Source organism: Schistocerca nitens, chromosome 4 (assembly GCF_023898315.1).
Source record: "Schistocerca nitens isolate TAMUIC-IGC-003100 chromosome 4, iqSchNite1.1, whole genome shotgun sequence".
Taxonomy (NCBI): Eukaryota; Metazoa; Arthropoda; class Insecta; order Orthoptera; family Acrididae; genus Schistocerca; species Schistocerca nitens.
Window position 1 is genome coordinate 876691311 of NC_064617.1, and position 144179 is coordinate 876835489.

General features: G+C 42.1%; 1 protein-coding gene across 1 annotated transcript; it reads left to right on the forward strand.

The window, feature by feature from the left end:
- The first annotated feature begins 14261 nt into the window (after nt 1-14261).
- LOC126253377 (purine nucleoside phosphorylase-like) lies at nt 14262-95969 on the forward strand. The gene is made up of 6 exons (XM_049954664.1): nt 14262-14445; nt 66491-66585; nt 82419-82597; nt 84627-84802; nt 87438-87628; nt 94096-95969. Exons 1-6 carry the CDS (start codon nt 14303-14305, stop codon nt 94311-94313), a joined length of 1002 nt encoding a protein of 333 aa, XP_049810621.1. The 5' UTR covers nt 14262-14302; the 3' UTR covers nt 94314-95969.
- Nucleotides 95970-144179: the final 48210 nt, after the last annotated feature.

The following is a 144179-nucleotide window of genomic DNA, read 5'->3' on the forward strand; positions in this document are numbered from 1 at the left end:
GGCTGGGTGCATCTGGTCTGTTATTGTGTATTTGAAATAATGACAGGTACTTCAGTTGCGATTAAAGATACTGAATACACCAGTGAGTGAGACGCTGATGAGGTAAACAGAGTGTGTGAAATTCACGTTGCCTGTTCAGTCACTTCCACTCTTAACAGAGCGTAGCAGCTGGCGTGGTCAAACAACGAAGCGTTACCAGCAAATCTTAGGGTAGCGTTCGTGGCTACCTCTATTCATGTGGAGTTTTCACTAGCTATATCATTTTGCACTACATCCCATCAGTGAACAATCGGCAGTACTAAAAGCTGGACTAGTTTTTAATACCATGCAGGCAAGAGACAGATCTCCTGCATGCTGTGGCAGTTTGTTCATCCCCATTCTGGTGTTCAGCCAACGTTATTACGCTACTGGCCATTAAAATTGCTACATACACCACGAAGATGACGTGCTACAGACGCGAAATTTAACCGAGAGGAAGAAGATGCTGTGATATGCAAACGATTAGCTTTTCAGAGCATTCACACAAGGTTGGCGCCGGTGGCGACACCTACAACGTGCTGACATGAAGAAAGTTTCCAAGCGAATTCTCATACACAAACAGCAGTTGACCGGCGTTGCCTGGTGAAACATTGTTGTGAAACCTGGTGTAAGGAGGAGAAATGCGAACCATCACGTTTCCGACTTTGATAAAGGTCGGATTGTAGCGTATCGCGATTGCGGTTTATCGTATCGCGACATTGCTGCTCGCGTTGGTCGAGATCAAATGACTGTCAGCAGAATACGGAATCGGTGGGTTCAGGAGGGTAATACGGAACGCTGTGGTGGATTCCAACGGCCTCGTATCACTAGCAGTCGAGATGACAGGCATCTTATCCGCATGGCTGTAACGGATCGTGCAGCCATGTCTCGATCCCTGAGTCAACAGATGGGGATGTTTGCGAGACAACAACCATCTGCACGAACAGTTCGACGACGTTTGCAGCAGCATGGACTATCGGCTCGGAGACCATGGCTGCGGTTACCCTTGACGCTGCATCACAGACAGGAGCACCTGCGATGGTGTACTCAACGACAAACCTGGGTGCACGAATGGCAAAAAGTCATTTTTTCGGATGAATCCAGGTTCTGTTTACAGCATCATGATGGTCGCATCCGTGTTCGGCGACATCGCGGAGTACGCACATTGGAAGCGTCTATTCGTCATCGCCATACTGGCGTATCACCCGGCGTGATGGTATGGGGTGCCATTGGTTACACGTCACGGTCACCTCTTGTTCTCACTGACGGCACTTTGAACAGTGGACGTTGCATTTCTGATGTGTTCCGAACCGTGGCTCTACCCTTCATTCGATCCCTGCGAAATCCTACATTTCAGCAGGATAATGCACGACCGCATGTTGCAAGTCCTGTACGGGCCTTTCTGGATACAGAAAATGTTCTACTGCTGCCCAAGCCAGCGCATTCTCCAGATCTCTCACCAATTGAAAACGTCCGGTCAATGGTGGCCGAGCAACTGGTTCGTCACAATACGCCAGTCAGTACTCTTGATGAATTGTGGTATCGTTTTGAAGCTGCATGGGCAGCTGTACCTGTACGCGCCATCCAATCTCTGTTTAACTCAATGACCAGGCGTATCAAGGCCGTTATTACAGCCTGAGGTGGTTGTTCTGGGTACTGATTTCTCAGGATCCAAGCACCCAAATTGCGTGAAAATGTAATCGCATGTCAGTTCTAGTATAATATATTTGTCCAATGAATACCCGTTACCATCTGCATTTCTTCTTGGTGTAGCAATTTTAATGGCCAGTAGTTTATTTTGAGACATGGTACTATGGGGCAAAAAAAGGTAAACGTCGGCTCTGAACTGCATGCCCTAAGTGCTATGAACCAGTTGTACGTCTTTGCCATTGTTAAACACGTCTTATTCTGAAGAAGTGCTCATAGTTCTTGAGGTATTCATTTTAGAGCCCGGGGTTACTGAGCAAATTTTTTGAGGTTTTGGTCCATACTACCACTTCTGGACGGTTATCGGTGGAATTTTGGTTCATCCTGTACAAGGAAATGTTTCACAAAACTGTTCGCTGATCAACGTTCGGTATTGTATCAAGATAACCTGCGAATTCATACGGCTATGTTTACCACACAAGTTTTTTGCCAGTCATGATACTGAACAGAGTTCGTCATTCATACCTGTACCGCTAGGGCAATGTTCTTAGGCCTGGCACTGCATCTAAATGCCTTCAGAATATAAGTGATAGTTATCGTCGCTGTGGTCTTCAGTTCGAATACTGTTCTGATGCAGCTCTCCAAGTTACTCCACTCTCTCCATCTCCGAATAACTATTACAACGTACATCTTTTTGAACCTGCGTTCTGTATTCATCTACAATTTTAACCTCACACACGTCCCTCCAGCACTAAATTGGTGATCCCTTGACGTCTGTGAATGTGTCCTGTCAACCATGCTTTCTTTTAGTCAAGTTATACCACAAACTTCTTTTTTCCCAATTCTATTCAGTACTTCTTCATTAGTTACACAATCTATCCCCCTAATCTTTAGCATTCCTCTGCAGCACCATATTGTATTTCAAAGTCTTCTATTCTCCTATTGTCTGAACTGTTTATCTTCCACATTCCACTTCCGTACACCGCTACACTTCGGAAAAATACCTTCTGAAAAGACTTCCTAGCACTTAAATCTATATTCGATGCTAACAGATTTCTCTTCAGCAACGCTTATCTTGCCGTTGCCAGTTTACATTTTACATTCTCTCCACTTTGGCCATCATCATTTATTTTATTAGTCAAAGAGCAAAATTCGTCTACTACTTTTAGTGTCTCTTTTCCTAGTCTAATTTCCTCAGCATCACCTGATTTAATTAGACCACGTAACGTTACACTTGTTTTGCTTTTGTTGATGTTCATGTTACGTCCTCTTTCTAGACGCCGTTAATTCCGTTCAACACCTCAGCCAAATCCTTTGCTGTCTCTGACAGAATTACAATCTCATCGACAAACCTCAAAGTTTGTATTTTTTTCTCCCTGAGCTTTAATTCCTTCACCAAATTTTTGTTTAATTTGGCTTCCCTTTTATGCTCCTCGACTTTGTAACTGCCAACTGGTTTCTCTGCAAGTTGTAAATGGTCTTTTGCTCCCTGTGCTTTACCCCTGCTACCTTCAGAATTTGAAAGTGATAGTTATGGGAACGTAATACAGAAGAAATATACTGAGGTGACAGAGGTTATGCGATAGCGATGTGCATATATACAGATGGCGGCAGTATCGCGTACGGAAGTTATAAAAGGGCGGTGCGGTTTGTATTCAGGTGATTCATGTGAATAGGTTTCAAACGTGATTATGGCCGCATGACGGGAATTAACAGACTCTAAACGCGGAATGGTAGTTGCAGCTAGACACATGGGACATTCCACTTCGGAGATCGTTAAGGAATTCAATATTCCGAGATGCGCTATGTCAAGAATGTGCAGAGAACACCGAATTTCAGTTTTTACTCCCGCCACGGACTATGCAGTGTCCAACGGCCTTCACTTAACCACCGACAGCAGCTGCGTTTGCTTAGAGTCGTCAGTGCTAACACACAACACTGCGTGAAATAACCACACGTCGACGAATGTATCCGTTAGGTCGGTGCGGCGAAATTTTGCTAACAACAGGACATCGCCTGTATCGGCTGCCTAGGGTTCTTGACCATATCGATTGGACCCTAGATTACTGGAAAACGGAGGTCTAATCAGATGCATCCCCATTTCAGTTGGGTGATGGAAGGGTGGCGCATACTCCCCCCCCCTCCCCCCCTGAAGTGAAGTTGTCACATAGTGGTATCGGCTGCCCAGGGCTCTGGACCATATCGATTGGACCCTAGATTACTGGAAAACGGAGGCCTGGTCAGATGCGTCCCCATTTCAGTTGGGTGATGGAAGGGTGATGCATAATCCCCCCCCCCTCCCCGAAGCGAAGTTGTCACATAGTGGTATCGGCTGCCCAGGGCTCTTGACCATATCGATTGGACCCTAGATTACTGGAAAACGGAGGCCTGGTCAGTTGCGTCCCCATTTCAGTTGGGTGATGGAAGGGTGATGCATAATCCCCCCCCCCTCCCCGAAGCGAAGTTGTCACATAGTGGTATCGGCTGCCCAGGGCTCTTGACCATATCGGTTGGACCCTAGATTACTGGAAAACGGAGGTCTAGTCAGATGCATCCCCATTTCAGTTGGGTGATGGAAGGGTGGCGCATACTCCCCCCCCCCTGAAGTGAAGTTGTTACATAGTGGTATCGGCTGCCCAGGGCTCTTGACCATACCGATTGGACCCTAGATTACTGGAAAACGGAGGCCTGGTCAGATGCGTCCCCATTTCAGTTGGGTGATGGAAGGGTGATGCATAATCCCCCCCCCTCCCCGAAGCGAAGTTGTCACATAGTGGTATCGGCTGCCCAGGGCTCTTGACCATATCGATTGGACCCTAGATTACTGGAAAACGGAGGCCTGGTCAGATGCGTCCCCATTTCAGTTGGGTGATGGAAGGGTGATGCATAATCCCCCCCCCCTCCCCAAAGCGAAGTTGTCACATAGTGGTATCGGCTGCCCAGGGCTCTTGACCATATCGGTTGGACCCTAGATTACTGGAAAACGGAGGTCTAGTCAGATGCATCCCCATTTCAGTTGGGTGATGGACGGGTGGCGCATACTCCCCCCCCCCCTAAAGTGAAGTTGTTACATAGTGGTATCGGCTGCCCAGGGCTCTTGACCATACCGATTGGACCCTAGATTACTGGAAAACGGAGGCCTGGTCAGATGCGTCCCCATTTCAGTTGGGTGATGGAAGGGTGATGCATAATCCCCCCCCCCTCCCCGAAGCGAAGTTGTCACATAGTGGTATCGGCTGCCCAGGGCTCTTGACCATATCGGTTGGACTCTAGATTACTGGAAAACGGAGGTCTAGTCAGATGCATCCCCATTTCAGTTGGGTGATGGAAGGGTGGCGCATACTCCCCCCCCCCCCCGAAGTGAAGTTGTTACATAGTGGTATCGGCTGCCCAGGGCTCTTGACCATACCGATTGGACCCTAGATTACTGGAAAACGGAGGCCTGGTCAGATGCGTCCCCATTTCAGTTGGGTGATGGAAGGGTGACGCATAATCCCCCCCCCTCCCTGAAGCGAAGTTGTCACGTAGTGGTGAGGGCTGTGTTAACATAAAATGGACTGGGTCCTCTGGTCCAACAGTGCCGATGATTGACTGGAAATGGTTATGTTCGGCCTACTTGGAGACGAATTGCAGGCAGCCATTCATGGACTTAATGTTTCCATGACAATGCGCCATGTCACAGGCCAACAGCTGTTTGAAATTGGTCTAGAAGAACATTCTGGACAATTCGTACGAATGATCGCCCGACTTGAATCCCATCGAACATTTATTCGACATAATCGAGAGGTCAGTTCGTGCACAAACTCCTTCACCGGCAACACTTTTGCAGTTATTGATGGATATAGAAACGGAATGGCTCAGTATTTCTGCAGGGGATTTCCAATGACTTGTTGAGTGCGTGTCACGTCGAGTTGTTGCACTAGGCCGGGCAACAAGAGGTCCGACAGGATATTAGGAGGGATTCCAGCACTTTTGTCACCTTGGTGTGCAATATCGTTGATGGGGTAGGGAGAAAAGCAGCGGACCGAGAACGGATCCCTGAGGGACTCGACAGCGCACATGTTTCCTTGACGGCTTCTCTGATCCACAGACAATGCATTGATATCTGTTGTTAAGGTAACTACCTAATGATGGCATTGTACTGTCTGACAAATTCTACTTGTTCCTTCCTCGTAAGCGATATATTGAAAACTTCAGTATCGAAAAAGCAGAATCAGAATTGTCATTTAATTCTGTCAATATGTTTTTTACCAGCGTCTCGGGGACTTCGGTTAATAATTTTGTATAACAATGTTGGAGAACAGCTATCTTATTGTGATAAAATTATTTAAAAGAAGTCTTGATCGCGACCGATGTTAACGTCTGACTGGTTTCCGCCTTTTAATTACGGGTTATCATCAGAGTTTGCACTGTCATATTAAAAGTAACAGTGCTATACTACATAGAGAAGCCAATTAAGTGAAAGTATACTCTAAAACAATGCATCACTATCCATCTGGATGACGGCGGCGCCTGACCGCTGTGGATGCCTAAGTCACTGTAACTGATGCTAATGGCTTACCAGCCGCGAGTTATATATAGGGTAGAGAGAGGGCGCTCTAGAGCATAAGGCATCGCCGTCAGCCAATGCGCAACGACTTACATATCGTTTTGAGTTTTTATTCTTAAATATTTATCTTTTAAATTTAACTAATCAAGAAACGAGTTTATATTCATTTATGGTTCATAACTTATATTACAGCCAGCCTCATAAAATGCATGACAATCTGGTGTAAATCGTTAACTGAGGTCTAGAGCGTCGTTTGCATGAAATAAGTAGCACTATAAGATCTTTAGTTCTATAGCTGCTGCTATTTATTCGTAATGAAACCAAATGTATGGCGTATTAATATCAAAATTATACATATTGACTTATTTGTATTAGTAGTCAGTTATTTAAAGTCTTAAAAGACACTAGAAAAAACTAAACGCATCGTTGTTTATGTGAGCCATCTCTTCGTTCCTGTAATAACGTATTATGACGCCGTTTCCATGGAGACATACAGGTTGATATGTCTGTCAGTTATCAAAGATATACTTGACGCTCGTGTAACTCTGGAGGTCTGTGGTCTATCACTCACCAAAGATAAAAGGGGCGTTGTTTACAGAAGTGGCGCCAGTTTAGCCACATAATGTTATTGTGGATAATCTGCGATACATCACTGTTCACAAGAGGAAACGATTTGTTACAAGTAATTTAGAAACACTTGGATCTAGGAATAAAAATATGTCTTAAGAAGAGCAGTAAAAATGTGGAAATTATGTACACATTTCATTTGCGAAATCGTTGACGTTGCTGGTATTATAAATTAACATTTCTGCGACTGTCCCGTGTTTTATTCAAGGAGATATTCACAACTATTAAAATAACGAGGTAAATTTGAAAGATTTGTTGTCTATTTGATGCCTTATATAGGGAAAGTACAGCCAACTTGCCAATGGCCGCCATGTTGGGGCCCTGCGCCGCTGGTGATACGTTGACTTCTGCAGCATTATTAAAGAAGTGCACTCAACCGTCTAATGCACTGCTAAAACTGATCAGTGGCTTCAAACGGAACATGTCGGCTACTTAGCAACAAAAAATCTCAACAAATTTAAGCTAAATGAGTTGAAAAGCACTTGTTGTGGTGAACATCAAACACAGTTTCTTAGGGTAGGTTAGGTTAGGTTAGGTTAGGTTAGCCCTGCTATCCTTTATCAATAGCAAAAGCAGATTTCGCAGTTCTTGTTGCGGTATCGAGTTTTAACACCTGTTGTTGTAATTAGCGTTGAACTGGATTGTTCAATTTTCAGCAGGACAAGAGGGAACCAATATTAGTTAACAAGTGCAAGGAAAAATACATCACTAATTTAAAGCTCTATATCGACTTACTTCTTGTTCCTGCTACTCGGTATTACGAAAATTAGCCCAATGGCTCTTTTGTTATTCGAAATAAAGCGTTGTAATCAAATATATATGGGCGGTACCTTAGTAAACAGAATGGATAAAAGTGCGTATATGGTTACACATGCTTTATCTTTTTGTCAGATTTATTCCATAGCCGTGGCGCTGCAGTCACGGACTGTGCGGCTGATCTCGGCGGGGGTTCGAGTCCTCCCTCGGGCATGGTTGTGTGTGTTTGTCCTTCGGATAATTTAGGTTAAGTAGTGTGTAAGCTTAGGGACTGATGACCTTAGCAGTTAAGTCCCATAAGATTTCACACGCATTTGAACATTTTTTTTCTGTTGTTGTTGTTGTGGTCTTCAGTCCTGAGACTGGTTTGATGCAGCTCTCCATGCTCTATTTTCTATTCCATACAATTTTGTCTGCAAATTGTTCTATGGCATTAGAAGAATGATTACGAAAGTACAAGAGAATACAATATTTTTGAAATGTGTTCGAATAAAACTAGGCCTACGATCAAATGTAGGCCGTAGGAAACAGTAACAACTGTACTGATATTACTATACTGTGGATAAGCGGACAGGTTGCAACAGTAATAATAGTTTGCTGGTAACATTTATGGTTACTGAATGAAACGTTGTAGATTCGGTACTTCAATAGTGCAATTTTTTTCTTTTTGTGCATTATATTGTATGGAACAAAGTACAATTTATTATTGTGAGCATCCTAAATATAAGTTTAAAGCATACTGTACAGTTAATCTGTACCGTTTTCCTGCCTTTTCGCTTCGAAACGAACAGTCAAAAGCGCAGTACTGAGACATGATTCTACTTAAAACTTCTAAAATTTACAACACTTCCTGTGCTTCACACGTAACGCTTGGCCCCACAATGGCTGCTAATGTCACATGGCGCGGTTACAGCCACTCCTGAACTATGGACGGCGGCAAACGCAGGGGAATAGATTGGCCGTACTTCTTTTTTGTACAGAGCTTTAATGCCTTAGGCTCTGGGGCGCCCTCTCTGTATCCAACATATATGTCGTGGCTGCTTAGCCATCAAAGCTGGTGCAGATCATGGGAGGCCCCATTACATGGACTCGCACCGCGAAGTACCTCGGGGTGACCCTGGACAGACGCCTCACGTGGAGGCCACACAAAAGGGATATTAGGGGTAAAGCCTACGGAAGATTGAGAGCACTGTACCCAATCTTGAACCCGGAGACAACCCTACCCACACGCTGCGGTATTACGCTGTTTCTCGCCCTTATAAGGCCGGTAATGGAATATGCGGCAGTGGTGTGGGGCAGCGCGGCAGACTGCCACATCCGAAGATTGCAAGGCCTCCACGGTAGAATACTTAGGATGGCCCGACCTGCTAAGGCACACCAATGTTTATTAACCACCATAAAATGCTCATCACACAATAGGACCAACACAAACAATAGGCCTGCCTAAAAAAACACATTAGGAAGCGCAGGAATAGTGCAAAGCACTTAACTTGCACAACCTAGAGATAGCCAGGCACTGTCCAGTTAGGCAAAGAGCGAGCCATCAGCATCAGTTAACAGTGGCTGAGGCATCCACAGGGGGTCAGGCGTCATCGCCCTCATCCAATGGGTAGTGATACATCGTTTTAGAGTGTACTTTTACATCATTAGCTTCTCTATGTAGTATAGCAGTGTTACTTTTGTTAGTAAACTCAGATGATGGCCCGTAATTGAAAGGCCGAAGCCTTTCAGAAGTTAACGTCGGCTGCTTTCTAGACTGCTTTTAAATAACTTTGGTTAATGTGGTCGGTGTGCTATGGTCTACGGTAGTACCTGAATACGATGAGCACGCCATTAAGGGCGGTAGGATGTCAAACGGGCCGATTTGGAGCAGGGAGGCACCACAGGACATTTTAATTTCCACTGTTTATACTTTTAAAAATAAATTCGTAGAACTTTGTCAGCACGACCAGGAAGGATTCAGGATTCATACTCAGAGCAATGGAAGTACAAAAACATATTAATTTTTTTTTCATGTGAAATTCCATCATTTTTTCACTTACTATTGGCTGTGTTGTTTTTGCTATAGATACACTTTTCTTCATTGTTGTTGTTGTTGTGGTCTTCAGTCCTGAGACTGGTTTGATGCAGCTCTCCATGCTACTCTATCCTGTGCAAGCTTCTTCATCTCCCAGTACCTACTGCAACTTACATCCTTCTGAATCTGCTTAGTGTATTGATCTCTTGGTCTCCCTCTACGAGTTTTACCCTCCACGCTGCCCTCCAATGCTAAATTTGTGATCCCTTGATGCCTCAAAACATGTCCTACCAACCGATCCCTTCTTCTAGTCAAGTTGTGCCACAAACTTCTCTTCTCCCCAATCCTATTCAATACCTCCTCATTAGTTACGTGATCTACCCACCTTATCTTCAGCATTCTTCTGTAGCACCACATTTCGAAAGCTTCTATTCTCTTCTTGTCCAAACTGGTTATCGTCCATGTTTCACTTCCATACATGGCTACACTCCATACAAATATTTTTAGAAACGACTTCCTGACACTTAAATCTATACTCGATGTTAACAAATTTCTCTTCTTCAGAAACGATTTCCTTGCCATTGCCACTCTACAATTTCTATCCTCTCTACTTCGACCATCATCAGGTATTTTGCTCCCCTGATAGCAAAACTCCTTTACTACTTTAAGTGTCTTATTTCCTAATCTATTTCCTTCAGCATCACCCTAATTAATTCGACTACATTCCATTATCCTCATTTTGCTTTTGTTGATGTTCATCTTATACCCTCCTTTCATGACACTGTCCATTCTATTCAACTGCTCTTCCAAGTCCTTTGCTGTCTCTGACAGAATTACAATGTCATCGGCGAACCTCAAAGTTTTTACTTCTTCTCCATGAATATTAATACCTACTCCGAATTTTTCTTTTGTTTCCTTTACTGCTTGCTCAATATACAGATTGAATAACATCGGGGAGAGGCTACAACCCTGTCTCACTCCTTTCCCAACCACTGCTTCCCTTTCATGCCCCTCGACTCTTATAACTGCCATCTGGTTTCTGTACAAATTGTAAATAGCCTTTCGCTCCCTGTATTTTACCCCTGCCACCTTCAGAATTTGAAAGAGAGTATTCCAGTTAACGTTGTCAAAAGCTTTCTCTAAGTCTACAAATGCTAGAAACGTAGGTTTGCCTTTTCTTAATCTTTCTTCTAAGATAAGTCGTAAGGTTAGTATTGCCTCACGTGTTCCAACATTTCTACGGAATCCAAACTGATCTTCCCCGAGGTCCGCTTCTACCAGTTTTTCCATTCGTCTGTAAAGAATTCGCGTTAGTATTTTGCAGCTGTGACTCATTAAACTGATAGTTCGGTAATTTTCACATCTGTCAACACCTGCTTTCTTTGGTATTGGAATTATTATATTCTTCTTGAAGTCTGTGGGTATTTCGCCTGTCTCATACATCTTGCTCACCAGATGGTAGAGTTTTGTCAGGAATGGCTCTCCCAAGGCCATCAGTAGTTCTAATGGAATGTTGTCTACTCCCGGGGCCTTGTTTCGACTCAGGTCTTTCAGTGCTCTGTCAAACTCTTCACGCAGTATCTTATCTCCCATTTCATCTTCATCTACATCCTCTTCCATTTCCATAATATTGTCCTCAAGTACATCGCCCTTGTATAAACCCTCTATATACTCCTTCCACCTTTCTGCCTTCCCTTCTTTGCTTAGAACTGGGTTGCCATCTGAGCTCTTGATATTCATACAAGTGGTTCTCTCTCTCCAAAGGTCTCTTTAATTTTCCTGTAGGCAGTATCTATCTTACCCCTAGTGAGACAAGCCTCTACATCCTTACATTTGTCCTCTAGCCATCCCTGCTTAGCCATTTTGCACTTTCTGTCCATCTCATTTTTGAGACGTTTGTATTCCCTTTTGCCTGCTTCATTTACTGCATTTTTATATTTTCTCCTTTCATCAATTAAATTCAATATTTCTTCTGTTACCCAAGGATTTCTATTAGCCCTCGTCTTTTTACCTACTTGATCCTCTGCTGCCTTCACTACTTCATCCCTCAGAGCTACCCATTCTTCTTCTACTGTATTTCTTTCCCCCATTCCTGTCAATTGTTCCCTTATGCTCTCCCTGAAACTCTCTACAACCTCTGGTTCTTTCAGTTTATCCAGGTCCCATCTCCTTAAATTCCCACCTTTTTGCAGTTTCTTCAGTTTCAATCTGCAGTTCATAACCAATAGATTGTGGTCAGAATCCACATTTGCCCCTGGAAATGTCTTACAATTTAAAACCTGGTTCCTAAATCTCTGTCTTACCATTATATAATCTATCTGATACCTATTAGTATCTCCAGGATTCTTCCAGGTATACAACCTTCTTTTATGATTCTTGAACCAAGTGTTAGCTATGATTAAGTTATGCTCTGTGCAAAATTCTACAAGGCGGCTTCCTCTTTCATTTCTTCCCCCCAATCCATATTCACCTACTATGTTTCCTTCTCTCCCTTTTCCTACTGACGAATTCCAGTCACCCATGACTATTAAATTTTCGTCTCCCTTCGCTACCTGAATAATTTCTTTTATCTCGTCATACATTTCATCAATTTCTTCATCATCTGCAGAGCTAGTTGGCATATAAACTTGTACTACTGTAGTAGGCATGGGCTTTGTGTCTATCTTGGCCACAATAATGCGTTCACTATGCTGTTTGTAGTAGCTAATCCGCACTCCTTTTTTTTTTATTCATTATTAAACCTACTCCTGCATTGCCCCTATTTGATTTTGTATTTATAACCCTGTAATCACCTGACCAAAAGTCTTGTTCCTCCTGCCACCGAACTTCACTAATTCCCACTATATCTGACTTTAACCTATCCATTTCCCTTTTTAAATTTTCTAACCTACCTGCCCGATTAAGGGATCTGACATTCCACGCTCCGATCCGTAGAATGCCAGTTTTCTTTCTCCTGATAACGACGTCCTCTTGAGTAGTCCCCGCCCGGAGATCCGAATGGGGGACTATTTTACCTCCGGAATATTTTACCCAAGAGGACGCCATCATCATTTAATCGTACAGAAAAGCTGCATGTCCTCGGGAAAAATTTCGGCTGTAGTTTCTCCTTGCTTTCAGCCGTTCGCAGTACCAGCACAGCAAGGCCGTTTTGGTTAATGTTACAAGGCCAGATCAGTCAATCATCCAGACTGTTGCCCCTGCAACTACTGAAAAGGCTGCTGCCCCTCTTCAGGAACCACATGTTTGTCTGGCCTCTCAACAGATACCCCTCCGTTGTGGTTGCACCTACGGTACGGCCATCTGTATCGCTGAGGCACGCAAGCCTCCCCACCAACGGCAAGGTCCATGGTTCATGGGGGAAGACTTTTCTTCATAACTAAGAGAGATTCTTCGATGAATTTTGGACAGCATACAAGCCATACTTACAAGTGTATGAAACTCTAGAATTTATTTAATTTATGAAAAAATGAATGAGCTGTTACATTTTAAACTTCATGTTTAGAAAAAACTCAAATTTTACAGTTAATTATTTCAATTTTCACCACAGTTTATAATAGATTTGGAAAATTCTAGAGTTTTGCATTAAGGAGTTTGTGTTTGATAAGCATACCAAGTTTAAATGTAATAGGATATTTTCTTTGGGTGTTACATGTAACTAAGTACAGAAATTTGTGTTTTGCAGAAAATGGCCGTTAAAGTTTCTGCTTGCATTTGGGATGCTCTTACAACTCTCCAGCACCATAAGTGGGTTCTTTTTCATTTTCTAAATCAGTTTTCTTCTTTTCACATTCCCATGATGCAGTCTTCTTGATTTTATCACCTCCAAAAATGATTTATCTGCTTTCTCTATACGATCTCTGTCTATCACATATAAAGCTTTGATGCGGTTCATTCTGCGCTTAATTCCAATTTTGTCTAAAACATATTTCCTGCATTGCACACCATCATTAAAACATGAAACTGCGTCATAAACGCCAATAGCAAGTGCATTTCTTCCTACAAAAATGGTTTTTGGCAATCTTTTCCATATACATTGGTTAAAACTTTCATTTGGGTTTTCGTCGATAGCAGCAGATAAAGTATCGATATCAGCAGTCCTTTGTTTCTGGCGCAAATATAAACATTCGAATTCTACAGAGCGAAACGCACTTACTTATGACAGAAGAATGTTGTGCAGAGTGGTGTGGCGCTGCATCTTGGTGCACTTAGGGCCAAACAACGTCCCTTATAATCTCTCAAATATTTATGTTTTATACATCAAACTATTCAGGAAGACGTGCGCTACAAAGTAGGCGTATTTTTGAAAAATCGAATTTTTTAAAATTTTTGACGTCCTGCCCCCCTTAATTGAGACTATAATCGATGGTTATATTCGGCCGTTTCCATGGCACGCTCGTAAAATTCGTGCCATCTGCCCGGTGACGAGAGCAGACAGCAGAGTTCAGGGACTGCACAGTCGCCCGATGGGAGGGAGGTATGGTCGTATCTCCCGTCCAGCTGAGACCGGTTACGTAACAGCCCGCACTTATCAGGCAGATAGGTAGGCAGCTGCTGGGGACTTTGCGCTTCCGTAGTTGGCAGCGCTGCGGCGCGGTCAGCCCGAGTTTATATATAAACGCCGGCTGGCCCTCCATGTGGCCAGTTGGCTCTGTGATCAGCCCGCTAGCACTTCACCAAAAGAGACAGGCATGAGCGGCGCGGTCAGCAACGGCGTGGTCGCCAACGGCTGTGACACGTGCAACGCGAGCAAAGCCCGGACCCAGCTGCAGAACGGACACGGCAAGCACGACGCCATCAACGGCGGGCCCTACAACACGGACGAGAGGGAGAGGTGAGCAGCGTACCATATCATACCATAGCGTAGCGTAGTACCCGTCCGCCCCGTAACCTCTCTGCTTCGAGGAAACACGTGCACAATTACCGAAGAAATACCGCAATTTTCTGTACGCTGACGTGTTTTAGAGAACTCGTCCGTAACACTGATTCTCGCAAAAGCCGGGAAAGTTAACATCTTTTAAATTTACTTCCTAAAGGAATAGAATACAGCGAAATGCCATAGTGCTTCGTCACGCAAGTTAGATGTTTCATAGAACAATTAAGCGATTCTTTTTTTCGACATACGTGAAACAAGTCACCTTACAGAATATGTATACGTGATAAATGTCAACATCAGGCTACTTATTTTTTAGCCCTAATCTTATAACTACCCTTAAAAATTATATTCCTTTTTTACGAGCTAAAAGTTTTTAAATAAAAATTCCTCCGTGGTATAGGAGTTGTCTGAGAGAAATGATTTTGCTTTGGAGTCAACACTTGCTTTGCTACCTGTCATTTTGTGGTACTGGGCAAAACATGATAAATTTTTGTTGCTCCCTGTTGAACTCCTTTCTGAACCACTGACAACTGTAACAATGGGTACTAAAGATCCATTTCTTTTTGCAGAAGTGGATTGTACACGGCCTCGACACTTAACTGTAACTTTGAAATTATACAAACCAGAAAGAGTAGTTGCGTGTTGCGTGACCATGTTTCTTAATAATGTGACATCACGATGAATTTATCTGTTTGTCTGGTATTTACAGCTTCATTTTTGTGCATGGGAAGGGCCAGCAAACACTATGTCGGCAGTTACACCTAAAGTTGTGACTAGAGACAGCAAATAGTGTGGCGCTGCTGTAATTTTCTGTAGAGACGGCTGGTTTTGCAAGGTTTCGCAACTTCGCAAGAAAACGCACGACCATTACTGAAGTGTTCAAATGTCAGGGGTGCTTTAGAGCCCGTATTAATATGTACTGAGACTTCCTGGCAGATTAAAAGGGTTTACGGGACTGGGACTCAAACCACGAGATTTTCCTTTTGCGACAAAGTGTTTAACGGACTGACCTGTCCAAAGTAGACTACTTCGTAACTTTACTTCCTCGAGTACGTCTCCTCCTACCTTCCATCTCCACAGAAGTACTCTTTCATAGCTTGAGGGACTAGCTCAAATGGTTCAAATGGCTCTGAGCACTATGGGACTCAACTGCTGTGGTCATAAGTCCCCTAGAACTTAGAACTACTTAAACCTAACTAACCTAAGGACAGCACACAACACCCAGCCATCACGAGGCAGAGAAAATCCCTGGCCCCGCCGGGAATCGAACCCGGGAACCCGGGCGTGGGAAGCGAGAACGCTACCGCACGACCACGAGATGCGGGCTGAGGGACTAGCACTTTTGGAAGCAATCGTCTAGGTTGTGGCTGAGTCGTTTCTGCACAATTTCGTTCCTTCTAGGAGTGCTAGTCGCGCAAGTATGTTGGAGAATTTCTGTGAAGTTTGGAAGGTAGGAGACGAGGTACTGGCGGAAGTAAGGCTGTGAGATCGGGTCGTGAGTCGTGCTCGAATACCTCAGCCCGCACACCACTCAAAGGGAATAGCTCTCAATCCTGCTCCGACACCCTATTCCAAATCGGCGCACACTCCATTGCAGTTCGCCCCGATAGCTGAGCGGTCAGCGTGACGAATCGCCGTCCTACTGGCCCGGGTTCGATTCCCGGCTCGCAGGTCGCCCAATGTGGCGTCGAATGTAATAAGACCTCCACCAAGGCGGCCTGACCTGCCCCGCAAGGGGACTCCCGCCAATGGCCCCAAACGCTCATTTCCATTTTCACTCCATTGCAGAATGAAAAATTCATTCTGCCATACTGATATCATTTGAGACTGAGTTCTACATCAGTAGAAAGACGAGAGGGAAGAGACTGGGCCAAAGAACCGTCACAACATTTTCCGAAGCGATTTAGAGGAATCACACACCACTTGTTGATAAGGATAATCAAGGGAGCGGAGTGGACTGGATGTCGCACTGCCGAAAGAGAGACCGATGCCTTAATCATTACGTCGTTTCGTCGAGTCGTCATCCTGAGATCTTCGGAACTATTCCTACGGAGGTAAATTAAAATTTACACGTTTGACTTCAGAATTGTGTGTTGTAACCTCCTTTATAATTTACAGCGTAAATGAAGCCCTTAGTTCCGAATTACGTGCCAACTTAAAAAGCTCTTACAATTAATTTCAAATCAGTTTTTGCATATATCTGTCTGGCAATTGTATACAGGCATTCCCCACCCATTTAAGGTTCTCCTGTTTATGTCCTTAACCTGTTTGCGAAGGACATCATAAGGTCTTCTCCCAGTGGGAACAAGTTACATAAGGAACAGGTATCTTGCGTAACTAGGGACAGGGGCCTGCACAGGACGGTTACTGGTTAACCAACATTAGCTCCACTTATCGACATTATCCCCGATTCTCGCACAGTTATCGTCGTGTGTCCAGTATATACGTCTACTGCTCAGCAAAATAACTAAAGATTCTGCTGTTTGTCAAACAGCCTTTGTGTTACTGGAATACTCATAAAAGTTTTAGAAATCATATATTAGAAGGCTGCAGTTCTATTTGGAATACTGAAACGGAGAAAAGTTTGAATTTAGAATGTATTTACTGATGTGTCACTTACCTGTTCGTATTTTGTTCTGCGTGTTCCCATGCCTTACTGCGATCAGATATGTATTAGGTAACACTACCTTTGCGTCTCCGCTACAACTTACTCATTTTTCCCTTTAAATAACTTCACTGCTTCACAAGCGTCCGGGTATATACGTATTATGCAATTGCTCAGCCGTGGAAGACTTGTTCGGGGGCGTATGATATCAAAGACAGAAACGATAAAAGGAAAATTTCCCACTTGGGAGAATAGACAGATCTCTATACTGCTCAGTCTTAACCATATATTTCTGCAGGTATCCCTACGGGGCAGTTTAAGATGTAGCAGATATCATAAACCTAGCTGTACCAAAGGGACATTCAACACGAAAATTTGTTGGAGAAATCCTACAACATTGCAATTCATACAGGGTCTTATCACGTTAGAGTGCATGGAAAAGATTCAGAGAAGAGCTGCAAGATTCATTAGTGTCTTGTTTAGTCGGTGTGGGAGCCTCACAGAAATGCCCAACAGTCCCTAGTGGGGTTACACCCCTCCCTACATTACATCTCGCGAAATAACCATAACGATAACAGAGATAGATTCATGCTTGAAGAAAACGTCTCGGAATATGGGCCGAATAACAGAGTCGTCTTGATATAACGTTTTGACAGATCTCCGTTTTTCTCATGACGATGACGAGTAGAAAACTTGCGGAAACGTTGCATTGAGTCATCAGTTTTATTCGGTTGATAATCCGAGAAGGTTTCATCAATGCAAGCCGAGAAAGCCTGCATTTAATTCGGGCATGTGCTAAGTGTCTGTACTGAGAGCTTATTGTCGGTCTTTCCGAGCACCAGTCGCGAACTTAACAGAAAAAAGTGTGGAGGGGTAGAGAGGGAACTATACTGATACAGCGTAACCTCGTCGAGACACAAGTGCATAGGCTTTAAGGTTAGTATATCGTCGGTTGCCATCAGCCGTAACCACTGGCTGGCGAAGACTTGCCGTATCATTTCGCGAACTACATCCGTTTCCCCGAAAAGCGGTAACTTCCATATTTGGCCTGCAGGTTTCGCATTTTTCGTGCTCTGCACTTCACACATCATGACATCGCGCAGTTGACCGTTGACGCTTTAGAAATATTCAAACATAGCAACCTTTAGGGTGTAGCCCATGTCTGCTGATATAGAAGCTAGACTAACTGACTGATTAGTTGTTCCCTCCTGAGTGACTATGACAGTATAAAGTTGAGTAATCTAAGTTTGTATGATTCTCTGCTCAAAGGAATGAAGTTGAACAGGAAAAAAAAGTTGTAAAATGAAGTAAGAAGTGGGTTTCATATTTATCTCTTACTGCTCATTTAACCAGTAATCCGACCACCCCTTCCAATTAACCTTGCCAAATCTGTTATTAACAATGTCGATCCTGCGAAACCGCGGGACAAAGCACCAGCAAAAAAGACTGCTAATTTAACCAGTGGTCCAACTTAAATCCTTTCAAAGGACCCATCCCGACGTTTGCCTGCAGCGATTTAAATAAATCGCGGCCAACGTGAATCTGGATGGTCGGACGAGGATTTGAACCGTCTTTCTCCAGAATGCGAGTCGAGTGTATTAAACAACACCTTAATCACCTCATTCGATAGTGCCATTGTGGCAAACAGTTTTAACGCCAGCTAGTTTCGTTACAACGTTTACTTCGAAGCATAATGAAAGGTACATTTCGACAGTAAAATATATTTAATTAGTAGGTTTCAAGGATGTGCACGCATGTAGAGCCTTTGTCGTTTCCTTTAATTTGTTAGTTCCTTGATCCATATTAAGCCATGTCACTTCTTATATATGTATTTAACATGTGGCCGTAGTAGCCAAAATGAAATCACATATTTTCTGTCAATGCAAACAAGACAAATGTATTAAGTTCCGTTTTGCACCCGGCTGCGACCATGGGACCGTTACAAGAGACAAATACAAGAGTGTCGTAGCCTGCCGGAGTGGCCGTGCAGTTCTAGGTGCTGCAGTCTGGAACAGGGCGACCGCTACGGTCGCAGGTTCGAATCCTGCCTCGGGCATGGATGTGTGTGATGTCCTTAGGTTAGTTAGGTTTAATTAGTTCTAAGTTATAGGCGACTGATGACCTCAGAAGTTAAGTCGCATAGTGTTCAGAGCCATTTGAACCATTTGAACCATTTGAGCCAAGAGTGTCGTAACAGCTATACTTGGATTTCGTCATGGCACACGCTAGAAACTTTTCGCCCATTTAACTTAAAAAGACAAGCTGCACTGGTTTTGCAAATGACTTAAATATATGTGTCGGGTTACTAAAAGAATTAGAAATGCTCGTAGAGCAACACATTCTTCTCGTGATCACTTTGACATGTAGGACCTGGTGCGCTGATCCACAACTACTGTTAATCCACCTGTCGGTTGGTAAGGCGCCCGTTAGGCAAGAGCAAAGCTTTCATTTACACGGAGATTCCGAATTATTGTTGGAACATAATTTTCCAAGCGTTGCTCAGTTGTTCGTGAGAACATCATAATGTGGAAGTTCTTCTCATTCTTAAGGTTATTTTAGGCTACCAAATTTTGAGACACAATCGCGTAATCAGAAATATTCTAATTTTTTTTCCCTTACAACGTAAATACGAGACTAAAATTAAAGCAGTGTTTTGCTGTTACACACTGACCATCTTGTCCGTCTGGAACAATGGCGCCTTGTTACTGAAGGCGGGACTATGCTTGGAAATTTGGTAACATTAAATGGAATGGCAATCGCATCTGTATGTTCACTGTTTTTTAAAGAAAATACGAACCATCTGAACGATCAACGTACTTTCCCGTCTCTCTGTATCCACTTATATAGGCGTACTCCGCAATCCAGTGTACAGAACATTATGGAGGGTGCATCGTACCAGTCTTACCCCTTTTCTGTGCCATTCGCTTACTGAGCGAGCGAAAAATGACTGTCTATATGCCTCTAATATCTGTTGTCTCATTCCCGTGATGCTTATGCGAGGTATACCGTGGTGGCCCCGGCATTGTCACGTAGTCTTGCTGGAATACCGGTTGTCAGAGTTCACGTAACAGGCATTCGGAAGAACTGCAACGCCTTTCTTCCCCAAGGTAGTGTTATAGGCCCTTATCTATGTTAACGATTTTGGAGACAATCTGAGCAGCCGTCTTCGGCTGTTTGCAGATAACGCTGTCGTTTATCAAAAATGGTTCAAATGGCTCTGAGCACTATGGGACTCAACTGCCGAGGTCATTAGTCCCCTAGAACTTAGAACTAGTTAAACCTAACTAACCTAAGGACATCACAAACATCCATGCCCGAGGCAGGATTCGAACCTGCGACCGTAGCGGTCTTGCGGTTCCAGACTGCAGCGCCTTTAACCGCACGGCCACTTCGGCCGGCTGTCGTTTATCGACTAATAGTTACCAGCAGACCAAAACAAACTACAAAGCGATTTAGAAAAGATATCTGAATGGTGCGAAAAGTGACAGTTGACCCTAAATAACGAAAAGTATGAATGCTAAAAGGAACTCGTTAAACTTCAAATGGTTCAAATGGCTCTGAGCACTATGGGACTCAACTTCTGAGGTCATTAGTCCCCTAGAACTTAGAACTAGTTAAACCTAACTAACCTAAGGACATCACAAACATCCATGCCCGAGGTAGGATTCGAACCTGCGACCGTAGCGGTCTTGCGGTTCCAGACTGCAGCGCCTTTAACCGCACGGCCACTTCGGCCGGCCGTTAAACTTCGGTTACACGATAAATCAGTCTAATCTAAAAGCCTTAAATTCAACTATATACCTAGGTATTACAATTACGAACAACTTAAATTCGAAGGAACACAGAAAATGTTGTGGGGAAGGCTAACCAAAGACTGCGTTTTATTGGCAGGACACTTAGAAAATGTAACAGGTGTACTAAGGAGACTGCCTACACTACGCTTGTCCGTCCTCTTTTAGAATACTGCTGCGCGATGTGGAATCCTTACCAAAAAGGACTGACGGACTTCATCGAAAAAGTTCAAAGAAAGGCAGCACGTTTTGTATTATCGCGAAATATGGTAGTGTGTGTCACAGAAATGATACAGGATTTGGGCTGGACATCATTAAAAGAAAGGCGTTTTTCGTTGCGACGGAATCTTCTCACGAAATTCCAATCACCAATTTTCTCCTCTGAATGCGAAAATAATTTGTTGACACCGACCTACATAAGGAGAAACGATCACCAAGATAAAATAAGGGAAATCAGAGCTCGTACGGAAAGATATAGGTGTTCATTCTTACCGCACGCTATACGAGATTGGAATAATAGAGAATCGTGAAGGTGGTTCGATGAACCCTCTGCCAGGCACTTAAATGTGATTTGCAGAGTATCCATGTAGATGTAGAGGTAGATTACGATTCGAGTTCGCCGATCATCTCTGTCACATTTTAATATGGACTATACCGACCTGATACTGCAGCGCGTCTCTGGTATACATTCGATGTTACTCATCAGTCACAGTCTGATAAGGCCTCCAATACTCGAGGACTAGGCATCTAGCGTCTTTCATCAGATTTCCTTTACAGCTTCACTCAAATTTTCCTGTATCACCCCTGAATATTTAAAGTGATTGACGTGCTCAAGACGTTCGCGCTGCGTCTTTTAATCGGGTATTATTTGGCTATTTCTCACTGTTACAGATATTATCTTACATTTATCGATATTTAAACAGATCTATAATTCATTGCACGAAGTACAAACTCTGTGCACATCTTTCTGAATTTTCTTACGATCGTCTTGGGACGATACTTCGCATAGGCGGTGGCAGCAGCAGTAGCATTGCCAACGAAACCACCCTAATAAATAGTTTATATGCGCGGGTACTGTAAGAATTACAGAATCTATTGCGCTTTCTTGAGGACACCTGATAAGACGTTGTTCTTGTTGAACATTCGCCGTCATGTAGAACGTACTGGGTTCTTTTAGGGATAGTTCAGAGAGCCAATATCATGCCTGAGAAGATAAACTTCTTTCTGTACTTCTAACAACCCTACCACAACAAGGGTCAAAATTTAATAATGACTGTGGTGTTGCTCTCACTGCTAAATACTGCATTTTCGGACAACAACAAAGTTATTATGTGACACGTGTCATTAGAGCACAGTTAATAAAGTCATTTCATGTAATAATGAATAGACTAGGCACTCATCTTTTTATGTTTCCCACGCTGGTCTCGTTGTAAAATCATGGCTCAATCGTCGAAAATCTAGGTGGTGGTGATTCCAAGCTCGGATGCAAAGAGGCCTAGGTTTTATTCTGCTATATTCAAAAGTTTTATAGATGTGTTTCACAAACCACTCTTGAAGATTAAACCTTTGAAAGTTAGCACAATGGTGATGTAAAAAAATAATCAGCACTCCGAATTTAAGTTCCTTTTTATTACTTTTGTTGCAATATCACGTAACACGCGAAACATCACTTCACAATACAAAACATATTTGAAAACATCTTCCTCACTGTTAAAGTTCACATTTTATAAGCTGACTACAATATGCGCCTTTCTAACATGACGTCCAAGACTTGACCGACTCTCTCAAGGTCCGACTTAAAACTTCTAATAATCGCTTACGTGCCCAAAAATCAGAGTTACAAGTACGTCAAAGATCGTTGTGACAAAAGAAAGAATACACATAAGTCTTTAACATATTGCAGCACGTCAGCAACCGTATATGTATAGAAATAAACAATTTTTACAGCCTTCAGTTGCAAGGCCAGATTTCTGGCCGACGTAGCTTCGTCTACGTTCGCCTTAATGGTTTTAATTTTGACAGACATAACCTTATGATTATGCGTCTCTATTGTTTTAATTTTTAATCTGTGACATGACCAGTGTTTGGCTCTCAAAATAATTTAATTTTTTGTTCTGAAGAAGATTCCATTACTGGAATCGAAACCTAGGTAAACGAGTAAAAATTACCTTGCAACTGAAGGCTGTAAAAATTGTTTATTTCAATACACATAAGAATAATATCATTGCAATATAAACTTATCGATGTATCAAAGTACCTCTACATTAATGAAATCAAATCTGAATTTTATCTCAGGAATATGTTAACTACTTTACAGAAACACAGTAGAATATTGCTGATATCGAGAGGTTCAGTTGAAGTGCCGTAATGGTTGCGTAATTCAAGCACCATTACACACTGTATGATCATATTTCGTTATATCGGAAGACTGAACCTACCATTTACAAGGTACCGTATGGAGGAACGTAATCGTGATCTCAATAAACCTTTTTGTGATTATGGATAAAGAGTTCGAAAGTAATTACGTTTAGACTGTGCTATTCGGTACAGACTATGTGGCAGTGTACTCGGACACATTTTTTTCCTTACAAGAAATAGCAGCCGTAAACAGTTCTGGTAGCATGACGTGGGTGTTCTGCATCCCCCTCCCCCTCCCCCCCCCCCCCCGCCTAATAAGTTGCAAGTAGAATATTCGCAGCCGTCCAGTGGTAAATGTTGTCTCTGGCCTCCTGGAGAGAAACCGCTCCTCACCCAATATCTGCTGCAAAGACGCGGTCAGCTGCCGGTTTCCACACACCGGTTGACCTTCTCTGCGGGAAACGCAGGAATGGGCTTTTTGCTACGACGTGACCTTTAGTCGCATTGATAAAGTAATCTTAGTTATGACAGTGGTGAGCACACTGGAAGAAAACTCTAGATTTTTTCTTTTATCTTCGAAAAAAAAAGCATTCATTGTGTAAGAGTGGCTAATGCCTCCGCAAAAACTGCCATTTGGGCATTGCAAACTATCGGGAAATTTCTGTTTTCATTTTGTTGTCATTCGACAACAGGTTTCGCGCAAAGGAAGAATCCGGTAGTATCTAGTTACTAGTGATGAACAACAGGGATATGCCACGTCGTGTAATACAGTGAAGAGCCAAACAAACTGTTACACCTGTCTAATATCGTGTAGTGTCCCCGCGAGACTGTCTGAAGTAGTGCTGGAGGGTATTGACATCATGAATCCTGCAGGGCTGGAGATCTCTTCTGAAGAGCACGTTGCAAGGCATCCCAGATATGCTCAATAATGGTCATGTCTGGGGAGTTTGGTCGTCAGCGGAAGTGTTTAAACTCAGAAGAATGTTCCTGGAGCCACTCTGTAGCAATTCTGGACGTGTGGAGTGTCGCATTGCCCAAGTCCGTCGGAATGCACAATGGACATGAGTAGGTGCAGGTGATCTGACAGGATACTAACGTACGTGTCACCGGTCGCAGTCCTATCTAGACGTATCAGGAGTTACAGATCACTCCAACTGCACACACCCCACACCATTACAGAGCCACCACCGGCTTGAACAGTCCCCTGCTGGCATGCAGGGTCCATGGATTCATGAGGTTTTCTCCATACCTGTACACGTCTGTCCGCTCGATACGACTCGAAACAAGACTCGTCCGACCAGGCAACATGTTTCCAGTCATAAACAGTCCAATATCGGTGTTCACGGGCTCTGGCTAGGCGTAAAGCTTTGTGTTGCGCAGTCATCAAGGGTGCAAGAGTGTTTAAAGAAGTGTTTTGCAACTGATTTTTTTTCTGTTTGTTGTTCACTTAAAGTTGAACATTCCTAAATGTCGAACGATCTTGACGAAACTTAACTGATGTGTAGAAGGGGCAAAAATTGAAATACATTTCTGTGCCCAGTTTCACTTTTAAGGATGAAACACACCCCGAAAGGTAATTTGGCATATTAGGTTCGGAGAGAATATCTTCGAAACGATGAGATATAAAAAACTGTTTCTCGTATGAAGGTTGACATGTAAATAACGTTCTTGGCCACTATGTAATCGAATTTTCTAATAATTTGAAATTTTGCAAAACATTCCACAACCATTAATTACTTTCGAAAAATTAAACTTTTGTTACTTTCAAGCTACATACATCCATGTGTAATAAAGCTGGTTTCTGAAATACCATTTTTGGAAAATAAGCTGTACACAGTCTGCTGTCCGAGTATTTTCAACATACCTAATTGAAATATATCAACATTCATTATTAGTCTAATTATTTATTCTATTTATTTGTTTTAGGCTTTAAATTATTTTGTATTTTACATTAGTCTGTTTTTCTTTTTTTTTTAATTTAAAATTTATACGTGTATTTCGTTAACAGAAAGAAGTAACTAATTATTTTGATATAAATAATTGAAATAATGATTATATGTAAACAAATGCATAACGTTTTATTACGACATGGACATAAAACAAACAGAATTTCTTCACACGGTATGTACGAGAAAGAACACAAAACAAAATTCAGCAGGATTTCAAATTGTCGCGGGTGACCCTCGAAATATTCTGATTTGTGTCAGGCATATTTCAGTACATTGGTAAGCCTTGGCGAAGAGAATTGATTATGTACTAGTGACTGCAGTTTCATTATATTGTTTCTCAAGTGCTGATTGACATCCGTAATCATTCAACAGAACTAGATCTGAATATCTTCCCACGAAGATTTTCGAACATCGAAAGCTGTGTACACGTCTCACTACTGTACCTGCCCCCATCCAGCCTTTTGGGACTCTGTCTCCGCTCAGTGTCCTGAACGTAATATCTCGAAACAGCTTTTCCACGGAATTCATCATGTTCACCTTCAACGATTATTTAATTACCTTGTGGCAATAGTGTTTCCGCATCAGAAACTGTATGCACTGTGTCTGCTGCAGTTATGAACTAATCCTTTTTCTGTTGTCCACATGCTAACGTTTCCGCTATCCCAATTCAACTCCATTTCACATATTTAACAACTACATTTATCATCTGCAAATGTCTTTTTCTTAAATCACTATGGGTAGTATATATAGGGTTCGTTTGTAACCTCCCCCCCCCCCCCTCTCCAAACACACACACTTTATAGCACTCCATTCAGATTCAGGTTGTGTTCCTTGTTAAATCGCTAATGGAGGAAAACTTTCTGTTGTCTGTTTTTCTGGTTACGAAATGAACCGTCGTCCAGCTTTTCTAGTAAGACTGTAATATTCCAACTTACATAAAAATAATAATAGCAGTATTTACGCTGCAAGTTACGTTGAGGCGCTCTCTGAATACCTTTAACGTCACTCCTGGCCAGTCCAATGGATGCAGTTCAACTACAGATCACTAATTTAAACTTTATCGATCACTTGTGTTTTGGAGCGTGGAATGTAGTCGCTAGCAGTGGCGTAGCTACACTAAGCGCTGCACATGTCAGTACCAGTGAAATGCCTCCAGCCGTGTGTTGCGTTTGGATGTTTCCGTTTCTCTGATAACACGTAGATTACTATGTATTGTAGCACTATACAGGCCGCCAGTATCTGAACATTTCGTGTAGGACCTATCTGGGCCGCAGTTACCAAGGTTCACAGGAAACGTCAATTTGAAGCACTTCCGGCGGCAAAGGTAGTGGTTAGATTCATGCAACAGGTGACGTCACACGGACCGCCTTGAGTTCTGCGTCCGTCGCGAAGATACTGCTGCTGCGTGTCAACAGATGGCATTTACGTGTAGTGCCAAGGAAATAGCGCCTCTGTACATGGGTTCTTTGGTAGGAGAGTGGCGAGCTGTGCCGAAGTCCTCAGCACTTTGACAACAAATGACTCCTCGGTGGTGGTTTGTAAGCAAAGCCCACGTCAACATTGCTTTTGATGCACGGTTGTTTAGAGCTCAGTGTGCCCTCCGCCTTTGCTTCCACATACCGTCCTTCGTTGTTGTGCAATGTTTAAGACAGTCTCCTCTATTCAGGCAGTTGTTGTGTAAGTGTATGTAAACACACATCTGTACCTTGCTCGGATTTAGTTTGAGGCGGTTAGTATCATAAGATGTAGATAGTTTTCAACCGATTGATAGCTTCTTGCATTAGAGATAGCTGTGGTTAAAGTTCCTATCCGGTCTCGTCCAGTTTTAGTTCTTCCACGGTTTTCCTAAATATCTGCCAGCCGCGGTGGCCGAGCGGTTCTAGGCGCTTCAGTCCGGAACCGCGCGACTGCTACGGTCTCAGGTTCGAATCCTGCCTCGGGCATGGATGTGTGTGATGTTCTTAGGTTAGTTAGGTTTAAGTAGTTCTAAGTTATAGGCGAATGATGACCTCAGATGTTAAGTCGCATAGTGCTCAGAGCCATTTGAACGTAAATCTCTTAAGACGAATCCTGGGAGGGTTTCTTTGGAAGGACAAGGCCGATTTCCTTCCCCATTTCGAGCTTGTGACCCGTCTCTAATGATGTCATAGTTGTCGGGACGTTAAATTGTTATTTTACTTCCTTCTTTTTGTCTCGGGTACCTTCCCCTCAGTCACAATTTTTTTCCGTCAGGGAGGGGGATGCAATATTCTAAAATTGACATTTTCGATAAAGAGTTGCCCCAAGTTCGACAATTACAATCACCCAGTACTAGACACGCGACTTTATAAAACAATCATAACTTTTATAATACCAACAGCATGTTAAGAAAAAATATATTTAATACTAAAATTTCATGTGTATGTTGTATGATCTAGTATAGCAGTCCTGTCTTTTCTTTAAGCTCTTGACCTGTGCACCTCCAATGAATTATGTACATTCAATATTTATGGATAGATTCTGTAAGGCGGTGATGTGACACGTCATTTTCGAAGTGAATTCTATCTTTAGTTCTGATCGTTCAAATGCATAATGCATCTTGTGACGTTCGTTCCCCAATAAGCTAAAAACATGTGCGTGAGGATGTAACTTAGACTTTTACTTTACGCAGATTTTTACGAGTATTTGGTATACCATAGGATTGCGGCTGTTAAATAACGCTTAGACTATATGATTAGCTTACCCTGTAAGTAAGATGAATTTACTGATATGACAATACGTGACACTAATTGGCATTTTTATTATATTATCAATTTTGTATTTGCAGACTTGACGACTTACTACTCTCGTTGCTTCCACAATATGATTATCTTTAGCAGTCAGTGCTACTCATGATGGGTGTTGCCCCGATTTGGCTCGACAAGAAAGTAAGTGGTTGTGTACAGCAGCCATGGTAGACATTTTATTTAAATTGACGTTCTACCAATCGTGGAGGCTGCGAAGCACTGCTTGTATAAGGAGTAATTGACTTGACGCTGGAAGGATCAATACAGGAGAAATATTATTGATAGAGACGAAGACTAAATTATGTAGAACAGATGTTCCAGATCTGTGTCCCGGTGTGGTACTTTGTTTTAATCTGCCAGGAAGTTCCACATCAGCGCACACTCAACTGAAGAGTGAAAATTCATTTTGGAATACAAAAAACAGTTATACGAGTATATAATTTTGGGTGTTGCCCTTTATACAGATAAACAGATTAGCACACAACAGCTATAGATACACGGTAGCATCGAAGCAACAAGGAAAACTGTTGATATTAAGAAAGGGTATTTACAAAAAGTATGAAGACTCGATCGTATTGCGCTAAAAAGCACGTCATTTGCAGTAATTTTCCTGTCAAAACAAACAGCGCTCACTGAAGCCCGTCCACTGCCCCTCTGCCCACACACAGGAACAGCTGCTGCCCGCATGAACACCGGAAAAATTCCCGCCATCCCATTAATGTGCTAAGTGATGCAAATAACCTCAGCTGTCGGCTGTTGTTGAATGCAAGGCGCTCTTAAATTTTCTTCGCAACAACTCGCGCTGGCGTACCTGCTGGGTTCAGACTAATTTTTATTCATCGGTATCTTAATCGGTGCCCGCCCTGTTGGTCGTGCTGTCTAACGCACGGCTTTCCGGGCGGGAAGTAGCGCCTGGTCCCCGGCACGAATCCGCCCGGTGGATTTGTGTCGAGGTCCGGTGAGCCGGCCAGTCTGTGGATGGGTTTTAGGCGGTTTTCCATCTGCCACGGCGAATACGGGCTGTTTCCCCTTATTCCGCCTCAACTACACTATGTCGGCGATTGCTGCGCAAACAAGTTCTCCACGTACGCGTACACCATCATTACTCTATCACGCATACATAAGGGTCACACTCGTCTGTTGTGAGACGTTCCCTGGGGGGGTCCACCGGGGGCCGAACCGCACAACAACCCTGGGTTCGGTGTGGGGCGGCGGAGAGGTGAAGTGGACTGCGGTAGTCGTCGTGGGGTTGTGGACCACTGCGGCTGCAGCGGGGACGGAGCCTCTCCGTCGTTTCTAGGCCCCCAGTTAACATACAATACATGCAATACAACACTATCATAATCAGTCATTTTTCATACACTGCTCAGTAAAAACCTGCCTTCTTATGCAAACGTCTTAACCTGGCTTCTGTGCCCGCCACACTTCTGGAACGAATATTTCACTTCTCTGTGCAACAGTGTGTGCGCTGATTTGAAATTGCTGGCAGATCAGAATTGTGTGTCGGATTGCGACTCGAACCTGGCACCTTTGCCTTCAGCTGGCAATTCTCTTACCGACAGAGCTGTATTTTGCTAACTAAAATTCATCTATCGTGGTGAAATACAATGAACTAAAACGTTGTAGAAATGCTTATGCAAAGCGTACCCACTACCAACACATCCTTTTAAATTATTTGCATTAAGCAACGAATTAATTAAAAAAGAATACAGAAACAGAACAGAAGACACTATCAGAGTACGTCTACGGTTTACATCCACAAGAATATAGTTTCGTTCTCACGGCTTCACTTCCGGCAGTATCTCTCGTATTTCCTGTACTTAACTGAAGTTCTCCTGCATGATATGATGGACTAGCACTCCTAGAAGATCCCCTCGGCTGTGACTATGCCATGTCACACAATATCCTTCCTTGGTGGAGAGCTTGTCCAGAAAGGTGTGCAAAACAGCTTTGGTTAAGTGTAGGAAATAGGAAGGAAGTTGTAAGGTTACGGCTGAACCATCAACACACTCCTGTGGCTGTCACAGCGGTATATGGCAGGAGAACTTCAGTTACGTACAGGAAATACGAGAGATACTGCTGGATGTAAAAAGTAGGCTTTCACTGATATTGTCTTCTGTTCTGTTTCCGTATTTTTTTTAAAATTAATCCCTTGCTTAATGTAAATAATTTAAGGGATGTGTTGATAGTGGATACGCTTTGCATAAGCATTTCTACAACTTCACCTGTAAACTGAACACTTCCTGTACGATCACACGAATTTCACTACAGGTGTGACGCAAATCGTAACTTAATAAACCAAGTTAATTAAACAGCGTTGGTCCTAACATGGGTGCTGTAACTCATAAAGATGACAAAGACACGGAATTCAACAAACTACTGAATAAAACAATATAGAGCTCTATTTATTAAAAGTCCCCGTAGACTTCAGATTAAACACAAATACACAGACAGGGGGCCGTTACATTCATACACAGGTAGCAATGGAATTAAAATATCGACACCTTGGCAAAGATGGGATAATGAGACCGAGGTGAACACTCTGAGTCAAGACAGCATTAGGGGAACAGCTAAGTTTCCGGAAGCTGCACGGTATTGCCGAATGTTAATCAAGGAGGAAACGAGGAGGAAGAAATACGTATGCAACTACTGTCTTGGTTGAGTACATATTGAGGTCGCGATTGCTAATAAACGCGCTTGAATTAAAAATATGAAAGTCCTAACATCAGTCAGAAATCCTCGTGTACATCCCATATCTCGGTCTGTGAACGCCGCGGTTGCTCACCATACTTGAAGCTATCAGTGACAGCAAGCGGCTGTGACCCAGAGCCTGGAATCGAAGTCCCTCTCTCTCGCATCGTGGCACTCAAATTGTTGTGTTCAGAGCGCTCCCACAAGACAGAGACAGACGCTAAGACTGAGACCGAAGTTTTGTTCTGCTTCTGCAAGAGAGTGATGTGTGCACGCTTTTGACCACCAACGACAGTAATTCTTCACAGTGCCGCTCAATCAAATCCGGTATAACAAAGCACCAATCTCCCTTCCATACTCAATTGTAATATAATATCAGACAGACTTACATTTTCCTTGAGACACTTGAGGATAGAAGCTGTGGTAATGGATTAAAATTTGTGCAAAGGTCAGGACTTGTTCCTATATTCCGACATAACTGTCGTAAAGAGTGTGACCAAAATATAACTTAAATGAAACTTCCTGGCAGATTAAAACTGTGTGGCCGCTCGAGACTCGAACTCGGGACCTTTGCCTTTCGCGGGCAAGTGCTCTACCATCTGAGCTACCGAAGCACGACTCACGCCCGGTACTCACAGCTTTACTTCTGCCAGTATCTCGTCTCCTACCTTCCAAACTTTACAGAAGCTCTTCTGCGAACCTTGCAGAAATAGCACTCCTGAAAGAAAGGATATAGCGGAGACATGGCTTAGCCACAGCCTGGGGGATGTTTCCAGAATGAGATTTTCACTCTGCAGCGGAGTGTGCGCTGATATGAAACTTCCTGGCAGATTAAAACTGTGTGTCCGACCGAGACTCGAACTCGGGACCTTTGCCTTTCGCGGGCAAGTGCTCTACCATCTGAGCTACCGAAGCACGACTCAGGCCCGGTACTCACAGCTATACTTCTGCCAGTATAAGGCAAAGGCCACGAGTTCGAGTCTCGGTCGGGCACACAGTTTTAATCTGCCAGGAAGTTTCATATCAGCGCACACTCCGCCGCAGAGTGAAAATATCATTCTGTATAACTTAAATGATTATTTGGCACTACAGTAGTGAAACCAGTCACAGTAAATAAATTTTTTTTTCTTTAAAGTGATAGAATGGGTTACCAGGCAAATGGAGCAATGTTATGTTAGCAAGTTAGCAGTGTATCAGTCCTACATGAAAGTACGGTGTGTTTCGAGATTCTTTTTTCGAAACACAGTAAAATTATGTGCTGCGTTCCATATGGAAGCTTGCTGTGCTTGATACACTTACGACTTGTGAATTTGTATCAGCCATACGACCGTTATGTCACAGCAGGACACTTTGCAAGAATTCTTGGCAATTTTTACCCTGGTGTAGTTATTATCTATTTTACATTAGGACACGGAATGAACATTTGGGCAAGCGTGGGCATACCTTGTAGTGACTTTGATGTGCCACCATTGCCTGGTCTCATTATTTGTCGTAATTTTTATAAGATGTATGGTCATATTCCCATTATATATGCTCCAACTCATGCTTTACATTTGAAAATGACGACGTAGTTCGTCGAAACAGGTAATGTAACCCACCTTTCTTTTTTTTTTTAAGAAAAATAATTATGTACTGTGACTATGTCTTCACTATTGTAGTGTCAAATAAACATTTAAGCCAGGAATTGTGGTGGTTAGCACATGTGCCTCACAAGCAGACGACCTAGGTTCAAGTCCTGGCCTGACACAATTTTTAATTCCTTGCTTCAGCTTCTATCCTTATCGAAGACGGTTGAGACTCAAACGTCTCCAATAAAAATGTAATTCTCTCAGATCAGTAGGTCACCTATGCCTGATGTACAGGCAGGATTTGCGCCTTACATACGTAGGTGGGGTGCTATTTTAGTGTAAGAGAGCCTCGGCAGTACTGAAGATTTAAGTCTGGGAAAACCGGCTGAAGGCGAAAATTGAAGTTTTTGTTAGGGAGGAAATTGGATTAGATCGTCCGTGCAGCTGTCGTAACCAAAACGCCGCAGTGGTGAAGTGGTTAGCACATCTGCCCAGTAACTAGCAGACCTGGGTTCAATTCCCAGACGTGGCACACATTTTAATTCATTACTTCAGCGTCTGTCTTTACTATAATTAACCAGCCGTGGGGATTTTTAGTGCTGGAGCTCAGAAACAGGCAATCACTGACTCCCACTGTGTATCAAATTTCGCGTTTCAGCTAATAAGGCATTCTCCGTGTAAACACCAGCGAGTTCTGCGTTCCCACTTCAGAATTTTTTTATATCAGCCAACGATAGCTGCCCTTATTGTTTCTTGGCAGAGCCAACGACCTGATGGCTGAGAGTTCCATGCTGCGAAGCCCGAGAGCCGAATGGCCTCTTCACACTGTCCCGTGCCAAGCGGTTGTCAGAATAGGGACTTCCTCAGCGGAGTGGTGCATTACCATAAGTCACGCACTGTTGTCGTTGTCAGCCCGTGCGGTACATGTCTAATGCTGGTACGCACGCCGCTTTCAAAACTGCCTTCCATTACCCATTTGATTTCCGTCATTTACACTACTGGCCATTAAAGTTGATACACCACGTAGATGACGTGCTACAGACGCGAAATTTAACCGACAGGAAGAAGATGCTGTGATATGCAAATGATTAGCTTTTCTGAGCATTCACACAAGGTTGGCGCCGGTGGCGACACCTACAACGTGCTGACATGAGGAAAGTTTCCAAGCGATTTCTCATACACAAACTGCAGTTGACCGGCGTTGCCTGGTGAAACGTTGTTGTGATGCCTCGTGTAAGGAGGAGAAATGCGTGCCATCACGTTTCCGACTTTGATAAAGGTCGGATTGTAGCCTATCGCGATTGCGGTTTATCGTATCGCGACATAGCTACTCGCGTTAGTCGAGATCCAATGACTGTTAGCAGAATACGGAATCGGTTGGTTCAGGAGGGTAATACGGAACGCCGTGCTGGATCCCAACGGCCTCGTATCACTAGCAGTCGCCGGACGCAGTGGCCGAGCGGTTCTAGGCGCTTGAGTCTGGAACCGTGCGACCGCTACGGTCGCAGGTTCGAATCCTGCCTCGAGCATGGATGTGTGTGATGTCCTTAGGTTAGTTAGGTTCTAAGTTCTAGGGGACTGATGACCTCAGATGTTAAGTCCCATAGTGCTCAGAGCCATTTGAACCATCACTAGCAGTCGAGATGACAGACCTCTTATCCGCATCGCTGTAAGGGATCGCGCAGCCACGTCTCGATCCCCGAGTCAACAGATGGGGACGTTTGCAAGACAACAACCATCTGCACGAACAGTTCGACGACGTTTGCAGGAGCATGGACTATCAGTTAGTAGACCATGACTGCGGTTACCCTTGACGCTGCATCACAGACAGGAGCGCCTGCGATGGTGTACTCAGCGACGAACCTTGGTGCACGAATGGCAAAACGTCATTGTTTCGGATGGATCCAGGCTCTGTTAACAGCATCATGATGGACGCATCCGTGTTTGGCGTCATCGCGGTGAACGCACATTGGAAGCGTGTATTCGTCATCGCCATACTGGCGTATCACCTGGCGTGATGGTATGGGATGGCATTGGTTACAGGTCTCGGTCACCTCTTGTTCGCATTGACGGCACTTTGAACAGTGGACATTACATTTCAGATGTGTTACAACCCGTGGCTCCACCCTTCATTCGATCCCTGCGAAACCCTACATTTCAGCAGGATAATGCACGACCGCATGTTGCAGGTCCTGTACGGGCCTTTCTGGATACGACTGCTGCCCTGGCCAGCACATTCTCCAGATCTCTCACCAATTGAAAACGTCTGGTCGATGGTGGCCGAGCAACTGGCTCGTCACTATATGCCAGTCACTACTCTTGATGAACTGTAGTATCGTGTTGAGTCTGCATGGGCAGCTGTACCTGTACACACCGTCCACGCTCTGTTTGACTCAATCCCCAAGCGTATGAAGGCCGTTATTACGGCCAGAGGTGGTTGTTCTGGGTACTGATTTCTCAGTATCTGTGCACCCAAACTGCGTGAAAATGTAATCACATGTCAGTTCTAGTATAATATATTTGTCCAATGAATACCCGTTTATCATTTGCATTTCTTCTTGGTGTAGCAATTTTAATGGCCAGTAGTGTACGGCGTAAACATAGACGGCGCCTGTCCGGCAGATTGTGACCCAGACAAAGGACCTCGGGCCCTGTGGCGTCTGTGTGGCTACTACTTGGCTTCACCTCCAGCTCCTCACAGTAGGGGCACGCGTATTTTGAAAAGTACAGAAGCGTCATAATGGCCCGACACTGACTCTCTGCCTGCATGATCTGCTTACCTCCACTCAACATGCATTCAATAGGATTCCCAACTACTCATTTAATCATTCCACCAGAATAAGAAATTAATGTGAACTTTTAGTAATTAGATATGACAATTACTGACGTGAACTTCAACCATACTTGTACTCTTACTTGTAGCTGGGAACTGAAAAGATTAGGTGGGTTTATCAATTTAATAGCGTTCAATTATGATACGTGGCTGTTTTGACAAGGCACAGAAGTAAAGCTGCGAGAGCGAGGCGTGATTCGTCCAGGACCCCGCCTCCCCCGTCGGAGGTTCGAGACCTGCCTCGCGCATGGGTGTGTGTGTGTTTAAAACTGGCTCTAAGCACTGTGGGACTTAACATCTGAGGTCATCAGTCCCCTAGACCTAGAACTACTTAAACCTAACTAACCTAAGGACATCACACACATCCATGCCCGTTGGCAGGATTCGAACCTGCGACCGTAGCAGCAGCGCGGTTCCGGACTAAAGCGCCTAGAACCGCTCTGTCACAGCGGCTGGCGTGGGTGTGTGTGTTGTCCGTAGCGTGAGTTACTTTAAATTAGGTTAAGTAGTGTGTAGGCTTTAGGGACCGATGACCTCAGCAGTTTGGTCCCATAAGACCTTACCACAAATTTCCAAAGCTCCCAGGTCTGAGTCGTAGTCCTGGTCCGACTCATAGTTTTAGTCTGCCAGGAGGTTTCAGAATTCTAGCGCAGACTGAATAAATTCCATCGAACCAAACGACATTCCGCATGACAAACGGCGTGAATTCTGATAAGCTGTCATGTGGAACCTAAATTACACTGTTCATGCGAAGGTCCTATGCACCATCGATCGCGGTAAGCACGTCAAGTCGGTGTGTCTGGAATGTGGCAAAGCTTTTGGAGGAGTGAAATTACAATTAAATCGATACAATGAAATGAATACCCTTAGCTGCATACAGGCGTTCATAGAAGTCAACGGGGACAGTTGAAAATGTGAGCCCCGACCGGGACTCGAACACGGGATCTCCTATTTACATGGCAGACGCTCTGTCTATCTGAGCCACTGAGGACACAGAGGATAGTGCGACTGGCACGCCTCCCGGGAGTCCCACATTCCCAACTAATTGTCCTGCACTATATTCGTATTGCCCCTGCCCATTACACTCATTACTCGCGGCTTTACCGATTTCGCCGGCCGTGGTGGCCAAGCGGTTAAAGGCGCTACAGTCTGGAACCGCGCGACCGCTCCGGTCGCAGGTTCGAATCCTGCCTCGGGCATGGATGTGTGTGATGTCCTTAGGTTAGTTAGGTTTAAGTAGTTCTAAGTTCTAGGGGACTGATGACCTTAGAAGTTAAGTCCCATAGGGCTCAGAGCCATTTGAGCCATTTTTTTACCGATTTCGTAAGAGATCGGGCAATGTATGTGCATCGGCACAGAAGATGGTCAAATGGCCGGTGAGCCTTATGAAAATGGTATTTGTTCTTTCGGAAATGTCCGAAAGAACAGATACCATCTTCATATACCGGGTGATCAAAAAGTCAGTATAAATTTGAAAACTTAATAAACCACGGAATAATGTAGATAGAGAGGTAAAAATTGACACACATGCTTGGAATGACATGGGGTTTTATTAGAACAAAAAAAAAACAAAGTTCACAAAATGTCCGACAGATGGCGCTTGACAGCAAAACTGCTACAGTGACGGGGTGAGAGGTACGCCGATATGTTACAGAATCGCATCATCTCCAGCCTGGCTGATAAACACCTGCTGGAACGTACGATGTTTATGCAGGATGGCGCTCCACCCCATATTGCTAGACGCGTGAAAGATCTCTTGTGCGCGTCATTTGGTGATGCTCGTGTGCTCAGCCGCCACTTTCGTCATGCTTGGCCTCCCAGGTCCACGGACCTCAGTCCGTGCGATTATTGGCTTTGGGGTTACCTGAAGTCGCAAGTGTATCGTGATCGACCGACATGTCTAGAGATGCTGAAAGACAACATCCGACGCCAATGCCTCATCATAACTCCGGACATGCTTTACAGTGCTGTTGACAACATTATTCCTCGACTACAGCTATTGTTGAGAAATGATGGTGGACATATTGAGCATTTCCTGTAAAGATCATCATCATTGCTTTGTCTTACTTTGTTATGCTAATTATTGCTATTCTGATCAGATGAAGCGCCATCTGTCGGACATTTTTTGAACTTTTGTATTTTTTTGGTTCTAATAAAACCCCATGTGATTCGAAGCATGCGTGTCAATTTGTACCTCTCTATCTACATTATTCCGTGATTTATTCAGGTTTCAAATTTATACTGACTTTTTGATCACCCGGTACATTTTGGAGGAGTGCCACAGCACCGTCTAGTATAAGCCAAACAGTCCGCGTGCGATATCTGACCAGGTTTGCCACTAAGCTGCGACTGTACTGGTAGGCTGGAGACAGCACATAATCCTCGATGTGAAATAATGTTGGCGTATTCCACGGGAGTGCAGCATCGATATTGTTGTTTTATGTTCTAGATTGACAGGTGATAATATTAGTTCCAAACTCAAATTGTGCGCGTGTAATGCAGTTTTATATGAGGATATTCTACTCTGTAAAAGCTGCAGTTACATCTATTTCCAGTTAGTAATCCACAAAGCAACGAGATGGAGCGAAGACTGTCAAAAAGTGATGCAGAGAAGTACAAAGTTACGCAGTTCACGAAACCTAATAATGTGGTACCTATTAAAGTACATGGTTCATGAATCTCAAGGACATAGTTATGACTAAAGGTTTGGCAGTAGCAATATGTAGAGCTGTGAGGTCGATCTGAGACACAGTATCAGCGGTAGGTAAGCAAAGGTCAGCCTAAGATTCATTGGTGGGACGGTGGTTATGCGCAGTTTATCCACAAAAGTGACTGTATACAAAACACTTAGGCGGCCAATTCTGAAATAAGACTCATGCCTGGGATCTAGGCTAAACCAGATTAAAAGAAAACGTCCGGAGTATACCTAGAATGGCGGCATGAGTAATCATATACTTGTTGGATGACAGATTCTTAGACAGATCATAACTGGCAGACAACCGAAAAATGAGAACCTCCTTGGAAAATTTTACGAACCGTAGTTCAAGGCGCAAATGGAACATTCATACACATCATTACGATGAAATTGATCTGATATTAACTCACATAGGTGCGCACAAGCATTCACACCCCCACCCCCCTCCCCCCTTGCTCCATGAAGAGAACAGCGATAAGTTTTAATTGTAGCTCAGGTAGCTCACTTGAGACTATCGCAGAATAAAGATGTAAATGGGGGAGGATGGAAGGGGGGAGTGAGACAGTATTCGGTAATAATTAAGATATTTCAGGGAAATCACGGAAACCTAAATCCGGATGGGCACTGGAGGATTTTAACCCATGTTCTTACGGATTCGAGTCCATATCAACCACAGCACCACTTTATTTCCTAAAATAAGTGTGAAATTTAGGATTCAAAATAAAATCGATTGTTGTTCAACCACCGGCCGAAGTGGCCGTGCGGTTAAAGGCGCTGCAGTCTGGAACCGCAAGACCGCTACGGTCGCAGGTTCGAATCCTGCCTCGGGCATGGATGTTTGTGATGTCTGTAGGTTAGTTAGGTTTAACTAGTTCTAAGTTCTAGGGGACTAATGACCTCAGAACTTGAGTCCCATAGTGATCAGAGCCATTTGAACCATTTGTTGTTGTTGTTAAACCTTTGCAGAAAATCCGACAGTCATTCGTGCGTCTGCCTCGACGACACGTCTTCGTCCATTTGACATGCGACATTCAGTGCGACTTATTGCGCTCATGCGTTATGGTAAACAGTTCAATCTGCGAGCCAGCGCGGCGGTATGAATGTGACACCAATCTATTCCCATCGACCCCGTCTGGCGGTTTCAAATTCTATTTGTCAGTCGCAAGAGCAACGGTGCATTGACGTCAGCGCGGGTCACATGTCTTCGCTTCATTGCTTGCAAACTCACTCGCAGCTGCGAGAAATATTGCGCATTTGCACAACCCGACAACTCACTTATAATTTAGAGGAAAAGAGTTATCGTATAACTTTATACGAAGCCTGTTAAGCAAAGAAGCAATCTTTACGAGATGTTCAGCTACGCTCTCTTCGTACCGGTCTCCAGGGCTCATCTACATACATACACGGCAAGCCCCTGTACAGGAAACAAATTCGTGACAACGATTTTGCCAATTTAATAGCAGACAGATGTCGCCTGCAGATGAATACGTTATGAAACTACCTCGTTGACTGAAATTTCTGACCCGGAAAGTCGGCCTTTACCGGCTGTGATCATACCAGCTTCATTTTTTGACAAACTTCTTTATTAATTCTAGTCTTAAAAAAAGGCAGTTACAGTTTTTATAAACTGTTCTTATGAGTAATTGTTTGGCTTCAAATGGCTCTGAGCACTATGGGACTTAACATCTATGGTCATCAGTCCCCTAGAACTTAGAACTACTTAAACCTAACTAACCTAAGGACAGCACACAACACCCAGCCATCACGAGGCAGAGAAAATCCCTGACCCCGCCGGGAATCGAACCCGGGAACCCGGGCGTGGGAGTAATTGTTTGAATAATATTACATTAATATTTTTACAGAATACAATAACAGAAAGTACATGTTGGTTACAGTGGGAAGGCACGTACAAGGAATTTGATAATTACAGTCGGTAGCTGCAGCAGTGACAGAATGACTTCTTTACAATTTTCAAAAACATGGAATGAAATTTATATGCACTACTTCTGCTGTAACTGGCAGAGATCTTTGAGTAGTAGCATTTCCGTATTCCGCATCGTAGTGACCTCCTTCGTGAGTACCCAGGAGCTAATGAAACAGTGTGCATTTGTTGGTGCTTTCCTCTGTGATCTGTCTGCAGTAATTTGACTTCAGAAAGCCTCTAATGGCAATTTTCAGTCTTCTCTTTCTTACCCGCTTCAGCCTGTAGTCGCCTTCCCAATACACATAGGAATCGGATTTCCCTCCCTGTTTTCAGTGGTATGTTTTATTTATTTTTATTTTTTCGGATTATCAACACTTTCGTACTTCTGACACTGAAAGAATATGAGCTGAAATAAATTGTGAGCAGCGACTGAAGTCAACTGTTTCACGCATCGTCAACTTCAGCTGGAGTTGCTGTCTGAAGATGGCCAAGTATAGTCCGAAACCGGCCACTTTAATAAAGTACCAATCGCGATCTAGGCTGTTTTTTCACTGATTTTAACGCTGATTCGCGAAGATAATAGTACATATTTAAGAGCGGAATGATAAAGAATGCAGAACGCCGTGGAATCTAAAACTTCTTTTCGCTCACGTTTTACAAATTTTTTTGCTTGCTTTCCGGCAAGAAATTAACAAAAGCCAATTGTTAATTAAGAACTGAATAATGAAATAAGTGTTCGTAATCAAGTACACACCTTCTGGAATAGCCTCCATTAAAAAAAAAAGGTCTGCCTAATTTCGATGAGCAAAAATATTTCATCCAAACGAAATTCGAGCTTGGGAAGAAACAGCTGGGCGATTCCAAGACCGGGATTCAAGAGTCGCAACATTGGCTAGAGTAATCTATTAAACGAGAATTCTTCACCTTCAACTTTTTATTTATGTATGGCCACTTTTTTCGGGATTCTGACCCAATGTGCGCTGAACTTGTTGTGACGCCGCCCAAGGAGTACCTAAAACAAATTTTTAAACTTCCACGAAATGTAATATTGATTAACAACTCGTTTACTCATTCACAGAAGACGAGGGTAAAGACAAACTTAGCACCGCTGACTTCTTAGGGAAAAATCCCGAATGTAATTCCGCAAAAATTCTGTACTCTCACACTGAAAAAATGCTAGGACATACGAGTATTCAAAACCTATGTCCCACTTGGAACAAAAATACCTTCTCCACGGAAATTAGTATTGGTCTCAAAAACACCAGTTGCGCGAAACTGAACTCCCGCTGTTCACAAATAATTTCCTCAGTGGATGGACATAACCAGTGGGTGGACGTATCCAGGTTGATTCGGCTTTGCTGGACTTTCAAAAAGCTTCTGATCCAATAACACATCAACGATTTCTAAAAGAAACACGTTCCTACTCAATGTTTACTCAGGTCTGCGAGTGGATCAAAACTACTCTTACAGGCAGGACGAACATGATATCCTGTGTAGTGTCATCTACAGTGAGATCTAGTGACAATTGGTGTGCGGACCCAGGCTTCTGTAATAGGACCGTCCTGTTCACATTATACAGACATGACTTAGCTAGTGACATTAGTTGCGCAATCTCTGGCCTTTCACAGATACTGCACTTATTTACAAGGAAATCTACAGGTGAGAATTGCTGTAATACCCGGTGAGACCTTGTCAAAACGTCTGCTTTTCGCAAAGACTGACAACTTCCGAATGCAGAGAAAGGCTCACTTGTATAGTACGCAAAGCTTAACACCACGGTATCCGCGGGCTACCGAACTTGACTAAAAATTGGTCAGGTCACAACACTTCGTGGAATTGGCCGTGTATCGAGGAACGATGTGGAGCCAGCACAAAGACTCTGTCGTCGTTTTCGTCGTCTTTGCCGCCGCTTTTAGTACAAAGACCGATTTGATGGAGATTGTCACGCTGCCCTATCCTGAGTACGCCTCATCATCTCTGCATAACTGCAACCTCCACCGATTTGAATCTGCGTACTGTATTCAAGCCTTGTCTCAGTGGCGGTTGAGAGTAGCAGAAAGGTTGAGAAACCTTCCCTGTTGGCCACATACCGCGAGTAGCTTGTTAGAAAACATTAAGCGCTGTTTTTCGGGGTGGAAGCTATGAATATTTTCGGGAAACACACTACGTAATTACTCCAAAGAGATCGTGCAGATAAAATCAGGTAAATAACAGCGCAGAGGCGTAACTGGCGTCTCGCCAGCAATGCGTTATGTCCGACTCCATAAAGTCGCAGTGGAGACATAAGGTGCCAGGTGTCCTCCAGAACTCGGTATTTGCGTCATATATTTCTTTATATGTCAATGACGCGTCATTAGTTTTGTCCTATTGTAAATACACGTGTCCTGAGCACCGACAGTTGTATCTAAGAGCAAAACTGATAAACATGGAGAAAGTTAACGAGAATCTCAGTAACGACCTACGTGCCAGCCGTTGTGGCCGAGCGGTTCTAGGCGCGTCAGTCCGGAACCGCGCGACTGCAACGGTCGCAGGTTCGAATCCTGCCTAGGGCATGGATGTGTGTGATGTCCTTAGGTTAGTTAGGTTTAAGTAGTTCTAAGTTCTAGGGGACTAATGACCGCAGATGTTAAGTCCCATAGTGCTCAGAACCATTTGAACCTACGTGCACTATTAAAATGGGCGCAGGATATAGTATTAAAGCTCAACCCATCCAAAACCTAAGCGGTACTCGATCATTCGATGGTCATAGTAGGCCCCTTAGCGAGAAATACTGGGAATCGTTACCATCTTTAATCCTAACTGGGACAAATATCAATTTCTCTCGGTCAGCAAAGAGTCTGATTGTAACGATACATGACAGTCTAAACTGGGCTGGGTACACAGATGCAATGTGCAACAAGGTATCAGCATCTCCCTATGGCCTACAAAAATAAGCTCTTCCTTTTCGATCTGAAAAAGAAACTTGTGCAAACGCTTATACTTCCAACTGTTGATTACAACGATGTTATCCTGCTAGACCTTTCTCAGGAAAGCTCGTGGCGCATGGGACTGGTTATGAATGCCTGTGTTAGTCATATCTGTGACTGACTCTTGGACCATATGCACAGCTATCCTGGCTGCGTGCAGAGTACCACAGAGATTTCCATAGTCTCTGTCTTCTTTATTGTCTTATCAACACAGTCTGTCCCCCATATCTCTCATCTACCATAACGCTCTTGTCTGGACAACACTGCAGAAACATCTGTTCTCATCAGAACAACAGCCTACTGTCCCTCATATGTGAACTGAATAACATATTTAGCATCGAAAGACAGTTAATGACGTATCTGCTGAAACAACAATAATTATAAATTTGTCCCTGTGCTCACTCGTTGCCGCAATGCATTCTTCTTTCCAAATAGATCTCCCTCTTTTCCCAGTGCTCTTAGGTGGTGCAGTCTACCTATTTTTTCCTCCATCACAACTCGCTTTATCAGAAAATACCACTTATTATTATAATTGGCAGCAGCACCAGTAGCAACAGAAATACTGTTTGTAAGGCTGTTAACTTCGTACGTTTTAGTTCGTATCGTTATTTCTTAAATAACTTGTAGTGTCGGCAGACTTGCCAACACTACGCACACTAATTGAAAGAGGCGGCCAAGATGCACGCGCTAACTCACGAAGGATGGAGTGAGGTCTGAAACAGGAGACTTAATGAATGTGATAAAGAAAATACGTATCTTTGGAATATACTTAACTTTTAATACATCCTTGTATACATCGTTCTTGATGAGACATCTGGAGATTGTGGCGATACAAGTGACTCTTTATATACAAGCTATTTAAGGCTAATGGCGCCTTGCTAAGTCGTAGCCATTAACTTAGCTGAAGGCTATTCTAACTGTCTCTCGGCAAATGAGAGAAATGGCTTCGTCCGTATAGTCGCTAGCAACGTCGTCGTACAACTGGGGCGAGTTCTCGTACGTCTCTCGAGACCTGCCGTGTGGTGGCGCTCGGTCTGCGATCACACAGTGGCGACACGCGGGTCCGACATGTACTAATGGACCGCGGCCGATTTAAGCTACCACCTAGCAAGTGTGGTGTCTGGCAGTGACACCACATAACTGACGTAAAGAAAGTAGTTATGTGTCAGAAACTGCTCCGATGTAAGAGAAGGCCTAGAGGGTCCAATCTGATCAGGATAAATAAATGATTGTTCCAACGCTCCATTCGCAAAGCGAACGGAAATCAACTTTAACGTACGATACAGTAAAAATACACTACTGGCCATTAAAATTGCTACACCAAGAAGAAATGCAGATAATAAACTGGTATTCACTGGACAAATATATTATACTAAAACTGACATGTGATTACATTTTCACGCAATTTGGGTGCATAGATCCTGAGAAAGCAGTACCCAGAACAATCACCTCTGGCCGTAATAACGGCGTTGATACGCGTGGGCATTGAGTCAAGCAGAGCGTGTACAGGTACAGCTGCCCATGCAGCTTCAACACGATACCACAGTTCATCATGAGTAGTGACTGGCGTATTGTGACGAGCCAGCTGCTGGGCCACCATTGACGAGACGTTTTCAATTGGTGAGAGATCTGGAGAATGTGCTGGCCAGGGCAGCAGTCGAACATTTTCTGTATCCAGAAAGGCCCGTACAAGACCTGCAACATGCGATCGTGCTAAAATGTAGGGTTTCGCAGGGATCGAATGAAGGGTAGAGCCTCGGGTCGTAACACATCTGAAATGTAACGTCCACTGTTCAAAGTGCCGTCAATGCGAACTAGAGGTGACCGAGGCGTGTAACCAATGGCACCCCATACCATCACGCCGGGTGATACGCCAGTACGGCGATGACGAATATACGCTTCCAATGTGCGTTCACCGCGATGTCGCCAAACACGGATACGACCATAATGATGCTATAAACAGAAGCTCGATTCACCCGAAAAAATGACGTTTTGCCATTCGTGCACCCAGGTTCGTCGTTGAGTACACCATCGCAGGCGCTCCTGTCTGTGATGCAGCGTCAAGGGTAACTGCAGCCACGGTCTCCGAGCTGATAGTCCATGTTGCTGCAAACGTCGTCGAACTGTTCGTGCAGATGGTTGTTGTCTTGCAAACGTCCCCATCTGTTGACTCAGGGATCGAGACGTGGCTGCACGATCCGTTACAGCCATGCGGATAAGATGCCTGTCATCTCGACTGCTAATGATGCGAGGCCGTTGGGATGCAGTACGGCGTTCCGTATTACCCTCCTGAACCAACCGATTCCATATTCTGCTAACAGTCATTGGATCTCGACCAACGCGAGCAGCAGTGTCGAGATACGATAAACCGCAATCTCGATAGGCTACAATCCGACCTTTATCAAAGTCGGAAACGTGATGGTACGCATTTCTCCTCCTTACACGAGGCATCACAACAACGTTTCACCAGGCAACGCCGGTCAACTGCTGTTTGTGTATGAGAAATCGGTTGGAAACTTTCCTCATGTCAGCACGTTGTAGGTATCACCACCGGCGCCAACCTTGTGTGAATGCTCTGAAAAGCTAATCATTTGCATATCACAGCATCTTCTTCCTCTCGGTTAAATTTCGCGTCTGTATCACGTCATCTTCGTGGTGTAGCAATTTTAATGGCCAGTAGTGTACCATAAATTCTGCACCGGATGGCAGTGGGAGCGAAGCGTTTCGGAGAGGCTACCCAGTGTCCACTTTCTGGAGAGAGGATCTTGTTGCATTCACATGCAGCAAAAACGTTTACCACAGACATTGAACATACCGTCTTCTAAACAATTCAGTGAACCGTAGTCGGTGGATGCAGATGTTGTAATTGTGTCCGCTACGGAATGTTGTTCCAGTTCTCGGAAGATACTAGTTAGCTATTGTCCATGCATCTTCGAATGCCACATTGTGTTGTATTGCGAGTAAGCTGTTTTGTCTTCGCTACGAAAGTAACAACAGAAGCCGAGAGTTATCTGTTTCAGGATTACGTGTGAGTACTTTCCTAGAGAAAACAGGGACCAGTTATCTCGCTACTCCTGTTCAAACACGACAGCGCTGAGTATACGAGAGTTTGGCAGCTGTGGCGGGCGAGTCGGTGGAAAAGTTGTGGTAGTCTTCTGCTCTGCTCTCTTCCCTCCTCGTCCCGTCGTTAACTGCTGACCGACTGTCTCCAAGCCGCGAGCACGCAATGCTCTGGCGCTACGCCATTGCCGACATATTAGTCGGCAAGAGAGGCGCATCAGCTGTGTGATATTAAAATTGTTCATTATTTCGCACTGTCTCAGCTGCACAAAATATTATGGTGTTTACTAATTTCGGTCTGTCATCACCATCTCCACGTATGTAATTTTGGACTGGCTGCATAGGTAACTACACAGCTAAATGTTGTAATTATATCTACACTATTTGCTGCCTATTGTCAGCGTATGTAATGGTGTTCACACACCAAAATTAGTAATCAGAATAAAAAATGTGCAACTGAGAAGGTAGAAAACGAAAGGATAATTTTAATGATTCTTTTAAGTTTACACTCGAGGAGTGTGATGATGTGATGTCGCTTGCACATGCACATTTTTTCAACATCTACAAACGGAAAACAAGACGTAAAACCTATAAACGAAGCACCAGAAATCCTCCTTATCACTCAGAAAGGAGCATTCGTGAACGTTCCTGAGGAAATAGAGATATATTCACATGCGTACAGCAAACCTAGAAATTTACTGAACGAACAAACCAACCTAAAGCACAAAAACTACATAGAAAACTTTATTCACATTATAAATCAAGAGAACGGGTGAAGTGATAAATCAGAGACGCTAAATAACAGACATCCAATGTAACAGCGACAACAACATGAGGAATATAAAACAGACGTAACACCAACCTAAATCATAGGCATTAACAAAATTATTACGAAAAAATATAAAATAGAAATCTAACAAAATTAGAACCAGACCTATACAAATATTGGAAAACAACCGAATTTCCACAAAGTCATTTATTTATAATGGTAACTATGTAAAAATGTAATATCGCTCATCCACTGTCATCCAAGCTGTCAAGAGAAAAATAACATAAGTAAAAGCCAACTAAAACCAGATACACATATCCATTGTACATCTAAGGAGAAACTAATAATTCTAAACAAGACAGGGCATGGCAGCAACGATATTACATGTAAGGTACAAACACCTAACGATGTATTATAACTTTCCTGATGACAGTTATAGGTCATTATATTAAGACCATGGCTTAATTACGTATTTACAGAGCACCTGACGGTGGCAATATGCCGAAATGGGCTCATCGCGAATAATTTATAAAATAAAACCATTTAAAGAGCAGCGTAGCTGGCTGCTATTCGTAAGAAAGGCTGTAAGACAGATCCACGCAATTATAGATCTTCGTTGACGTCACTCTGTTGTAGAATTATGGAACATGTTTTATGCTCAAGAATTATGACGTTTTAGGAAAATGAACATCTCCTCTATAAAAATCAACATTAATTCCGCAAACAGAGATCCTGCGAAACTCAGCTCGCTCTGTTCCTCCATGAGATCCACAGCGCAGTGGACAACGGCGCTCAGGCTGATGCCGTGTTGCTTGATTCCAGTAAGGCATTTGAGACTGTCCCGCATTGCCGTTTAATGAAAAAAATAGACCTGCGATTGGATTCAAGACTTTCTTGCAGATAGAACTCAACACGTCGATCTTAACGGAACTAAATCGACAAATGTAAATGTAATGTCCAGAGTACCACAGGGACGTGTGATAGGACCGTTGCTGTTCACAGTACTTATAAATGACCAAGTAGAAACTGTCGGCTGCTCTTTAAGGCTATTCGCAGATTATGAAGTTGTGTATACCAAAGTAGCAATGCCAGAAGATAGTAAGACTTTACAGAGTGATCTGGAGAGAATTGATGACTGGTGCAGGCTGTGGCAGTTGACCCTGAACATAAATAAATGTAACATACTGTGCATACATAGGAAAAGAAGTCCACTACTGTACAACTACACTATTGATGACAAACAGCTGGAGATAGCGTCTGCCGTAAATATCTAGGCGTAACTATCGAGAGCGACCTTAAGTGGAAAGACTACATAAAACTGATAGTTTGAAAAGCTGACACAAGACCCAGATTCATCGGAAGAATCTTATGGAAATGTAACTCATCCACGAAAAAAGTGGCTTATAAGGTGCTTGTTCGCCCGATTCTTGAGTATTGTTCATCTATCTGGGATCCCTATCAGTAGGACTGGACTCATAGAAGAGCGGCGTGTTTCGTCACGGGATCGTTTAGCTGGCGGGAGAGCGTTACGGAGATGCTAAACAAACTTAACTGACAGACGTTGCAAGACAGGCGTTCTGCATCACAGAGAGATTTAATATTGAAATTTCGGGACAGGACTTTTCAGGAGGAATCGGACAACATATTACTTCCCCCCACCACATACATCTCGCGTATTGACCACGAGGAGAAAATTCGATAAATTAGTGCCAATACAGAGACTTCTTCCCACGCACTTTTCACGAGTGGAACAGGGATGGAGGGATCAGATAGTGGTACCGTAAGTACTCTCCGCCACACACCATTAGGTGGCTCGCGGAGTATGATATAGATGTGGATGCAGATGAATCATGTCATTACGTGAGTATTTTGTCGTAATAAAAACGAAACCGTCTTCCGATTTGGTGCTATGTGAGTGGATTGGTTATCTGCGTAGATGCATTCCAGCGCCGGTGTTTCGCACGCTTGAACAGGATTTAGTTGGGATCCAACCAACAAATACAACGGACGCTACACCGAAGCGGCAGTAAAGCAAGCTCAGTAGCACTGCATCCTCTTTTATGTGCTCTAAACTAACAACCGTGGTCGAGGAAGGTGTAAAACGAAAGAAAGGCAGCAAGGTTTATTTAGCAAGAGCGACAAGAGACAGATTTCATATTACCTGACTGGTCACGACTCCAGTACTGAGAATGTTGAACATAAATGGACAGAGTTCAAGTGCACCGTACAATACGCTTCAGACAGGTATGAACCGAGCAAAATTGTGAGCGATGGAAGACCCACCGTGGTCCGGCAACCGTGTCAGAGAGCTGCTACGAAAGCAGATAGTTTGGCTGCAAATGTAAGCGCTGTCAAGGCTTCACGGACAAACGAAAACTGACCGAAGCCAAAATTACGGCAAGGAGATCCATGTGTGAAGCGTTCAGCTAATACGAAAGTGTAATTCTGTCTACCGACTTAACAGATTGCCCTAATAACCCTAGGTTCGGTGTGGGGTGGCGGAGGGGCGGAGTGGACTGCGGTAGTCGTCGTGGGGTTGTGGACCACTGCGGCTGCAGCGAGGACGGAGACTCTCCATCGTTTCTAGGCCCCCGGTTAACATACAACATTCAACAACATAACAGAATGTCCTAAGAAATTCTCGTGTTATGTTAAGTCAGTAAACGGATCGAAGCCCATGCCGTGACCATAATGGAATCGAAACGGAGCATGATAGAGAAAAGGCCGAAATACTGAATGCCTGTTTCCAGACCTATATTGGCTCCTTTAAATCGTCGCACGAACGACATAATGACTGATGTGGAAATAGTGACCATGGACCAGAAAAGCAACTGAAATCTCTCGACAGAGGGAAGACCACTGGACGTACAGGACACGAATACGATTCAGCATGGAGTATGTGAAAGTACTTTTCCCTCTTCTAGCAGCAGGGTACTGTAGATCCTTTTGAGGAGTGAACTGTTCCTTATGATTGGAGAAAAGATCGACATTCCTGTTTTCAAGAAGGGTCGTCGAACAGACGCACAGAACTATAGGCCTGCATCTCTGACTTCGCTCAGTTGTAGAATTTTGGAACATGTTTTATATTATGGAGGTCGAAAATGCCCTTTGTAGGAACCATCGCGGGTTCCGAAAACAAGGATCATGAGAAACCCAGCTCTTTCTGTTCCTCCGCGAGACGAAGGAATCAGTAGCTACAGGTGCCCAGGTAGAGGCCGTGTTCCCTGACTTACGGAAGACATTCGATACAGTTCCGCACTGCCATCTAATGAACAAAATATGAGCATACGGAATGACCAGACCAGATGCGTGATGGGACTGAAGAGTTCCTAGCAAACATGGCTGACCGGAGGGAAGTCTTCAGATGTAGAAGGAGCACAGGGCGTGCCCATATACACTATGCGATCAAACATGTTGTTGTTGTTGTGGTCTTCAGTCCTGAGACTGGTTTGATGCAGCTCTCCATGCTACTCTATCCTGTGCTAGCTGCTTCATCTCCCAGTACCTACTGCAACCTACATCCTTCTGAATCTGCTTAGTGTATTCATCTCTTGGTCTCCCTCTACGAGTTTTACCCTCCACGCTGCCCTCCAATGCTAAATTTGTGATCCCTTGATGCCTCAAAACATGTCCTACCAACCGATCCCTTCTTCTAGTCAAGTTGTGCCACAAAGTTCTCTTCTCCCCAGTTCTATTCATTACCTCCTCATTAGTTACGTGATCTACCCACCTTATCTTCAGCATTCTTCTGTAGCACCACATTTCGAAAGCTTCTATTCTCTTCTTGTCCAAACTAGTTATCGTCCATGTTTTACTTCCATACATGGCTACACTCCATACAAATACTTTGAGAAACGACTTCCTGACACTTAAATCTATACTCGATGTTAACAAATTTTTCTTCTTCAGAAACGCTTTCCTTCCCATTGCCAGTCTACATTTTATATCCTCTCTACTTCGACCATCATCAGTTATTTTGCTCCCTAAATAGCAAAACTCCTTTACTACTTTAAGTGTCTCATTTCCTAATCTAATTCCCTCAGCATCACCTGATTTCACTACATTCCACTATCCTCGTTTTGGTTTTGTTGATGTTCATCTTATATCCTCCTTTCAAGACACTGTCCATTCCGATCAACTGCTCTTCCAAGTCCTTTGCTGTCTCTGACAGAATTACAATGTCATCGGCAAACCTCAAAGTTTTTACTTCTTCTCCATGAATTTTAATACCTACTCCGAATTTTTCTTTTGTTTTCTTTACTGCTTGCTCAATATACAGATTGAATAACATCGGGGAGAGGCTACAACCCTGTCTCACTCATTCCCCAACCACTGCTTCCCTTTCATGCCCCTCGACTCTTATAACTGCCATCTGGTTTCTGTACAAATTGTAAATAGCCTTTCGCTCCCTGTATTTTACCCCTGCCACCTTCAGAATTTGAAAGAGAGTATTCCAGTCAACATTGTCAAAAGCTTTCTCTAAGTCTACAAATGCTAGAAACGTACGTTTGCCTTTTCTTAATCTTTCTTCTAAGATAAGTCGTAAGGTTAGTATTGCCTCACGTGTTCCAACATTTCTACGGAATCCAAACTGATCTTCCCCGAGGTCCGCTTCTACCAGTTTTTCCATACGTTTTTTATATTAGGTGCATTGTGCTGCCACCTACTGCCAGGTACTCCATATCAGCGACCTCAGTGGTCATTAGACGTCGTGAGAGAGCAGAATGGGGCGTTCCGCGGAATTCACGGACTTGGAACGGTGTCAGGTGATTGGGTGTCACTTGTGTCATACGTCTGTGCGCGAGATTTTCACACTCGTAAATATCCATAAGGCCACGGTTTCGGATGTTTCAGTGAAGTGGAAACGTGAAGGGATACGTACAGCGTATAGAACGACCTCGTTTGTTGACTGGCAGAGACCGGCGACAGATGAAAAGGGTCGTAAGTTGTAATAGGCATCATCTATCCAGGCCATCACACAGGAATTTCAAACTGCATCACGATCCACTGCAAGTACTATGACATTTAGGCGGGAGGTGAGAAAAATTGGAATTCATGGTCGAGCGGCTGCTCATAAGCCACACATCACACCAATAAATGCCAAACGACGCCTCGCTTGGTATAAGGAGCGTAAACATTGGACGACTGAGCAGTGGAAAAATGTTGTGTGGAGTGGCGAATGACGGTACACAGTGCTGCGATCCGATGGCAGGGTGTGGGTATGGCGTATGCCCGGTGAACGTCATCTGCCAAAGTGTGTAGTGCCAACAGTAAAATTCGGAGGCGGTGGTGCTATGGTGTGGTCGTGTTTTTCATGGAGAGGGCGTGCATCCATTGTTGTTTTGTGTGGCACTCACTGCACAAGGCTACATTGATGTTTTAAGTACCTTTTTGCTTCCCACTGTTGAAGAGCAATTCGGGGATGGCGATTGCATCTTTCAACACGATCGAACACCTGTTCATAATGCACGGCCTGTGGCGGTGGTTATACGACAATAACATCCATGTAGTGGCCTGGCCTGCAGAGAGTCCTGACGTGAGTCCTATATAATACCTTTGGGATGTTTTGCAACGCAGTCTTCGTGCCAGGCCTCACCGACCGCCACCGAAACCTCTCCTCAGTGCAGCACTCCGTGAAGAATGGGCTGCCAATCCCCAAGAAACCTTCCAGCACCTGGTTAAACTCATGCCTGCGAGAGTGGAAGCTGTCATCAAGGCTAAGGGTGGGGAAACACCATATTGAACTTCAGCATTACCGATGGAGGGCGCCACAAATTTGTAAGTCATTTTCAGCCAGGTGTCCGGATATTTTTCATAACGTAGTGTATATGATCTGGTAGATACGGTCGAAGGTTCCATGAGGCTTTTCGTGGATGATACCGTTGTGCACCCAGAAATAGTGTCGCTAGAAAATTTCAGCAAAATGCGGGAAGACCTGCAGACAATCGACGGCTGGCGCAGGGAGTGGAAATTGACCGTAAATGTAACGTATTGCGAACACATAGAAAGAGCCCTTACTGTACGATTACAAAATTGCACAACAATGACTGAAAGCAGCTGCTTCCGTAAAATATTTGTGTGCGTGAGGAGCGATTTGAAGTGGAGTGGCCCCATAAAATTAATCACGAGTAACGCAATGCCGGACTGATATTCAGTGGAAGAACCCTGATGAAATGAACTCCGTCAACAAAGGAAATATATTACAAAACCCTCTTTTGACCAGTATTTAAATATTACTCGTCAGTATGGGATTCGTACCAGATTTCACTGAGACAGGTTCAAATGGCTCTGAGCACTATGGGACTTAACATCTTAGGTCATCAGTCCCCTATAACTTAGAACTACTTAAACCTATCTAACCTTAGGACATCACACACATCCATGCCCGAGTCAGGATTCGAACCTGCGACCGTAGCAGTCGCGCGGTTCCGGACTGAAGCGCCTTGAACCGCTCGGCCACCACGGCCGGCACTGACACAGGAAATAGGGAATATCCAAAGAAGAGCAGCCCGTTTCGTTAGAGGTTCATTTAGTAAGCGCGAAAGCGTCAGAGATAATCAACCAAATCCAGTGGCAGACGGTATAAGAGAGACGTTGTGCATCACCGAGCGGATTATTGTTAAAGTTTCGAGATTGTACGTGCCTAGAAGAGACAACCAGTAAACTTATTTCCGCCTGTGTATCCCTCGCGAACATAAAATTAGAGGTGGCCGAGCGGTTGTAGGCGCCTCAGTCTGGAACCGCGCGACCGCTACGGTCGCAGGTTCGAATCCTGCCTCGGGCATGGATGTGTGTGATGTCCTTAGGTTGGTTAGGTTCAAGTAGTTCTAAGTTCTAGGGGACTGATGACCTCAGATGTTAAGTCTCATAGTGCTCAGAGCCATTTGAACCAATTTTTTTGATAAAACTAGAGAGATTCGGACGCACAGTAGGACTTATCGGGAATCTTTCTTCCCGCGAACCATTCGCGACTGGAACAGGCAAAGAAGTGACAGTGGTACAGAAATTACCTTCCGCCACACACCGCAAAGTGGCTTGCGAATTTTAGATATAAATGTAGATTCTTAAGGATGGAAACCAGAAACGAAATTATCACTGTTTACAGTGGACAAACACTTCCAAATGCAGTGTCTTCTAACACTTCGGTTACACGATAAATCAGTCAGATCTAAAGGCCGTAAATTCAACTAAATGCCTTACATTTACAAACAACTTAAATTGGAAGGAACACACATGAAAATGTTGTGGGGAAGGCTAATCAAAGACTGCGTTTTATTGGTAGGACACTTAGAAAATGTAACAGATCTATTAAGGAGACTACTTACACTACGCTTGTCCGTCCTCTTGTACTGCGCGGTGTGAGATCCTTACCAGATAGGACTGACGGAGTACATCGAGAAAGTTCAAAGAAGGGCAGCATGTTTTGTATTATCGCGAAGTAAAATAAAGGTGTTTTTCGTTGCGGAGGAATCTTCTCACCAAATTCCCATCACCAACTTCCTTCTCCGATTGCGAAAATATTTTGTTGACGTCGACCTACGTAGAGAGAAACGATCACCACGACAAAATAAGGGAAATCAGAGCTCTCACGGAAAAATATAGGTGTTCGTTGTTTACGCGCATTATCCTAGACTGGAATAATACAGAACTGTGACTGTAGTTCGATGTATCCTCTGACAGGCACTTAAGTCTGATTTGCAGAGTATCGATGTGGATGTGGACTTACAAGGAGAGGTACCTAGCGGTACGATCGATTTTTGGAAACTATCTATACAGTGTTGTAGGTTAAGGTCCCAGGTATGGCACACTGCAGCCGTTCACCCTGGTGGGTCCCCGTTTGCGAGTAATTGACGAAAGAAAATTTGGGAATTTCGCGAGTGGCACGTAATAGCGTTGAAAAAGGTCTATTGAGTAGTCTGATTGCGTGGAGTAATGGGAGACATGCAAGAGATTGTCAGTTCGAATGTTTTCAGGACCTCAATGTTTTTATTTTTAAATCGTTATCGAAGTTACTTCGATCATCATTTTTTTCAATTAATTGGTTTGAATGTAATTTTTTAATTCACTTCCTTTGTCACATAATTTTAATCATAATATCAACTTCCTCATTTGTTCTCATTTTTCTTTCTAACATTCTTTCTCCGCTTGAAACCTGGGTTCCTGTGTTTTTAATTAGTTTTATGTATTAGTTTCGATGTAGTTTACTTTCTCACTCTGTGTTTTCGTTCACATTATTGCGTTCATTATATCTATTTCTCATTTTGCTTGAATTTAGTTTTACTTTTAAAACCCATCCTTCATTTAAATTTTCATCTGCTTTATTTTGTCCATAGTGCAATAGGTATTTAGGTTATGTTCTACATGTTTGTATGAAGATTACAATGCAAAAAAATTACACATTGGTAACAAAAATACATTTTTCACACCATTGCACAAACATAGATTATTTCGTCTTTTGTTTTAAACTGATAGATCGAAATTTGCAAGTAATTGAATATTATTATAGATAATTATAAATATATTTATAGTCACAAAAATTCCTATTGAAGAAAGAATGATATAAATGAAAATGAAACAAATGAAAAAGTTCATACGGCGATTAAAATGATGTTACAAATTAATTGAATAAAAATAATGACCGAAGTAATTTCGATAAAGATTTAAAAATAAAAAACACGACCCTAACAATTTCGAACTGATGACAACCTCCAGAACAAGAATTTATTATCCTATGCATTACACCACACAACCACACTACATTATAACAAATTTTTTAGTATTACCAAGTGTCACACAAAACTCAGAAATTTTTTTTAGTCAGTTTCTCGCAGACGGGGACCCGCCAGGATTAACGGCTGCATCACTGTATAGATAGATATACATACATTACTGTATAGATGCTTTCAAAAAGTCGATCGCACTGCTGAGGACCTCTCCTTATTAGCGTCACATACAATCGTATACAAATATTGTAATCCAGAAGGATTTTTTGTGTAGCATTCAAAAGAAGCTTGGAGAATTTGTCTGTTTTAGCACAGACGGTTATTTTAAATCGTTGAAGAATTTGGAATGTTGTTCTCGCTCTTGATTACTACAACAGCGATTACGTGTTACAGTGACAGACGTGCATTTGTATGCACCACCAAAGGGTGATTGTGTACAAATTACGATTGTAAATGGCAACCGACCCAAATCAGCTGATCATAGCGTAAATGACAGTGATTTTATAACAGTAGGCATGGATAATAGAGTTGTCCTTTAGTGGTCTTTGGATCAAACTATCCAGAGTTCCTTGGCAGGGGAGTGTCTCTATAATTATGGGGGACGGACGACAGGCGATGACCGCTGCGGTGAAGTGTTACGCAACCGTTATCTGTCGCGCGGCGCCTTTAGGAAATGTTTGTTGTGCAAAGTGCGTCATGGCCGCGTTTCGTCAGCAACAGCGCCTCCGCAGGGGGCGCCTCCGATAAGATACGCCAGCAGGAGAGGCACAAGTCAGCGCCCTGCCCAGGGGTCGGGCCCTCTGCTCCAGAGATTGCGTCAGCCCACACACACGCCCATCATCCGACCGCTTGCCGATTCGCTCTCAGCGAATTCCGAGATACCGAGTCTTGGCGTTATCAACACCTCCTGACGGCGCTTCGATTAATTAGAAGTGACAGTTTCAATGCACAGGTCCCACAATTATTTCTCCCGAATTTTGGGCGTGACTGACTGTGTGCTCCCGAGCGTTCATCCGTGCTGCGCTTTTCAACTCCCGGAAGCACACTATTAATTGTTTCCCCCTTTTCCTTTTCCATTCGCAAACAAGTCTGTCTGTAAGGCTCTGTACGAACTCCAATATCTCTGACTGTCCCGTCGTGGTCTTCCCGCAAGACATATGTGGCACAAAGTAATATAATGGCGTACGCTCGCAGAATGAAAACTAAATCTCTCCATGATGCACAACGCCTCTCTTCTCCGTAACGCATTTACTAAATGAACACTTCAAAGAAACAAGCCTCTCTTCTTTGGGTCTAATTTGTCTCCTCTATTTCTATAACCTGTAAGGTTGTCGTCACAATGCTACCGACATAGTAATATATATATATATATATATATATATATATATATATATATATATATATATATTTTTCGTCCAGTGCGACCGATCTCAACTGTCGAACATACAGGTTTCAAACGACGGTCGATGAATTCAAATCAGTTTTTCTTCGGTCGAAGTTCTTACATGTCAAACACAGATTGTGAGGGATTTTTAAAGCCAGTACTACAAAGAAGGGGTCCGCGGCGTCGTGATGATATATATATATATTTGAAACCACAGATGCCGAAGTCCATGATATATATATATATATATATATATATATATATATATATATATATATATATATATATATATATATCATGGACTTCGGCATCTGTGGTTTCTAATCGTTTCTTTATTGGAAACAAAATTTCAAACAACTTAAAAATTTAGTAATTATTAACTAATTGTTACTTTATTACTGCAGCGACCCGACGCTGTGATTAAAAGTATTAGTTTGGCTGAGAGGGACAGGGATCAAAATACCAACATAATCGTCCTGAGATTTATTGATTTAACATTATTTCAGAAACAAGTCAATAACTTGAGCATATCTACACAAGTATTCGAAAACTTGCCATCACATTTTGACGTCTTGGAGAAGAGTAGCTGAAATTAAAAATGAATTACAAAAGACTGTTTTAATGATCTTTTCGACTCCGTTGATGAAAACCTGTACAGGAATTACTGGAAACGAGAAAGAAGCGCTTTTGCTTCGATGTCTTTCTTTCTATTGTAGTTCACATAAGCAGTTTTATATTTCATAACTTTGTATTTCATTGTGGTTACATTTACACAAAATGTACATTTTGGTTTCCTTTCCACATCAGAGACAACGCAGTGGGGCGTACGGGGCGCAAAGGAACTTTATAACTTCATTTGGGATCCAGTAAGCTTTCGTTTATCCCGAAATCAAATGTAGAAGCCTCACTCCAGCTTCTTGGATCCTTCGTTCGCGTTTTCTTGTCGATTGCTGTTCAGCACTGGGACACAAAAGGATTGTACAAAATGCCAAAGTCCTATAAAAATTAAAGACGACTCAATACTGGATATGTCCTCTAATTGCATTTTAGTTATGCCACGCAAGTTACAGAAAAAATTAATTTGGCACTCAGCATGTCCGGAATTGCGTTAAATTAAACTATAGCATAGGTATTTAAAAGATTAACTCTAGCCGAGCGGTCTAAAGCGCTGCAGTCATGGACTGTGCGGCTGGTCCCGGTGGAGGTTCGACTCCTCCCTCGGGCATGGGTGTGTGTGTTTGTCTTTAGGATAATTTAGGTTAAGTAGTGTGTAAGCTTAGGGACTGATGACCTTAGCAGTTACGTCCCAAAAGATTTCACAAACATTTGAACATTTTTTTGATTAAATCTATTAAGCAGGTGTGTAATACATTGATAATTTAGCTCTTGTCAAGCCTTACCGAAAATTTTGTGTCCAAATATTTTGGAATTAGATGGCTCTGTTCATAACTGCAGTTTGTGGATTGCTTTTTGTTAACAATCTTCTGATTCACAAGTTGAAGCATAGTCTCAAACAAAAATCCAGAGCGATCCATGAATGGTTATTTTGTAATTTGCAGTTACGGATCACAATATTTTGGATCAAATATCCTGACCCGTAACTGGAATAAACATACAATAAGATACCTTCTCTCCCAAGGCTATCAGTAGGTCTAACGTAATGTCGTCTACTCCTTGTTTCGACGTAAGTCTCTCAAGCTCTGTCAAATTATTCGCGCAGTATCATGTCTCCCATCACAACTTCATCTAGGTCGTCTCTCATTTCCCTAATATTACCTGCAAGTTTACCTCTCTTGTATAGACCTCTATATACTCCTCCCACTTTTCAACTTTCCCTTCTTTGCTTAGGACTGGTTTCCCATACGAACTTTTGATATTCATTCTACTACTTCTCTTCTTTCCCAGATACCTCTTTAATTTTCATGTAGACAATATCTGTCTTCCCCCTAGTGATATATGTTTCTAAATCCTTACATTCGTCCTCTAGACATTCCTGCTTAGCCATTTTGCACTTCCCGTCAATCTAATTTTTTTTAACGTTTGTATTCCCTTTCGCCTCCTTCATTTGCTGCATTTTTATATTTTCTCCTTTCATCAGTTAAATTCAATATCTCTTGTGTTATCCAAGGATTTCTACTGGGTCTTGTCGTTTTACCTGTTTGACCTTCTGCTGCCTTCACTGTTTCACCTCTCAAAGCTACCCATTCTTCTTCTACTGTATTTGTAGTGAATCATTTCCTAATGCATAATTTCTTTGAACTTATGCAGGTCCATCTCCTTAATTTCCTAATTTTTTGTAATTTATAAAGTTTTAATCTACAGTTCATAACCAATAAATTGTGGCCAGAGTTCACATAATTTAAAGTCTTGTTTCCAAACCTCTGTCTTACCATTATATAGTCATTCAGAAACCTTCCGGTGTCGCCATGTGTACAACCTTCTTTTATGATTCTTAAACCAAGTGTTAGCAATGATTAAACTAAGTTCTATGCAAAATTCTACTGGGCCGCTTCCTCTTTCATTACTTTCCCCCAGTCCATATTCACCTACTATTTTTCCTTCTCTTCCTTTTCCTACTATTGGATTACAGTCCTCATCACAATAAAATTTTCTTCTCCTGTAACTAACTGAATAATTTTTTATCTTATCATACATATCTTCAGTCTCATCATCTGCAGAGCTAGTTTGCATGTACACTTGTACTACTGTGGTGGGTGTGCTTGTTATCTATCTTGGCTACGACAATGCGCTCAGTAGCTTACTCGCATTCCTATTTTCTTATTATTAATTCTACTCCTGCGTTATCCCTATTTGATCTTGTATTTACCACTATGTATTCATCTGACCAGAAGTCCTGTTCCTGCTGCCGCCGAACTTCACTAATTTCCACTGTATCTAATTTTCCTTTTCCTTTTAAGGTACTACATTCCACGCCCCGATCGTAGAACGCCAGTTTTGTTTCTCCTAATAACGACATCCTCCTAGTTAGTCCGGCCGGCCGGAGTGGCCGCGCGGTTCTAGGCGCTACAGTCTGGAGCCGAGCGACCGCTACGGTCGCAGGTTGGAATCCTGCCTCGGGCATGGATGTGTGTGATGCCCTTAGGTTAGTTAGGTTTAATTCGTTCTAAGCTCTAGGCGACTGATGACCTCAGAAGTTAAGTCGCAAAGTGCTCAGAGCCAGCCTACTTAGTCCACGTCCGGAGATCCGAATAGGGTACTATTTTATTTCCACAATAAATTACTCAAGAGGATGCAATCATCATTCAACCATACTGTAGAGCTGCATGGCATCGGTAAAAAAGAAAAAAATGCCGTTTCCCCTTGATTTCAGCCGCTCCGCGTACCAGCAGCACAGCAAGCCCATTTTGGTTGCTGTTAAAAGTCCGGATCTGTCAATCATACAGACTGTCGTCCATGCAGCTGCTGAAAAGACTTCAGGAACCACACATTGGTCTGACCTCTCAACAGATACCCCTGCACCTACGGTACTGCTACCTGTATCGCTGAGGCATGCAAGCCACCCCGCCAATGGCAAGGTCCATGGTATATTTGGGGGGCTGATTTCACTATTATCTAATAATGAAATAGGGTTTATTTCAAATTTAAAATAGAAAGCAGCTTCTTGCAGGAAAATATATTCACTTGAAAATACTTTCATTCTGATATGATTACTCAGTCTTTTGTAGCTCAGTCTTTTACTCCAAAAGCTAAGCTTTCCTTTTTTTTAAAAAAAATAAAAGTTACGAATGACTTACATGTGAAAGTTACGTAATGTCGGTGATAGAGGAGACATCCTTGTGTGACACGGTGCACAGTTAATGAGGGCGCAGAATTTCCTGTGGCCCGGGGGCGCACAATGAGGATACGCATGCCTGAACAGGAAGGGGTACAGGGCGATGTGAACGAGATTCATCCGCCGAGCTCCGCCTGCCTCTAATTGACCGGCTCGCGGTTTGGCGGCGCTGCAGTCACCCCGCCGCCTGCCCCGTCTAATTGCGCGAGAGCGCGCTCCGCTCTCCCTCCCCCTCCCCCTCCCCCTTTCCCTTCCCCTCCCTAGCCATCACTCGGCGCCGGCGGCTGTGGAGGCGTCTGGCTCCGTATAAGCCGACTCACTGCCATTCCGTCAGACACACAACTCTCGTATTTTTTCCGCCCCTTCAAATTACCGTACCTACCTCGCAGCGGCGCGGATTCCCGCAGTTTGGTACACTGCGCGGCTGTTTCCATTAACGCTCTTTAAAACGCGGCGTCATCAGGTAGGCCAGCTAGCGTCCCTGTCGCTCGCAGTAGACAGGCTCATCAGCTGCTCTGTGTGTGTGTGTGTGTGTGTGTGTGTGTGTGTGTGTGTTCGCCTCCTGCCGTATCCCGATTCCTAATGCTCCTAGCCTATCCCGACTCATTTCGCCCGAGGCCGCAAAACCATAAGAACCGCCGCGGCATTGTTCTGAAGCTGTGCAGTGACGCGGCTTGTTCGTCCCTCTCGCATCGACGTTCAAGTGTTCTGATAAGCCAGCTAGCTGTCAACTGCGATCGCCGACTGACGCGCACTGGCGCCGTGCAGAGGCGGGTGACAACTTACTAGCCGGGGTCAGCTGATCGCAGTAGGTTTGTAACCCCGCCCCTTTACCTTTCTCCCCTAACCCAACTTATTTTCCTGCGGGAAGAATATTAATTCTAAACTATCCGTAGTCCGTGTGACTATAGTGAGGTATAACAGTGACCCATCCTAATCTCAGAATGCTGCTCAAGAATGTGAGACCCATACCCGATAGGAATAACAGAGGATACTGAATCTATAATAACAAGGGCATCACGTATGATAATAGGTTTGTGTGATTAATGTTTGATTGTATGATTAACGGAAATACACAATGGAAGAAACTTCAAAATGGTTCAAATTGCTCTAAACACTATGAGACTTAACATCTGAGGTCATCAGTCCCCTAGAACTTAGAACTACTTAAACCTAACTAACCTAAGGACATCACACACATCCATGCCCGAGGCAGGATTCGAACCTGCGACTGTAGCAGCAGTGCGGTTCCGGACTGAAGCGCCTAGAACCACTCGGCCACATCGACCAGCGAAGAAACTTCATTCACAGTAGAAATAAAAATGTACGTTTTGGAACCAGTGGAAATAACAAAGCAAGAAAAGGAGAAAATCTCAATATGCAGGTTCTATCAAAAAGAATCATCCGATTAAAAAAATCATAAGTATCATGTTATTTGAGATATATGCGTCAACACCGTACTGTTGGAAAGAGCAACCTCCCGAGTTTTAAATGGTTCCCGCTAGGTAGCAGCAGTGTGCGCCCACTTGAGTTATAGGAAAAATGGTGTCGGGACAATGGTAAGCGTTTTGTGTTCTACGTTTTGCGCAGTGCGGGTCAGTAATAACTGTTCGGCCTGACTTTCGTACTGTAATGGTGTGGATCCTCCTCCTACAGTGGATAGGGGATGAAAGGCTTTGTTAAAATTTATATCTATTAAGGCAATTTTGAAGCTAGAATTACGAAAATTGGTATTTGGTTTCTCAGTCAGAAATAAAAATATAAGGTTCTCACCATTTTTTGAAATTTCATCCCTACTGGGGTGAAACAGAAGGTGACAGTTTTTTGAAAATAAATCGTTATTAAAGAACTACTAAAATATTTTTAAAGCTATATCTATGAAAACTGGTATTTCACTTCTCGTTACATATAAAGAATTATGTGTTAGTGGATGAAAGTTTCTAAGGAAATATCAGTACAAGAATCCAGAAGGCGTGATTAACACAAACGTTGGACTGAAGCTACTAGAATCGCTTTTTGGTCAGAAGCAGAGTCTGAAAAGACAATGCTTGTACGGCTTTAAGTAGCGCGAAAAGTTTAGCAAGTGTTGCAATTTGTGAATAACATAAAAATTCGATTAAAGAAAAAGTCTGTGTAGGTCTGCACGAGCGACGCAGTGAGAGCTAAGCTAGTTAACTACAGTCATCGATGTTTACAATTTGATTCCATTGCGTATTTCGTTATCTCAACAGAATATTACACGCGGGTATTTGTATATGTCTCATTGTCTTCAAAAGATACCATTGTTATGCATTTTGTAAAGCGGACAATTTTAAAGTTCTCATCATTCGAAGTACGGTAACGTTAAATTCTGGTTCTTCTGAAAGTTGGTTTTGGCCGCTAAATCAGAGTTTCACCAACGGAAATAGTTCGTGAATAATGCGAAGCATACTGTGATTATGTCGCCCCTCTCCACCCTAATAGCCTAACGAACACGCCATCTCTAGAGTGTTCAAATCAACGTTCAGGATGGTAAAAATTTGCTTTTTATTTAAGAAAATTATTAAATTCATACGATTTTTGTCATATGGAGTAGGCTGCACATGTAACATGTTTGACTAGCATGCGAGCCAATGTATCCTTGTACAAATGTCAGCCAGGTAACACTTCCAGCGACCGCCGATATTTCGGCGGGAGAGCACCCCGCCATTTTCAAGGCAACTGCAACGGACAGGCGACGTACATGCAGATTTAAAACCTCGGTTTTCGGACTGGTGCAGGAAAGATAACACACACACACACACACACACACACACACACACACACACACACACACACACACACTGAACACTAATGCCACCAAAGATGACCAAAGTCATAGCTAACGATAGTGAGACTACGAATTCGCAGGTGAGGTAGCATTGACTCTGTCCCTCTGTTTTTTGACAAGGGAGAGAGCCGGATTCCAAACAGAGTTTAAACAAAAACCTCCATCCCTGTTAACGAGGTTGCTTGCTAATTTAATCTCAACTGCCTCCTTAATAACACTGTCCCAATAGCTGGACGTGCATGCCAATATCTCGGTGTTATTATATAACATGGGGTGACAGTATCCAGGCAATGTTCGGCAATAGCAGATCTACTTGGCTGCTGTAATCGTGTGTGCCGTTTATGCTCAGCACATCGGTCCTCCATGGTCCTGATAGTTTGACCAATATATGTCATACCGCAGCTGCAAGGAATGCGATATACACCCGCCTTACGCAGACCATGATCATACTTAACAGAACTAAAAAGCACTCTAATTTTAGATGGAGGTCGAAAAACACATTTCACATAATATTTTCGTAAAATACGACCGATCTTTTTGGAAGCGTTTCGTACGTAAGGTTCAAAGTGGTTCAAATGGCTCTGAGCACTATGGGACTTAACTTCTGAGGTCATAAATCCCCTAGAACTTAGAACTACTTAAACCTAACTAACCTAAGGATATCACACACATCCATGCCCGAGGCAGGATTCGAACCTGCGACCGTAGCGGTCGTTCGGTTCCAGACTGTAGCGCCTAGAACCGCTCGGCCACCCCGGCCGGCTCCTACGTAAGGCAAAAAGGCAGTAGACTTAGTTGTCGACTCAGAATTGTCATCAGTCACCCGATGTACCGTTGGTCGGTAGCGCAACGCACGTTCAATCTGTCTATCGCTATAACCATTTTGACGAAACGTAACTTCCAGATGGGACAGCTCAGCTGCAAAGTCTCAGCGTCGGAGATTTTGCCAGAGATATACCTTTCACAGACATGTGATCCCTTTTCGCGTTAGGGTAAAAGGCTTTTGTTTTGATATATGAAATCAAGGCGGCTTTCTTAAGAGCGAATATAACCTTCGCCAGTTGGCGATTGATGTGTTTGTAGGGCTCCACACGAGCGACTATCATTTGCAATTGGTCGCTCGCTTCGACTCCTGCATACACGAGCGGTTTACCGAGTACTTTCTACGTCACTTTGTCGAAGCTCTGTGATGGAAAGTGAATTACTGTGTTTGGTAGCAGTGGAAATTCATTTCCGTACGTGTACCAATAGTTGGGAAAAAATCTAAAAGAATTGTAATTAAAATTTATTAAAGTACTTTCAAAGCGCTTTTCTTGGAAACAGTAGGTTTTGTTACAGAATACATTATATTTTTCACTGACGCTAAATGTGTTGTGTGAATCATTGTAGTGTATGTTTCGCAAATAAAACTTACTATGCGTAATTGTGGCGTTGGCGCTAACAGGGGGCGCTGATTATGTGCAGCACTATTTCTTTCATTGTGGCCTCTTTAGCTATTTGTTTTATCGTTTTAATATTATTCTGTGCGCTATCACAGGTGTTGACTACTTATGTCATTATCTAGAATATTGGCACTTGAGATTATGTCAACTACCGTCTCGTAACTCTTCCTCTGACTATTGCCGTGTTCCATTTCGTCGCTTTTTATTACTGTAATGCCTTTTATACGTTATAAGCTCATTAGACTTCAGCTATTGTATCCCCCCTTTATTTTAAGCTGTTCAATTAATCACTGGAAACTAGTGTATGTCTACATTAGCGGCATCTGGTGCACCTACAACACAAACATCTTGTGGCTACTGTACGGCAGTTTGTTTTGAACAGTAGTGCTACCGACAACATGACTCGTGCATATGCTGTTATTTATATATATTCGACGATGCTGGTGCTGATTTTGCATTTAACACTTGACGATACCACTATGGCTGCAGAACATTAGGACTTTGTTTTTATAAAACAGGTGTGCCTCTTCATACTTAAAGCACACAAATGCATATATATGCCAGTAGTACTTTTCATTATGATCTATTCATTGTTTATAAGCTGTAGACAATCTGCGAGTGTATATATGTTTTTCCCATTTTTTGCTGCAGATCTGATGATGGTCATTATAGACCGAAACCGGTAATTTGTTAACAAAAAGTTTGTGACCATAGACCTAAATTAAAGGAAACTTAAAATAAAGCTTAGTTATCAATTCCTTTTTCATTTATTAGTCTTGTAGTTTATCCGCAAGAATTTACGCGATGTTTTCGCGATGTCGATATGTGCATAGGAATAAAGTAGCATAGAGATCTGCATCAAACTAGTCTTTGCACTGAGGCCACAACAACGACGATTGGAATGTTATCAGGAGCAGCAGTGGCTGTCCTAATTCTTGTAAATTGTTTGAGGGATAATTAGGTTATATTATACAACAAGAGACCTTGGCAGGATAGCTATACACTAAACATTTCAATTAAAATGCCCACTTATTATACCTCATTCTGTTAAGAAGTTAAAAAAAAATATATGCCTAGTTTCATCAATAACGAAAAAGTCACCAGATGGAAGAATATATTTCTTGACTTGGTAAGAAGTTCCCAAGAATATGTGCTTCCGCAGGACAATCTTCAACATGCTAATCACTGCAAAATCTGGGGCGTGATGTTTTGTATTTTTTTTTTAAATTTTCGATATTAATTTACGCGGCAACTCGGGGTTCAGCTTCAATTCGCAGAGTGTTTTCTGGCCCATGGTCAACTGTAACTTCTAACCTGAAGTTCTTACTCCACGTGTGCATAGCGATACGAAACAAAGCCACGCAACTACGCTCAATAACACGACAAGCGAACTTAGCGAGTTAGCTACACTATCGCACATCGTGTGCGATTTATCAGATTGGTTGGGAATACAGAAGTGGTCGTTGCGATCTGCGATTTGGTCACACATGTGCAATCTATAAACCGATTGTGCGAGCTAGCGACGGATAGCTGCTATCCGTTCCTGTTAGGAGCCCGTAAGACAGGTCGCCATGATTGGTGCGAAGACCATTTGACAACTGACGATTGCTTAATAAGATTGTACATTGTTGATGCACTCGGTCAGCGCTGGGAGCCTTATGCAAGTTTGCATAATTGAAAACTCGCTCACTAAAATGATAATTCAGACGTTCAAGCGCACTTGCACACATTGCTTGGTCGTGCACGCTTGTCAAGCGTGTAGTTTCGTGTACCGCCGCTTTTCTGCAAGGTCTGCTTGCTATGTAAGAGTGTAGATTAGTCACGTCCGAGCTCTTTCCTTCTGAATTGTTTGTAACCTGTGATTTTTCTCTTTTTCAGCTACACCTATGAATCCGTTATGGAGATAGCGCAGTTCCTGCTCAACAGAACGACAATCCGGCCGAAGATTGGCATCATCTGCGGTTCGGGACTTGGTAAGTCGGTGATGGCGTCCTCTTTCTGATAACTTATTCAAACAAATATTACAACGTTTCTGCCTACATTCAGTGGAAATATCATAATAATTGTCGATAATCAGAGGTTTGTACAGATAAAAGTACCGTTGTGAAATACGCATCCCCCAAGTCTTTCTCATCCGCATTAACGGATAATGAAACTTTATAAGGGATTAGCTTTTTGCCCAGGTACAGAAATGTTACTTATATTTTACACACAGAGAAGTATGTATTTCACATACATCTAACATATTTCACATATATTTCAACTGTATCGTTAACTAATTTCACCCTGCAGTTTCATTTAAATTCTGAAGAAACTTAAAATTCAGAGGGCAGTTGACAAGCGTATCGGCAGTTGGCAGGCGTATAGAGAAAAAAAGACTATCGCTGGCAACAGTATGATAGTCCGCTGTGTTACGCCAGTCTAACATAACAAATGCGACAGTCTTTTATTGCACACTGCGATAGCAGCGCACCAAGCGGCCAGCAAGCGACACTTCTGAATGCAATTTTGTCATATGATGACATGTTGGAGACCGTGGCTGTTTTTGAAGACAAATGTTGATGGTGTTAGGACAGCAACCAGCCACAAATTTACTTTGATTTCCTTTATTGCGATTCATCATCAGACGGTTTACACGCTTTCTTTCTGACATTTGGTGTGTTTTTATAGATTAATTGTCCTAAAATATAAATAAAACATAATTACAAACACGCCACACACAGATGGTTGCGTTGCAGATTTTCATTGCATGTGACATACGTGAAACGTCGGTTTCGAGTGATTGTTTTCATAACGTTCATCCAATCGATGTAAATGCATTCCCATTGCATCCTCGTTGTTGCACACGTAATAGTTCTCACTGTACACTTTAGATTTGTCGCTGAGATCATTCCAACCACGCACCACATGTTTTGATACATACAAAGAGCTTGCAAACATATGAGTGTCACAGATACTATGATACATCGTAACATATGACGATGATGTCCTATGTTTGGAAAGGATCCTATATTCTTTTACAAAACTGTAATGCCTCTTACATTAGTACAGAGAGATTGAATTTTTTTTAAATCTGATATTGCTAATTTAATTATAAAGTTTTTTATATATATTTAGAACTGTGTTGTTGTTGTGGTCTTCAGTCCTGAGACTGGTTTGATGCAGCTCTCCATGCTACTCTATCCTGTGCAAGCTTCTTCATCTCCCGGTACCTACTGCAACCTACATCCTTCTGAATCTGCTTAGTGTATTCATCTCTTGGTCTCCCTCTACGATTTTTACCTTCCACGGTGCCCTCCAATACTAAATTTGTGATCCCTTGATGCCTCAAAACATGTCCTACCAACCGATCCCTTCTTCTAGTCAAGTTGTGCCACAAACTTTTCTTCTCCCCAATCCTATTCAATACCTCCTCATTAGTTACGTGATCTACCCACCTTATCTTCAGCATTCTTCTGTAGCACCACATTTCGAAAGCTTCTATTCTCTTCTTGTCCAAACTAGTTATCGTCCATGTTTCACTTCCATACATGGCTACACTCCATACAAATACTTTCAGAAACGACTTCCTGACACTTAAATCTATACTCGACGTTAACAAATTTCTCTTCTTGAGAAACGCTTTCCTTGCCATTGCCAGTCTACATTTTATATCCTCTCTACTTAGACCATCATCGGTTATTTTACTCCCTAAATAGCAAAACTCCTTTACTACTTTAAGTGTCTCATTTCCTAATCTAATTCCCTCAGCATCACCAGACTTAATTAGACTACATTCCATTATCCTCGTTTTGCTTTTGTTGATGTTCATCTTATATCCTCCTTTCAAGACACTGTCCATTCCGTTCAACTGCTCTTCCAAGTCCTTTGCTGTCTCTGACAGAATTACAATGTCATCGGCGAACCTCAAAGATTTTACTTCTTCTCCATGAGTTTTAATACCTACTCCGAATTTTTCTTTTGTTTCCTTTACTGCTTGCTCAATATACAGATTAAATAACATCGGGGAGAGGCTACAACCCTGTCTCACTCCTTTCCCAACCACTGCTTCCCTTTCATGCCCCTCGACTCTCACAACTGCCATCTGGTTTCTGTACAAATTGTAAATAGCCTTTCGCTCCCTGTATTTTACCCCTGCCACCTTCAGAATTTGAAAGAGAGTATTCCAATTAACATTGTCAAAAGCTTTCTCTAAGTCTACAAATGGTAGAAACGTAGGTTTGCCTTTTCTTAATCTTTCTTCTAAGATAAGTCGTAAGGTCAGTATTGCCTCACGTGTTCCAAAATTTCTACGGAATCCAAACTGATCTTCCCCGAGGTCGGCTTCTACCAGTTTTTCCATTCGTCTGTAAAGAATTCGCGTTAGTATTTTGCATCCGTGACTTATTAAACTGATAGTTCGGTAATTTTCACATCTGTTAACACCTGCTTTCTTTGGGATTGTAATTATTATATTCTTCTTGAAGTCTGAGGGTATTTCGCCTGTCTCATACATCGTGCTCACCAGATGGTAGAGTTTTGTCATGACTGGCTCTTCCGAGGCCATCAGTAGTTCTAATGGAATGTTGTCTACTCCCGGGGCCTTGTTTCGACTCAGGTCTTTCAGTGCTCTGTCAAACTCTTCACGCAGTATCTTATCTCCCATTTCGTCTTCATCTACATCCTCTTCCATTTCCATAATATTGTCCTCAAGTACATCGCCCTTGTATAAACCCTCTATATACTCCTTCCACCTTTCTGCCTTCCCTTCTTTGCTTAGAACTGGGTTGCCATCTGAGCTCTTGATATTCATACAAGTGGTTCTCTTCTCTCCAAAGGTCTCTTTAATTTTCCTGTAGGCAGTATCTATCTTACCCCTAGTGAGACAAGCCTCTACATCCTTACATATGTCCTCTAGCCATCCCTGCTTAGCCATTTTGCACTTACTGTCGATCTCATTTTTGAGACGTTTGTATTCCTTTTTGCCTGCTTCATTTACTGCATTTTTATATTTTCTCCTTTCATCAATTAAATTCAATATTTCTTCTGTTACCCAAGGATTTCTACTGGCCCTCGTCTTTTTACCTACTTGATCGTCTGCTGCCTTCACTACTTCATCCCTCAGAGCTACCCATTCTTCTTCTACTGTATTTCTTTCCTCCATTCCTGTCAATTGTTCCCTTATGCTCTCCCTGAAACTCTCTACAACCTCTGGTTCTTTCAGTTTATCCAGGTCCCATCTCCTTAAATTCCCACCTTTTTGCAGTTTCTTCAGTTTCAATCTGCAGTTCATAACCAATAGATTGTGGTCAGAATCCACATCTGCCCCAGGAAATGTCTTACAATTTAAAACCTGGTTCCTAAATCTGTCTTACCATTATATAATCTATCTGATACCTTTTAGTATCTCCAGGATTCTTCCAGGTATACAACCTTCTTTTATGATTCTTGAACCAAGTGTTAGCTATGATTAAGTTATGCTCTGTGCAAAATTCTACAAGGCGGCTTCCTCTTTCATTCCTTCCCCCCCAATCCATATTCACCTACTATGTTTCCTTCTCTCCCTTTTCCTACTGACGAATTCCAGTCACCCATGACTATTAAATTTTCGTCTCCCTTCGCTACCTGAATAATTTCTTTTATCTCGTCATACATTTCATCTATTTCTTCATCATCTGCAGAGCTAGTTGGCATATAAACTTGTACTACTGTAGTAGGCATGGGCTTTGTGTCTATCTTGGCCACAATAATGCGTTCACTATGCTGTTTGTAGTAGCTAACCCGCACTCCAATTTTTTTATTCATTATTAAACCTACTCCTGCATTACCCCTATTTGATTTTGTATTTATAACCCTGTAATCACCTGACCAAAAGTCTTGTTCCTCCTGCCACCGAACTTCACTAATTCCCACTATATCTAACTTTAACCTATCCATTTCCCTTTTTAAATTTTCTAACCTACCTGCCCGATTAAGGGATCTGACATTCCACGCTCCGATCCGTAGAACGCCAGTTTTCTTTCTCCTGATAACGACGTCCTCCAGAGTAGTCCCCGCCCGGAGATCCGAATGGGGGACTATTTTACCTCCGGAATATTTTAGCCAACAGGACGCCATCATCATTTAATCATACAGTAAAGCTGCATGTCCTCGGGAAAAATTACGGCTGTAGTTTCCCCTTGCTTTCAGCCGTTCGCAGTACCAGCACAGCAAGGCCGTTTTGGTTAATGTTACAAGGCCAGATCAGTCAATCATCCAGACTGTTGCCCCTGCAACTACTGAAAAGGCTGCTGCCCCTCTTCAGGAACCACATGTTTGTCTGGCCTCTCAACAGATACCCCTCCGTTGTGGTTGCACCTACGGTACGGCCATCTGTATCGCTGAGGCACGCAAGCCTCCCCACCAACGGCAAGGTCCATGGTTCATGGGGGGTATTTAGAACTGTATAGGTAAAGTAGTATATTATTTTATTACATTTAGCAGCATGAGAATTATAGTAACATATAAATTTGCTAATTGATCTGCAGATAGGTGTATTAATATTGTTTGCTTTGGAGGCTGGAAAGTAATTTTTGGAAATTTTTCAAGAAAGGGGTGTTAGCCAACTCTGTTTGTTCGTTAAGGATATAGTCTGGGGTGCTGTTTTTGTGTGTGTGTATTTCTAATTCTTCTAATATATTCATAGTGCCCTGCATACTTCATAAGCCGTAAATTAAAAGACCTCATTACCAAATACTATACATTTGAAAATAACTACACCATACATAACACACATGAACTCATAAGCTTAATTAAAGACTTCCACATCCCACCAACAGCTAAATTAGCATCACTAGACATAGTCAACCTGTACACGAACATCCCTGTAAAAGAGACTATTAACATTATAAGAAACAATCTGCTTAAATATAAGAAAATTAGTGTTGCAGAGATCTGTGAACTCATAGAAATACTTTCACTTATTCTAGAGCATAATTACTTTAGCTACAACAACAAACTGTACCAACAACATGATGGTTTGGCAATGGGAAGTAGCTTAGCTGGGATATTGGCTGACATTTACATAAACCATATAGAACAAAAATTCTTTTTTGCCAACCAGCACATCTCAAACAAAATAATATACTACAGAAGATATGTTGTTGATGCAATACTGCTTTTTGATGGTACAACCAATGAAATAGATACATTAGCAGCAGATATTAGCAAAATGCACAAAAATATTAAATTCACAGTTGAACATGAAACTAATAAAAGCATTAACTTTCTTGACCTGAAAATTTGCAATAGTAACAATAAACATCAATTAAGTATTTACAGAAAACCTACCACCACAGATGTCAGTATTAGCAACTCATCTTGCCACCACCGCCAACAAAAATGGGCATATTTCAGAACGATGCTACACCGAATTAAAAAAGTACCAATGAGTGACACAGACCAACAAAATGAAATCAATATAATTAAAACAGTTGCTCATAATAATGAATATAAACCCACAATAATAGAAAAACTCCACAACAAAATGCAGACAAAACCCACAGATCCACTTCACAGCAGTCACTTCAAGCCAAATCGGTGTGCCACTGAAGCCAAACCTAAATATGTTACTCTCCCATACATAGGCCCACTTTCATACCAAATAGCAAACTTATTTAAAAAGAAGAAAAATATCAGAATCAGCTTTTCCACAAATAATAAATTACAACAAAAATTGATCCATGATGTAAACACCTCCAAGAGCCCCTACCGTAAATCAGGAATATACAAACTCAAATGTGATACATGCCCAAAATTCTACATTGGACAGACAGGCAGAAGTTTTGAAATTAGATACAAAGAACATATTGACGCACTAAGACTTGGTAACTTGAACAAATCAGCATTTGCAGCCCATATTGCTGAAGAAAACCATTCAGTCGGAAACATTGAGGACAACTTAAAAATTTTGCATCTAACAGAAAAAGGAGCCACTATGAATATATTAGAAGAATTAGAAATACACACACACACAAACAGCATCCCAGACTATATCCTTAACGAAGAAACAGAGTTGGCTAACACCCCTTTCCTGAAAAATTTCCAAAAATTACTTTCCAGCCTCCAAAGCAAATAATATTAATACACCTATCTGCAGATCAAGTAGCAAATTTATATGTTACTATAATTCTCATGCTGCCAAATGTAATAAAATAATATACTATTTTACCTATACAGTTCTAAATATATATAAAAACTTTATAATTAAATTAGCAATATCAGATAAAAAAAATTCAATCTCTCTGTACTAATGTAAAAGGCATTACAGTTTTGTAAAAGAATATATGATCCTTTGCAAACATAGGACATCATCGTCAAATGTTACGATATATCATAGCATCTGTGACACTCATATGTTTGTAAGCTCTTCGTATGTATCAAAACATGTGGTGCGTGGTTGGAATGATCTCAGCGACAAATCTAAAGTGTACAGTGAGAACTATTACGCGTGCAACAACGAGGATGCAGTGGGAATGCATTTACATCGATTGGATGAACGTTATGAAAACAATCACTCGAAACCGACGTTTCACGTAAGTCACATGGAATGAAAATCTGTAACGCAACCATCTGTGTGTGGCGTGTTTGTAATTATGTTTTATTTATATTTTAGGACAATTAATGTATAAAAACACACCAAATGTCAGAAAGAAAGCGTGTAAACCGTCTGATGATGAATCGCAACGATTCGAAACCGGTAACGGTTTCCTTTGAATAAAGGAACTCAAAGTAAATTTGTGGCTGGTTGCTGTCCTAACACCATCAACATTTGATTCTGAATGCAATATGGCGTGAGTGCGAATACTATCGTTTATATCGAGTTGTAACGTAGTGTACACAGTAGAGAGCGTATGCAATGCAATAAAAATCGACAATAGCTAAAAAATAGCACATTTGTATTTCCTAGGAATCCTGGTAGGTATGAAATGTCATCTTACAGGACAGTTTATTTCCGATTATCTTTTAACATACAGATATTTACTGAAGAATGTTGCTCTCCTTTAATAACAAAATATTGCCAATAAACACCAGAAGACCTGACCTTTTGCAGAAAGACGTCATATATCTACCCAACGACGCCAAGTTCTGTTCGCTACACTTTCACCCAAAGCAGTGAATGTGGAACGTAGGAAACTTGTACGGAATGGAATACCTACATTACGTAACGTACAAAATAAGCCACCACGCCTGTAGCTGGAGGGAACGCCACACAGACGTGGTAATAAACGTCAAAGGAAATAAAACGGTTCCCCAATAAAGAAAACAAAATTCCACAATGTAAATGTGTCCGTTCTTTTGAACGTGTCTGAAACAACAGACGCCATATGTATATAATTAAGGCGAGGACGGCCAATGATCTTTTCAGTGCAGATGCACACCAGGCTCGAAGTCTTGTGGAATCGGCGGAATGTCATGAGTAATAATGAGTGTAGATAGCATGAGAATTTTGGCCTGACAGGAGGCGTCCTAGGATAGCCCGTGCAGTTGCAATGACCACTGTGTCCAGCCAGTGCAGTCGTCAGTGAATCTGTCTACTAAGGTGCAGACCTGGGTTCGAATACCGCCCCGGCATAAATTTTCAACTTTCCCCAGTGATTTCAGTCACTGCTCACTCGCAGCTAATGTCTGTAATCCCTATATGTCTTAATTCCACAATAGTTGCTACATCAGAACCACAAATGACCAGAATCTTAAGCATATTAGCTTTTGAAGCAAAATTATTTACATTTACTGGAATATTCATCTATCGTATTAGAAAGCAGAAGGAAGCGTATGAATGGGCGAATCATTAGACTTCATAAAACATTTTTTATGTGTCCAGGAAAGTCCCTATCGTAATAAGAACAGAGAACAACAAAAAATATATATATTGCTTGGGCATGAAATATGTGTTTATATTATCTTGCTTACCGTGGAATAAGCTGCAATTGTAGAGAGATTAGAAAGTATCTCCTCATGAATAGGTTGTTTGTCATTGAGTTAGTGATATTTGGCGGTTTTACATTTGTTTCACAATTTTTTTGTGTAGCTTGGTGATTTACTAATGTATGGAACGCAAAAGTATAACAACTATTTCGTTAACTAAATAGAGAAATAATTAACAAGAAACACTGCCCTAACGGCTCAGGTAACTGCTCTCTCCCCGCTTGAAGCGCTAGTGTCGCTCCAGTTGTCAAACGAGAACAACTTTCGCACCAGAATATTTCGGGACTGTATGTATTAGACTTTGGTTATACCTTGCGACTCTGGAGGAGACGTTAAATGTCCCGGACAACCGGGAAATCCGAGAAAAACGCGGGAATTTTTTAGAATTCTGGTAATTTTTTAATTGTTTTAGTTTTCATTTAAATTTTTGTAATTTTGACTGGTAAGAACTGATACTCTGACAAAGAATGTTACTGTATCCTACCACACTGCAGAAAAATACTGCGGCCATAAAACATAAACGAGACAAAAAAATCAAAATAAAACTTAAACGAGAGAAAAAACCAAAATAAAACTTAAGTTGCAAAGGAAATGTCCATTTACAACAGCGAAACACAGTGCACACACAAGCGTCTGCCAAAAGCAAAACGGGTCAAAGGCTTTAGGACGAAGACTAAGCAATTCTTCATAACAACGAACTGCTTCCGATGAGCGTGACATCACAACTGTTCAAATTAGGTTCGTTTCAACAGTTGCCAACGGGCTCTTGCACATGCACAGTTGAGTCGTGTATGAGCAGTATCTTCTTCCGTTTCTGGCTACTTGAAAGTGTGGTTGTTAGCTGTATCCGCAGTAACAACAAGCAGCTAGATGCTATTTGGAAAATTTTTTTCTGGCGCGCCGAAGCTGCGAGATTCACACTTGCGCAGAGCAGTCTTGAGTTGTAGTAGATGAGATTAGATTAGTTTTTCGTTCCATAGATCCGTGCTGAGGAGATCCTCATGGATGTGGCACATGTCAATATTTTTTTTAAGCTGAAATAACAATACTAATAATATGAATATATACAATACATCATTTGTTTCTATTAAAAAATTCGTCAATGGAGTAGAAGGAGTTGGCCACTAGTAAGTCTTTCAGGCTCCTTTTAAACTGATCTTTATTTGTAACTAAATTTTTTGTGTTTGCTGGCAAACTATTGAAGATGAGTGTTCCTGAGTAGTGGACCCCTTTTTGAACAAAAGTGCTTTTAAGTCCTTTTGCAGATCATTTTTGTTCCTGGTATGGTATGTATGAACTGAGCTGTTTGTTGGAAAAAGAGATATATTATTTAGGACAAATTTCATTAAGGAGTAAATATACTGAGAGGCAGTAGATCTTTGAAGAGGTTTCTACAGTACGTCCGTGAATTTACTCCACAAATAATACGTATTACACGCTTTTGGACTCTGAAAACTTTTGTTTGACTTGAAGAGTTACCCCAAAATATTATACCATATGACATTATGGAATGAAAGTAGGCAAAGTATGCAAGCTTTTTCATTTTTATGTCGCCTATGTCTGCTAACACTCGAATTGCAAATACAGATTTGTTAAGGCGTTTCTGCAGTTCTGTGGTGTGCTCCTCCCAACTGAGTTTATTATCAAGTTGTAATCCCAGGAATTTAAGACGGTCAACCTCTTCTGTCTGCTCTTCCCCATATTTTATGCATATGCTGGGTGGAAACCTCTTACAGGTTCTGAATTGCATGTAATGCAGTCTTTTCGAAGTGGGGAGAGAGAGTAGTTTCCACGTGACCAGTTTTTACTTTTAGTGATTTCACTGTTTCTTCATCGTTTACAACTCTCACGTCAAATCAAAACAAAATAGAATTCTGTGACCGGGAGCTATCAAGTGAATTGAAATACATTCACATAATTACAGAAGGCTAAAATATGTTGTTAGTTTCAGTTTTCTAATTTTATTTTATTTTCACGTTTTTGGCAATCGAGCATTAATCGCCTTGCGGAACAATGGATTTATTTCTGTCGATTTGCTAAAGAAATTTGCCTTTAATAGTCTTTTCCGCAGAGGCAGTTAATTTATTAGAAACTAAGTGTTTCATTCCACACTATTGACTAGTTTCAACTGTTTGCTGAATTTCAAATGCACGTTTGCATTTTCCGGCACGTATGGCATTGTGCCATAATAAGGAACTAAACATGAGATAATACAGTACTGGTACTCCAGGAAAGTTTGCATCCCAAAAACCACACTGAAAAGCTTAATATCAGGTTGGGGCATACATCTTCGTGAATCTGGACATACAAATGTGCACTTTGACCCGCATTAACTGTTTTTGTATGAGTTACGAAATTCCGATCTTCTCTGATGTCCTCCTCCGTTTATGACGTAGGGTAAAATCTCTTAATGCTATGTAAGATCTCCTTATGCTATAAAAGTACGAACATACGGGCTTCCTACGTCATCGCAGTTGTGCTCGCGCAGTACCGATTGTTTTCTGGTGCTCTCTGACAGATGGTGAAATGAATTCTAACAGGTTGCGGGAAAATATTGCGAATGTGGTATGAAAAGCATTATTTTCAAAGTAAATTTAATTTTACGTGAGATGAATTATGTTACGTGCGAGAAAGTCCTTTGAATTTCTTAAAACACAGAGCGTTTGACTCTCATTTAAAGCTTAACACTTTGAAGGCCAGCCACTTAGAAGAATTTCAAGCCCAGAAGACCAGACACTTACGTCATTATTTAAAATTTAACTGGCACATTTGCGTGATGTATCTTAAAGTGTAACGCACGGAAAAAAGACCAACATTATATGTGAAAGCTTAGCTTTTCTTGTAGCTACACTATATTAATTTTAACATGAACTTTCCTTATTTGTGTGTTCACGCTTCTTAACAGTGATGTTGCTATTGGTTGACTACATCACGTGTCCTATGCTCTGAAGATCTGCTATAATCGCCTGGCGAGAGCACGTGATATGAGCTACGACTGGCTCATTAAAAGCGCATCGCAATCTCGATTTCAGTGTTTCGGAAACTAACGTGCTGTGTTTGATGGTACTCGAATATATGCTTTCGTAGTACGAAAATACGCAACGTACATGTTGCTGCACGTCGAAGATCTTTCCCAAACGGGGGGGGGGGGGGGGGGGACGTTCGTTTTTTCAAAAGTGTCTGGAAGTTTCATGCCGGGGTGAATAAAAACCTTAACCATTCAAAGGATTGATAAGTTTTACAGTTCCGAGGGAAATTGTACTGTCACTTGAGAACGGAAAAAGTGTATTTTAACCCGTAAAAAAAATATTTTTAACCTGAAAAAGTCCAGGTTTTTTGTTCGCGTATATACACCCTGTGCAAGTTACTAAGCCTGTGACGTGATCTTTGGCCCAGAAACACGCTGACAAAATTATTGGCTGCTGCGGTGCTCATTGTCACGATATGTGATTGATGCACTGACAACGCAAATAAGAGATAGATAGCGCTCCATGCTTTTAAACAATTCAAGGTGAATTAATCACTGGAAAAAAATATCGGTAGGTGGTTTTGGACTTTTCTACATGTCACCCCTTCCCATTCTCAACCTCACTCAAAGCGGTAGTAAGGCTATCTTATTCCCACAGAATTTTTTATGCAAATAATTGCTTCAGGCATTCCCGAGTCATGATTTTATGTCAAGTCTTTCCATCTCAAAACGCTAAGCCATGTAAGGGTGTCTTAGTGTCGCAGTAATTTTTTTCAGATTTTATTTGATACGTGTATTAGTTATGGTACATATTCGATCAGGCATTTCAGAGATGTACACTGATATGTCGTTGCCGTTGCGTGACAAATAATGTATATACGGAATTTGCTTGAAATTTCACCAGATATTATGGAGTTAAGATTCTCTGAAAAGTCAAAGGGACTGTGCCTTTGATACAATATCCACAGTCAACGTCTATCTTCAGGAGTTCTGGGAACTGGTGTGATTAAAAACTTTTTTTTGATGTGTGTATTTAAGAGGATCGTTGGTAAATTCACCAATTTCATACCGAATATTATATGTGACGTGTTTGATACACAAATAGTAATCGGATCATGAAGTGAAAGGTTGAATCGACAGTGTCCTAAGAGAGTTTCGTGTAGCTTGGTGACAGCGGTCGGTAGTACTCAGAATTGACCTCTGGTACTGCAAACCAAACTTGAAGCGATTTGTTTGTGCGGCCACAACCAGGAAGAAGGATCTTGCAGTTGTCAACAATGCATCTACGCTTTTCAGGACACTGCGCATTTAAGCTAATATAGTGGCACCGCGTCGCAAATGATTGATAAAACTGCCTTAAAACAATAATTGTCACCCCTCTGAGGGGCAAATAGACGAAAATACCGACACTGTCAGTAAACTTTTAATCACAAAGTAATTATAAAGCCGATATCTGCAGATACAAACCCATCAGCGTAGACCTCTACGCACAGTACAAAAAGTTAAGTTACCTGGCGTGGCCAACTTGGTAGAAACTTTAGTTACCTGCGTCTACAACCCATACATACTCCGTTTGCCACTGGAGTGCGAAGAACACGTGTGTTATAGGAAAGTGGAGGGGGGGGGCTAATGCTTATTGAGCTGGTCTCTTTGCCAAGTACCATATGGGTCACGAGGACGATGTTGGAGATGGTGATAAAGAAGTGATTGCCCGTTCACTGACCTTCGACGCGCCGATTTATCACTCGTTACTGAGCTGCTGTTATACTAGGACTGGCAGACTTCTCTATTTTCGAGAAGTGCACATAAAAATTGCAGCCGGAGGAGGTGGAAAATTACGTATGTTCTGTTAACAATGGCGGTGTATGACATACATAACGAGGTGACTCCATATATTCACCGTAAAAACTAAATTACATTTATCTGCCGAAGCACCAGAACGGATCTTAGGAGTCAGCACTAACAATAACTGCCCATCTTGTGTCATATAATCCCATTGTCAACAGGTAACGCTCGTCTGTATGTTGTTACAAACGAGATGACTTCTTAAAGTGTAATTTTACGTACTCTTTCCATAGTGTAAAGCGAAATTGTTAGAGTGCAATGCTTGGAGTAACGATTTATGTTAATAGGAACGACAAAACACGAAAAAAGGCAGTAATCACATAACGATTGAGTGATGTTGCCGCAGGCAATAGAATGTCCTCTTCCATGCCAGCCAGCGTCGACTTTGAAAACATCTATCAGTGTGAAACACACTTTTCTCGCATGACGTACTGAAAACCATGGGGCAAGGCACTCAGGTAGATTACCGAAAAGCATTTTACTCGGTACCACATCAATGCTTATTAACTAACTTACGACTGTATGCGGTATCAAGCGAAATCTGTTACTGGAGTTTGTTTGGGTTGTTCTGGGGGAAGAGACCAAACTGCGAGATCATTTGCCTCATCGGATTAGGGAAGAACGGGGAAGGAAGTCGGCCGCATCCTTTCAAATGGCATTTGCCTGGAGCGATTTAGGGAAATCACGGAAAACCTAATCAGGATGGCCGGACGCGGGATTGAACCGTCGTTCTCCCAAATGCGAGTCCAGTGTGCTAACCACTGTGCCACCTCGCTCGTCTTCTTCTTCTTCTCTCTCTCTCTCTCTCTTTTTCAGTATTAGTGGTAACCTCAGACTGTGTGGAGATGATGCAGTTATCTATAAATGAAATTAAATGATCGTATGGCATTTATTGGCTGGGATATCCCCTTTGGGGTTCAGCCGCTGTATTGCAAGTCTTTTTAGTTGACGCCACTTCGGCGACTTCTGTGTCAATGATGATGGACACACAACACGCAGTCCCCTGCCGGGAATTGAACCCGGCCCCCCATGCATGGTAGGCGGTAATGCTACCACTATGCTACAGAGGCGGACTAGTTATCTATAATAAAGTACTGTCTGAAAGAAGCGACACAAATGATAACATCTCAAAGTAGTGTCAAGACAGGCAAGTTGCTTTGAATGTTCAGAAATTCTTGTCTAAATCTGTGTATTTCACAAGAAGATGAAACATTGTATCCTAAGACTATAATATCGGCGAGTCATAGTTGGAATCAGGTGTGCCTGTGCAAATACCTAGGTCTAACAATTTGGAGGTATATGAAATGGAATTATGATGTAACCACAGTCGTGGGTGGAGCAGGTAGCAGACTTAGGTTTATTGGTAGAATGCTAGGGAAAACAATCAGTCTACAAAGGAGACAGCGTACAAAACACTTGAGTGGCCTATCATGGAGTATTGCTAAGGTATATGGGAACTGTACCAAACAGGACTAACGGGATATTGAATGGATACGGAGAAGAGCAGCATGAATGGTCACAGGTTTGTCAGCTCATGGGAGAGTTTCACAGAGATACTGGGAAACCTGAACTGGTAGACACTTGAAGATAAAAGTAAACTGTCCCATGAAAACCTACTTAGAAAGTTTTCTAAAACCAGCACACTGCCAGTAAACTTTTAACCACAAAGTAAATATAAAGCAGATATATGCAGATACAAACCGATCAGCATAAGTAATGAATCTAAGAATAGGTTACAACCTCCTATGTGTCATTCCCATAGAGACTGTGGAGACAGTCTTAGTCTAATTGCAATGTGCACAGAGGCATTTAAGCAGTCATTCTTCCCGTGCTACATACCTGAACAGAATGGAAAAAAAATGCCTACAGTAGGATGTACCCCCTGCCGTGCACTTGACAGTATTTTCAGAGTGTGGATGTAGATGTAGATGAGATGGGGCAAGTGGGTGAAACGCCAGGCCATTCCATGAAAAGTTACTGAAAGTAGTACTGTTCTAAGATGTATTTATACAGTGTGTACGTAGTTCATTCTCAATCAGTCAATAAGAAAAGATCAGTAACAATTTGTTTGCTAAGTCTTACTTCTCCTTGTCATCTGTACTGTGCTGTCTCCTTTTGCCATCCAGCAATGCGTCTCTCAGTGGTCTTCCTATTTTTCTGCCCTTTTAGCACAAATTGTGAAAAGAAGATCATACAAGAGTAATGTGGGATTGCTCAGACGACTGGATACATATTATTTCACAACACTAAACTAAAATTGCACTTCTTAATGCTATTCATCGTTATGCTACCTAAATTTGATAAAGTAAAGTAGAAGGAAAGCTGCTAATGTGGAAAAAAACTACTGTCGCATCAGTTATGTTAAATAGCTACTGTTTTTCTCCTGTTGGTAGTTAATATTTATGTGATTGAAATGGTATTTTTCGAAGATTTTTTTATCAGCATTGGTAGAAACTTGTCGCATTTACACTACTTACTACTTTCCATGCAACTTTTCATGTTTCATTTCACACAAATCATTTTACATATATTTACTCAATCAGCTATTAAAATTTTCACTTTTGGTGTCCTTTTTCTAATCTTTGATAGTGAGAAGTGCCTTTTATTCATAGTAAGATTATCAGTTTTTTGGCTGGACAGCTTCCATGGGCTAATCTGATTATAAACACCGCAGCACCACATGGTTTTAGATACTTCATGTAAACAATAAGTCTGAAAACATAACCTAAGTTTGTGGGAGTGTTAAACTCTGTTAGAATGGAGGCGACTAATTTATTGGTAAATGAGCTTATCAACATAGAGCAGTTTATTCAAAAGAAAGTTTTGGTGTTGACTTTACCTCCAGACAAGAATAATTAAGGCAGAGTGAGTATCTTTAATGACAACCAAACCCACATTTCTTATAATATGAGATCATGTCATTTCATCACAGTATGATCCAAAATGTTAGATGCAGTTCTTTTGCTGGATCAGACTCACGTGTGAAGCAGTATTTCACTGTAACAAGCTTTTGTATACATCTGTAATACTGGTGTTATTTTTCTCCAGGTGAACTGGCAAACACACTTACAAAGCGGCAGGCGTTTCCTTACTCGGACATCCCCGGCTTCCCCCACTCGACAGTTGCTGGCCATGCTGGCCAACTTGTATTTGGATTTCTTGAAGGTGTTGAAGTCATGTGCATGCAGGGGCGTTTCCATGCTTATGAGGGATACCCAATTTGGAAGGTAATTGATAATAAAATATATGTAAAGAATATCTTCCTTAACTTTAGACCAAAAGTTTACACTATAGTGAAACAAGTGTTTGAGGTGTTACCAATTGTTTTAATGTGGTTTTTAATGACCAAGACTCTTGTATATAAATTCAGGAGGACATGCTGCCTGGAAGTTTACTGCACAGCTGTAGCCAGTAATACCACTACGCAATGTTTATGCAAGTCTTGATGGATACAAAAGTAAACTTCCTGCTGGCACATCATTCAAATGGCCACAATAATAGCAAAAGGTTCCCATATTCATTGTATTTTTACTTCCTGATTTCTTGTCAGACCTTGAAGAGAGCTATATCACTCAGTTCTCATTGATGTATTCTAGTCTGGTACAAAAAAAAAAAAAAAGTTCTACTTGAAGAAAGTTTATACCTGTATCACAGTGATTCTGAATTTATATGAAAATGCATTGGTCTTCATTATGGTCCCTGCCACTCTCTAGGTGAAATAACAAACATCTTTGAGTGAAAAGTTATTTGAGATGAAAAAGTTAGATGCCTCATCCTATATGTTATCAGCAAGTGTTACAGTATCAGCAAAGACTAGTTCCACCAGTGGTGTTGTTGATTTGTTTGACAACTGGTGAACATAAACAGGTTCCAAACAAGTTAAAATTGTATTGTGGAATGTGGCTCAGGCCATAATCTATTTATTTTGTTTGTGTCATCTTATCAACTGCAGTATTGGGAAATGTGTTGTAAAATCTGTAGTGGATGAAGTAGTGTGGCTTGTGCAGAAAACGCTTTTATTCGTACATATCCACAAAGTCCTTCTGTTGCAGTCCAGTATGGATTAAGTAATAAAGCATTCAGAAGACTGGCCTGTAAAAGACCAGTTACAAAACTCAGTTCTACAAAATGGAAACAGCCTGTAGACTTAAAAAAATCCACAAGAAAAAAACTTCAAAAAACATAAAACTGAGACATGACACCACAGCCATCAAACCAGTATCTCCTTGTGGAGATGAATCTTCTTTCTAAACAGAGGTACAGTGAAGAGAAATCCAGAAGAATCAATGAAAAGTAATAAGGAAAATTTTAGGTTCAAATTATATTGAAGAAAGACTAAGAATAGTTAAGGAATTAAAGTATACCAAAATCTGCCTTGGTAGCTATGTGGTAAGCATGGGGGGTTGCTCAGACTTTTCCTCTGCTCAGAGACTGGGTGTTGTGTTTCTCTTGCTTTCATGTAACCATAACTGACATTACTATTGAGATGGCTGAGTGGACATGGCCTAAAAAGCCTATAAACTGAAGGAAAAAAGTGTACAAACATTATTCAAGTATGAAAAAATGTAGGCTATAATCTATAGCCATATAAAAGAATGGAACCAACCAAATTAACTAGATAGCTTGTGGAATTCTATCATAATAGCATTAAGAATAAAACTGAAATATGATAGTGTAGCAAATGACGACCTGCAATTTGCAGGAATAACACAACTTGATACACAAAACAGAAAAATGTTTAGTCAGAAAATTGATGACTTGGCTGCTGGCCTGGCAGAAAAACCCCTTAAAACCAGAGCCTTGGTCAGATGAGTTGAAAAGAGCTGATTCTGGAGGATGGAAGTAATATGTACACTGAGAAAGGCTGATATCATGTTGCATCCTTTGAATAAAAGCCATGGCATTTTGTTTAAATATAAGATAAATTTTTCTGGAAAAAATTACATTTTATCAGTGGAGAAGAGTGACATATTAGACACTCCCTTTTGTTTTAGAAACTATTTCCGACTGATTACTGTCACAACCATCTTCAGCCATTCGTTAGCTCTTTCAGAATCTACAATAGGAAAAGGAATCATAGGCTAAATCAAAATCTTGAAATTTAATATTGTGAATTCTGAATATGGCCAAACCTAATAACAGTTCTAATGCTCTGTTACTGTATCTAAACTAGAGAGATTGCTGATCTTTATTCCGTGTGTATGCTGCTATTGATGACTCGAATGGTAGCTTAAAGACAGATTTTGATCTGTGCAGTGTGCCATGCCTGTGAGGGTCATGAAGCTGATAGGGGTGACCCACCTGATTGCCACCAATGCTGCTGGAGGCATCAATGATGATCTGAATGTTGGTGACATCATGCTAATCAAGGACCACATCAGTCTGATGGGATTTGCTGGAAATGGCCCTCTTATTGGTCCAAATGATGAAAGGTGAGTGCTTTCAAGGAGAGTGATTTCCTTTTGCCTGTTTGGCTCTTATGGAATATGCTTTAGAGCCATACATGCATTTTGGCTTGTATGCAATACCTGCAGCAGTTCTTCCTTGGTGACTTCAACAGGTACAGATTCACCTTTGCTTTCCTCTGTCTGTTTGCCCCTTCCTGAATCTGCAACTAATATTGTGCATTTTTAATGTCATCAGGGATTCCTCTCCCTCTCCTGCTCCCTCTTCTTTGGAATCTTTCCTCCAGTACCTCTTTGGTGTGTACAATTTCTTTGAATATGAACCAGCTGTTATGTTTTCCCTCTTCTTTTCCTGTAGTTTTCTTCCCTCTTTGGTTCTAAGACAACTACTTTCCTCACTCACTTTCCATTTCACTTAAAGCATTTTGTCCAAAACCACATTTCAGAAGTATAAAAGTATTTTCCCTTTAACGTTTTGATTGACAATTGTACATTGCCATATAATACCATACTACAGACAAAGCACTTTATGTATCTTTCTTAGTTCTACAATATAGGAAAAGATAGGTTGCTACTTACCATAAAGAAGACACATTAAGCTGCAGACAGGCATAAGTAAGACACTTGCATAAAGCTTTCGGCCACAGCCCTTATCAGCAATAGAGAAACACACACAATTAATACATATAGGTATGCACACTTCACTCATGCATGACCACCAACTCTGGCAGTTCTGTTAGAATTCTTTCTGTTGTTAACAGATCTCCTAGCTTCTCAAAAGCTCTTTCACCCATAGCTACACTATTTCTTATTTCCTCCACAGTTTCTATTTTCTACCACTCACCTTCCTAAGTATTTTAAAGACTTTATTGTTCAACATAATTGCCTTCAAATAACATTTTGTTTTCAGATTTGTTTCAGTTTTGTCCTTCGTGTATTTATCCTCATCCCGTATTCTTTCCCACTTTTCGTAAATTTTAATTAATCTGATTCTTTCAACATATATATGTATGCATATTTACACTTAATTGTTTTTCTCCTTTTTCCTCATTGCCAGTCCTCAATACCATTTCCTTTCTCAGTCATTTGTCCTTTTAGTAGTGTCAAGCAGTTATATCCTTACATTTAATACACAATGAGACCAACTTAGTTGGTAACAGTAGTATTTTAACTAATCACAATAGGTGTACAGCTATAAGACAACAAATACAAACCACAATTTTAAAGGCGTAATTGAATAGTTTCCTGCTAGTGGATACTCTTCTCAAAAAGGCATGTTTTGTGTTCTTATGACAGTGATAAATTTGTTATATTGCTAAGAGTAAGTTATGTACAGGGTCCAGGTACAATAATGTAACCACCGCCTCAACATAAATATGCAATAACTAGTCAGATGGCAAATGGCAGCACTAGAGTGAAGGGTATATGAAGTGTTTCGCAGGTGTGGAAAACGGAGCATTCATCCTTGTAATGCGGAAACGGAGTAATTTATCTAAAAGGGCATGATCATTGGCTTTTGGCCAAGGGTGGAAGCATTTACAAAAGTTTGCTACTGTATGCATGCTGCTGTGGGTAAAGTATACAGTGTGTGGCAAAATGGCACTGTCGAAAGCCAGCACTCAGCTAGTTATGCATGAAGGGCCATAGATGATAGAGGGTGAACGACAGCTGTGGAGATGTTCACAAGCAAATAGATCTGCAATTGATGAGCCATTGACCATTCAGATGAACCTGTGGCTACCTATACTGTCTCCTCAATGACTGTTCAGTGAATGTTGTTGTGCATTGGCCCCCACAGCAGGCACCTAGCTCATGCACCTGTGCTGACTGCTGTTCATTGGCAACAGAGGCTGGAATTTGATCATTGTTACTACAGCTGGATGTCCACTAAGGGCAACAGGTGACCTTTTCATATGAATCACATTTCATTCTTCACTGACATGGATTGCCTGAAAGTAAAAATCCTGCAACAACCATCAGAAGTGTCCAGGCGAGAGGAGGGAATGTTATGATCTGGGGAATGTTTTTGTGGCATTTCCTAGGTGATATTGTCATTCTGGAAGGCACAGTGGATCAATGCAAGTATGTGCTTAGCCTTGGGGACCATGTCCAACCCTGCATGTAGTTTTTTTCCTGGGCATGATGGCATGCAATGTCACACAAGGCGCAGTTTACATGTGTGTTTTGAAGAGCACCGGATGAGTTAATCGTGCTCCCATGGCCATCAAACTCCCCAGATGTAATCCCACTCGAGAATCTGTGGGTACATATCAGTCAGGCTGTTTGCACCATGGATCCACAGTAGAGAAACTTAGCATTGCTGGCCATGGCACTGGAATCGGCAGGGCCCCACATCCCTCTCAGTACCTTCCAAAACATGACTGTCTCCCTGCACATCTCGGGGCAGTGTTGCAGGTGGTTATTCAGGCTTCTGACAGGTGGTTACATTAATGTTGCTGGATAGTGTAGTACTTTGAAAATCGTTGGGTATACATATTTGTGAACAGGCTATAATGTTTATCTTCCTAAGAAAGTTGTGCTCAATTTTTTTTGTGAACTGCATAGATCTTGTTTCTATTTTTGTAGGGAGGGCAAATGGGATGACAAATCCTGAAAAAAGGCATGAATCCTTAATAATGCAATATCCATTTAATGTTCACAGGTTTGGACCACGCTTTGTGTCAATGAACAAAGCATATAATGTAAATCTCCGCAAGAAAGCCCATGAAGTGGCCAAGCAGATGGGTATTTCAGATGTTGTGAAGGAAGGCATTTACTGCTGCATAGGTGGACCAAACTATGAAACTGTTGCAGAAAACAGATGCCTTAAATTGATGGGAGTGGATGCTATTGGTAAGAAATATTATTCAGCTTTTAAAGTAACTTGACTTTCTCAGTTTTATTCTGTGAATTTCTGGGCTGTATGACAGTGAGTGATGAAATGTAAATAGTAGAAATCATAGAACGTGAAACTACGTCATAAAGAGTTCCTTGAAAAGGATTTGTTGTTTCCAGAATCAGATTTTCACTCTGCAGCAGAGTGTGTGCTGATATGAAACTTCCTGGCAGATTAAAACTGTGTGCTGGACCGAGACTCAAACTCGGGACCTTTGCCTTTCACCGGCAAGTGCTCTACCATCTGAGCTACCCGAGCACGACTCACGCCCCATCCTCACAGCTTCAGGTACTGGCGGAAGTGGAGCTGTGAGGATGGGGCGTGAGTCGTGCTCGGGTAGCTCAGATGGTAGAGCACTTGCCGGTGAAAGGCAAAGGTCCCGAGTTCGAGTCTCAGTCCGGCACACAGTTTTAATCTGCCAGGAAGTTTCATATGTAATTGTACTTAAAATATATTTTTACAGATGCAGTTATCTATAATGATTTATTATCTGAATGAAATAAAATAAAATAAAATAAATAAATAAGAAAACACCTCTACAGATATCAGTCAGATCCTGAGTAGATTTGAAAGTGGTATGAAGAGTGGCAACTTGCTTAAAATGTTCAGAAATGTAAACCTGTGCACTTCACTTAACAAAATGCAAAAATTTAGTGTACTGTGAACTACAGTAACAATGAGTAACAGTTAGAAACAGACAACTCATACAAATACCTGGGTGTAACAGTTTGTGGAGAAAATGGCACTATTGCACAGGCTATGTCATGGGAAAGGCTAGGGTTAGATGTCAGTTCCTTGGTAGAATACTGGGAGAACGCAGTCTACAAAGTACACTGCGCACAAATCACTTGTGCCTTTGATCTTAGAATATTGATGAAATGTGTGAGAACCATACCAAGTAGGGCTAACAGGGGATTTTGAAAATATTGGATGAAGGTCATCACAAATGATCACAAGTTTAACTAACAGTAGTGTCATAAGAATTTTGAAAAATTAGTACTGGCAGACACACGAGGATAGTTACAAATTATCCTGCAAAAGTCTACTTGAGGTATTGAGAACCAGTATCAAATGAAGAACTTAGGAATATACTGCACCTGCTATAAATCACTGCTTCAGGGTCCATGATGACAATGTTGGACTGATTACAGTGAGCACAGAGGCATTTAAGCAGTTATACTTCATCCACTCCATGCACAATTAGAACGAGAAAAACCATAACATGTGGTGCAATGCTAAGAACACACAGTTATGCCACTTAACAGTGGTTTACAGAGTGCTTATTAAGCATGCAGAAAGAGAACAAACTTTACACAGGCTGCAATAAACCCTGGTGCTGCTTCTGGGCCTGTCAGTGTAAAGAAGTTGCTCTCTCATTCCACAGCAGTGGCTGTAAGGCTACCTGACTAACACTAGAGTGCTGCAGCTATAGTCAGAACAGTGTTGGACCCGAGTGCTGAAGTGGGCACAGTGCACAAGGCACCACCGACACTGCATAAGGTGGCACTGTGCACAGCCCTGATGAGATAGGTACACGTTTTGTTTGATGTCCATAACATGAAGTCAGAAACACTGCAGTGTCTTCCAGCACATAGGGGACATAGCACATTTTGTGGTCTGTGTGCATTAGAAACTAGCATATGGGTAGTTTGTTGCTAGGAGTATCACAGAGTTCATTTTTCTACAGGATGAAGTGAATTCACACTGCTGTACAGTAGTCTGCACCAATTTCAGAGGTTATCTCAATACCTTAGGTGTATCAGTCAAACCAGCTTGGTTCCTGCAAGGTGGTGCAAGGATTCATTGGTCAGGAGGAGGCTAATTTTCTTTAAGGAAAATTCCCTTGAGCTTGTAACAAAAGGAGGTGGATTTTTCACCCTATTCCAGTAATGTTAATGCAAACTATGTATCATAACAACAAAAATAATCAATAATTGATAATATAATGTAAATGGACAGATAAAAAATCTACCCACCAAGCGGCAGCAAGGGAACACACATGCAAAAGGATTGAACTTTCACAAGGTTCCGGAGCCAGTGGCTCCTCCTCCTGGTGGAAGAGTTGAAGGGGAAGCACACACTCTGCTGCAGAGTGAAAATCTCATTCTGGATATAATTACATAACTGCATACTGGAGAATATAACTTGTATTTCAACAGTGATGACATGTATCTGTATATGCCATGTCCATCATACCATGAAATCCTTAAACCAGTCATAAATTTTGTTTCAAACTCCTTATGATCATATTTTCATTAATTAGTGTTAGTGTGGTACTGAGTCAAATGCATTCTGGGAGTCAAGAAATACTGAATCAATCATTTGTCTTGCCAACGGTCTTGCCGCAGTGGTAACACAGGTTCCCGTCAGATCACCCAAGTTAAGTGCTGTTGGGCTGGTATGGATGGATGACCATCCGGTCTGCCGAGTGCTGTTGGCAAGCAGGGTGCACTCAGCATTTGTGAGGCAAACTGATGAGCTACTTGATTGAGAAGTAGTGACTCCAGTCTTGTAAACTGGCCGGGAGAGTCGTGTGCTGACCACATGCCCCTCCATATCTGTATAGCATCTGACAGATATATTTTTCCCACGTGGAATGTTTCCCTCTAGTATATATATAAACCCACATCCTTTTGTATTTCCCTCTCCTTCCCTTTTTCCTGATGAAGCAACCATTGGTTGCGAAAGCTTGAATTTTGTGTGTATGTTTGTGTTTGTTTGTGTGTCTATCAACTTGCCAGCGCTTTCGTTTGGTAAGTGACATCATCTTTGTTTATATATATATATATATATATATATATATATATATATATATATATATATATATATATATATATATATATATATATATATATAATAGAGGGAAACATTCCACATATATCCATCCGCACATACACAGACACAAGCAGACATTTGTAAAGGACTCTTTGCCTTTACAAGTGTGTGTGTGTGTGTGTGTGTGTGTGTGTGTGTGTGTGTACCTGTCCTTTTTCCCCCCTAAGGTAAGCCTTTCCGCTCCCAGGATTGGAATGACTCCTTACCCTCTCCCTTAAAACCCACATCCTTTCGTCTTTCCCTCCCTTCCCTCTTTCCTGATGAAGCAACAGTTTGTTGCGAAAGCTCAAATTTCGTGTGTATGTTTGTGTTTGTTTGTGTGTCTATCGACCTGCCAGCACTTTCGTTCGGTAAGTCACATCATCTGTGTTTTTAGAGATCTCCTTTATATTACAGTTAAATTGGGACACCTTGGCTGCAAATACTGTGTAACATCTGACAGGGACTCCATTGGGCCCTGCGAATTTGTTTAGTTTTAATGATTTCAGCTGTTTCTCAATGCCACTGACACTAATATCTGTATCATGAGATGATTACATTGGGGCAGTACTTCTATCTTTCTGTTTGTAAAAAAAATTTGAAAAAGGAGTTCAACATTTCTGATTTTGCTTTGCTACCCTCAATTTCAGTTCCTACATCATCCAGGAGTGTCAGCACACGTAAACGCTCTGAATAGCCTCAAGTCTAGCATGCAGAATTCAATAGAGGCCCTCTTAATTGTTTGTCTCACTTCAGGTGGTATTATGGAACAGTTGTAGGTCAGATATAAGGCACTCACTGTACAAATTACAAGATTTTTAGTGTTACAGGTAGATGTGTTCTTTCATAACATCATGAAAGATCGTCTCCCTAGTACTACTGATGTTGGTGTGCTTTACGAAATGTGTAGCACCATGAAGCACTGAAGAGATATATTTGCTAACATTTGCAGCATGTCATGATCCCGAAACATACACCTCATGTCTTTATCACAAAGAGGGTTCACAGGTTTCCGTATTTGGTGCTCTGCTTCCTTATTTAAACTCTTCTGCAGAATATGGGGGAAAGTGGTGAGATGCCGGACTTGATTCACCTAGACAGTGGCTCAAAACCCTGTCTGTCCAATGAGGTGTAGAATTACTAATAAAACCATCATAATTGAAGAATTGCCACTTACAGATGTAAACTGAGAATCTTATGTTAAAGGCGAGAATCAGCAGAGGCAATCACCACCCATGTTTCTAAAAGAGTAGTGAGCTGGCCATATCATTATAGTTGAGTGTACGTCCTGGGCACTGCAAGGCAACTTCTGTACCTCAGGTGCTAGTCAACTGGGCTTGGTACTCATGAGTGTTTTAGTGCTAAAAACAACATAGTTTTTTGGTGTTGTCAGATAGACCTCTTAGCATTAAGTTTCCTCTGGTTAACTGTAAAATGCATTCATATCTAACTCTATAATGTGACCAGGTGATCCTGGTTTTTCAGCATGACTTGCAGCATGTGATACTGGCTCTGGCTTTCACATAATGGACACTGAGCAAGCCTGTACTGGTACTGTGAGCCCTTTCTAGAAACCTGGCAATGCAAAATAAATGTTCCCTTCACATGGCTATCTCCAAGTAACCACATAAAATTGTGTATGTGTGCACAATAACTCACCTCTCAAAATAAGATATTTAATCAATATCAGCATCTCTTTAAATTTCAAAAAGGTTTCTCCTCAGAATGTGCCATTTTTCAATCTACGAATCAAATTATACAGAACTTGAATGAAATATTGTTAACTGTTTTTTTCTATGACTTGTCAAATCGCTGGTTTTGTAGTTCACAGTATTCTCTTAGAGAAACACTAATATTGTGGTATTAGAGATATTAACAGAACTGGTTTTCATCTTGCCTGTCTAAAAGGCCGTAGGGTATTGCATTAAGGAAGCCAGGGAGTGAACACAATGAAACACACCTTCACCATGGGAAACAATCACTAAGTGGATGTCACAGATCAATATTGGGTCTGCATTTGTATATAAATAATATGCCTTCATATATCCAAGAGTCAGAAATAGTGCTGTTTGCTTATGGTGCAAGCTTTATAATCAAGCCTAATGGAGTAACATCAACATGTGAAAATGTAAATTTTTCTTGAAAATTAATAACTGGTTCTCTGAAAATGGACAGTCACTGAATTGAGATAAAACACAATACATAAAATTCAGCAGGGCTACAGTGCAAGTTCTCGCCACACCATTAGAAGTAATGCAGGAGGATAAATAAATTAATAAACCAGAATACTCTCAATTGTTAGGTGTTTACGGAAATGGAAGTCATATGTTACAGACCTTCTTAAATGTCTAAGCTCTGCAGATTTTGTGTTAGAGACAGTATCAGACTTTGAAGCTGAAAATGTCAAATGTAGACTTGCTTTATCTGTTTTAATTCATCTTCTTGTGACATCAATGTGTTACTCGCATGGAAGCATGTATTAAGGGTAATACAAGCTCTCCACTCTTACAACTTCTTGTAAACCTCTCACACCTATGCCCGTATACGAAGACAGCTGGAAACAGTATGTCAGTACTGCATTTTGGGAGGTGGACTAAGCCAGTTTGGGAGTTGTAAGGTGTCATTGTGTGGGTAGAGGGTGTGAGAGGTGGGAGGCAGGAAGAAGAGTGGGGGGTGGCAGCTCAGAGGGAGGCAGCAGGTTTGCTGGCTAGGAATGTGAGGGGGAGATGAGCCAGGTGCACAGACTAGATATGTGACACATGAGTATCAGAGCCAGTGGGGAGCAGCACATGCTGAATGTGACATGGGGATGTTAATTGGGAGGGGGTGACCCTGTCACTCCCTCCCAATTCATGTCCCCACATCACCTTTAGAGTGTGCCGCTTTCCACTGTTGACACCTATATGCTTCTGCTTTCCAGTGATTGGTCTCCTTTACTCCTGAAATATTTATATTCTACCAGAAATTTCCTTCAAAATCTTTAAGCAGTTGGGCATACTGAGAACAGCCTCACAATAAAATTATTCTGTTGTGAAGTTTGTTGATGTTGCTTTCAAACTGCGACTGATTGGCAACATTAATGAATTTAATACTAGAAGCAGAAATGATTTACATAATTCATCACTCAGCCTTTGTGGTGGACATAAAGGAGTGAAATAATGAACCGTAAAAATCTTTGACCACCAACCCAGTGATGGAAAAATTTTAGGTTTCAAATACATTTGTATTAACTGAAGTGTGTGGCAACTCATAACCACACATTCAGTTACCTCACAAACAGCTCATCCACAAACTCTTGTTCACTGGAGAATTTTTCCTTCCTTTTATTGTATACTTTCATCCACAGTTTTTGCTGTTAATTATCAACATGCATGATGTTTTGTGCACCATGAGAGCTGTCTACAGACTAATAAAAACAAAATAAAATAAAGAAAACAAAATGAAATGAACAAATGCTGATCACCTCCAAGAATGATTTTAATCACTGTCACCATTTACTTGCTTTTGCATTGTGAAAACTTCATATTCATTTTAATACAACCTGTTATTAATATTCTGTAGCTTCATTGTGTAATAATATGAATTTAACAAAATACTCTTGTTTTGTTAGGAATGAGCACAGTCCACGAAGTTATTGTGGCACGCCACTGCGGGATGGAGGTGTTTGCTCTCAGCCTGATCACCAACAAGTGTGCCCTCAACTACGACGGTGACCAGGAAGTGTGCCACGAGGAGGTCATCGAGGTCGGCAGGGTGAGGGCCAAGGTCCTGCAGCAGCTTGTCTCAAACCTGGTCCCACTCATGATTGCAGCGACAGCCTCAAAATGAAGTTGTGAATCTAAACTAAGAAAATGCTTTACTCTGCAGAGTGCTGCTGTTGTAAATGGTGCCTTATAGTATGGCGCTTCCTGATAGGAAAGGAGGACTAGTTTTTCAGTGTCTGGGAGTTTCGTCCAATACATATTATATTCTGACCGATCCACAGAGAATATATAGTGATAAAGTGTATCAAACGAGGCTGTTCACGAGAAGGATAAACATAGCATGTGAGCTACACAAAATTTGAAATTTTGTATGGAACAGAGCATTGCTTTCGGTTTGTGAAGCTCAGGGTGCAAGACATGTTTTATATATTTGTTTGTTATGAATAGACTGTAAGTTGTTAGTGCCTGCTAGATCAGGATTCAGTTCCTGCTGTGCACGATTGATGTGGTTTTCCAGCTTTAATGTAAATATGTCTTCCCCTTATTTTGAATTTCGTACTAAATTTCTAATACTGTTTTTACAATGTTATCACTTCTGCCTTAAAGCATGTGAAAAATTATAACAGTTTTATGTATGAGACCAATATTGTTAAGATATGTAATGTTTCATTTAATTCGATTCAGTGCTCTTTCTTAGACAACTTCTCGGCATAAAAAGAGATAAAATGCTTGTAACTGTTTCAGTAATTGATATTCCTCTTCTTATACACTTCAAACTTGTATCCACACATATGCTACAGAAGACAAAACATGGCTTAATTTATTTTGTCTGCTATATTTTACAAACTTTCTTAACATGTTCTGTAATACTCTGAAATTTAGATTACCTCTGTGGCATGAGAAAATCTTACTACACATTTTTGGGTATAAAATTGATACGTACCTGAGTCAATATGACTTTTTACATCATTCCTTTGTTCTTTTCTTCTTAGCAGTATCAATAATTTGTACATGTATTAAAGTAATCTTATCCTTGTTTTATCTTTCCTTCACAAATTTGCATAAGACTGATTGATCTGGTTTGCAGCTATAAATATGGAGAAAGAAGGAAAAGTAACTTGTATTTATTTTATAATATTGTACAGTACTACGTTATAGAAAAATTTTAGATAGTGGCAATGATAGCAATATGTCTTCCTAAAGAATTTGCAGCCATTCTTGAAACTGCATTGACACAGTGGCCTTTCAGATAATTTGGCGAGCAAAAAGCAGACCACACAACTGCAATTTGACTTGTGTTCACAGGTGATTATCTCCAGAAAATGAACAAGACAACCAGCAGTCTTGGGTTGCCACAATGAATGGGTGCTGTTTTATAATGGACAGTGTTACTGTTTTCAAGAATTGAAAGGCTATTGTAAGCATTGCTAAAAATACTAGAAACAGACAGTGAGTTTTAAAAATTCCGAACTGTATATTTTTCGATAGGTTAAGATATTTATGCTGTGTATCTAAGGTGACATTTTAAATGTTTCTTTTATACAATGTGTTGTTTAAGACTAGGTAGAAAACTATACTGTTATTTCATTAAATGAAGATAATGTACTATGTTTGAAATGCTGAAACATTAGAAAGAGAGAGTACAAATTATGCTAAAAATTATAATTTGCATTAAAATTGTTCAGTATTTCAAATACAGAAAAGTGTTATCATCTTTGTCCAATTTTTATAACATAACAAATTTCCAGAAATAAAATGTTCTTGGACTGTAATGGATTTATTTAATGTATTTAATGTATCTCTCTTTAAGGACATTATCATGAGCAATTTAAAACAGATTTTACATTTTCCGTGACATGTTGAAAAGTGTGGTTACATTTTGTGTAGTAGCCTACTACAACACATTGTTAACTGAAATACAGCCAATCAAATAACAGAAGCAGATTGTTTCTAAACAATTTTATGATGTGCCTGTGAAAATAATGAACAAAACAGCTTTATACATAGGATATATTTGCTATGCTGTTTTCTTAAGCTTTGTTGTCACATTTTTATTGGTACCAATTACAAATCCTTCCCGTGTGTGTGACAGATTTCATACATTTGAATATTATTCCGTAGAGTGAAAGCAGTGTTGCTCCAAATATTATTGTTCAAAAGTTTTGACATTAGTATCTGCTATTGTTTTCAGGAAGATTGTTATAAAGATTACATTCCTGACACAGAAGTAATGACATGTGTAAAAGTTAAGTTTTCATTTAGTCTGGTATAGGGGTTATGAATATAAGGAGGTTCTTTCTCCTTCACTGTACTGTCTTTAACTATTACATTTTTAAAAGATTATAAGTTTCCATCATGCTCAACATGTAAATACATGATAGAGGTGGAGTACCACAGATCTTAAACAGTGGTTTACACGAGTCCCTAGGTTTGCATCCAGTCATGATTATAATGGCCTTTTTCACAGTTTGAATGTGCTGATGGCTACTTGGAGCTTTTGAAAATGTGACCCCATATTAAAGATGAGGACAAAAGTAGGCATGACAGACACTACTTGCTGTTTTCTCAGTGAGCAAAGAGGTAGTAGTACAAGTACTCAATTTTAAATTGCTTCACAACCATAAGAATTTCGTTCCCGCCTGTTCGCAATTTGTTTATTATTGACAGAGACAAATGGGATGCATGGATCCTTGTTTAAAGAACTGTACCAATTCCATGCTATCGGTTATGCGGGTCATGGCCTGTTGCTTCTACCTGCTGGGTTGTTTGCTCCATGGCGTGAGGGAAAGATGTGGAGTGCATGTGACCTTCATGATGATAAAGTAATCATTGCAGCATTGATATACTGTTTTTATTCTACTACTGTTCTGAGTCTCATGTGAAGTGGATGCATGACAACATCTAGCTGGAATGTAATGCATGTGTAGTCGCTTCACTAAGAGAAGTTAGAGTTGCACATTGTAGGAAATACATGAGTTCAGCTTCTCTGAGTGTTACTCCACTGGAACAAGTTTCTCTTTCCGCATCTTCGACACAATGGATCAAAGACCACGGAGGGATGAGCTGTCTTGGTTCAAGGGTACTGAATAGTAGGACCCTTGCAGCATTGGTACTGTATGGCGACAATGAAAAAAAAGGTAAGAGAAAAACTGAGCCTAGCAACAGACAGAATTTATGGATTGACTGCTGGACTTTTTCAATGTCGTACTCCTAATTCCACCATTAGGGAAATCAAGAACAAGGAAACATTCCATTAGATGGTCTCAAAAGCATAAAGTGCAAAAATTTTGTGATGTGCTATAAAAACTCTTCTTGACTAGAAACAAATCTAAAGCTGTTCAATAAGTGGCTGTTACTTAGGTAGCAGCATTTAAATTGTAGGATGGTCAGAAGGGCCCCTCTGCTTCTACTTTTTTTATTGTTGGAAAGGAGTGAGTGTTGAAATCTCCACAAATTACCAGAACACATCCTATTTTATTTACTTTGTTTAGCAATGATTGCAATTTATCAATTTATTTAAGACAAGATGGAAGACCGAGATGCTCATTGGTAAACTATACCAATAACTAAGTTAAACTAGTGGATTTTTACAGCTGCAGTCTGTCCTTTTTGTTGTTCATTAGAGTTAAGTCTGATTAGGTAGTAAAATATATATTTTCATTTTTATAAACTGCTGTCCCATGCTGGTTGCTTTTATTTTTTTGATAGTGGGAAAAGAAAATGAAATTAACTACATTGTATGCTAAATTAGTTCAGGGTTAAGTCAGGGCCCTAAAATGTATGACTTAAAAAAAAGCACTGATTATTGGCAAATACTTGTTTAACATTCAGGCATACTTTTCATTATTGCAGTTTATCATTTGTTTCCTGTAACTGAGATGAGTCAATGTGGGAGAACACCACAGTTTCTCCAGTAATACTTTATAGTTTGTAGAATCAAAAGTCTTAACAAGATAAACTAGTATGACTTTACAAGATAATTTTGGTACAAGAGGTTTGGGCAAAAGAAATAAGTTTTTAACAGCTTTGACCATTGGCATTTGGAACCTGAAACCTTACTGAGACTTAGCCAAGATATTATTATTCAATAAATATAGATAGGTTTGCTGTTGTATGCAGTACTCAAATTACTCTGGAAAAATGAATTGGATAGTAATTATTATTATATGATTTGTCACCAAGTTTATCTACTTTCACATAATGTGTTTGTTACATAAATATTTAAAAAATACATAAAAAATGATTAAGTCCCAAAAATTTTTTTTGGCCATGATAATCTGAACTTGTTGGACAGGAGAGCATTGTATACGTATCACATGCTGTACCTGTAACAACCACAGTAGGTAGAGTTGAAAGGTAGGTTGGTTCTGGAACTTTTGATGCAGATTGTCATCAGAAGAAAGAAAAATTCTGAAAGTAGGAAAAATGATGGAAATAAAGAAATACCACTCCAAAATCTGGATTAGGAGTGACATAAATAAACAAAAAGTCAGAAATAAGATACTGGTATCTAAAGTACATTCATTCAGTGAAATCCTATGGCATAATGTTGTGAGGCAGTTGTCCTTCACCAAGTACAGAGCATAAAATCGTAAAAAATTTAGTTCCATTACCTCTTCTGTTACTTCTTGCATTTGAACAGGAGATATGTGTCAAACATGTTTTCCCCCATCTCATATTACTCTTAAAAATAATGCAAACAAAATATGACAGGATAGAAAGTGTAGTAAACTGTAATTCTACTAAAAGAAATGAGGGCCCTCTATCAAAATTATCTTTGGTTCTCCTACAATAATTGGTGAAACACGTATCAAAGTCAAGTTCTAATATTTTCTTCTAAATCATGCTAAAAATTCTAGCCACAATTTCCAGTGTCCATAGCACAAAAAAGCAAAAAAAATTGTTGACTTCTTTTCCTCTACTTTATGTACTCAGATGTCAGTAGCATTTGAATTGAGATTTCTGCTACAAATACACAAGAATGACACATCTTGTAGACAGCATCAAAAGATGTTTATGACAAAAGCAACAATGGCTATGAAACTTAGAAATAACAAATATCATTACAGAGTATATGTGTTGGCATATAAGAATCTCTAGGTTACTGAAGAGTCTTCTGTAAGATGTTTGGTTACAGACCTAACACAATTTATTATTGCACACTTGTGTAGAATAAATATTGCTTTGACCTATATAGTAAATTTCGAGTAGAAATGAGGCAGAAAACTAAAAATCTCCAGTTGATAAAAAACAAAGTAAATGACTATAATGTGACTGGAGAGTTAAAAAGTCCATGCAGCAGGTGGTGGCAGAAGAGAACAAACAAACAGAAGTTAAGGAAATGTGCAAGCTTTTGAAGCCAGTGGCTGCTTCTTTCGGCAGAAGGGTTGAAGGGGAGGTAATAGGGATGAAGAACAAGGACTGGCAATGTTTAAAAATGGGGAAAGCCCTTTTCTTTCTCATTCAACCCTTCTTCCAGAAGAAAGCTTGTAAATTTTCTTAACTTTCATGTGTTTTCTCCTGCTACGAGTTAGTGAGCACTATTTTATCCATACAATTATATATTTTCAAAAATTTGTTATTTATTTGATAAAGTAAACAACTGCCTTGTTAGACATTCCTCCTATCATTTATCAGAATATTTGCTTTCAGAGATGTAAATTCTTCTCAACTCTAATGTTCATAATATCTTGCTCCTGAGTTTACCAGTAAATACGCTGTTGACAGTGTTCTGTGTCTGGCACAGATCCAGGGTTCAGTTCTGATTGGAGGTGGGGAGGGGGGGGGGGGAGGTAACATTTTGTTACAGTTGCCCCCACTCCAAATATAACTTGCTGTCACCTCCATTTTTAACAAGCACAGACATCTCACCTCAGCCTTTAATAGTAGTTGTAGTAAAAATAATAATAATAATTTGTTTACATTAATACTTAGTACTGCACTATACTATAATTTTTAACAAACTGAAATTCCCAGAAATACATCATTATAAAAGCATTTTCCCAAAAAACTTAGAGGTGCATGTGTCATTCTGGTCTCACTTCACTTACCTCTACATCTATACTCTCCAAGCCACTTTATGGTGTGTGACCAAGTGTACTTTGAGTACCAAGGTCAGTTTTCCCCTTTTGTGTTACAGTTGTGAATAGTGCATATGAAGACTGGCTTGAATCTCTCTGATTTTAACTTAGCGTTCTTTTCTTGAGATACGTGTATGTATAAGGAATTGATGTATTTGTTAACTCTTCTAAGAATGCATGGTCCTTGTATTTTACAGAAAACCGCACAGTGATGTATTCAATTTGTCTGACACTAGCATTGGATGAGCATCTCTGTGACATTTTTGTGTTTACTAAGAAAATCCATAACAAAAGGCATTTGTGTTGAGCAGAAAAGTTCATGATCAAGGAGACTGTCCATGGTATACAGTCTCTCTTGAAAAACTTCTAAAGGAAGAGTGCTTTCTTTTACACCTATCTTACAATAGGCAAAATACTACAGAGAGAAATATTAAATGAAACACATTTTGTTGTCAAAATGGCAATACATGAAGCCTTCATTGACTACTGTTGCAGAATCCTATCAAAAGACCTGTCACAAAACCCAAACAAATTCTGGTCACATGTAAAGGCTCTCAGTGGTACCAAAATTAGTGTCAACATACTCATGGATTATGCAGGAAATTAAATTGAAGTGAACAAAGCAAAAGCAGACATGCCAAACACTTTCATCAAATGTTCCTTAACAGAAGAAATACACAAGTACTGCACCAGTTTAATTCTTGCACCATTGCAGAGATAAGTAATATAGATTTTAGTGCCAGTAGTGCTGAGAGACGGAATCCTTATTAGATTACATACAGCATTTTCAGCTAAGTACCCCTGTTTAAACATAATATATCATAGATCCGTCGAACAAGAAATGCTTGACCAATAGTTGGAAGAAAGGTAGAGGTAGGTAAGACAGGAGGGTGATGTCACTCAGGCCCCAGACGTGAGAGGGTTCCACCTGTCATGAGGACAAGGGAGGCAAAGATTAAGAGGGAGGAGAGTTTGAGGTTAAAGATAGTAATTTCAATACACACTGTGCCAGCTTCAATCTCAATGTCACGGGAGGACAGAGAGAGAAGTACAGATGGATTAAAGAGGAAGAGAAATGAGAAATGGAATAAAATGTGCAGCTAAAAACTAGGAGGAGAGCAGAAAATGCGGTGGGGGAAAAGTAAAAACAGGGAGAGGCGAAAAGATAAAAAGTAATCGAGGAAATAATAAAAGTCTGCCATTTAGAAATAGGGAAAGGCAAGAGTTTATTAATGGAGTTTAAGCTCAGAACATGGGTGGGGTCTGTTGGAGAGCAGGTTCCTGGGATGATCTGAATGGTCTTTCTGCTGTAGCAGGCAGCCAGGACTCAAGAGCAATCCTACCCTGGGTGTACACAAGGTTGACATTTATTCTGTATCCTTCCATGCTTTCAACCAGTTTGGTGGTGTTTATTCCTATATAAAAAGTCTTGCAATGGACAAATGTTAATTGGTAAACAATGTGCTAGGTTTCACATATTGCTCTGCCTTTGATATTCTAGGATTTATCAGTGGGCACGGATCAAGTGACAGTGTGTGGACGCATGGGGCATGTCGTGCAATAGGAACTTTTGCAAGAATAGGAGCCAGGAAATTCAGGTGATAGCTTGGAAATGTCATCTGATCTAACAAGGACATTACAAGGGTTAGGAGGTGGAGGGAAGGTGACTCTGGGTGGTATGGAAATTATATCACTTAGAGACGACCTCATTTCAGGCCTCAGCTTAAGAAGATTGCGCCTCGGCACGGTAAAGTATTGAGGCATTTGAGGCCTGGTAGGTGCTGGGTCATAAGGGGGGCAAAGGGTGTGTTGCTTTTCAGATTTTTGGAAGTGGTACCTGTTTTAGTAAACGCCTGAGTGAGGGATACTGCCTGGGAGATTTGTTTGTACCGAGCGAGGTGGCGCAGTGGTTAGAACACTGGACTCACATTCGGGAGGAAGACGGTTCAGTTCCGGGCCCGGCCATCCCGATTTAGGTTTTCCGTAATTTCCCTAAATCGCTCCAGGCAAATGCCGGGATGGCTCCTTTTAAAGGGCACGGCCGACTTCCTTCCCCGTTCTTCCCTAATCTGATGAGACCGATGACCTCGCTGTCTGGACTCCTCCTCCAGAAAAACCCAACCCATTTGTTTGTTGACGAGGTTGGTGGAGCAGTTGCAGGGGAGGAATCCTGGGAGACGTTGGTGGAGCAATTGTTGAGGGGATTTTGTGGTGGAGCAAACGTGTTTGCCGTGTATGGCTAAGATGTAGGGAGAGGAGGGTGTGATGTGGAAGGGGTGGCAGCTGTCAAAGTAGGTATTGCTGCTTATTCGTTGGTTTTATGTGGACTGAGGTCCGCCAGTGAGTTTCACCACGATGGTGATTAATCTCGAGGAAGGTGATCTGGATTTGGAAGTGGATCTGTGTTGGGGAAAAGCGACAAAGTGTTACAAAACGTGCGAGGCTAGGCTCGTACGCAGCTCGGCGTGTTGTGTCGATGTGACTGTTGACGTGCCATGCCCTGGAGTGGCGGCAGCCCGCAATGCACATCTGTTGCACGTTGCAGTATAGCACAATGGATACAATAATGTGCTTTATAAAGAAATGCACGGACGGAAAAAATCGCAGCGCTAAGAAAGAGTTGTGCGCTATAAACGAAAGTCGATAGGCGTGTTTCTACATATGAAAGATGATGTCTATTCAAATTTCGCGCCAGACGCGTAAAAATGACGCCAGTATGAGGATGCAAATCAAGTTTGCTTTAAATACACGCTGTAACCGTCGAGAGCGCTAGTTTCCTTTGAGATTGGACGTCGTGAGTTGATGTTAGTTAAGAATGCTTTTAAGGCGACAAAGATGCCAATATCAACAACTCACTGAGTTTGGACGAGGTCGTGTAATAGGGCAACGAGAAGTTGGATGTTCCTTCTGCGATATTGCATAAAGACTTGCCAGGAATGCAGCCAATCTACATGATTGCTGGCAACGGTGGCCATGAGAATGTACGGTCGCAACAAGACCGGGCTCCGGACGGCCACGTGGTACAACCGAGAGGGAAGACCATCGTATTGGCGTACGGCTTTTGCAGCATCGTACTGCATCTGCAGCAGCAATCTGAGCTGTATTTGGCACCACAGTGACACAACGCACTGTAACAACCCTGTTACTTGAAGGTCAGTTCCAAGCCAGAATCTCTGTAGCAGGATTTTAGAACATATATTGTGTTCGAACATTATGGATTACCTAGAAGAAAACGGTCTATTGACACACAGTCAACATGGGTTTAGAAAACATCGTTCCTGTAAAACACAACTAGCTCTTTATTCACATGAAGTGTTGAGTGATATTGACAAGGGATTTCAGATCAATTTCGTGTTTCTGGATTTCCGGAAGGCTTTTGACACTGTACCACACAAGCGGCTCGTAGTGAAAGTGCGTGCTTATGGAATATCGTCTCAGTTATGTGACTGGATTTGTGATTTGCTGTCAGAGAGGTCACAATTCATAGTAACTGACGGAAAGTCCTCGAGTAAAACAGAAGTGATTTCTGGCGTTCCCCAAGGTAATGTTATAGGCCCTTTGCTGTTCCTGACCTATATAAACGATTTTGGAGACAATCTGAGCAGCCGTCTTCGGTTGTCTGCAGATGACGCTGTCGTTTATCGACTAACAAAGTCATCAGAAGATCAAAAAAACTGTAAAACGATTTAGAAAAGATATCTGAATGGTGCGAAAAGTGACAATTGACCCTAAATAGCGAAAAGTGTGAGGTCATCCACATGAGTGCTAAAAGGAATTCGTTAAACTTCGGTTACACGATAAATCAGTCTAATCTAAAAGCAGTAAATTCAACTAAATACCTAGGTATTACAATTACGAACAACTGAAATTGGAAGGAACACATAGAAAATGTTGTGGGGGAGGCTAACCAAAGACTGCGTTTAATTGGCAGGACACTTAGAAAATTTAACAGACTTACTAAGGAGACTGCCTACACTACGCTTGTCCGTCCTCTTTTAGAATACTGCTGCGCGGTGTGGGATCCTTACCAGATAGGACTGACGGAGTACATCGAAAAGTTCAAAGAAAGGCAGCACGTTTTGTACTATCGCGATATATGGGAGAGAGTGTCACAGAAATGATACAGGATTTGGTCTGTAAATCATTAAAAGAAAGGCGTTTTTCGTTGCGACGGAATCTTCTCACGAAATTCCTATCATCAACCTTCTCCTCCGAATGCGAAAATATTTTGTTGACACCGACCTACACAGGGAGGAACGATCATCACGATAAAATAAGGGAAATCAGAGCTCGTACGGAAAGCTATAGGTGTTCATTCTTTCCACGTGCTATACGAGATTGGAATAATAGAGAATCGTGAAGGTGGTTCGATGAACCCTCTGCCAGGCACTTGAATGTGATTTGCAGAGTATCCGTGTAGATGTAGATGAAGATGCGGTCCACTGACGCCAAACCACCGTCATTTGTGACTTCAGTGGTGTCAAGCGAAAGCTCAGGAGCTCATTGGAGGTCTGTTGTGTTTTCTGATGGAGGCTGGTTCTGCCTCGGTGCCAGTAATGACCGTGTTTTGGGTAGAAGGGGGCCAGTTGAGGGCCTCCAACCAACACGTCTGTGTCCTAGACACACCTGGCGCTATGGTCTGGGGTATGATTTCGTATGGCTGTAGTAGCACTATCGTGGTAACCCCTCGCACCCTGACTGCAAATTTATACGTCAATCTGGTGCTTCGACCTGTCATGCTGTCATCCATGAACAGCATTCCAGGGGGTGTTTTCCAACAAGATAACGCTCGCTCACATACCTTTGATTTAACCTAAAATGCTCTATAGAGTGTCGACATCTTGCCTTGGCCTGCTCGATCACCACATGTGTCTCCAATCGAGCGCATATGGGGCATCATCGGACGAGAACTCCAGCGTCATCCACAAACAGCCTTCACCATCCCCTTATCGCCCGAACAAGTGCAACAGGCATGGAACTCCGTCCCACAAAGTGACATCGGGCACCTGTATAACACCATACATGCATGTTTGCATACTTGCATTCAACATATTGGCGGTTACTCCTGTTATTAATGTACCATGCATTGGCTTTTATCGCGCTTACACTAACCTGTGAACTTGCATTGTCAATCACTTAAATATGTTACCTGGATAAATACACATGGTGCGTTCCATAAGTAATGCGACCAAATTCATAAAAAATAATTTATTGAATATATTCGAACAAATAATCAAAAATCTTCAAAATAGCACCATCTTGCGTCGATACACTTTTGGAGGCGGTGTTTCCATGCCTGGAAGGCATCCTGGGATGCCTTTTCCGGAATGTCCTTTAGAGCTGATGTAACATGCGCCTGGATGCTTTCAATCGTGTCCCAATGTTTTCCTTTCATGACTCCTTTTAACCGAGGAAACAAAAAAAAAAGTCAGCAGGAGCCAGGTCAGGACTGTAGGGAGGCTGGGGAACCAGTGGGGTCTTGGTCCTGGCCAGGAAGTCGTTCACAATGAAGGCGCTGTGACTCGGCGCGTTGTCGTGGTGAACTTTCCACGTGTCCTTGATGTCGCTTCGGCAGCGCGAGACTCTCCTTTTCAGTCTTTTGAGCATTTCCAAGTAGAAAGCTGAGTTCACTGTAGTCCCGGTGGGTACGAATTCGTGGTGGACAGTGCCTCTGACGTCAAAGAAGACGATGAGCATGGTTTTGATCCTGAACTTGCTCATGCGTGCCTTCTTGGGACTGGGCGACGACGGGTTGCGCCACTCTGAACTCTGCCTTTTTGTCTCAGGGTAGTACTCAAAAATCTACGACTCATCACCAGTGATAACTGAGTTTAAAAAATGAGGATCATTTTCAGGCATTTCCAACATTTCTCGCACCGTAGCACTCGCATGTGCTTGTGTTCGTCGGTCAACACTTTTGGGACGAGTTTGCCACACTCCTTTCTCATGTTCAAATCTTCAGTGACAATGCGGAAAACGGCTGTTTTTGACGTGTTTAGAGTTTGTGCTATCAATTGAAGGCTCAGCCGTCTATCAGAGTTCATACAATCGTGCACATACGTCACATTTTCGTCGACTCGTGCGGTTGATGGCCGTCCACTGCGAGGTTGGTCGGTGATCTCCTCTCGGTCCTCCATGAACGACTTGTGCCATCGGAAAACTTGTGATTTGGACAAGCAATCAGTCCCAAAGGCATGCTGAAGTAATCGAAACCTTTCGGTGGCGGACTTCCCAAGTTTAACGCAAAATTTGATAGCGTACCGTTCCTCTACAGAATGATCCATTGTGCCGGCCGAAGTAGCCGAGCGGTTCGAGGCGCTTCAGTCTGGAACCGCGCGACCGCTACGGTCGCAGGTTCGAATCCTGCCTCGGGCATGGATGTGTGTGATGTCCTTAGGTTAGTTAGGTTTAAGTATTTCTAAGTTCTAGGGGACTGATGACCTCAGTTGTTAAGTCCCATAGTGCTCAGAGCCATTTGAACCATTGTGCCGTGTTACATAAACTCAAAACGAGGTTAACGGAAACGCATGTCCTGACTCTCCGGCAGCTCGCAGCCGAATGAGACAGAGCGTTTTGAAGCTAACAGCCCCCTCCACTAGCCCAGCCGGTTACAACACGCTGTGGTGTACCGTTGCGTCAGAAAAAAATTGGTCGCATTACTTATGGAACGCACTCTGTATGCCAGAAATTTCATTATTATGCATTAAACTGTGCATTAATTAATTTAGGGTGCTGCGATTATTTTCCGTCCGTGGATTTATCCTCCGTCGCTCGAATGTTGACAGTTCTGTGACCGAAAATCTGTTAGATCACAAGCCATTGCTTCCATATTCGCAAGACGGTTCTGGGATTTCGATCAACACGAGCGGTAATATCGCGAAACTATAAACTGGCTTGTCATTGGGCCTATCAAATCCGATACAAGCTACGTTAGAGGAGTCTCCTTCGTACATTATGCGTACACGATCTTCTCTCTAACAACCAACATTCAAATGCAATTTCGAAATGAGAAATCCTCTGCATAATTTTTCTTTATATAGCAGGGAAATTCAATAATTAAATGGACAGACTGATTTAGAAGAGAAAAACTGTGTATTTTTGCTAAATGAGTCTTTTGCTAAATGAATATTTTACTACTTTTCAACATAATCCCCAACAAGAGTGAAATAGTTTCTTATACCTAATACAAACAAGTCTTTGCCTAGCTATCAGAGCTATCTGAGCAAATTCTTTAGCCTCATTGTTGCTGAACTTTTTTTCCACGTAATGCCTCCGTGAGTGGACCAGACAAATGAAAATCCTAGGGAGCCGAATATGGACTCTAGAGAGGAGGAGACAATATCTCCTGACCCATTCTTTCATTGGTTTCTTGGGTCATCTGGGCGGTGTGAGGTTGAGCATTGTCGTGTAGCAACGTCACGCCATTTCTCGCAGATCCGCGACGTTTTCCTCTCATTACTGGCTTAACTTCGTCCATCAGTATGTCTGATAGGCACTGTTTATTGTACGCTCACCTTCCTAATAACCACAAAGATTGTCAATGTGACTGCTCCCGCTGATAATTCGCGTTCTGAATTTCTTTGAGACTGGTGAGCTGGTGTGCTCCCATTCCATGCTTTGTCTTTTGGACTCTGGTTCAAAATGGTGAACCCAAGTTAAATCTAATTTCGAAAATGATCACCTTACGTTTCATAGCGTTCTTTCAAGTCTTCACACACACACACACACACACACACACACACACACTCACACACCTGACCTTATGAACTGTGCGAACTCTTGCTGCGACTGTTTTTGCTAAATGGTCAACTGAAACACGTCGGATCTTCACGAATAATGTCATCAGGTGTTGACACTTCAATTGGCCAGTCCGGACACTGCTTGTCAGTAACCGAGGTTAGACCTTTCTGAATTGTTCTACCCATTTATAAAAATTTCCGCGGTTCATACAAGTTTCACCATGCTGTAAAATCAAAAGACTTTAGCCGGTCTTTTGCCTTCAGAAAGAAAAACACGCATCACTAAAAGTTTTTCAACTAATCTGGAAACTTCAGATGATCAGAGTAATAGCTGGAGTCCACCCAAGATCACCTTGCAGACATTTATTTAAGGAACTCAGGATATTCACAGTAGCTTCGCAATACATATATTCACTTATAAATTTGTCATTAATAACCCATCCCAATTCAAAAATAACAGCGAAGTGCATATCTACAACACTAGAAGAAAGGATGATATCCACTACTCTGGATTAAATCTCACTTTGGCACAGAAAGGGGTGAATTATGCTGCCACAGAAGTCTCTGGTCATTTGTCAAATAGAATAGTATTAAAAGTCTGACAGAGAGCGAACCTACATTTAAAAGCACATTAAAAGAATTTCTGAATGACAACAGATGAATTCCTACAAGGGAACCTCCCCATCGCACCCCCCTCAGATTTAGTTATAAATTGACACAGTGGATAGGCCTTGAAAAAATGAACACAGATCAATCGAGAAAACAGGAAGAAGTTGTGTGGAACTATGAAAAAATAAGCAAATTATACAAACTGAGTAGTCCAAGTGTAAGATATGCAACATCAAGGACTGTGTAAGCTGAGGAGCGCCGTGATCCCGTGGTTTGAGTGAGTAACTGCGGAATGAGAGGTCCTTGGTTCGAGTCCTCCCTCGAGTAAAAATTTTACTTACTTTATTTTCGCAAAGTTACGATCTGACCGTTCATTCATTGACGTCTCTGTTCACTGTAATAAGTTTAGTGTCTGTGTTTTGCGACCGCACCGCAAAACCGTGCGATTAGTAGACGAAAGGACGTGCCTCTCCAATAGGAACCGAAAACATTTGATCACAAATTCATAGGTCAACCGATTCCTCCACAGGAAAACACGTCTGAAATATTCTATACGACACTGGTGACGGCATGTGCTTCACATTACAGGAATATGTTGTCGACCCACCTAACTTGCACACTTGGCGAATGGGTAAAAAGTTTCTTCTACCTTGCACGATTTAGGTTTTCTTGTGGATGTGATAATCACTCCCAAAAAAGTGATGAAGACATAAGAGTTTGTCACATAAACTGCAACAAATGAATGCAAGTTTCACAGTCGCACAGTTTTCCCTGTGCTCTGTCAAAACATACGTTTTTAACGTTTTCAAGTTTTTCCGTGTGTACACCGTCAAATCCTGCATGTGTCCAAGCAAATCTGAACATGTCCTGGAATTTTGGAGAGCGAAGTTGATCATGTCTGAGTGCATGAACTTTGATAATTGTCTGAAAATAAAAAATTAAAACTTCTCACACGAGGGAGGATTGAACCAGGGACCTGCCGTGCCGTAGCTGCTCGCGGTATCCACGGGACCACGGAGCTCATCGGCGTACATGTACCTTGATGTGGCTTATCTTAGACACGGACTACTCAGTTTGTATATTTTGCTTATTTTTTTCATAGTTCCATACAACTTCTTCCTGTTTTCTCGATTGATCTGTGTTCAGTTTTTCATGGCCTATCCCTGTGCCAACTTATAACTAAATCTGAGGGGGGTGCGATGGGAAGGTTCCCTTGTTAGATATGAAGTAGTAACTGTAACAAAATTAATTAATTAATTTGTATAAAGAAAACTTAAGTTAAAGTGACACGTTCCACATCATTACGAAATGTCATATTCATGATCCATGGAACAAAGATTAATGTATGTATGTATGTATGTATGTCATGTCACTGTTAAATGCAATGCTAGGGATATACACTGGTGTCCAAAATTAAAGCAACAAGCCACTGTTTCCCCGCCCTGTCTCTAATGGACGATATAATCATTCAGACTGTCCGTACGATCGCGTTCTGCACGGAACATAGCATTACGGTCAACGAACGACCACGCCAACGATGACGTCAGGGCACCTATCAAACGGGGTGGTATTTGCCGGGTAATGCAAATCCACAGTCGCTGTGTACACTGTCACAGACAGTGCAGTGCGGCACAGAGAAAACACCTACAGGAGGAGGGCCATAGCAAGAATGGAAGCAGGACAGTCGCAAACATGTTGCCCCATGGCTTAATGTGAATCGTTCTGTTGCTTCTCAGATGTGGCGACAGTTTATAGAGACCGGAACTGTACCCCGAAGACCAGGACGGGGCCGAAAACGTGTGACATCAGAAAGAGAGGACTGTTATTTGGCTGTAAAGGAAAGGTAGTACCGCCTCAGTACTGCACGGCAACTGGCATATGACATCGCAGCATCCACCGGACCTGTTTTCTTGAGGCAAACGGTGTACAGAAGGCTTCTGTAGAGTGGCCTTTATTGCCGAAGACTTGCTGTATGTGTACTTCTGATGCGTCTTCACAAAAGGGAACGTCTAGAATGGAGTCATCAACATGCCACCTGGACCGTCGAACGGTGGGCCAATGTTCTTTCCACAGATGAGTCCTGATTTGGTCTGGAGAGTGATTATCGACGGATTCGCATCTGGAGGGACCTAAACATTGTGGAAACAGGCTGATAGCGAGGAGGGTCCCTAATGATGTGAGCAGGGATTGTGTTGACCACTCGAACACTTCTTCATGAACCTATACGGTTAAATCAGCAAGGTTTAACAGTTTTCAAGTATCGAGACCGGATCTTCAGAACTCATGTGGGGTTTCTGCGAGGTGCTGTGGGCCCAGATTTCCCACTGATGGACGATAACGCTCGACATCATAGATCAGGGGTGCTTGATATTTTCTTGGAAACGGAAGAATTTGCACGCATGACGTGGCCTCCTAGCTCTCCCGCTTTCAATCCCAGAGAGCACGTCCGGGGTCCACTAGGGATAAGGGTTGCATCACGTTAGCACCCACCAACTACTCTTCAAGACTTACGAGCAGCTCTGCAAGAAGAATGGGCGTTATTGGCTCAACATGAGATTGATAACATCATTTAAAGAATGCCCCATCGTTGTCAGGTCTGTACTGATGGCAGAGGTGGTCACACGCATACTGAGCAAATTAACCAATTGACGAAATGTGCGTCTAGATCCGCTGCCATTGGAAAAAAACTAGGAAAATATTTTTCTACTGTTACTCATGTTGCAGTTGTTAACGTCTATGTCCTTTACATTGTTTCCACTTCACAATCACCTATTTATACTACATACATAAAAAAAAGTTTCGCATCACCCCAATTCCAGAACTCCTGAAGACAGACGTTGACTGTGGATATTGTATCACAGACACAGTCCCTTTGACTTTCAAAGATGTCACTAAACCCGCCCAAAGATGTAAACAACCGTGCATGAGCAACGCCTATTAGATGGAGCGGGTCCGACAGCCCATCAGTTCCAGTCATTCCACCAGGAAGGAGGTACAAGGCTCGTGTTGTCTGTAGTTCAACCATACCTAGACGGTCAATGCCGCGGTTCGAAAGCGTCCGCATTGTTACTTTGTGCCAAGAAGGGCTCTCAACAAGGGAAGTGTCAAGGCGTCTCGGAGTGAACCAAAGCGATGTTGTTCGGACATAGAGGAGATACAGAGAGACAGGAACTGTCGATGACATGCCTTGCTCAGTCCGCCCAAGGGCTGCTACTGCAGTGGATGACCGCTACCTACGGATTGTGACTCGGAGGAACCCTGTCAGCAACGCCACCATGTTCAATAATGCTTTTCGTGCAGCCACACGACGTCGTGTTACGACTCAAACTGTGTGCAATAGGCTGCATGATGCCCAACTTCACTCCCGACGTCCATGGCGAGGTCCATCTTAATGCAACCACGACACCATGCAGCTCGGTACAGACAGGCCCAACAACATGCCGAATGGACCGCTCAAGACTGGAATCACGTTCTCTTCATCTATGAGTGACGCATATTCCTTCAACCAGACAATCGTCGGAGACGTGTTTGGAGGTAACCCGGTCAGGCTGAACGCCTTAGCCACACTGACCAGCGAGTGCAGCAAGGTGGAGGTTCCCTCCTGTTTTGGGGTGGTATTATGTGAGGCCGACGTACGCCGCTGGTGCTCATGGAAGGCGTCGTAACGGGTGTACAATACGTGAATGCCATCATCCGACCGATAGTGAAACCATACCGGCAGGATATAGGGGAGGCATTCGTCTTCATGGACAATTCGCGCCTTTATCGTGCACATCTTATGAATGACTTCCTTCAGGATAACGACATCGCTCGACTAGAGTGGCCAGCATGTTCTCCAGACATGAACCCCAGCGAACATGCCTGGGCTAGATTGAAAAGGGCTGTTTATGAACGATGTGACCCACCAACCACTGTGAGTGATCTACGCTGAATCGCCGTTGAGGAGTGGGACAATCTGGGCCAACAGTGCCTTCATGAACTTGTGGATAGTATGCCACGACGAATACAGGCATGCATCAATGCAAGAGGACTTGCTAATGGGTATTAGAGGTACCGGTGTGCACAGGAATCTGGACTACCACCTCTGAAGGTCTCGGTGTATGGTGGTACAACATGCAATGTGTAGTTTTTATGAGCAATAAGAAGTGCGGAAATTATTTTTATGTTGATCTCTATTACAATTTTCTGTACAGGTTCCGTAACTCTCGGAACCGAGGTGATGCAAAACTTTTTTTGATGTGTGTATTTTGTGTTGAGTGGTACTTAAGTAAATAAATTAGTGAAATCAAAGTGAACTAGAAATTAGAATATAAATGGAAAACTTGGTTTAGTTTAGAGAGTTACATACTGGCATTCAGCGGGCAAAACAGCAGAACAGAAGAGACAATGACCATGAAGTCAGCGAGTTCCACATAAGCGGGCGCTGTCGATTCAGCCGTCAGGGCATCGCCCGACCGGCTCACGTGTTTCTCAGTTGTCGTATGTGAGCAAAGGCCCTCGCCTACATCCCAAGAGCCAATGACCGACGTAAAGAAGATTCTTCGAGAATCTATTCAACGTGACAGCAGAGGCAATGACCGGCTCACGTGTTTCTCAGTCGTCGCGTGTGAGCAAAGGCCCTCGCCTACATTCCAAGAGCCAACGACCGACGTTAAGAAGATTCTTCGAGAAGCTTTTCAACGTGACAGACGAGGCAATGACCGTGAAGTCGTTCACCTCCAGTAAACTGAAGTGAATAAATACGCGAGACGCAGTGGGCCAGACAGATGAAGTCAGAGGAAGTCAGATGAAGTCAGATGAAGACGGAGACGGAGACGGAGACGAAGACGGAGACGGAGAGAAGAGACGAAGAAGACGAAGAAGTTTTCAGTCAGTTTCGGTGCTGAAGACCGTCATGCAAGAAGAGACTGCATCATGCACAGACGCACCAAGTCCGCCGCTGTAATGGAATAGCAAACAGCAGCCGCAGCGCCAGAAGACAGAAGTTAAAAGGTATTTGAAGTCTGGTTTTTACATACCCGGGTGACTCGTGAGGACGGGAAGGAGACGGCCTCACATCAGTAGTCACCTGTGAGCTGGGATGAAGACCTGACAGCCGAAGACTGGCAAGCGGGAGTCCGTGGTTCGAGTCCGGGACACTGGCCTTCCCCCGCCGCGCCGCTCCGCTGGTCGACGCACAACACACGCGGCCGCATAGAGAAGAGAAACACTGGGACGCCACACCCAAGGTATCATCCGATGCACGACTTCGCTCGCAATAATTAAACCGGCCACCTCGCGCTGCGCGTCTCCCGTCAGCTGGGCGAGACGGCGACACGAGATACACACCGCTACGCGTAATCAGACGCCGCCGCCGCCGCCGCTGCCGCTGCCGCAGCAGAAGACTTCACAAACGACACAGCTGCCGCTCTCCGAACCAGAACATTCCGTAAGATACAGTTGTAGAAATCTTCAATAAAAGTTATCTTATGTAAAAATGATGTTTCATTCGACCTCATACCCGAGCCAAGGAAGAACCCACCCTGCCCACATGTTGTTAAGAGAGAAAAGTTAATTTATTTAATATTTTCACCCTGACAGAATGCTTTAGAATGCTCATCCTGACAATTGACTTGCATCAAAAGAGAAAACCCAGTTACATTTAGTGACAGAGGTGTCACATTTAGTAACACAACTGCTACGTTTGGTATCAGAAGCCGTTATAGTTGTTACATTTGGTGTCAGAGAAAAAACCCTTGGCTCAATATGAGGTGTGAATGACAGTCACTAAAGGTCCACAGTTAGTATTGTTTAATGTGTGAAAGGATAGGGGTTTGCATAGCAGTCGTAATATTTTCTTTATTTAGAAGTGTATTCTCTCTCATAATTTTAAGAGTTTGTCGAAAATATTTAAACATCTTTTGAATTCAGTGTGGTAAGATTGTGTAACTAATAGTTGTAAAATGATGACACGAAATCGTACAAAGTCAGAGTCAGCACCACAAGCGGTTTCTACTGAGGAAGCTATTCAGAGCTTAGTTAATCAGATAGCACAGCTTAAAAATGATAATAATGCATTATTTAAGCAGTTGAGTGAGGTTAGGCAAACCAGTTCAATCCCTCCCACCCTAGATTCCTCAGCAGCAGCCTTAGTAACTCCTTTTTCAGGTAAACCTGGCGAGGACATAACAGCCTTTTTTGATGATTTAGTAGCAGCTGCAAAGTTAGGATCATGGTCAGATGAACAGCTCTTACAAATGACAAAGTTACGATTGACAGGAGAGGCTAAAGCACACGTCTTATACCATGAAGAATTACGGAATGCTCCAACATTTGAGGAATTGAAGAAAGGATTGCTTGAACGTTTTCAAAAACAGAACAGCTGTAGATTTTATAGGGAACAGTTAAACACTATCACTCAGAGGCAAAACGAGTCGTTAGAAAGCTTTGTAGATAGGATTAGAAAAGTTAATATTAACACCTATCAGTTGACAACTAGTGATGAAGCAAATAAAGTTATTTTACAAGAGGCAGAAAATAGAGCTCTGGATACATTTTTACGTGGGTTACCTCCTGAAACGTCCCGTCGTGTCAGGGCAGAGTTTCCTAAAAATTTAGCAGAAGCTGTATCTGTGGCGACAGCTTTCGAAGAAATAGACATTGCCACCAGATACAAGGAGAAGCGAAATGTATTTTCAGCAGGAGTGCGATGTTTTAGGTGCGATCGACAGGGCCATATAGCAAAAAACTGCAGACAACCTCAATGCACTAATTGTCAAAGAATAGGTCACACATTCAAGGAATGCAGGTCTAAGAAAGTTTTTGGAAATAGAAATCAGTTAAACTCCAACGGGAATGTCGGAACCGCCGCCAGGCGTTCCCAATAAAATTTCATGCCATTAAGGCTAATGTGAAGGCGGAATGCTGGTTATCTGCTACCATACAGGATAAAGAGGCAAGGATACTAGTGGATACAGGCGCAAAAGTATCAATAGTAAGTAATGAATGTATTGGAGAAAAGAAATATGACCCTCCAAGGTATAGATTGAGTGGAGTAGGAGGAGGTACAGTGAAGTCATTAGGATGTACATCACTGATTTTCTATATTCACGGTGTACAATTTAAGGAAGATGTAGAAGTGGTAACAAAGGTAACTGACGGGTACGACGCGATCCTAGGACTGGATTTCCTGAATAAACATCACGCTAAAATTGACCTCAGACAGCAAACTGTAGAACTTAGCGGAATAGTGTTTCAGCTAGGTGACACCGCTGCAAAGGGCCCTCTGCCGCAAGATTTCCCTAACCGGAAGGCGAAATCAACTACACTGCGTGCAACGTCCTTGAAGGTTGATTCGCGGGATCAGATACCATCTGGCTCAGGAAAACTTTTCTGGATGGCCGTTGACCCCGAAGTACCTACAGATACAGTGTGTCTAATAGAGCCTTTAGAGGAAAATGAGGAATTAGATGTATCACATTGTTTTGTACGTAGAAGTGTTGTACGGGTTCAAGACGTTGAGGGAGAAAGAAAAGTACCGGTACATATTGACAATTTCGGAGTGGAGGACAAAGAGTTGCATAAGGGAATATTAGTAGCTACAGTCAGTACTTTTGAAGAAGAAGATTTCATTTGGTCAGATATTAATGATGGTCAGAAACCAGACGCCTATAAAACCGCATTACGCCAGAAGATTGAGCATTTGCAAGGAAAGGATAGAGACACGATAGAAGCAGTTTTAGTTGAGTTTCAAGATTTATTTAATGCAGAAGGTCCACTGCCAGCAACAAATATCACACAGCATAGGATCCCAACAGGAAGTAGCCCCCCAGTTTATAGGAAGCCTTATAGAGTTGCGCATCACTTACAGCCAGTACTGGATGAATTTATAGAACAGCATCTAAAAAATGGAATTATAGAATATTCTGATTCTCCTTATAATTCAAATATCGTAATTATTCCAAAGAAGTCTCCCGACGGTACGATACGATATAGGTTTTGTTGTGACTACAGACACCTTAACAAACAAACTATCTCAGATGTTTATCCTCTTCCAAACATTACGGATATCATTGACAGTTTGGGTAACAGTAAATACTTTTCAACAATCGATCTACGTAGCGGATATCATCAATTGGAAGTTGCTCCTGAAGATAGGCATAAAACAGCATTTTCTACCCCTGGAGGCCACTGGCAATTTAAAAGAATGCCTTTCGGTTTGAAAAATGCACCAGCAACTTTTCAAAGACTACTCGATGGAGTATTGCGAGGACTCAAAACTCAGCAATGTTGTGTATACCTAGACGACATTATTGTATTCTCCAAAGACATTAATGAACATGCTGTGCGTCTGCGTAATGTTTTTCAGAGACTTAGAGAAGCTAAATTAATATTAAATATGGAAAAATGTAGTTTTGCATTGACAGATGTTACATACCTAGGGCATGTCATTAGTGAAAAAGGAATTAAAACAGATCCTCGATTAATTTCGGCAGTTAAGGACTTCCCAACACCACAACGCGTTAAGGAGGTACAAAGTTTCATTGGTCTCGCATCGTACTACCGAAAATATGTTCAAAATTTCGCTGAAATTGCCCGACCCTTAACCCTTGAAAAAGGGTGCAAAATTTCATTGGTCTGAAGATTGTGAATTAGCATTTCAAACCATTAAAGATAAGTTGACACACAGTCCAGTATTAGCCTATCCAGATTATAATAAAGAATTTATTTTATCCTGTGACGCAAGTGGTCATTCAGTAGGAGTTGTTTTGAGTCAGAATATTAATGGCGCGGAACACCCCATAGCCTACGCTTCGAGACATCTAACAACAGCAGAAAGAAATTATTCCACAACGGAGAAAGAATTGTTAAGTGTTATTTATGGTATCAAATACTTTAAATGCTACTTGTATGGTAGGAAATTCAAGGTCATTACAGACCACGCAGCTTTAAAATGGTTGCTTGGATTAAAGGATCCATCTAGTCGTCTTACCCGTTGGGCCCTATGTCTTTCCGAAATGGATTTCGAAGTTATCCATAAACCAGGCAAAAAACACACGAATGCAGATTGTCTAAGTGGGAAAATAGCACTTTTGGAAGCAACAGGCCGAGATACTGAGGACTGGAGAAAGGCACAAGATGAGGATACAGAATGCAAAAAATACGCAACTCAAAAACAATTTTGCTTTGAAGATGGTGTATTATGCCGTAAAACAAAACTTGGACCGCGAATTGTTGTTCCCCAACACCTTAGACAAGAAATAATGGCAGAGGCCCACGACCATATCCTTGCAGGACACGGTGGACAGCGGACAACCGAAAGACGTGTAGCAGAGCGATTTTGGTGGCAAACCAGAAAGCAGGATGTTGCGCAGTACGTTCGTAATTGCATTGCGTGCGCACAACGAGCAGAACTTTCTCGTTCAAAAATACCCTTACAGAGGCTCCCCGAGGCTTCATGTCCATATCAAATCTGCGGAGTGGATCTCTACGGGCCATTTCATAAAACACCTGCTGGTAATAAGTATGTCCTTACAATTATAGATCACTTTTCACGCTATCTAGCTATGGTGAGTCTCCCAGATCAGCAAGCAAATACAGTTGCCCAAGCTTTAGTTAACAACTGGATACTTAAATTTGGCGTACCTGAAGCTATTATCACAGATCAGGGATCTAATTTTATGTCTGAACTAATGAAACAGCTATGCCACTTACTAAAAATACGAAAATTACGCACAACTCCGTTACACCCTCAGTGCAACGGCCGGACAATTGGCAAGATGCTTAGTTATTATATTAACGAACAACATTCTAATTGGGATACGTATTTACCAATAATCGTGTCGGTATACAACGCTAAAACGCATGAAGCAACTGGCATGTCACCTTATGAAGTGGTCTATGGGAGAAAAATGCCGTCCCCTTTTGATGTAATCAGGCAGAAAAACGGAAAAGTCGGAGAAACAGTAAGAGATTTCAGTCGAATGATGAAGGATGTATGGAAAAAGGTTCAAAAATCTAATACAAAGGCTTTGGAACGACAGGAAAGATTAGGTAATACCCAAGCTAAATATCCAAATTACAAAATCGGTCAGTGGGTTATGCTTTCAACTCCTTATATTGCGAGAGGAAAAACGAAGAAATTTGTAACAAACTACAGAGGTCCTTACCAAATTATTGAGATCACGTCACCAGTCAACGTTAAATTGCAACTGCCCACCCGAACTACCATTGTGCATGCAAGTCGTTTAAAACCTTTCAAGGGCGCTCCAGATGTAATTCCTTCAACAATAGTGTCTGCTTTTCCGAAGGGTGGAGGAAGTACCCGAAAAGGAAAAAGAGTGGCCACGCCAGCACAACATACAGACATGGCACCATACAATCTTCGACCAAGAGTGCGAATGTCCTAGTTGAATCTTAGTAGACTGTAGTATACATATGTAAATAATTAATAAATGATAATGGTTTATTTTTTAAGAAAGAAAAGTTGAACGTAGAGACATGTAGATCTTGTAGTTAACAATGTATTCCTTCTTTTCTTTGTTTTTGTTTTTACTAGGTTGGTAGGTTCATAACCATGTTGTTTGCTTTTTTCAGAAAACGCCATGCAAGCATTTCCTACATAAAACCTATCCTACGTCAATGACTCCCTTGACAGTTCCCTTCTGAAGTCATAAGATACGTTCATAAACTCACAGCAAGGCAAAATTGATGCCAATGTTATGATGCAACATGTTTTAAAATTAAAAGGTGAACACAAAACTAAGATTATAATGCTAGGAACGGGTATATCTGGAACCTTTGTGTTGGTGTTTCTACTTTGTACAGTTTTCTTTTATTTAAGACGAAAAAAGAAGCCAAATAATAATATACCACTTCATCAAATCCGTGTTACCTGGATACAACACTCTTAACTGATGTACTTCAGTAGTTACTTTTCAGCACTAGTGTATTAATTTTGTTTATTGTGCTTCATTCTTTATTAAACAGACTCATGTTAAAGTAAACAATACTGTAGAATAAATATTCTTGCATTCATATAGGGTTGATTAAACAGGTGTTGCTATGTAAATTTCTAAGTGAATAATCTATTTTTTGTTTATTCATTGTCATCAAGATTTGTTACACTTATTATAACCATTTATGTGTGAACTATGTGATTTATGAGCGTACAGTGCTTTAGTGAAGTGATAAAGTATTTTCAACATACTTAATGTGAAGCGTGTGTAATCTTCTAAGTCGAGAGTTTTCACTGCTTATGTTAGTGCTTTTGCCGTGTGAAGAGTGGAGGAATGTTGAGTGGTAAATTCGAGGGCGAATTTCTCCGAAGGGTGGAGGAATGTTGAGTGGTACTTAAGTAAATAAATTAGTGAAATCAAAGTGAACTAGAAATTAGAATATAAATGGAAAACTTGGTTTAGTTTAGAGAGTTACATACTGGCATTCAGCGGGCAAAACAGCAGAACAGAAGAGACAATGACCATGAAGTCAGCGAGTTCCACATAAGCGGGCGCTGTCGATTCAGCCGTCAGGGCATCGCCCGACCGGCTCACGTGTTTCTCAGTTGTCGTATGTGAGCAAAGGCCCTCGCCTACATCCCAAGAGCCAATGACCGACGTAAAGAAGATTCTTCGAGAATCTATTCAACGTGACAGCAGAGGCAATGACCGGCTCACGTGTTTCTCAGTCGTCGCGTGTGAGCAAAGGCCCTCGCCTACATTCCAAGAGCCAACGACCGACGTTAAGAAGATTCTTCGAGAAGCTTTTCAACGTGACAGACGAGGCAATGACCGTGAAGTCGTTCACCTCCAGTAAACTGAAGTGAATAAATACGCGAGACGCAGTGGGCCAGACAGATGAAGTCAGAGGAAGTCAGATGAAGTCAGATGAAGACGGAGACGGAGACGGAGACGAAGACGGAGACGGAGAGAAGAGACGAAGAAGACGAAGAAGTTTTCAGTCAGTTTCGGTGCTGAAGACCGTCATGCAAGAAGAGACTGCATCATGCACAGACGCACCAAGTCCGCCGCTGTAATGGAATAGCAAACAGCAGCCGCAGCGCCAGAAGACAGAAGTTAAAAGGTATTTGAAGTCTGGTTTTTACATACCCGGGTGACTCGTGAGGACGGGAAGGAGACGGCCTCACATCAGTAGTCACCTGTGAGCTGGGATGAAGACCTGACAGCCGAAGACTGGCAAGCGGGAGTCCGTGGTTCGAGTCCGGGACACTGGCCTTCCCCCGCCGCGCCGCTCCGCTGGTCGACGCACAACACACGCGGCCGCATAGAGAAGAGAAACACTGGGACGCCACACCCAAGGTATCATCCGATGCACGACTTCGCTCGCAATAATTAAACCGGCCACCTCGCGCTGCGCGTCTCCCGTCAGCTGGGCGAGACGGCGACACGAGATACACACCGCTACGCGTAATCAGACGCCGCCGCCGCCGCCGCTGCCGCTGCCGCAGCAGAAGACTTCACAAACGACACAGCTGCCGCTCTCCGAACCAGAACATTCCGTAAGATACAGTTGTAGAAATCTTCAATAAAAGTTATCTTATGTAAAAATGATGTTTCATTCGACCTCATACCCGAGCCAAGGAAGAACCCACCCTGCCCACATGTTGTTAAGAGAGAAAAGTTAATTTATTTAATATTTTCACCCTGACAGAATGCTTTAGAATGCTCATCCTGACAATTGACTTGCATCAAAAGAGAAAACCCAGTTACATTTAGTGACAGAGGTGTCACATTTAGTAACACAACTGCTACGTTTGGTATCAGAAGCCGTTATAGTTGTTACATTTGTGAAGAATAAACGCAACTTCTCAAAATTTCCGTTTTTTGCTTTAATTGTAGACATCAGTGCCAACAAAACCAATTTTTATTCGTCAGCCTTCACAGCTGATCTTAATGTTGCCAACCTTAAGTCGTATGAAAGTACAAAACGCCTCTTGCAAATGTTTCATTTCCACATTAATTTGTCTCTTTAATTATTACGAACTGTCATTTCTACATTTATTTGTCTGTAGAAATGAAACAGTTTGCAAGAGGCGCCAATTTTAGTCACACTGGCGGGTGAGCCGAAACGCTAACCATCTGCATATGCAAGCATGTGGTACATTTAACACCAATTTCAGGTTTGTTGTATAGCACTTTCATAGTGTTCCAGTTTTAATTATCATCGGTATAGACAATTCATATCTTATTAACAAACAAAAAGTGACTTATGTAAGGGAATAAAATTAGTCTTAGAGGCGCCAAATCTTGCCGACCACTTGCTAATTTTTCATCACTTGTGCCTATTCGCATTACAGATTTTTAAACAAAAACGTAGAATCATGCTGTCGTGTCTACAGGAGCTCGGTGATGATATCCCATACATAGTTATATAGTTAACAGAGGAAATGTCTTCCTTATACCTGATCTCGCGTCCGTCGTAATTTAATAAAATGGTTCAAATGGCTCTGAGCACTATGGGACTCAACTGCTGAGGTCATTAGTCCCCTAGAACTTAGAACTAGTTAAACCTACCTAACCTAAGGACATCACACACATCCATGCCCGAGGCAGGATTCGAACCTGCGACCGTAGCGGTCTCGCGGTTCCAGACTGCAGCGCCAGAACCGCGCGGCCACTTCGGCCGGCCGTAATTTAATATATTATTATTGTTATTATTATTTTTTGATTGTTGCCGACTTACGTGGTGGGCCTTGATAAAAATGATATTTCATTTTAATTTTGATTTACGGTTAAATGCTTTCGTGAAGTTCTCCTTTTTAACAATATTAATCTCAAATTATTTGTTACGGTAATGAATGTTAGACTCGCTGAATCTTAAAACATGAGCATATAAGCTGAACAATGTAATAAACTTTTCATATTAATTTGCTCGGCTAGTCAGCTCACTTTAAAGCAAAAGATCTTTAGTTATTAATTACAATTGCGGCCCACACACGCGCGAGAGTATTTTTCTTACCTCCGTTAACCATTGTATTGTAGTCGGAGTCCTGGCTCTGGCTAGGGTACTGAAAATAAGAATCTCAAAGCTACGTATTTTCTGCAACATCGGGCGGCTGTGGAGAAAAATTAATATTATGTTAATAGCGGGCGAGTTTTCCGCTCCCGCTAATTTTTCATAAGTTAATATCGCCACGTAATGGCGTCGTTGGCTGCATCGGTCGCTGCGATTGTTGAACTGTAAATTACTTGAATGCAGGTTAATTCAAGGAAGGCGGACATGAAATCGGGATCACCTCCTACAAATTAAAAGTGCACAATAATATTAAATGAATATATTATATGCTTAACTCATACAAATATGCTTACATTTGCCAGCACTCGCAAAATGTCCGTCTACACAATCAAGACAAGAGAAGAAGTGAAGACGACTAAAAAATTAACAAAAGAGCGTATCTTGTCACCTCTTTAGATAATTTTGTCATAAATTATTTCTTTGCAATCGAAACTTACATAGAGAAATTATTATTTTACGGCTACATGATAAAAATATATTATTCAATTTTTAAATGTCTCTTCTTTATAAATACCGTTTTTTAAGTCTTTTCGTAAAATAGCACTGGGGAGGCTATACTGACTCCATGGGCGGCCTTATTTGAATAAAATATTTTATTTGTCACTATGGGTGAATTTGCCCGCCCGGTTGGCCGTGCGGTCTAACGCACGGCTTTCCGTGCGGGAAGGAGCGCCTGGTCCCCGGCACGAATCCGCCCGGCGGACTTGTGTCGAGGTCCGGTGAGCCGGCCAGTCTGTGGATGGTTTTTAGGCGGTTTTCCATCTGCCTCAGCGAATGCGGGCTGGTTCCCCTTATTCCGCCTCAGTTACACTTTGTCGGCGATTGCTGCGCAAACAAGTTCTCCACGTACGCGTACACCACCATTACTCTACCACGTAAACATAAGGGTTACACTCGTCTGGTGTGAGACGTTCCCTGGGGGTCCACTGGGGGCCGCAACGCACAATAACCCTGGGTTCGGTGTGGGGCGGCGGAGGGGTGAAGTGGACTGCGGTAGTCGTCGTGGGGTTGTGGACCACTGCGGCTGCGCATCTGATCATATATACACGATCTATTTGAAATGAATGTAGAAAATAAGAGGGCTGATTGAGTGGGTCATAAGAAGCACATTTCACACAGCAACCCATGTCCGCATCCCTTAGCGTTAGACGTTGTTTGACGGAGTCGCGCGCCGCCAAGAGGGTAGGCACGCAACGTGCCATCTGAGCCGTCATGGTTGCAGATCTGCAGGGCAACGATTTCAATTTGTTTGTGACATCAAGGTAAATGAGACGTCGGGTTGAAGTTTAGTGACCTCTATTTGCAAACGCTGTAGTCGAAATAGTTGCGGATATACCAGGTGGGACAACACTGCGTATTTTCCACCTTTTGCTGGGACGTGGACGTGTCGATTTTGGCTGCGCAAATACCTGTTCCATACGTGTTGCACAGAGGGCAACACCTGTTCACGCTGCGGAGTCTTGCTCGTCCTGCGTCAGTTTGTCATCAAACGGGGAAACTCTTGTGTTTGTTACTATGTGGGCCGGACAGGAAATGGAGTGTTATTCTTGGGAGGAAAGGGCTTACGGGGAGGCGGATATAAATGCTCTTTCTGCCCAACGTTTGTACGTTCGGCGATTTCCGAATTGTTGAGAGCCAGAACCACGCACATTTACTGCCATCCACAGGCTCCTACGAGAGACAGGTTCACCTGAGGTACGTTTTCCGCTGACACGTTCTCGTAATGGCGCATGTGCGTTTAAGGCCTACTTCGGAACCGGTGTGTTCATTTTGTGTTATAGATGTGAAGGCCTGACGGACGCAGTCCTCAACGCACAGGACTTGAAGAGGAGGCGTTAGCACCGCTGGAAAACACACGCTCAACAAGCCAGCGGCGTGTTTCACGAAAAATGGATGTAAGCCATTCCACAATTTGGCGTCTGTGGCATGAATAAGATTTGCACGCATACCGCCTTCGGAAGGTTCAACCTCTTCACCCAGACGATTTTCCACATCTAACTGAATGCTGTTCTTTGCAAAGGTGTTCCATTCAACAGGATTTTCCGAACCGTGTACTTTTTACGGGTGAGGCATCATTTACACGGGAGGGTACGTTCAGCAGTCACAACCAATAAGTGTGGGAACGGGAAAATCAACGCGCCACCTTTGTTCGTCGTCGCCAAGATTGCTTCGCTGTGAACATTTTGGCCGGCTTGGTAGGTGATAATCCGGTCGTTTCATACATGTTTCCCCGGCGAATCAACGCAAACAGATGCTCAATCTCTTTACGAGAAACTCTGCCGGAGGTGTCTGCACGTGCGACAGCGAATGTGGTGCCAACACGATGGTGCAGCTGCGCATTTCGCACGTGCATTGCGACTACGTGTCGCACAGTGAGATATGTAGAGTCTTGTACAGCAAGGAAGCAAAGGAGAAGATGTTGTTATGAGTGGCCAATATCCTCTTTCTACAGCACAATTGCACACATGGATTAATATGGTTCTTTGTTTACATGAACGTTTACTTTAGTGGCATAGAGTTCATATTCGTAGTATAAGCTCATCAGTAATAGTCCTCTTGCACACAATATCGAAAATCTTCCTATTACAAACTTTAGTCTCACTACTAGTCCCGCTATGGTCACAAATCTGGTCGCTATGTACTGTCGTAGCCTGCGTGTAAACTGACAGACGCCAAACTGGAATAGTGAGTCAGTGCGGCCGGTCAGCGGTGGCTGCTCAAATACGCGGCGTCGAGAGGGTGTAGGCGGCCTGTTGCTTGTCGGTGTGTCTCTGGCCTCTCTCGTGATAGCGCCCTTGATCCAGCGCCTACTATCGATGTTCGCGCTACATCTCTGTCGACCGATGTGCTGGCCGCACATTCAGTGGCATAAGCGGACATTGGTTGCCTCATTTAATGCGAGAAGAGCTAGTAGCAAAGATGATGATGATTGCTTTGTGGGGCGCTCAATTGCGTGGTTATCAGCTCCCGAACAAATTCCCAACCTTTGCTCAGTCCAATCTCGCCACTTTCATGAATGATGATGAAATGATGAAGACAACACAAACACCCAGTCATCCCGACGCAGGTGAAAATCCCTGACTCCACCGGGAATCGCAACAGGGACCCCGTGCTCGGGAAGCGAGAACGCGACCGCGAGACCACAAGCTGCAGACTAGTAGCAAAGAAATAATAGATTTAAACGTCATGCACGATGCGGCAGTTTTTCATGCATGCCATTGTTTATGACGTCATATCTGCTGAGCTATGCATCATAGAGTGGTATAATTTTGCACTTACTTTCAGTAGTATATTTTAATACTGTCTGTAACATGTGTCACGAGTACAGTTAGTAGTAAAGAAGTAATAAATTATAACTTCATGTCTCATGCAGTACTTTTACTGAATGAACAACGGAAAAGTAGTAAGGGATAAACATTTTTCCTGTCATCATTTTGTAGGAGTTCTCAGCGAGAAAAAGACTTCGCAAGGATTTGAAATCATGTGCAAAAGTTCATGCAAGTCACTAAGTGCTTTCACTCTTAAATACTGGATGAATAAAGACTGGGAATTTGCGCGTCGCACGCTACGTTTTTTTTCACCCCACCATCGACCCTTTCTATTGGTAGGTGGCTCTTACCCACACAGCGATTGTTTGCAAATTTGTGGTAAGATCATATGGGACCAAACTGCTGAGGCCATCGGTCCCTAGACTTACACACTACTTAATCTAACTTAAACTAACTTATGCTAAGGAGAACACACACACCCATGCCCGAGGAAGGACTCGAACCTCTGACGGGGGGAGCCGCGCGAACCGTGGCAAGGCGCCCTAGACCACGCATATCTCCAGGATACAGCAGAGGACATTTTTTCCGAAGGACTCATCTTTTCGGACGAATCGATGTTGCGTCTATCGGATAAAATAAATCGCCATAACGTACGAATTTTGCGGTCCCAAAATCCTGGCGTCGTCGTCGAACATGGAGCAGGCTCACAGAAACGGAACTTATTTTGTACCGTTCCCGTTCACAAAGTCTATAGACCTTTCTTTTTTGCGGAGGAATCTGGGACAGAAATGATATACTGAACAAGATGCAAAATTGTTTGTTTCCTCAACTTCACGAAGATTCCAATGATTTCATTTTGATATATGACGGCGCCCCGCTTTACCTTTGTCTTGAAGACCGCTTTCATCTTAACAACACTATCCCACAACGATGGATTGGAAGAGCTGGTGTAACCTCCCCTTCCTAGTCGGCCTACTGGACTGCGATACAACTGACCGTCATCGCATATGCCTAATCAAATGTTTCATTGAGTAAGGCTACCGTTACCGGTTAGCTGCAGGAAAGTATACAACAGACCCTTCTGAAGGAAGACTCTATTCTAAACCTAAACTAAATACGGATGATAATTTTGAAATGGATGGAATATAGTGCAATCGCTCACGAACCGCAGAGTGGGTAAAAGGGTACCACGTTATAGTTACTACAAAAATTACTGACACAGAAAACACTGATTAGCTAAAAGGGCATAATTAAGCGGCCGCCAGCCCGCTTGGGCAACGAATCTCCAGAATGTTAAGAAAGATAATGGCAAAGAAATTTAAGCAATAAGTACTGTCGTGGCAACAGGATGTTTCACGGTTTTCCGCAGTACAACAATTCAAGAGAAAATATATAAATCAGAAAGCATTGAGTTTGCAGTTACTTATTCTGAAATACTAACTTTTGGAAGTAAAACTGATTGGAGTTACTGATTAAATACATGACTGGCTTAACTTCTGTTATGTAAAAAAAGGCTTTCAGTAACCTCAGTGTAACGTAATGCAAAATTTAGAAAATGACAGGAAATTTACTTTTCATTATTCAAAAATTGATGTGAATTCACGCTAAGCAAATGAGCAACTGATTTTACTTTTAAAATAACACCAATTAGATACATACCAAGCCAGCAAAAGTCACTCCCAAACTTAAATACAGAATAAATGAAATTTCACACTCTCCATTTGTGCTCTATCCTTAGTTATTAGTTTTGACACTGAAATATTACATTACTTTAAGTGAATGGACTTAGTACGCAAAATTGCAAATTATCTAAGCCTCTCTTATGCAATACAAGAATGAACAGTTACTGGAGCAGAAAATTCAGACTGAAACTGGTCATTAGCAAACACACAAAACTGGCAGTAAATAGTTAATCAGTTTTCATATTCTTGTGGCACTCGGTGATTGCAGGGAAATGAAAGGGACCCTGGCTGGTAATAATGTCTGAGTACAATGACAACACAGGTGCCCTACAAGTTTTAACTATTGCAGGTTATTATTCAAGTTAGCCATACTTCGTGAAAAAAATACTGTTGGGTAGAGCCTCTAGATTACTATATCTGTCAGTTAACAGTCTTACGAGGTAGTAGCTGTGTGGACGACGAAGAATATAGCCGACGAGAATGCCGAGCTGCCGTTATTGTTGCTGCTGCTGCAGTTTGAAACCCCCGAGTCGTCTCCAGAGCCACGGATAGTTATGGGACAGGCAACGGCTAGAATTGCAGCTTCCTCCGCCTGTCCTACCGTGTTCTCAATACTCACGGGTTAACGAATCAGGCACGTCTGCACTGGGCGAGAATAGCTGCACACCGTGTCTGCGGGAGCGCCCAACAAACACTCCAGCACTCTTTCATCACTCAAGCTGCGCTGCTTCCTCTCTGCTCGCAACGCGACAGAGACTTTCCATACGCAAAGATAAACAACGACACAACTACTGCCATTTCGTCGTTGCTATCGAGACATTTAAATAAAGTTCCCTTGGCTATTACGCAGCAATTTACAATATTTTCATTGTGTTTACAATCAGTTATTTACAGTCAGAAATAAATGCGCTATTGCGTTGATTACGTATTAGATATAGTTTCTCGAATAAAACTTACAGCCGGCCGGTGTGGCCGAGCGGTTCTAGGCACTTCAGTCTGGAACCGCGCGACCGCTACGGACGCAGGTTCGAATCCTGCCTCGGGCATGGATGTGTGTGATGTCCTTAGGTTAGTTAGTTTTAAGTAGTTCTAAGTTCTAGGGGACTGATGACCTCAGATGTTAAGTCCCATAGTGGTCAGAGCCATTTGAACCAAAACTTACAGATTCAGAATCAGAAGTACAGTACAAGTTATCAACGGATATTAAACGGGGAAAATTTTTTAATGGTGCAGAAGGTATTTTATCTGCATTTACTGTGTTACAGTGTACAAAAAGATCTTGTTCATTGCGTTTGGCCTCCCAGCTCACCAGACCTCACATGTTGCGATTTTTTACTGTGGGGATACATAAAAGACACAATCTATATCGCGCCTATGACAGCTACTCTTCAAGCGCTGAGAAATCGAATTGTTGAAGCTGTCGATTCAGTAAACAGGGACCTGTTGATTCGTGTGTGGAATGGTACGGACCACCATTTCAATGTTTCTCGAGCAACGCGTGGTACTGACGTTTAGTGTGTGGCATAGTGTCTCTGCGAAAATAAAACTTTGAACATTCCTCTATGCAGTGACATGAGCAACGTGCTTCTATCTTTCACAGTTTGTCTGCAATAAGCAACTGAAATCTGTTCTTTGTTTTTGGATCACATGGTACTCGCGCGACACGCGGCCACAGCTTGCAGGTGCTCCGGTGGACGACGCCTGAAGCGCCGCCACCCGCGAGGTAGAGACGTGTTGCAGGTTGCCGTCTTGTAGGAGAGACACAGCAGCAACAGGCGAAGCCCGTCAGAGTTTACCAAGAACCGTCGGCAAGAGATTACTGGAACTACTGCAAGTGGGGTCGAGATCTCCAGTTTCCATCGGTCTTTTATACCGGTGAGACGATCCGACGGACGGCAGGGGCTCGCACGGTGTAGAGGCAGAGCCAACTGGCACACTGAACGGCGTTCTGCGGTGTTCAGCGGTGAGTCTTGCTTCTGTCTGCGGCGGTCAAATTGGCCGCGACTTGACTGTAGACGACCTGCTGAAAGGTCACAGGACACAGCGACTCCGGACACGCACACCTCTCCGACTCCTGGAATTGTGGTGTGGGGAGCTATTCCAAACAACAACAGCATGACGGCAACTGAGTGTTCGGCAATATGTGGCAAGAATGGTAAGCCCTTCATAGACAGAGTATTAAATCGCAAATTCCAGCAGGATAATGCAACATCCCACACCGCAGTTCACACAACAAACGCCTCGAGGAATCTATGAATTCTTAACTGACCTGGCACGTTACCCGACAGGTGACCCACAGTGAAAGTCTGGGATGCGATGGAAGACAAAAACCTCATACCATTCACCAACTACGAATCTTCATGAAGTGACTCAGCACGAGTTTCAGGAATGGCAAGAAATTCATCTAGATGACAGTTAGACACTGTATGCTTAGATGCCACTACCAATAGAAGAGTCTATTCGTGACTGTGGGGATCAGACATATTAATGATATTTCACTGTAAAAATACAGCAACCAGCCACATATTAATGTCATCAAATTCGGGTAGAATGAAAGTTTATTCGCTTAAAATCCGTTATGTGATGAAAATCTAGGAAAAGTTTCATAAATATGAGACTGTTGCATCATGGTGTAACAGTTTCATTTCTCTCAGCAGATAACTGTTCCAGTACGTTAGGTTTTAGGCGATCGATCACCGAAATACTCATTAAGGAATAAATACACAAAGGAATTAAAGAGATTAGCTGCTAATGGACATTTTTATGGCAATGGGATAAGTTGAAAATTTATGCCGGGCCGGGATTCAAACCCACATCTCCTGCTTACTAGCGAGATGGGCCGCCACTGCCCCATCCAGGCACAGTGGTCTCTCTAACTACTCGCACTACCCTAGCACGCCTGCCGACAGACCCAAATTCTCAACCTATGCCCTTGCTCATTCGAATACCAGTACGGCACAAATGTTCAACATAACCCGTTGGTATAAATCAATGACAACTGGCAGCTAATATCTTTAATTCCCTTGCGTCTGGATTCACAGTGACTGCAGGATCAAAATGGTATCTGTTCTTTAGGACATTCCTGAAAGAGCAGATACCACATAAATAACATTATGGAATAAATGTTGTGGAGCACCACCTGCCGATGTGCTCTGATTTATCCAGGTTGGTTAGGTCACAGCCCATACGAACTTGGATGCACCTACTCAAATCTTCGATCCAACTAGTCGCTACACAAAGAAGGCTAAAAATATACATCCCCTAGTCATTGGCCAATTATGTCAGTTAACTAGAGCTAGAAATTCTTTCCAATTATCTGACTGCGTGCTCAGTGTGGTGAGAAACTGGAAACATCTCGACTACTAAATTCTTAACTTCCGCAGAGTCTATAGCTCTTTCTAAGAGTAAACAAACTGTTACTTTCAAGTAAATATTTTCTCGCACAATAAGGAATGTGGCTGATCGGTATTAACTTCAAACCAATCAATACCGCGATAAACACACTTCAGCAGAGTCCAACTATCAATCACAAGTCGATAGATGCTGTAAATCAATGGTGTTATGTTATTCTTCTTTTTTAAAGACGCTGTGCCAATGTCTCACTGTCTATCATGAATCAGTATTATTTCAATTCTATTCCGATCACGCGAATCTGACCTGATGCATACTAGACTTGACGCGCGGCAACGCAATGCAAGACTCCATAATACAAAAATACCGCATAAACTCTCCGATAATGGGCGGCTATCACAGTAACGACAGCATACTGTAATGTATTCTGAAACAGTGTCAATACGTTTAAATCTGGAACCCTAAAAGGGGGGAAATGTTACGTTGTTACTAAATCACCGTAAATTTACTACTCTGCGTTTTATTCAAAGGAAGTCACAATTTAATGTTTTGCACACGTTTATTGCAATTACAGTGACTCCAATGGTATGTCACGTACAACGTAAGTCCAAAATGTCCTGTTTTACACCCTAAACTGACACTAGCAGATTGGCGGGTACCGCGTGTTAGTACCAACCGCAATCTAAAATTTTTTGACGGTTTAGCAGTGTACGGTTACCACACAGAAATTCCCTCATACTGATCGATCGTCGCGTTATTAAAAACCTGGGAACTAGATCGCTTACTCAAGTATTAAAAATAAATTGTGGTTGTCGATGAAGGCAATCCGTCACATAGTAAAGGGCAAATGTCGCTGAACTTTGTTTTTCTTCATTTACGAAAACCTTTATCGTGAAATGCGAAATTTATTGAAACGATGAAATTGCAGCAGTGACGGAACAGTGAACTTGAGAACATTATTAGGTTGGGACATAACAAACTTAGTATAAAGCCTAAATCTTATTCTGACGTCTGCTACCTAAGGCATACTAAGGCATACACATGGATAGGCGCTTCAGTTGGACGCTATACCTTATAGTGAAATCTAGATATAGCTGCACTCTACCAGAACTACGGTTCGGTAGTTTTGGTAGACTACATAACCAACGTAGCAAATGGTAGGATTACCGAAAGTATTGGTAGCATTGCTGGGGAAACAAACATAAATGAATAAGTAAGAGAGAAACAGGGAGTCGACTATATTTATTTGTCATTTTTGTTTGTTTTGCACATAATTACAACCACAAATCATTTGGTGTTACTCCGTTGTGTATTTCATATCCTTACAGAATATAAATTGCATTTTATAACTAATAAAAATTAGTTGTTAGTTTGAATTCTGCGCTTTTATGTAATCAAAGCAATTACTTTTGATGAAAGTATAGTCTACATGCACAAACATAAAAAATATATAAAATTATAGTTGTTATTTTGTGCTTAATAGAACGCTCTTCACCATCATCAAAGGTAAGACTTCCCTGTCATTATTGATAAATGCGAAAGTTGTTTATCAATAACAGAAACATGTTTTGTATCAGTTCAACGATGAATTGAAGCGATGTTTGCGAACATTTTTGTTCTGCGGTTTCTTTTTAATTTTACTTTTTTTGTTGTGGAAACTGAGATTTCCAGCGCTATGTGATACAGGGTGACAATTATTGAACTATATGAAATAAAATCGTCATAACTTCTGAACCGTTTGCGTTAGGACTTAAAACTACACGGTTGGCCTTGGGGCATGATGCGAATTAGTATGCCCACGCACCTTGTTACTGTCGGCCATTTGCACGTTAAAATTTCACGGTACTGAGTGCATAACGCTTGTGAAGCGCTAGTATGTGAGCAATAACAGCTCAACTCTGAGTGAAAGGAAGTTTGTGACTGACTTCAAGCTGAAGAGCTGGAGACAACAGATCCAAGTGTGCTAACAATCAAGAATTTGATTCGCAAGTTTGAAGAACAGGTAGAGTTCGTGATAACAGTGTTGGCAATGTCGGTCGTCCAAAAAGGGTGAAAACGCCTGAAAACATCGAGAAGACAGTAGCTGTGTTTCAAACCAGCCCCAGGAAATAGATCAGACGAGCTGCACAACAGGTGGGAATCATCTGGGAGACACTGCGACAAATTGTTGTTGAAAACCTGCATCTATTCCCATACAATATTCAAACCCATCAGCCATTAAGCCCTAGGGCCATGGAACAGCGATTGTGTTTCGTCAACACTATCGTCCACAGAATTGATGAACAGGACTTTGAAGCGAATATGGTTTGGCTTAGTGACGAAGCCCACTTTCATTTGGATGGGTTCGGTAATAAGCAAAATTGGCGGATTTGGGGGACTGAGAATCCGCATTTCGCGATCGAGAAGTCTCTTCACCCTCAACGAGGGTGGTGTGCAATATCCAGTCATGGAATAATCGGTGCAATATTCATTGATGGCACAGTGACTACCGGACGGTAGGTGAAGGTTTTGGAAGATGTTTTCATCCCTATTATCCAAAGTGACCCTGATTTCCACAAGATGTGGTACTTGCAAGACGGAGCTCGATCCCATCGAAGCAGGAGAGTGTTTGATATCCTAGAGGAGCACTTTGGGGAGCGCATTCTGGCTCTGGGATACCCAGAGGACACTGGCACGGGCCTCGATTGGCCGCCATGTTCTCCAGATCTGAACACATGCAACTTCTTTTTGTGCTGCTATATTAAAGACAAGGTGCACAGCAATAGCCCCAAAACCGATGCTGAGCTGAAAACAGCCATTCAGGAGGTCATCGACAGCATCTATGTTCCGACACTTCAGCGAGTCATGCAGAATTTCGCTATTCGTCTGCGCCACATCATCGTCAATGATGGCAGGCATTTCGAAGACTAATGGTAACCTAAATCTGAATATCTGTAGTGACATTTATATGTTGAATAAAGAGTGTGTACGCCATAGTTTGTAAGTAATTTACGTTTTTTCATATACAGTAATTCGATAACTGTTACCCCGTAATTCTGTATCGTTTTCTTTATTTTTACTACAATATGCCTCTGTTCTACGTTTAAAATCACTTGTTTTCGAATAAAACTAAAACATCAGCAAGTTCAATTTTGCAATATATATTGTGTATTTTTAGGTAACAGACGGAAGAATAAGCACGAAAACTGTTCCGTTGGTTACACGGCCCTTTATATATCCTCACTCAGATTCTAGACACTTTACTGCTTCTGGTTTTTAGAAGAATCTAGTAACACACTGATCGCATATGTAAAGAAAGCTAGCATTACTAGATAACGCCTGATAGGTATGCTACATGCATAACATACAGGTAATGCGGATAGGACCTTTCACTGACCAAAGCTACCAGGAAAACTACCATAATCTACGCTTACTTACACTAGCAGTCACCTACTGTAGTTTTACAACTCTAATACTGGAGTGTCGTTTAAAGTGGAAGCGCTATTGACAGAAAGGAAGCTGGAAGCAGCGTTCTGCAACTGAGGCGCACGTGCTCAAGTCACTAACGGCCACACCAGTGAGGGACACCGGGAAGCCCGCTCCACAGGTATCCGGAGGCTGCTCACGCGTGCAGCTGGCGAGGTTAATGGAATCAACGAGCACAAACTCCCGACCTCCGACCACGGGGCCGCCTGTGGAACGGTCACTGACCCTGCCTGCGCCTGGTCCAGTGTCGGCAAGGCCGGCCGCCTCCTCCCCACGGCTACCAACACACCGACACACGACGCGCCTGACCGTGGCGGTAGACGTGAACGATGCTTCTCAGTGGTCCACTTACTCATATATGGCTGCAAGCTGGTACACCAGCGTAACCAAGAAAAAGTACTCGACAATACAAAGTGGTGCGAGATGATTGAAGGCTTCAGAAAAATAAGTTTACGCTACAGTTGGTTAGTTAGTTACATGTTCCGAACGATTCTTTTACCGATGAGGATCGAGTCCGTTTACAGGAACAATTGTGTCTCATTTTTAGGCCATCAACATTTAACCGTTAACTACACTAGCTATTTAGACTGACATTAGTAACTTCGTGGAGTAGTTTTGTACTCCAAAACAAAAACCATCTGAAACTTATTTAATTTTATGTTTCTCTATACTGTTGTTAAAGAATCAATAGAGAGACTTCTATTCGTGAAAAATCAATCTTTGTTAAAAATGACAACATGATATGACTAGCATTTAAGTCTTAGAGTTTTTGGAATTAACATAAAACACAAAGAAAATCTACATATCAACAACGTTCAGAAACATGTTTTGAGATGAAATAGTGACAAATTAAGTAAACTCCATAGAAAATAATATACAACGACTTTCAATACGAAAAATGACAGTACATCTACATATGCATCATATTCCGCAAGCCCCTAATGGTGTGTGGCGGAGGGTACTTTCCGTACCACTATCTGATCCCTCCAACCCTGTTCCACTCGCGAAGAGTGCGTGGGAGGAATGATTGTCGGTAAGGCTCTGTACTGGTTCTAATTTCTCAAATTTTCTCCTCGTGGTGAATGTGCGAGACGTATGTGGGCGGAAGCAATATGTTGTCCGACTCTTCTTGAAAAGTGCTGTCCCGAAATTTCAATAGTAAATCTCTTCGTGGTGAACAGTGCCTCTTTTGTAATGTCTGCCAGTGGAGTTTGTTTATCATCTCCGTAACGCTCTCTCGCCAGCTAAACGATCCCGTGACGAAAAGTGCCGCTCTTCGTTGGATCTTCTTGTACAGCAGGTACATGAACATATCAAATAAATACATATTGTCGTTCACCACAGTTAAGAGATAACTTTTTGCTAACAGACTGCATTTTGCACACGTATTTTCGACATTTAGAACATGTCTTGGTAGTTATTGTCACTTTAAGGCGTGGACATACGTGACATCGTGTCGCCTTTGGCTTCTTTGTCTCACTCGGTCTCACTTGCACTTGCACTGCAGATTCGTTGACTCTGATATTATTTTCAACATTTTTGAGAAAAAAATTGTCCATTGCAGCTGCCAAGTCCCTAGGAAAATTTCTGCCATTCATTTTCCTCACTTTGATATTTCCTTTGATCAATCTCATGGCGAGTTGTTTTACCAAATATCGATGCACCATCTTGCGACTCTTATTTATAACGGTTCCCTTCATAAAAGTATGGGAGTTTGTATGGGCGCTGATGACCGCGCAGTTGAGAGCCCCACAAACCAACCATGATCATCATACATAAAAGTACATAGATTGTCTTGACATTTCTTGGTTTTCTTTGTGAATACGCTCCTCTTCTGCCTCTTCATCGTCCTCTATTTCAATGTCGGTTTCATGATCGGATATTTCTGTTTCATTGTCACTAACCTCGGCTTCACCTTGAAAAGTATTCGGTGTATCCAATGAGTCAGCAGTCTTCACTAGCTAAAAATTACTGCAAAATCTGATCATCATTCACATGTCACTCCAGTCTTTCTAAAACGTTTAAAAATAATTTGTGATGACAAATTAGCAAAGTAACGTTTACAACTTCGTGAGGCAGATTTCGACTGCAAGTGATACATACCTACGGAAATAATGGTCACTGGTTGGCACGTACCTGCACAATGCAAAAGCACAGCAAGTACTAAGGTTGCATGTAAGCGGAGTGGCAACTTTGCTATAGGAAAATAACTGTAAACAACAGACTGATGCGTGCAGTAATTACGCCACAAGTGTAGTTAAGGGTTAAATAGCAGTTCATCCATGGAATAGAGTTGCGCAGGAGAAATGATTTCAGGTTATATTTAAAACTAGCTATGCCCAAGACTTCATACATTTGGAATTTATTTTTTACTTAAAAAGCTTCTTTGTATACAAAGTTTGAAGTAGTACAATTGGGGACATGAACGAAGAGCATGTTTTCTTCACTGACATGGGAGAGGGCCATGTAGAACCAGCCATGCGAAAAGCGTATGACACTAAGGTCTGTGCCCGCAACTCGCAGCATCTAGCCTTGAGCTCAGTGGGAACTGACGTTGAAGAGAAGTAACTTTAAGCCTCTGTGAGTGCAGGGTTCTGAGGAGAGAGATAATGCGCGACGCCTTCGATCAGAGATACATCTCCCCTCGCTTTCGGAAGGAGTTTCCAGGGAGCGAGTTAAAGCTAATGTTCTCGAACTGCAGCAAGTCTCGCCTAATTATCTTCTTTGGATTAATAAGATCACATTCTCCTCAGTCTTTTAGCTGTTCTGGTGTATTCAGAAAAGTTCGGCCACTCTCTAGGCATTTTTATTCATAAACAAAGAGACATCAAAACGTAATGAGTATGCACCCAAATCACAGAGAAAACTTAAATTCGTTTTTCATAGCAAAGAATATAAACAAAACCTGTGGAAAGAAGCAAAGCAATTTCGTTAAATTTTTGATACTCAAATAGAAATCAATAAATCTGTATATCCTAGCCAAGTAAATTCAGGGTTAGTGTGGTGCCCAATTCTGCCACTGACATAAACTTTCGAAAACACATCTGTCATTGAGTTAAACAAAGGTAACAACGCCGTCTGTGGTTCTTTGGTGTACTAACAGTGTCAGGTACTGGGTCTTTGGTGTACCACGCCGTGATGATTAAACATCCCAGCTACTAAGCAGAGCAGGCGTCCTAGACAAAACTCTAAATTGTGATTTTTTTCGTGTCCCGATTTTGACGAAATAAAGCCTTTATGTTGACCCAAACTACGCTCAAGTTGCCTGTGAAAACTCGATGAAAATACGTTTGGTAGTTTTGGAGATTAGCGTGTTCAAAAACACAAACAGGTAGACACGACAACTTCACAGTTTTATTGTTGCTATAGATATGCTTTGGTACCTGTCAGAATTTTTATATTATTGGGCAAATGATCACATACTGAACTCCTTTCTGAGACACTGACAGCTTTAATTATGAATAATAAAGATAATTTTTTCCTCTAGTGTTCTAGGTGTGGAGACCACTATTCTTCTCAAATTGTGATGAATTATTTTTGGTGAATTCCATTAGAGAATATATGTATTGTGATGCTGCAATTAGAATGCTCATCTCCTTCAAGATATATGTTCATGGAGAGCACAAGTGAACACCACAGTTTTTGTGGTTTCTAAGTGATGAGCTACCCAACAATTTTATCCTGTAAGTCATTATTGAGTGGAAAAACACAAAATATATCAGGAGGCTGATTCATTTATTTCCAAGACTGTCAGTTACACGAAGAACAAAAGAAACTGAACTTAATTGTGTCAGAAGTTCAGTAATATGCTTCTTTCAGTTCAAGTTTTCATCAATATGTAAGCCCAAAAATTTGGAGTATTATACCACATTGACTAGCTCCTGTTCAGTTGCCACATCCGTTGCTGTTATGACGCTGTTTGTTGTACAGAACTGAATTTCGTGTTTTCTCAAAATTAAGGGAGAGTCCATTTTTAGAGAATCATTCAATAATTCTTTGAAAAACATCATTAACAGTTTCTTCTATTGCTTTCCCTCTAATGGGATTTAATATGAGACTAGTATCGTCTGCAAAAAGGACCAATTCTGCTTGATGAATGTTGAGTGGAAGGTCATTCAGATTTATAAGGAATAGGAGTAGACACAAAATTGAACCTTGTGGGACTCAGTTCATGGTTTGTCCCCACTCACTAAAATTTCATGCCTTTCCAAGAATGAATAATTCAGCACAACTTTTTTCATTCTGTTTGTTAACTGTGATTCAAACCAGTTGTATGTAAAGCCATCAGTTAGATGAAACTTGGCTTTTTCTGACAGTGTACACACGATCTGCACAATCAAACGTCTTGTAAAGGTCAGAAAAAATGACAACTAGTGACATTTTATTATTTAAGACATGTAATATTATGGGGGTGAATATATAAATAGCATTCAGTCACGTAAGAATTCTGGAATCCAAACTGTGATACATTATGGGTTCGGTTGTTTGGGCAGGGAGACCAGACAGCGAGGTCATCGGTCTGATACATTATGTAAACTGTTTCTCCTACAATGTGAGGCTATTTTCTCGAATACATTACTTTTTCGAATATTTTGGAAGAAGATCTCAGTGAAGAAATTGGACGATAATTCTTTAAGTCTCTCTTGCATATTTTCAGCTTCTTGAATAATTCCCTGTGCCAGTACTGCATTCCAGACATCACTAAGAACATTATTTATTACGTTAGAACAACTTTTCATATCTATGTCTGAAATTTTTTATTTTTTAGAATTTTCATAATTCTGTTAATGTCAGTAAAGGTTGCTTAAATTTTCGTGGACTGACATTTTAAATATATTCTCTTTCTTCTTCAACTGAACCATTTATCCTATTTTTTCTGCAACAGTTAGGAAGTGATTGTTAAAAGTACATGCAGGTTAGAAACTATCGGTCACAACATTGACATTTAGTTTAATTATTATGGACTCATGTACACTGACTGTCTGTCCTGTCTCCCATTTGAAAATGTCACATATACTTTTAATCTTATCATCTGCATTATTTATTTCTGACAGGACATACGCACTGCTCGACATGTTAATGACTTTCCGTAAGATACTACAGCATTCTTTGTAGTATGCAAGTAATATGAGATCTTGACTTACTCTGGACTTTACACATATTTTCCTCTTCCTTTTACATGAGATTTTAACCCTTTTACTGATTCACAGATTACTTGCTTTTTCCATAGACATTTTTCGGTAACTTTTTAGGAAAGTACCCTTCAAATACTGACACTCCCTTACTACACAATAAACTGAATCTGACGTTAACATCTCTTTCTATATACACACATCAAAAAAAGTTTTCTATCACCTCGGTTCCGAGAGTTCCAGAACCTATACAGAAAATTGGGATAGAGATCAACGTAAGCATCATTTCCGCCCTTTTTATCGCTCAATGAGAACCACACATTACATGTTGTGCCATCATACGGCGAGACCTTCAGAGGTGATGGTCGAGGTTACTGTACACACCGGTACCTCTAATACCTAGTAGCACGTCCTCTTGTATTGATGCATGCCTGTATTCGTCGTGGCATACTATCCACAAGTTCATCAAAGCACTGTTGGTCCAGATTGTCCCACTCCTCAACGGTGATTGGGCATAGATCCCTCACAGTGATGGGTGGGTCACATCGTCCATAAACAGCCCTTTTCAATCCATCCCAGGCATGTTCATAGAGTTCATGTCTGGAGAACATGCTGGCCACTCTAGTCAAACGATGTTGTTATCCTGAAGGAAATCATTCACAAGATGTGCACGACGGGGGCGCGAATTATCGTCCATGAATACGAATGCTTCGCCAATATGCTGCTGATATTGTTGCATTATCGGTCGGAGGATGGCATTCACGTATCGTACAGCCGTTTACGGTGCCTTCCATGACCACCCCACATGCTGTCCCTCAAAACAGCACGGAGCCTCCACCTTGCTGCACTCGCTGAACAGTGTGTCAAAGGCGTTCAGCCTGACTGGGTTGCCTCCAAACACGTCTCCGACGATTGTCCGGTTGAAGGCATATGCGACAGTCATCGGTGAAGAGAACGTGACGCCAATCCTGAGCGGTCGATTTGGCCTGTTGTTGGGGCCATCTGTACCGCACTGCATGGTGTCGTAGCTGCAAAGATGGACCTCGCCTTGGACGTCGGGAGTGAAGTTGCGCAGCATGCAGCGTATTGCACACAGCTTGAGTCGTAACATGACGTCCCGTGGCTGCACGAAAAGCATTATTCAACATGGGGTCGTTGCTGTCAGGGTTCCTCCGAGCCATAATCCGTAGGTAGCGGTCATCGACTGCAGTAGCAGCCCTTGGGCGGCCTGAGCGAGGCATGTCATCGAAAGTTCGCGTCTCTCTGTATCTCCTCCATGTCCGAATAACATCCCATTGGTTCACTCCGATACGCCTGGACACTTGCCTTGTTGAGAGCCCTTCCTGGCACAAAGTAACAGTGTGGATGCTATCGAACCGCGGTATTGACCCGTCTAGGTATGGTTGAACTACAGACAACACGAGCCGTGTACCTCCTTCCTGGTGGAATGACTGGAACTGATGGGCTATCGGACCCACTTCGCCTCATAGGCGCTGCTCATGCATGGTTGTTTACATATTTGGGCGGGTTTACTGACATCTCTGAACAGTCAAAGGGACTGCATCTGTGATATAATATCCACAGTCAACGCCCATCTTCAGGAGTTCTCGTAACCGGGGTGGTGCAAAACTTTTTTTGATGTGTGTATATCTCAACCCACACCGCCCCTTTTAACTTACCCTTAAAACACGGTATCCTTTTCTCATTAATAAACTTCACTGGTTTGTATGAACCTACCTGAGGATATCAAGGTGCCATAATGTTTATTTTCATTAACTGCACATCATAATCAGCTAGTCAGTGAAGAATTGGGTACACATGAAATGTTTCAGCTTGAACAGGGACGATTCTAGAAGTCGGCGAAGGGGAGGGGGTCTATTTGGGGGAGGGGATTTGGAGAAATGTAATATCGCTTAACAAAAGGAGAGTTGGGGTCTTCCACCGACAAACCGGTAAAATTTGGTTTTGCTAGAAGTAGGTTTTGGTAACTATTTTGGAGTTCAGTGTAAAAAATGTATATTAATAAATAATCAGACGCCCATTTTAAGTTAAATGATATTTACTGGATTAGATAGTAAGCTGTTTGCCGCTCTTATTCTTTTGTTAAAATGTGTTTGAAATACATTGCAACCTATATCGCTACATAATTATAAAAAAAAAGATTGAATCTGTTGGAATAATATATTCGCTGATTTCTGAAGTCATTTTATTCAGTGTAATATGATACTCCATTCGGGAGGGGGATATAGTCCCCATACCCCCCACTCTCCCCCACTGCCACCGCCCCTGAGCCTGTTTGTAAATATGTTATCAGTCATGGTCCCACTAGCTTGCTGCATACGAGTTGGGAAAGCAGTGAGTGACAGTCTCATAGTAATAAATATCCTCTGGCGCCTAGTTAAATGTATTCGTTAGTTTCGAGAGGTACATTAACGTTTGCATTATTTTAGTCTTGACGTACTCTGCGGCAACAAAAGTCATGGGATACCTCCTAATTTTGTGTCGGGCCTCCTTTTTCCCGGCATAGTGCAGGAACTCGGCGTGGTATGGACTCAAGGCGTTGGAAGCCCCTGCAGAAATATTGAGCCATGCTGTCTCTGTAGCCATCCATAATTACAGAAGTGTTGCCGGTGCAGGATTTTGTGCACGAACTGACCTGTCGATTATGTCTCATAAATCTTCGATGGGATTCGCGTCGGACGATCTGGGTGGCCAAACCATTAACTGATCTGTCCAGAATGTTCTCCGAACCAATCACAAGCAGCTGTGTCCCGGTGACATTGCGCATTGTCATCCATAAGAATTCCATCGTTTAAAGGCTGCAAATGGTCTCCACGTAGCGAAAAATGTCCAGTCAATGATCTGTTCAGAAGGACCAGAGGATCCAGTCCATTCCACATAGCTCACACCATGATGGAGCCACCAACAGCTTGCACTGTACCTTGTTGCCAACCTAGGTCGACGGCTTCGTGAGGTCTGCGCCAACCTCGAATCCTGACACCAGCTCTTACCGACTGAAATTGGGACTCATCTGACCAGTAGTCTATGGTCTAACCGATATGGTTCAAATGGCTCTGAGCACTATGGGACTTAACATCTGAGGTCATCAGTCCCCTAGAACTTAGAACTAATTAAACCTAACTAACCTAAGGACAGCACACAACACCCAGTCATCACGAGGCAGAGAAAATAACTGACCCCGCCGGGAATCGAACCCGGGAACCCGGGCGCGGGAAGCGAGAACGCTACCGTACGACCACGAGCTGCGGACTAACCGATATGGTCACGGGCTCAGGATATGTGGTACAGGCGATGTCGTGCTGTTAGCAAAGGCACTCACGTCGTCGTCTGCTGCTATAGCCCATTAATTACAAATTTCGCCGCACTGTCCTAATCTCATTCGTTCAAATGGTTCAAATGGCTCTGAGCACTATGAGACTTAACATCTGAGGTCATCAGTCCCCTAGAACTTAGAACTAATTAAACCTACCTAACCTAAGGACATCACACACATCCATGCCCGAGGCAGGATTCGAACCTGCGACCGTAGCAGTCGCGCGGTTCCGGACTGAAGCGCCTAGAACCGCTGGGCCACCGAGGCCAGCCAAGTCATTCGTCCCATATTGATTTCTGCGGTTATTTCTCTGAGTGTTGTTTGTCTGTTAGCACTAAGAACTCTGCGCAAACACCGCTGCTCTCGGTTATTAATTGAAGACTGCCGGCCACTGCGTTGTCCGTGGTGAGAGGTAATGCTTGAAATTTGGTATTTTCGGCACATGCTTCACACTGTGGATCGCCGAATACTGAATTTACTAACGATTACCGAAATGGAATGCCACATACACCTAGATTTGACTACGATGCCGCGTTCAGAGTTTGCTAATTCCTGTCGTGCGGTCATAATCACGCCGGGAACCTATTCACACGAATCATCTGGGTACAAACGACAGCTCCGCCAAGGCGCTGTGCTTTTGTATTTTGTGCGCACAATACTAGCGCCATCTCTATACGTACATATCGGTATCCCATGACTGATATCACCTCACCTCAGTGTAAGTTCACTGAACAAAATGTAAGGCAGCTTACACTACACTCGTTCGTCCTCTGTTAGAATATTGCTGCGCGGTGTGGGATCCTTACCAGGTGGGATTGACGGAGGCCATCGAAAGGGTGCAAAAAGGGGCAGCTCGTTTTGTATTATCACGTAATAGGGGAGAGAGTGTGGCAGATATGATACGCGAGTTGGGATGGAAGTCATTAAAGCAAAGACGTTTTTCGTCGCGGCGAGATCTATTTACGAAATTTCAGTCACCAACTTTCTCTTCCGAATGCGAAAATATTTTGTTGAGCCCAACCTACATAGGTAGGAATCATCATCACAAAAAAATAAGAGAAATCAGAGCTCGAACAGAAAGGTTTAAGTGTTCGTTTTTCCCGCGCGCTGTTCGGGAGTGGAATGGTAGGGAGATAGTATGATTGTGGTTCGATGAACCCTCTGCCAAGCACTTAAATGTGAATTGCAGAGTAGTCCTGTAGATGTAGAAGGCGCCCCTTAGAAAAGCACAATGGCCGCTTTGGGGCGCTGTTGATGGTGAAACACCAGTGGCACCCGGCGATCACCACTGACACGCGTCATGGAAGTTGAAGGAG

What these genes read in the sequence shown, in the direction of transcription:
- LOC126253377 (XM_049954664.1), top strand. Translation starts at nt 14,303, where the DNA reads ATGAGCGGCGCGGTCAGCAACGGCGTGGTCGCCAACGGCTGTGACACG. An exon ending in CATCTGCGGTTCGGGACTTG is followed by an intron (nt 66,586 to 82,418) that starts GTAAGTCGGTGA and finishes ATTTTTCTCCAG; the next exon opens with GTGAACTGGCAAACACACTT. An exon ending in ATTGGTCCAAATGATGAAAG is followed by an intron (nt 84,803 to 87,437) that starts GTGAGTGCTTTC and finishes TAATGTTCACAG; the next exon opens with GTTTGGACCACGCTTTGTGT.